The 140716-nt window shown below is 39.5% G+C and overlaps 11 protein-coding genes across 32 annotated transcripts; 5 read left to right on the top strand and 6 right to left on the bottom strand.

Annotated features, from left to right (window-relative positions):
- Positions 1-305: 305 nt before the first annotated feature.
- On the bottom strand, positions 306-20459 carry cplane1 (ciliogenesis and planar polarity effector 1). 4 transcript variants are annotated; one of them, XM_039778926.1, is made up of 50 exons: positions 20284-20459; positions 19828-19981; positions 19596-19731; positions 19394-19513; positions 18866-19098; positions 18639-18742; positions 18405-18561; positions 18205-18308; positions 17220-17402; positions 16615-16864; positions 16320-16502; positions 14957-15744; positions 14659-14849; positions 14375-14455; positions 14123-14287; positions 12792-12959; positions 12482-12713; positions 12244-12380; positions 11939-12156; positions 11691-11855; positions 11325-11472; positions 11130-11239; positions 10892-11041; positions 10672-10783; positions 10050-10365; positions 8839-9957; positions 8406-8557; positions 8228-8313; positions 8075-8139; positions 7514-7784; positions 7049-7423; positions 6301-6942; positions 6030-6211; positions 5852-5939; positions 5671-5755; positions 4797-4931; positions 4504-4566; positions 4309-4394; positions 3772-3982; positions 3372-3637; positions 3156-3255; positions 2855-2995; positions 2596-2638; positions 2325-2456; positions 2065-2245; positions 1904-1959; positions 1647-1814; positions 1338-1465; positions 933-1210; positions 306-846 (listed from the first exon to the last, which is right to left on the bottom strand). In XM_039778926.1, exons 2-50 carry the CDS (start codon positions 19906-19908, stop codon positions 691-693), a joined length of 9741 nt encoding a protein of 3246 aa, XP_039634860.1. In that variant the 5' UTR covers positions 19909-19981; positions 20284-20459; the 3' UTR covers positions 306-690. The 4 variants fall into 4 exon arrangements, with proteins under 4 accessions (XP_039634860.1, XP_039634863.1, XP_039634861.1 ...); XM_039778929.1 differs by having other exon boundaries at positions 996-1210; XM_039778927.1 differs by having other exon boundaries at positions 2065-2242.
- A 3736-nt stretch (positions 20460-24195) lies between these two features.
- On the top strand, positions 24196-44690 carry LOC120545865 (protein FAM222A-like). 4 transcript variants are annotated; one of them, XM_039780491.1, is made up of 3 exons: positions 24196-24418; positions 33697-33862; positions 42079-44690. In XM_039780491.1, the coding sequence occupies exons 2-3, from the start codon at positions 33733-33735 to the stop codon at positions 43488-43490; spliced, it is 1542 nt and encodes a 513-aa protein (XP_039636425.1). In that variant the 5' UTR covers positions 24196-24418; positions 33697-33732; the 3' UTR covers positions 43491-44690. The 4 variants fall into 4 exon arrangements, with proteins under 4 accessions (XP_039636425.1, XP_039636424.1, XP_039636423.1 ...); XM_039780490.1 differs by having other exon boundaries at positions 33694-33862; XM_039780489.1 differs by having other exon boundaries at positions 24196-24626.
- A 1428-nt stretch (positions 44691-46118) lies between these two features.
- Positions 46119-48618, bottom strand: LOC120545567 (glycolipid transfer protein-like). Its single transcript, XM_039780031.1, has 5 exons — positions 48387-48618; positions 47902-47960; positions 47616-47749; positions 47374-47524; positions 46119-47242 (listed from the first exon to the last, which is right to left on the bottom strand). Exons 1-5 carry the CDS (start codon positions 48487-48489, stop codon positions 47060-47062), a joined length of 630 nt encoding a protein of 209 aa, XP_039635965.1. The 5' UTR covers positions 48490-48618; the 3' UTR covers positions 46119-47059.
- A 627-nt stretch (positions 48619-49245) lies between these two features.
- git2b (G protein-coupled receptor kinase interacting ArfGAP 2b) lies at positions 49246-67730 on the bottom strand. Of its 11 annotated transcripts, none has more exons than XM_039780027.1 (21): positions 67712-67730; positions 66767-66900; positions 66519-66631; positions 64920-65025; positions 63841-63927; positions 63620-63750; positions 62378-62472; positions 62242-62287; positions 62030-62035; positions 61894-61945; positions 61739-61811; positions 61549-61646; positions 61322-61433; positions 60659-60810; positions 60392-60544; positions 57598-57807; positions 57362-57451; positions 56630-56712; positions 54866-55021; positions 51131-51218; positions 49246-50852 (listed from the first exon to the last, which is right to left on the bottom strand). In XM_039780027.1, exons 3-21 carry the CDS (start codon positions 66629-66631, stop codon positions 50643-50645), a joined length of 2061 nt encoding a protein of 686 aa, XP_039635961.1. In that variant the 5' UTR covers positions 66767-66900; positions 67712-67730; the 3' UTR covers positions 49246-50642. The 11 variants fall into 11 exon arrangements, with proteins under 11 accessions (XP_039635961.1, XP_039635953.1, XP_039635958.1 ...); XM_039780019.1 differs by lacking the exon at positions 67712-67730 and adding an exon at positions 67474-67670; XM_039780024.1 differs by lacking the exon at positions 67712-67730 and adding an exon at positions 67474-67670 and having other exon boundaries at positions 51131-51194.
- Positions 67731-69676: 1946 nt separating this feature from the next.
- sgsm1b (small G protein signaling modulator 1b) lies at positions 69677-85220 on the top strand. Of its 3 annotated transcripts, XM_039779668.1 has the most exons (25): positions 69677-69837; positions 69944-69987; positions 73482-73557; positions 74397-74559; positions 74731-74883; positions 75229-75296; positions 75423-75565; positions 75803-75934; positions 76110-76234; positions 76323-76390; positions 76485-76648; positions 76774-76903; positions 77383-77509; positions 77594-77658; positions 77766-77911; positions 78040-78168; positions 78249-78422; positions 78543-78611; positions 79615-80847; positions 80931-81055; positions 81168-81250; positions 81350-81459; positions 81550-81646; positions 81754-81921; positions 82175-85220. In XM_039779668.1, exons 1-25 carry the CDS (start codon positions 69831-69833, stop codon positions 82261-82263), a joined length of 3888 nt encoding a protein of 1295 aa, XP_039635602.1. In that variant the 5' UTR covers positions 69677-69830; the 3' UTR covers positions 82264-85220. The 3 variants fall into 3 exon arrangements, with proteins under 3 accessions (XP_039635602.1, XP_039635601.1, XP_039635600.1); XM_039779667.1 differs by lacking the exon at positions 69677-69837 and having other exon boundaries at positions 69910-69987; XM_039779666.1 differs by lacking the exons at positions 69677-69837; positions 69944-69987 and adding an exon at positions 70212-70379.
- Positions 85221-85778: 558 nt separating this feature from the next.
- Positions 85779-96482, bottom strand: srsf9 (serine and arginine rich splicing factor 9). Of its 3 annotated transcripts, none has more exons than XM_039779670.1 (5): positions 96353-96482; positions 88558-88734; positions 88157-88374; positions 86785-86957; positions 85779-86695 (listed from the first exon to the last, which is right to left on the bottom strand). In XM_039779670.1, the coding sequence occupies exons 2-5, from the start codon at positions 88713-88715 to the stop codon at positions 86468-86470; spliced, it is 777 nt and encodes a 258-aa protein (XP_039635604.1). In that variant the 5' UTR covers positions 88716-88734; positions 96353-96482; the 3' UTR covers positions 85779-86467. The 3 variants fall into 3 exon arrangements, with proteins under 3 accessions (XP_039635604.1, XP_039635603.1, XP_039635605.1); XM_039779669.1 differs by having other exon boundaries at positions 88558-88861; positions 96353-96471; XM_039779671.1 differs by having other exon boundaries at positions 88558-88737; positions 96353-96471.
- Positions 96483-98527: 2045 nt separating this feature from the next.
- On the top strand, positions 98528-108241 carry prodha (proline dehydrogenase (oxidase) 1a). Its single transcript, XM_039780202.1, has 14 exons — positions 98528-98954; positions 99151-99359; positions 100923-100957; positions 101916-102065; positions 102269-102333; positions 103122-103238; positions 103432-103511; positions 103661-103742; positions 104538-104630; positions 104835-104981; positions 105377-105552; positions 105638-105736; positions 106029-106117; positions 107041-108241. The coding sequence occupies exons 1-14, from the start codon at positions 98616-98618 to the stop codon at positions 107229-107231; spliced, it is 1872 nt and encodes a 623-aa protein (XP_039636136.1). The 5' UTR covers positions 98528-98615; the 3' UTR covers positions 107232-108241.
- A 1432-nt stretch (positions 108242-109673) lies between these two features.
- On the top strand, positions 109674-113145 carry gal3st1b (galactose-3-O-sulfotransferase 1b). Of its 2 annotated transcripts, XM_039780120.1 has the most exons (4): positions 109674-109950; positions 111756-111895; positions 111975-112026; positions 112219-113145. In XM_039780120.1, the coding sequence occupies exons 2-4, from the start codon at positions 111774-111776 to the stop codon at positions 113116-113118; spliced, it is 1074 nt and encodes a 357-aa protein (XP_039636054.1). In that variant the 5' UTR covers positions 109674-109950; positions 111756-111773; the 3' UTR covers positions 113119-113145. The 2 variants fall into 2 exon arrangements, with proteins under 2 accessions (XP_039636054.1, XP_039636053.1); XM_039780119.1 differs by having other exon boundaries at positions 109675-109950; positions 111975-113145.
- Positions 113146-114883: 1738 nt separating this feature from the next.
- Positions 114884-115556, bottom strand: LOC120545610 (cytochrome b-c1 complex subunit 9). Its single transcript, XM_039780123.1, has 2 exons — positions 115381-115556; positions 114884-115206 (listed from the first exon to the last, which is right to left on the bottom strand). The coding sequence occupies exons 1-2, from the start codon at positions 115519-115521 to the stop codon at positions 115156-115158; spliced, it is 192 nt and encodes a 63-aa protein (XP_039636057.1). The 5' UTR covers positions 115522-115556; the 3' UTR covers positions 114884-115155.
- A 19-nt stretch (positions 115557-115575) lies between these two features.
- zmat5 (zinc finger, matrin-type 5) lies at positions 115576-120299 on the top strand. Its single transcript, XM_039780122.1, has 6 exons — positions 115576-115719; positions 116733-116916; positions 117226-117288; positions 117400-117480; positions 117874-117982; positions 118090-120299. Exons 2-6 carry the CDS (start codon positions 116790-116792, stop codon positions 118235-118237), a joined length of 528 nt encoding a protein of 175 aa, XP_039636056.1. The 5' UTR covers positions 115576-115719; positions 116733-116789; the 3' UTR covers positions 118238-120299.
- Positions 120300-121433: 1134 nt separating this feature from the next.
- Positions 121434-137477, bottom strand: cabp7b (calcium binding protein 7b). Its single transcript, XM_039780121.1, has 5 exons — positions 136616-137477; positions 124525-124668; positions 124258-124370; positions 123693-123840; positions 121434-123584 (listed from the first exon to the last, which is right to left on the bottom strand). The coding sequence occupies exons 1-5, from the start codon at positions 136722-136724 to the stop codon at positions 123457-123459; spliced, it is 642 nt and encodes a 213-aa protein (XP_039636055.1). The 5' UTR covers positions 136725-137477; the 3' UTR covers positions 121434-123456.
- Between the last annotated feature and the right edge of the window lie 3239 nt (positions 137478-140716).

Genomic DNA, 140716 nt, shown 5'->3' with positions numbered 1-140716 from the left:
ACTAAGATGATAAAGATCTTTATATTGTTAATATGTTGATGAACACAAGAATGGTAAAAAGCATGTGATCTGTTTCGTGTAGGAGACTTTTGTAGATCCACTGCAAAATCCTGTCTATAAGGCAATAACAAAACTCAAGAAGCTATCAATTGTCTAACATTTAATAATTTTGGGAACTTTTAGTCTGTATGATATATACTGAAAACGTAAGATATGTCAAATATTAAAACACATGCTGGTGTGATCCAGTGGGAAGAGCTCTCAGGCTATAGACAAGAATGACAACAATGAAAATGAGAGAAAAATTATTTTAAAAGCTTTAATAGTTGGAACAGTCAAGTCTATACAAAAATAAATTATAAATGTAGAAAACTTTAGACTTACATGGTGCAAACCTAGAACACCGCAGATGTCAGTGCAACAAATATTCTACTAATTATATATGAAAATGATTGTAGACCTACTTTACCAATAAAAAAATATGTCAATCTGTCTTGACATATTTAATATGACTGCTGATCATTATCTGATTTATTAAACATATCTAAATATAATGTATACTACTGTATTTCAAAATGCTTCTGAATTACAGTAGATTCAATAGGCACATAAAATCTTGGAAGTGTTTTCCAGTAATCTACAAATCTATTAAGTGTCAAAGTGGTATTGTTTTTTCATTCCTTGTAACAATCAAGCGTCCTCTGCAGCCACCATCCTCTCAATAGCTGCCCAGTCTATTTTGCTGAGGCTGCTGCTGGCGCTCTCAGAAAGGTTGTCCAGCCAGTCCATTGCTGACACACCAGCTCTGGCACCATCATCCTGCTCATCCAACATTCCAGCCAAAACCTGAAGTGTACAACAATGTATGAAATTCACACATCATTACAAATAGTTTCAGATAAAGGCTAATATGTGATTAATGTGATTCTCACTATGTTAGACTCCTCTGGTCCCAGCAGCCTATTTAATTTTGAAGTGGGCTCCCAAAGGTTCACCTCTTCTCTCTCTTCCATCCTCGTCTGCTCCCTCAGGATCCCTCTCCCTACAGCAGTCCCTCTTAAAGGACCTTTGTTTGGCCCCGTCTTTCTCTGGTGTCCGAGGTGCCCTTCCTCACTCTGGCTGGCTGTGTGCAGTTTAGTGTGGCTCTTTGTGTGTGAGAGCATGCCACGTCTGGTCACCTGAGACATACGGTCCCTTGGCAGAGAAGTAACTAACACAAAATTCACACAACAAGTTTAGTAAATACAATATTATTATACATGGTTTTATGAACACATAACTCCGTAAGCTTCTCTTTTTTTTAAAGACACCAATGTTGCTGAATATCATTATGATACCTGGTCTATGTAGTCCCAGTCTCGTGTAGTAATCCTCTGAAGACCGTCCCTGCATCTCAGCAGTCCATGGACGAAGGTGGGGTTGAGCTTGTCCTGACTTAAGACTTCTTTTATCATTGGCAGATACACTGAAGAAAATGATATTCCCTCCATTACTAACTAATCCAGATGTTTAAAATCAACAGGTTTGGTTCAGTACATAATCTGATCATTGTGGAATAATGAATGAATGATTAATGTTTTGTTCAATTACTACAACTATTCTTTAATGAGACAAGAACCTGGTCAGATTACTGTTGCATGAGATACCTGTGAGTGCTACCAGAGGGTGGAGCAGAGATGGGTCGTGTAGTTAAGGGCACTGGTGAACCTTCAGTGTGTGAAGAATTGCGTAGTGTTGGGGGACTGGTGGGAAAGTCACTGGCCAAAGAATAGGCTTCCCGGGTCCTCTGGTTGTATTTCTCCAGTAGCATTAACCTATCAAATCAAATTGAAATAACGGTTAAGCATATTATGCTGTGCACATGCATGTTTATTGTGCACAGACAATGTAAACAGGTACATACTTTTCTTTATCCTTTCTGGTTTTCCAAATGGCTGCTTGATTCTTGTTTGCTGATTTCTGCAGGGGCAGAGCAAGCGAACAACAATGTGGATGTCATTTTTTTTTTTTTTTAATAAGATACAATGGAATATCATTTCTAGTAAAGAGGCAAATATATCTCACCACTGTTCCGGAGGTAGTAAAAGGTTTGTGCTCCCTCTCCCTCAGGCTCTCTCTGTGTTTTTGATAAACAGCCAGTCTTTCCCTGTGTTTCCTTCTCATCCAGATCCTCAGCTCTCTCCTCTCATCCTCTGGAAGAACACGTTTCTGTGACATCCAGCTAATTTGTTGCTCTTCCAGCCTGCTAGGGATCATATTACTTTTAAGCTCAATGATAAATCATAGTAATTTGGACAACACCGAATTGGTAGTAGGTACCATACCTGCTAAGGTGTGCAGTCTGTGAATTGGAGAGATCCAGGTCAGTCAGGGATATATACCCTTCCCTCACCAACTCGTCTAAGATTTCTGCTGTATCGGATAACCCAGTCTGACCCAGATTCTCCTCTGCCCATCTAGAGTTGGACAGGTAGAGGGTATTGTAAATTAGAACTATAAATCTATTGTAAAATAGAAGAAATAACAGTGTGGTAAGCACATGCACAACAGATAATATGAGTCATAACATGGTTAATACGATCTACTTAAACCTACACAGGAGATATTCCAGATGCTTCAGTCAGCTGATCTTTCATTTCTGTGGGAGCAACACAAACAGTTGAAATAGTAACTTTTAACATTATGACTCTACTGAGAAAATAACCATTTATCTGACTATACAAGGATAAAGAATCCATCAACATTTTTATTTTAATTATTCATTAACTTAAACAGCAGATGTTTGGCACTATGCCAGCCAATTTTTTAGGTAGTAACATTTTTTAGGAAATGTTTGATTAAATTGCAACTTTACTTGGAGGGGTGTGAAGGTAGGAAGGACCAGCATTGTGACTGTAAGAAGTGGAGTCATTTTGAAGGGCACATTCTTCTTCCTGATTCTCTTCTTCCTCTTCAAAGGCATGTTCAGTTGAAGTTTCCAGTCCCGGTAGCCATGCTGTTAGAGACAGGGGATGTACAACAGAGTCTAATAGGTAACAATATTACAGTGCTCTATTCAACTTTTACTTTTGTTTTGGGGTTTCAAGGACTTGTCATTTAAAATACAATGCAGTTCTGGCTATTATTACAGATGATTGAATAGTTGTAAGTCATACCTTGGTGTGGGACAGTCAGTCTGACAGTTTTTTTTACTGCTGTGGTAGTCTTTACATCAGGAGCAAAAACTGGTGTGAGCTTTTCAATAGTGTTCACCAGCTACACAAGGAAAGATATATAAACATATATTTGTCAGCCTTCAAAAAAACATTTGTAAACTTGGGTGTCATTAATACTATACAGGATAAACAATGAAAAACAACATGCTTATTTACCATCCTGGAGTTGGAAAAGTCCATCTCCAGATAGTCTGCAATGTTCTGTAGAGCAGCCAACTGAGCATCCAGCTCTGACAGGCGGGAGGAGAACCACACTGTAGGAGATGTGGAGGATGAGGCACTGTGAGGTCCAATGCTCTGGGTCTTTATGGCTTGACAGATTTCAGAGTGAGATGGATATCTGTCCACGTCTTGTGGAGTGATTCTCTCTGGATCCCTAGTGAGCTCAATGTGGCTGAGGGATGGCGACTCCTCAGGGATATCTAGAGTGTACAGCGCAACAGATATTTGGACCACATTTTAACCAATGGTGTTGTGCTTCACCACTGATCTGATAGTTTTCAGTATAAAGATATAACTGCATTAGACCCTTCGACATATAAAGACATATAAAGACCTGTGTGAGATCTCCAGTGGAGATCCTCTGGAATTGTGACTAAGGGTTGTGAATCCGCAGCATCACCACTCCTAATAACAGAAGTCGCAAGTACATGAAGCTGAGCAGAAGTAGGTGAAGAAGGGCGGATGGAAAGACAGGGTGGCAAGTCCTGATGCAGGTCTTTGTCTTCTAGATCCAAGACACTTATGAACTGGCGGCCATCCAGACCCTGAGAGGCAAAGGCAGAGAAACAGCCCATTAATTAGGTAAGCCCTTGCTCAAATGCAAGTTTTATATAAAAACTTCCAACATGAATGTATGAAGACCATGGTCCCTCCATGAAAAAAACAACAAACATAATTCCAATGTATGCTTTTTTTGGATGGAGATCATTTTGTAATAATTGTACTGCTTACTACACACATAATAGTAGGCACTAATGTATTATGTGTTTTATATAAAGTGGAATGAAAGACCTATTCAGACATAGATTTGGAGTCTAAAAGCACCATTCACAGCTCCTGCTGGGTTCACCTTGTATGTCTGGCCTCTTACCAAATTCTTCTCTGGCTCCTGTGGGGTCTCCTCTGTTCCTTGAGCAAGGTGTTTGTCGCAAAACTGCAGATTCCCTGAACTTTGTGCTGGATGGAGACAACACACACAAACAAATAATGTTTAACTCTTCATTATATCCACAACAAATAAAAAGCAGTGTGCTATCATTGTACCATTAACTTTAAATCCACTTACATCTAGGGCTACTCAAAGTCACAGAGGCAGACACAGCTTTATCCACAAGTGTGGGAGGACAAGCTGCAAGAAAGATAATCCACATGTTACTTTCTCAGAATGTAGGTTCTTGGAAAACATGCACTTGAAAAACCCAGTCAGAAAAACAGAAATCCAATTTATGTTATACATGTCTTATTGATAAAAAACAATGCTAAAAACATTTCCTTTCAATTACAAATACAAGCAACAATTGTGCATTACAACTCTGCAAAATTAATATTAATACTGCGTAAACCCAAACTCTAACTTACCTGTGTCTGTGTTGGTGAAAGCATCATGGCACTCTGGGGGTCTTTTACATGTGGAAGCAAAGGCATGGAGCTCAGCTGAAGTGGACACGGCCCTGTCCAATAATCTCTGACCAGTCAGCAAAGAGTCAAAGGACCCTGCGAGTTACAGGTAATTAGAACAACAGATCAATAGACATTATAATGTTCCAAAGTGTCTGGTCAAGACCTACATTAGACTGTGTGCAACACATGTAAAACTAAGGGCCAGTAGATAAATTGCTGTGAAAAAAAGGATTTACAAGCTTTGCATCATTATTCAATCAATGTAAATTTGAAAACTGCAAAAATGCAGATTTCTGTCCTTCCTTTGAGATGTAGTCATGCGAGTTTAAAATAATTAAGTAATAAAATAATTAAATTCATTCTACCTGTTTTTTCATGAGTGCCCCGAGGTAAACCCTTTCTTAAGTGCTACCAAATAAAGGCAGAAGTATACTCCATAAGAACTTTGGAGGGTCGTGTCAGACAACATCAAACTTCTGAAACCAACAATCCGACATTCACACCCACTTCCTGCCGGGATTGGTGAGCTGTGAGAAGATGGGTTTGAACTTCCATCTCAAGTCCTCTTTTTTCATTATTTACACAACAATTTTTGTACAACACTATGAAAGTCTTTCAGGAGAGACTGTCAGAAAATGTTGGCTGTTAGCTCCATATTTAAATGATATCGCTTCTCCCCTCTCTCTGATGGCTGGTTTTTTACTCTGCGAGTAAAGTGTGGCCACAAGCAACATACTGGATATAGTTAGCTGCTTTTTCTGGTGATCATAATGTGCTTTGGACCTAAAAAAATTTAACATATCAATTTATGAAACGTGTATTTGACACTAACCAAATTGAGCAAAATTGGCAACATCTTGTCCAGGGGTGATCTCTTCAGGAGCTGCAGGCTCTTCATTTACAGGCTCATTTGTTGGCTGTAGATATATTAGAACAAACAAATGATAGTGGAATTACACTTAAGCATTGATAGTAGCACAAAATGCGTCTTACTAGAATAAATATTTTCCTACCTCTTGCGTAGGGATGATAGACTCATTTGGTCTGAATGTGACCTCTGCTTTTTTTGTCCTCCCCATGTTCTCCTCTCTCCTCTTCTGCCTATAAACAACACACAGAGCATTTAGTGAGTAAGCTAAAAAGCCAAAAAAGAAAAGAAAATCAATAACATTGAGACTAATATGCGATTGCCTCTTGCTGGAGTTAGAGCTCGCAAAAGTGGTAGCTCTTCTAGCGCTTTCAGGAGGTGGGTCTACTCTGAGCAATCGCAGTCGAGCCTCTTTAGCAATCTGCCTCCCAATCACTGAACTTGTTAACTCCTCCATGGACATGAGACGGGTCATTTGGGCTGAAGGTGCTGCCTCGGGAACCATCTGTGGCAGAGACAGATATCTGTACATAAACTACAATGCAAGATATAATCATTACCAATTTAGACATCTTGAAAAAAAGTATTGCTTGCCATTTTTGGTCCAGATTCTATATGTAGAAGCTTGATCATAGGTGCGGCTCCCCACGGAGCTGCAATAACAGTAGCGGGCCTGGAGGAAGGTGGTAAGGGTAGTTTGGGGAACGTGGTGTTACTGTGTGGAACAGGCTGAAAGTGCAGTAGACGAATGCCCGGCATTGGTGCAGATGTATGAGCTGGTAAAGCAGGAGGAAGTAGGGAGAACCCTTGCCCCCTAGATCTTTCCGATGTCTGACTCTTGTGTTGAGAGTTCCTGGGAGTCGGATCGTGTGGAGGATTAAAACTGAGTTGTCTTTTTGGAATGGAGGTGGATTGGTCATGGTTTTTAACCTTGTGCTGCTGCGTTTCTATAGTTGCAGAGGTTGTAGTGTGAAGCAGCTGGGGGCCTTGAGGATGGTGTGGGGCATTCTGCTGGGATAATGGAGGACGATGAAGCTGAAGTAATTTCAAGCCCAAGACCTGGGGAGCAGGAGCACTATGTATGCTATCATTAGAAGGCAGTAACACCGGGGAACCGTGAAAAGCATGACTGGTGCCAGTAGTAGCCAGAAGCCCCTGTGAGGGTGGGATTAACCTCCTGCTCTCCTGAAACTGGATTTCTGGTGACACTGCCTGGACAGAGAGTGGCTGCATTTCCTGAAGAAACAAAGAAAATTGTATTCAGCTTGGTTTCACTGAGATTGTGTTATTGTTTACATAAAAGCACAATGTGTCACAAGTTAACAGAACACTTGAGCAATACCTGATAATTTACACCTGCACCATTAGCATTGGAGGGTAGATTCCTGATGGTGGGATGCTGGCTGCCTCTTGGAGAGGTTTTCCCTGAGCTCTGGGTGGCAGGCTGGTCTGCAAACATGCATACAGGGGCCTGACTGAACTGAGGGTTGTTGGATCTTGGATCTAGCACACGTGCTTGTGTCTGAGGTGGCACAGAAATGGTGGTTTGCACAGGTGAGGCGTCTGGTTGAGGGATGAAATTGGTAGCATAAGATGATGGCACATCAGGGTGTGAGGTGTTCATGTTAGACTGGGCCAAAGAAGAGCTCTGCTGGGCAAGTTGCAGGTTAGAAAATGAAGCTCCCAAAACCTCCATCAGGCTCATGTAGTTGATATTCTGTAATGGAGGACAAAAATACTTCAGATCAGAGTCAATCTAAAAAGTCAGTTGAGTGCAAACCTTTCCTTTCGGTTAATCTGTTCTTACCTGAACCAATCTGAATAAGTCTTCACCCAGACGCTGTCGCATTTGTGGAGTCTGATTGGATAGCGGCTGATGGGGAGCTGTAGAATCCGCAGTGGGTGCATCAGCTGTGGATCTTTGTGGCTGGAGGCTTGGAGGATCCACAGGTGTGTTGGGGAGCAGCATTCCAGGTGAACCAGAAGGCTCTGCATGGGCCGCTGCCTCAGGCTGGACAGTAGGATGAGCTTGGGGCTCTGGGTGTGGGGGGTCTTGCAGTCTTTTAGCTTGACTGTGGCTTAAACAACAAAACAGGCACCCAATGTCAACAACAAGTGTGTATGTTTGCATGTTAAATGTATGAAATAACTCATTTATGTTGTATTCTATTTCTATAATGTCTAACTACAACTATCATTAACATGACATAATTACATAACATGGTGAGGCTTAACATTTCAAAACATTATGCAATAATGAGCAACCTTCTGCTATAATCTTGGCACTGACTTAATGCAGTAATAACTCTCCTTTTACACATTCATGGTGTGCACTTGCAAAGTAAATAAGTTTACTTTAAAAACTTACAGAGAGGTGGAGCTGGACAAGTCTTCAGCATTTTCTGAGAATTCCAGGTCTGCAAGCTTTAAACTCTGCAAAGAACAAAGACAACAGTTTTGTGTGCTTTGACATTATTGATGATACAAATGAAGAATGGGAATCCTGAATGGTAATATTCACCATTTCAGGCGTGCAGATGCTTCCAGAGATGGTCCTATTGGAAACAGAGGACGACACTTCCATGCCCTCACTGTCACTGCTTTTGCCTACAAATATCAAACACATCAATTAATATACTCTCTTACAAGAGTCTGCATTACAGTAACTTTGATGACCCAACATAACTTAGGTAGTCTACCTTCTTTTTCAGGTGTAACATCTAAGTCATCGAGAGATGGTTGTTGTGAACTGGATTGTCTCTGCTGAGCATCAAAGGTCAGTTGATCCTGGTCATTAGGGAGAGGTGTCCTGTGGAATGTCAGTTCTTCTGGTTCATCTGTGTGAGAACCACTGCAGGGAAACAAATAATATATAAATACAGTAGGTTATTCATATTTACAGTAAAACTGGACGGAACTCTGCTGTTTTATATGAAACTGGTCAGGACATTAAACCATGTCAAATGATGAATCAGTACGAAACAAACTCCAAATTATACATTAACACCTATTTACATACATTTTTTATTTTGCCTGCTGCATTTTTTACATTACCACCATGTGTCCAATAACTGTCATTTGTTATATAAATGCAATAATAAACCATTGTAAATAAAAACATGGGGCACTCACATTGACAGTTCTCCTCGCTGTAGATTGTGATAAAGACCAGTGATGGGAGTGTTGGCTGATCCCGGGTAGCCTGTATCAACACTGCTCTCTCTCTCCAGCTTCCTATCCACCTCAGGTTGCAGCACAGGAGCTACAGTCCATTGGGTTTCTGGAACTCGGATGTGGGCACTGTAGCAGTCAGTCCCAAGTAGAGCAGTGTACCTGTGCTCAAGCAAGCTGAGAGAAGTGAGGACAGCAGGCGCTGAGGCTTTGACACGGATCACTACTCCTTCATCAGCTGTTCCTCCATCCCCTCCTCCCCTCTCTTTCTTCTTTTTGCCATGATGTCCTAGTAGCAACCTCCTATCAGCCCAGCGTACCATCCACTCCAGCAGCCTGCCCAGCTCTGGAAACCGAGCCTCTAGTTTAGGGTCCAAACCCTGCTGCAGTTCAATCACTGCCTCCACAGAAGTTGAGGAGCCAAATATCACGCTCTCTGAAGGCTGCCCCGTGGGAAAGGCACTTTGAATAGGGCTAGTTTCAGAACCAAAGAGCCCTCCCTTCATCCCTTGCCTTAAATGCCTCTGCTGTCTGAGACCAAACAAACCTTTTGGCCTGCCAGTTCTCATGCCAGGAAGAGAGGTGACAGAAAGGCTAGTTCTGGATACAGGAGCTTCACTCCAGACGGAGGAGGTTTGCAGATCGGGTGTTGCATCCTTTTTCACTGGCTTGTAGCAGCAGCCGGCTCTGAACACTGGAGGATCATGGCCCAAGTGTTTTCTCGCTGGATGGTGCACATCTCTTTGACGGCGATGAACCGTTGTGAGCACATCAAAGGTGAGAGAATGCAACTCTCTCTCCCGCAGCTGGGAGGAGAAGCACTTCAACAAAGGTAGTTCACTGTCTGAGTCCCTTCCATCAGCACTATCCTTCTCTAACACGTAGCTGAGGAAGAGCTCCAGGAAATTTAGATACTCATCATCTTCAAGCTCAAACTCCCAGGTGCCAACCACTGGAAGGGAGGGCTGCTCATTCTCCTTGGCATTCCCTGGCTGACTCTGCTCCTGAATGACGCTTTCAATCTTAGTAGCCGTCTTCTTTGCATGTTCTCTGTCTCTTACCTTTTTTGCTTTTTTGCCCCTGCAAAGAACAACGCAGAGCACAGAATAAGCCACAACACAGAAACATGATACCTCAGTGTAATGGTAGTGCTAGTATTCTACGCTGGCTACCTTGTTGTTGCCCTGCTATGCATTTCAGGAGCGATATCTTCAGATGTATTATCCACTGTGTCTCCATCACTGTAAACTGGGGGGAAGCCACAGTCAGTTAAGGTGCTGGAGCTCAAACTTGTGCCCAGTGAGAGTTGTCGTAACACGGCCATCCCATGTTTGCTTCCCCTGTCCTCCTCTTCCTCCTTTTTCTCCCACAGATGGAGCTCAGGGGGGGCCAGGTGCCTCGTCAAACGCCCAAGATGTTTTCTCCTCTGCCTGAATTTGTCTTGAATCACAATCATCATCAACTCGTTGATCTCCTGTTTTTCCCCCTCTAGAAAACAAACAGAATAACATTTATAAATACATCACATATGTTTAGGAAGTCATGGATAATACGTAAAATATATTATCCTAAGTCCCTCACTCAAAAGGAATACACAATAGCTTTGAGGATTTTAAACCATAATAGCATATAGAGATCATATATTACCAACGCTAATCAAAGCACAAGACTGGCGTTATGACCTGGCAACTCAAATGTAGCCATCAGTTAAGTTAAACAAAAAACTGCATTCCTATTGTTTAAGTTCTGTTTAGTGCCTTAAAGCAACTTGTTAACGAATAGAGGTGTTCGTACCAAGGACATTGCATTGCCTCAGTCTCTGCAGCAGTGAGTTGTACTTCTCTCTCAGAGGGACTCTGACAGACTCTTCCTCCTCTGGGAAGGCTCGTACCAGCGCGTCTGCCACCTGAGAAGAAGAACAGGCAAGTATGATAAATTTACTCACTTAACGTAATTCTGTTTTACTTTGACAAACACTATCTATGTAAGAAAAGGCAAGAACAAGTCATATCACCAGAGAGAGAGGAGGAAGTTCAGACACAAGGCTGAGCAGTATGTCCTGGAGGATCTCCTCCGCATTAAGGAAACAAGAGAAAGGCAGGAACCGACAGGCCCAGCGGAGAGCATCAACACAGGTAGATCTCACTTCTGAACCAACAGGGATCTTAGAAACACAAATACACACATCATAGGGCATCTATGGCTGAGGATATTTATACATAACCATGTTATGTTAAACACTAAAAGAATACCTCTTCATCTCTACAATGCTGTCTGGCGGCCTGATACTTCCTGCAGGAAATGGAGAGCTGGTCCCTAACATGAAGCATCCAGCACAAACCACACAGCTCCCTGAAACAGACTTGTGGGAAAAATATAGTCAATAAGTACAACCTGAAAGTAGATCATTGATTATGATATCCGCAATTCACTGAGTTGTGTCTTACTAATAGTTTGAATGGTATCAGGGTCCAGGTGACCGTCTTTATTAGGCCCCTGTCTGAAGAATCCACTACGGGTGACGAACTTCATCAGGCCCTCTGGGAAAGTCTTTTCTTCTTCAGCAGCTGATAGATAGGAGTACTTCTTCCTGATCTGAAAACAACATCACATATTTGCACTATTTATTTCGTTTTTGCATGACGAACCAATTAAAGTGTAGTAAAAAGGAAAATATATTTGTTGTCAAAAAAAAAACTTGTATTTTGCAATGCATGAAATTGTAAACAAAGAATGTCATTTATGTCAGCCTCACTTGGGGACCTTTAATCCTCTTATTAAACCGATAAATACCCTTTAGTCCTAGAAAGTACCTTGTGTAGTACGTGTCTGGCACGGCGCAGATGGCTGATGTACCACTGGGCAGCAGGATGGCAACAACGTGCAGATCTCAGAAGTAACAGTAATCTTTGGAGAACTCCAGACACTTTGTGGCGTGATGCAACTTCTGCAAACTGCCCTATTGTCCCTATTGGGTCCTAAGCGCGCACACACAGCATTTAATTATAGAATATATATGTAAATGTACTGTATGTAAAGGTTAATCTTCTATGTTATGTACCTGTGTGTTGGGGGAAGGCTGAGGGCAATACAGAGGTGGGGAAGGCAGATACAGTCCACTGGGCACCAACAGAGGCAGGCAAGAACACAGGTCTTTGGCTGTGTCCAGCGAGGAAGACAAGGGTGAAGACATAACATTTACTCCAGCCATGACTGAAGCCTTCAGAATGTCCTGTATAGAAACCTGTAACAAGTCCCAGTCTTCTCCTTCCGAAGGGTCTAGTAAAAGGAGTTGAGACAAAGCATAGATTAAAATCAAAGGGTTCTACATGCGTTGTGGACTTATAACGGTCAGGTCTCACTAACCTGTAAAACTCTTGTCACCATTGTTATGTCTGCGCTCTTGGGAGTCAGACTTATTGCCAAGAAGACACTCCAACTCAACCTGAAAAATGCTTTCTGGTTTTAAAGCTGTTGGGAGGTGGAACTCTCTCCTCCTGAGCCTGTCATAAAAGATGTCATTGAGATGTTCATGAAAACAAACATCGTACATTTATTCTCATTTCATTCAGTCCCTGATTATAATGTATGCTTTCACACTGACCAACTGAAGTCAAAGTGGTCAGCGCAGTAATTGGTATAGGCCAGGCTCAGAGAGGCCGCTGTCTTCCAGTCACCAAGATGATAAGCCAACCACACAGTCTCAGGAAGCAGACCCCCTAGCAGAAGCAGGTCCTGAGCGTAATCTACTGTCCATACTTCTGACAGTTGCTGTTGTCGCACTGCTCTAGCCACTTCCACCTGGCACAGTGGCACCAAGCGCCCAACACTAGCAGCTGAGAATGAACATGTTACCAAATAGCAATACATTAAGAAATGATCTTTTTAACTGACAAATAATTATGGAAACACACCATGAGGTAGATGTAGTGGAGGCAGGACGGCCACATGGTGGGGGGGCAGGATGTAGAGGGGTTGGTTGGTGAAATAAGAGGCCATGAATCTCCCCAGGGTCTGAACCACAGCACAAGCTACGTCACTGTGAAGGTCCATCGGCAGCCACGGGCAGGGAAGAGGCTCTGCTGCAGGGCATAAAGGCAGAGCTACTAGCTAACTTAAGCGACTGTGAAAATGGCATATCAGTTATTTCTAAAACACTTTGTGATGCAGCAGATTGTGCTAACAAAAACTCTGCAGCAACTGTGTCAAACTATTGATCAGCAGGGAGCAAAATCACAGTTACATTGCATTGCATGACATGTCACGTCATTTAGCTGACGCTTTTATCCAAAGCGACTTACAATTGCTATATATGTCAGAGGCCGTACGCCACTGGAGCAACTATGGGTTAAGTGTCTTGCTCAGGGACACATTGGTTGATGTATCTCAGTGGGAATTTAACCCAGATATCCCACTCCAAAGAAGTGTCATATCCACTGTGCCATCACCACCCACCACCCAGTTTATAGCACTTTGATTAATTAATTCTTTGCAGACTGATTAGTACCAAAAAGATTAACAACTCCCCCATTCTCATCATACTTACCTTCAGAAAAGATTATGTTTGACCTCAAGAAGAAGCAATTTCTTTTTGACAGATGCTGGGGAGACTTTGTAACCTTTTTACAAGATAGACCTTCTCTTAATGATGATGCCCATATTTGAGGCTACATTGCAGTGTGCTTCTGAAACCTTACTTAGCCAGGTGCACTGCAGCCTTATTCAGGTCAATACTATAGCCTGTGTAAATAGCATGTCTATCTCCTGAACTTACAAATAATATCATCATTTTTAATATCATTTTTTTTTATTAAATGTAATACCTAATAATACCACTACTATTACTATGATGTTATAGTTTACTATCTGAGGGTGGGCGGGGGGAGGGTCATGGTAAATGCTATTCACATTGTACTTTTGTACTGATTGTCCTCTATCTCTGTATGAGAAGAAAAGGAAAACTCAATAAACATAATGTTAAAAAAAACATCTCCCCCATTCACCACATTCATAATTTAGAAAGAGAGGACATCCTGAGGGAGGAAAACATCTTTTGACCACACAGCCTGGACAGTGAGACATTCAAAGCCAACTCAAAGGCCAGTATGACATATTGAAACCTTTGGAGTTCTCTCAGCACTGCATGACGTATCCGTATGTAGGAGCTATTTACAACTTGATTCCATTAGCTGACTCACACATTAAAGCCCTCTAAAAGACTAAGGACTTATTGACCATTGCTGACCTGTTATGCAGGTCATGTTGTCCTCCTGGTGTCCAGCCCTGTACAGAATCAGGCGGGCCATGTGGTCCCCCAACTCCTGGGCTTCTCTCAGACGGTACTGGGAAAACAGACTGTATAGGAGTGCCAGACAAAGCCGTGTCTCCTTGAAGACACTACGATCACAGCCTATCATAAAGACATACGATTACCATTTCAGAGTGAATGTGACCTTGTGGTGTACTTCGTTAGAAAAATTTAAGCAGTGGTTCTTACTTTTGTTACTCTCCTCACAAATTTGTGACCGCCATGTATCGGCACTTTTTGGGTATGAGCCACACAGAAAAAAATGTTCACCTGGGGTAGAAGAGTGAAATACTAAACAACAATTATTATTCAGACATATTTAGTTACCTAAGAGTTATTTATAACTCTTAGGTTTTCTTCAATTTGAACCACAGTTAAATTATTTTGCATATGGTTTGTTTTAAACTACCTAATTCATTTCCTGTAGCTGGTGCAATAATCATAGTTATATAAATAATAATTTTGCTACAGACCTGGGTAACTCAGCAGTGCAGGCCCCTCCTCTAGCCTGTCTCCTGTAGCCTGCAGAGCTGTTTGAATCTGGGACATGATGAAAGACACCTGTTGCTGTTCCTCCTCCCAGCCATCACAGCCTTTAAAGCTTTTCAGTTCCTCCATATACTGCTGGGTGACCTTGTAGACCCACTGCCACACTCCCAACAATCTGAAAACATGACATGCAATGACTAAGACTGGCATCCACGAGAATAAATAACTGACTATTTGCTGATAAAACAGTGACACATAAAAAGCCAGAGCGATGGTCTGTACCTGCTGGATGGTCGCTGGGGAACAGGTCGTGCCTGATGTACAAAACTGGATTTCTCTTCCTTCTCATCCTGTAACAGAGGCACATAATGTGCATCGGAAGGCCAGAGCTGTTGTGGCTGGGAAAGAGATTCCTTCTCTGCAGAGGACCAGACAGTTCTTTGATGCAGGCTGTAGGTGTGATCAAGAGAATCAGAGAACAGCTCCAGGATAAGCAGGACTGTGGATAGACTACGAGATGATAACTGACAGTGACCAGTCTGGTAGGACTCAGGGTGAGGGGTCAGCAGGAGACGTATCAGCCGTTTACTGAGCTCTACCACCAGCCCAAGGCAGCAAGACCCATCTGAGTGACTGCTATCCCAGGGAAGAAAAGACAAAAGGGCTTTGAGAAGTTGCAGAAGGTAAGTAGAAACCGATGTATTCTTTTTCCCTGTGTGGACCTCGGAGCGGGGGATCAAATGGAGTAAAGCAGCAAATCGCACCACACAGTAGAGGGTATGCTTCAGCAGACGAGTTCTGTTTTCCACAGCATTTCCTAGAGACATGCCAAAAGCCCAAGCTGTTAACAGCTTAGTCTGGATTTTTCCAAGTTCACAATGAAGAAAAGGAGTCTTCCTCTCTGTTTCAACAAAGTCCTTTTCATACCCTGGACTAGTAAGTCCAGTGTCAGTCTGTGTGTCCAGGGCGTGGAGTGTGTCAAACATTGAGGCAAACTCCAGACGGCCGCCATCCTCAACATGAGAACCAGCAGGCGGCCCATCTACATCAGAGTCATCCTCAAAGAAAGTCTAGGAAACCACACAAACAAACAGCAGGTTACAGACACCAAACATAAGTGAATCAAGCAACTAATACAGCAGCCATGACACATTATTACTCAGGGTAATCACATGCACTATAGTAATTAGATTTTCACTGTAAGCAGTAATCTGACATCCAAAATTGCTATGTAAACAGAGAAGGCTGCGACAAGAGGATATTACCTTTAAGACACTGAGAATATGTAAATGTTGGTACAAAAATACAGTAGGGATGGTAGGAAATCGGATTTCTAATCTGCTTTTTACCTTCATGTAAATGTAGCCCGTCAGTAGCCTACACAGGAATCAAAAGCTATACATTTCTTTTATTTATTTTTTTTAAAAGATAAGTTTTTGGGGCTTTTCCCTTAATTTGATAGTAACAGTGGATAGACAGGAAAGGTGGGAGAGAGATGATGATAACACACAGCAAAGGGCCACAGGTCAGATTCGAACCCAGGCCGCTGCAAAGGACCCAGCCTACATGGGGCGCACGCTCTTACTCGGTGAGCTAGAGGTCGCCCCAAGCTATACATTTCTAGTTTGTTAACTATGTGACTGACCTGTACTTTTTCAAGAAGCTCCTTGGTACCACCCAGTGTCCCCTGATCCTGCAGGAAAAGTGGCAAAGTGGATCCATCTGTGGCTGCTGAAATGACAGAGTCTGCGGTGTTGGGCCCACGTGTAACAAGGCTGCTGTCAAGATTCAGGCAAGATAGGGATTCCAACCATGCCCTCACATGAATCTGAAAATAATGAATGAGAGGAAACCATATTGTCAAAAATTGTCCTGTAGAAAGTACATACAAAGCTGAAGTTGATCCCGGTTCCCACTTCTAGAAGTCCCTAGTTTACCACCTGTGATTTATCCAGTATCCGACTGGCCTTCTCAAGGTCCATGCTTGTGTCCTTTAGAAGTGTTGTCAGCAACAGGGCAGGAGAAGGCCTATCTAGCACCCTCATAACTGTGGCCATGTAGCCATCAGACACAATGAGATACATCAGCCGTGGATGCCAGGTCACAGAATACCGCTGCCTCAGGACATCCTGCACAGACAAGCTGGAGCTGGACAAAGAGGCTGCCTCTTTATCTGCAGACATTGGCGCCCTGCAAAGGGGAAAGGATAGATTTTTTTTTTTAAATCACAGACATGATTTGCCAACTATCAACTTCTTTGATAAATAACTCTTTTTTTTCAGCTTCTCAGTGTGAGGATTTGCTGATTTTCTCTCAATCAAGCTAGTAATCAGCAGAATAATAGATAATGGAAATAATTGTTATTTGCAGCTTATTATATACACAGAATTAAACATTACATGCTGGATATATATGCTTAAATTCTTGGGACAATAGAAAAGAGCAAAGATGACCACAGATGAGAAAAGAGAATTAAGAATAAAGAACATCAGCACAAACAAATCAATAACTTGTAACAAGGGCTAATAAGTGATGTAGGGTATACCGGTAAGTGACAAGAGGGTGCAGGGGAAGGAAGTGTGCAGGCCCAAAGTCAACATTGCAACCGCAGCTTGTTAGAGTGAGAAGCCCCCCAAGGCGAGCTAACATAAGAAGGGAGCCTCTCTTCAGGACACAGGCCAGGAAGAGACCGCCTGGTGACCAGCTCACACTGCTCACCCAGTAGGACCTAAACACAAGATATGTAAAGTCCATTTCTAAATATATACACACTGTACATCAGGGCATCTCAAAGTCCGGACCAAGGTCTGCATCCAGACCGGATGGAAAGTCAATTCGGACCCAGCCCATAAACCTTGTATTATTAATACCATACGTTATGAAGTGTAATGTTTTCTAGTTTGAAATACATTTTCTATTGATCAAAAAATTGTTAGTGATGTTAAATCTACATTAAAAATATCGCCAAAAACGTTGAAAAAGGCATCCAAAACGTCAAAAAAAGCTTAAAGAAAACTAACAAAACATTGGAAAGAAGTTGAAAAAAAAAAAAAAAGTCTACAAAAAAAGCGACAAAAATGTAATAAAAAAAAAAAAACTACAAAAATGTCCTTTTACTGCATAAAGCTTAAAATAAGGTACCGTTGGGTACCGGTTCCAAATTTCATGTAACGGTACCCAAATCTGTACAAAAGTTGAGCAGGAAAACCGAGAACTCAACATGAATATATGTTGCTCAAAAGTTAAAAGTGAGTTGATAAAATGTTATTTTGTTATTGCCAATCGTTCCGGATCTCTGACCTGGAGTAAAAATCTTAAGTGGACCTTTGAGTGATATGTTTGAGAACCCCTGCTGTACATCAAAGATTTGAAAGTAGTTCTTATGACAGACGGCATTCTGATGATGCCACACACCCTTTGGTGGCAAAAATGTCCTGGTGTCCTATATCTTGGCAGTCTTAATACAATTGTATATTGTGATATTGTTGTCTTTGTTGGTGATGTCGCATTTTTATTCATGCATACCGTACCTTATGTATTTAGAGGGGATCTCTATTTTCTTACTTCCACATCCTCCGAGGCCACTTGATATGGAGACAAAATTCTGTGTGCTCACAAAGAGGACCTGTGTAGCCTGCATTCAACAAGAGGAAATATAAATCTTGATTTACATTTCTGAAAAAAAACATATGAAGATGTGAAAAAAGAGATAGACAGGCCAAATGCTCACCTTAGGCTGTCTCTGGTTCAGCACGATGGCTATTAGGCGGCCATCTGGAGAGAAAGCTGGTACCAAGGCCCCTCTGGACTTCACTGGTTGGCAAGGCGGCTTGAGACGAGACATGGGGTATGTCTTGGTGGCCCACTGTATGCTGTATCCCACAGAACTACAAAAAGAAATGTGTACTTTTAACTACTGTAATACTCCATGAGTCCTGTCTTTTACATAGACCTGCTCACTCACCCCACTTTCACATGGCCATCTTCCCATTGGATTTTCAGGAAAGTGATGATTAACTTCTTCCCAGATGTGAAAACAAAGGCTGATAAGCAGGCATCACCCATACACTAAGTTTGGAGAAAATAAAATTATATATATATTTTTTTAAATGGATAAAACGAAAATCAGAAATGGAGTGCAGGTCTGTATGACACAATATGTCCAATATATATTATTTTCATTATACAGACCTCTGTCTTGGCGAAGATGGTGTGATGGGATGCTTCTTTGTCTTTTGAAGAAGGCAGAATGGAGTCTTCAACGGGCTGTATATGTGCCCAGTGTCCCTCGACTATGCCATCTCGTACCCCTGTCAAATCCCTGACATCTATACACTCCCACAGGAACACTTGCCCTGTAATGGCTACCAGGAGCACACGCATCCCATCCCCTGAAACATGGAGTGACAGTCGACTGGCGTTCCCTGCAAGAACATAGACACATAAATCCAAGGATTGAAGATTTAATATTTCATGTAATAACTGGAATCAGGATACTCTATGATCAGCTAAGGTTAAAAACAAAGAAAGAGTAAACATCGCCTTACAAACACCCACCCGCAAACTGCGGCCATTGTTATTTCCAGGATAAAATATGGAAGCAAATACTTGTACATCTCAGGTCAAGAATGCACCTTCCCACATCTTCCAAGTGAGTGTATGTTACAGTCTCACAGTAGAGAGAATGCATACATGTACATATACCTGTACTGTACATACCTTGAACGGCAGTAGTTATTTGAACTACTTCTGGGACTGCTGCAGCAGTCTTCAACAAGTCTTTATCCCTGTTCCACAGAAACAGCTCTCCTGAGACCAAAAGTCCACAAAGCCACATACCTGAAACCCAAGAGACAAGAAACGTATTCTCAGTATTGTCAGGTGGCATGTGTTTTGCTTTGAGTTTACACAATATATTTACCATTGTTGGATGAAGCCATTGTCACCACACTGTTGAGCAAAGGATGGAGTTTAGGAGTCCTCTTCTTGGTTCGACCAGACACCATGTTGATCTCACTGATCCGTTTGTCATCTAACAGGAACACAGACTCCTTCTCCTGAAGAGAGACATGACACAAAGTCACAGGCATGTTTTCTGACAAGGAAAGCTAAATGTTAGTGTCTCTGGCTGAAATGCTTTTTACTGTTTTCACCTTCCCAAGCCAACAGAATCGCGGCCATGGTTTCTTCCGTTTGATGCTGGATGACAAAACAACGTCCAACGTTAGCTCCATGTTTAAAAGACAGCATCAGTTCTTCCTCTTGATTATGCCCTCAGGAAGGGTATATCGAGATTGCAGGATCCCACTAGTCAAGCAAGACAATATAAATATATAGGTTAGCTGACAAGCAAGTTTTATTTGCTACAATGTAACGATTTTGATTAGCTAGCTAGCTACGTAACGTTAACTAGTTAGAAATATGCGATGGAATCCTTAGCATATGTTTACAGCAATGCGTGACATGTACTGACAATGTTAAAGTGTTAATAGCTAATGTTATCCAGTGTTTGAACCAACAAAAAACATCGCCAATGTTAACTAGCATTAGCCACCTAGCTAGCTATTGTTGCTTACTGCGCAGAGCATTGGTCCCGAAAAAAGTCTTACCTGAGCAATTAAACTACATTGGTTGTACTCAAATGTTACGCTCACACCATTTGGTTGCGGGGATGTTAATATAGTTATGCTATTATATGTTGTTCTGTAGCTAGCTAATCATGAAATATTTCGAAACTCCCTCTCCTTCAGTAGCCAGAATTGTTTCCCATGATCCTCTTGGGGAAAGCTTCAACGCGTTGCCGTGGAAACGTATGAACCTAGCGATGTAGCCGACGCCTTAGCTATATATGTCAATGCTTGTCGGGAACAGTGTGTGATTTTTGCCCTCTGTTAAACTATACATCGATGCTGTTAAACATATAGACCGTATATGGTTAAACCATAGACAGTATATAAGAAGGGTTAAACCCCGTGACCCGAACCCTTACAAAACATTATTTTGTGGGGTTTATTTAGCGTGATGTCAGCAATTCAGAGCCACTTGAATTGGCTGTGGTTTTATATGCAAGATCATGGCTTTAATGATTCCCTACAGTATCCCTTTTGAATTGAAGAGGTCATGTGTTTTTAGTTTGTTACCTTTTTATTTATTTTTTTATTTTTACACACTCATGTGCAAAAGGAGAAAAAAAGGGCAGGACATGTTGACACAATGCTATGGATGGGATGCACAAACACAATAAACAAAGGCAGTTGCGAGTTGAGTTGACCTTTACACAGCTGTGGAGATAGGTCTGGCAATGCGAGACTAGGTTGGCCTTAAATTTAACAATGGACTATTTAAATTTACCATATTGTTGCACATCAGGTTAATGCTGTCTTTGGAACTTTTGAACACATCATACTCAAAGGCTATAAGAACTTTAGGACTATGATTGCGTTCCATTATCTTTCAGCAAATTCTGTATGGTGGTCTTTGTGTTCAATGTAGAATGTCATACTCCAAAAAGACTCATAATACTCAACGACTAACAACTGGCAATGTGTAGTAGCCTACACGCTCATTCACAGATGCTTCAGAATATTGCTGCACAAGCATACTGTTGCCAGCAGATGGCAATGCTACAACAGATATTATACCAGCATAGCAAAGTGTTTGAGTTCCCATGAAAGCCAGTTCTGACTAGAGCAGAAGAGATCACTGTGGTAGATAAACGGTGGCATAGAGGCTTTTTGTACTTTGCCTCTGGGCTATTGCAGATCTCTCTCCACAAGGTCAATTTTCTCTGAAGAACATGCAGGCCTATTAACTACCTGAATGTTTGTGTGCAGTAAGTGGTCCTCCTCACCATTAACATGCTATGGGTTGTGTGAACTCTCAAGCAATACGGTCTCTTATTGGCTTGTCACAGGGAGTTATTAGGTTTGCCCCCCGGCCCCTGCTGGTATTTAATTACCCTTGTACTCTCTCCTTTTCATCATGATGAAGATGACAGCTGCAGGCATTGCCAATAGGTGAAAGAGGAGACTTCACCAGACCTTAATTGGTTCATTTGCCTCTGCCTGCCAGGCGCAGATGGAGCTCTTTATTACTGTCACTGCCAGGTACATTCTAGTCTGGTGAGAACCATCTTAAGAGGCAGAGCTTGACATCCTATGAGGACATGATGACCTGACCAAAAACAGAATGATAATCCGGATGAGAGTAGTTCAAGAAACAAACAGATACAGCACTATAAAGACTATGTTCATTCATAATATTTGTCAATAATATTTGTCAATAATTTGTTTAGTTTTTTCAATAGAGCAAGACTACCATGATATTGTCATGCTTATGAGCTTATTGTTCAATCTAGCTGTGTCCAGGATTTCAATTGTACTCCTTGGATCATTCCTCAATGAGGCTTTTTGTATACTAGCTGAGTGTGTGTGTGTGTGTGTGTGTGTGTGTGTGTGTGTGTGTGTGTGTGTGTGTGTGTGTGTGTGTGTGTGTGTGTGTGTGTGTGTGTGTGTGTGTGTGTGTGTGTGTGTGTGTGTGTGTGTCCTCTTGCAACGTATCAGACTGTTGTTGAGATATTTTCATCCTGCATGTGTTTATTTATATGAATATCTTGACGTTGGACATCATTCAGTCTAATAGGTCTTTACATAGATAAATATGGCATAACTGAGGGATGGCAAGAGCACGCAATGCAAAGGTGTATGAATAAAACATCCCAAATGGCTTGATGACTTGATCCTGAAATTCCATTTTGGTTTGAATTTGCATTTCTCTCTGCTATAGAACACCTATCAGGAGACAGAAAATAATTAAAGTAGCATAAAATACTATTAGCTATTTGCATCATTGAAAAGAAGTAAACTTTTTCACACAAATCTTTTCTTAATTTATTAATCACTGATCAGAACCCATAAGCAGGTTAGACTGAAGGATGTCTGTAAATCACCCAAAAACACCCTTTCTACATCAAACATAAAAACAAAGGTCTACTCTGTAATTACTCTATAATTACTATTTATTTGACTGTTGCCTGCTCTTTCAACAATGCATGCCTGCACATAAAGTAGAGGCAGTTGGGTTAGGATTTCTAGATGATTCTCCTGTAAACTGAACAATTACTACATGTGGATTATAGAGATTGTATCATGTGTTTGACCACAAAGGATCAACATGATCACATGCGAACAGTGGGCTCCTTTTAATTTCAATAAACTGTATAGCCATTACAACATCAACATGTGATCAACTAGAAAACAATAATCTATCTACGTCCTCAGTGTTCAATATAGGGACATTAGTTGGCATGGTAACCTCATTTGCCATCTGCAGGCCTCACTCATACTGAAAAATGACACTCAGGAAGCTGTAAAGAAACAATTTAACACTATGTCTGTCTGCTGCAAGTCTCTTGGTGTGCACTTGATTGTCTGTCTCAGAAAACAGCCTGCATTTGAAAGGTTAAATTTGTTGTGATGGTTAGTCATCATCGCATGTTTGTTGGGAAGATTTATTAGTGAGTGCTGAGTGCAGCAGTGTATGTTAAATATTGACTAATGGGTGTTCAAAGTCTAATTCAGCATTTGAGGATGAAGAAATGCTGGAAACAAATATGCTTGTTTGCCTTTTTGTTGAGAGTTAGATGAGAAAAACAACACCATTCTCATATCTCTCAGATAAATGTGAAGCTACAGCCAGCAGGAAGCTAGCTTAGCAGCATATAGGCTGGAAATGGGGAAATAGCTAGTCTGGCTATTTTCCAAAGGATGTTGGGGTTAATAGGTCTTTTTTTACAGCTGACATTTTGACTTGTCATAGTAGGAGAAGCACATGTGTTACTAATAACATTAACACAGCTGTGGAAATGGCATACAAAGCAACCAATGGTGACAAGCTCTTATCCTGAGAAATTTCTGACCTGAGAAACAGGATTTCGTAGTAAAATTGATTCTCTACTTACTGTCAGGCCACAGTCTTGAAATGATTATTGAACTGAAGTTTTTTTCTCTCTACATTTTTTAATAAACAGATATATACACAATGACAAACTACAGAAAAATATTCCTATATGTTAAAGCATAAAAACAAAACATATTTATGATAGGCTAAAATATGGCTTATTGGTATTACTACTTACTTGCTGGAGGGGGCATTCTAAGCAGTAGGCTATACTTTTCAAAGTATACGCTCATAACGCATTTGATTGGAGGACATTTCTTTACTTGAATGATAGGAATACTTTTTCCACCATTGCTCCTAATCCAGTTTACAGCTTTACCTTACTTTCCGCAAGTGATGCAGCTCTCTCTTCTAGCCTGCTCTGCACGCCACACCTGATCCAATTAAGAGTGAATTAAGCACTGCTGATTGGCTGAGCTCTAAAACATCTACTGTACAGAGCCGATGTGTAGCTTTCTTAACCGATCAGACGAGCAGGAGTCAAGTTAGACCAAAAGCTTGCATTTGTGTTGGGCAAATTTATCAAACGTTCTTCTCCTTTAAAACTGTCCGCGAAACAGCAACGTGCTTACTTTGACGGGTTTGGCATCACGACAGCGGCCGCCTTCTCTTTCATGCGATTGGCCGAGCCGTGGGAATATTCAAATACAGCCTTGATTGATTGGCCCAGAGCCGGTTTCAACAGTGCAGGGGACTCATTTCCATTCCGACATCACTCTCTGTGGCACAGACAGCTTGGTCGACTGCCGAGATGAGATACAGACAGCTGCACGGACAACACAATCGGTGAAATTATCTTCTATAAACGACTGTTGAATATGTCGAGGATGTAAAGTTAATGGAGCCAGTTTCATCAATGGATATATCTCCGGAGGTTTCGCGAAATCAGTGGCGAGATTGCTTTTGCAAAGGAAATACGCCTTCCGAGCAGGAGAACAACCAATCAGCCGTGGCGAACCAAAGATAAACAAGCCTTATGATAATACAAAACTCTGTAAGACAATTATTATGTTTCCTATTTCCATCCTTCGTGTTTAGGGGCACTGTTTGGGCTCATGGAAAATGTTTCTCAGTCCAGACAATGTTTTGTTGTAGCCTATAGCTGAATTGATTTTTAACAGTAGCTGTGTAACTACATGACAATAACAGTAGGCTAGGTTATAAGACAAATATTTAGGGTTGTAAAGATGCTACAATGCATGATGTCAGGATTCTCCCTGCATTGATTTTAAGTCGACAGAACTAAAGTGGTGAAAATGCCCAGTGCGCACTATGGATAGGAGCGTCTCGCCCTTACCATGTCAGTATCCTGCTATTGGCTAATGTGTATTTATATGGGCCGAGTCCAACTATGAGGTTTGTGATTTATATTCACTATAGGCCTATAGAATAATGTATCTAATGGCAGACTATTCGCCAACATGTATTCAACAGTTAAATAGGCCTATAGGAAACAGTAGGCCTAATTAGTCATTATAAAATGAGTTAAGCATTTGCATCAGGTTAACAAAAATCTGTAGTTTCTAAATGCTTTTTTTTCTGAAAACTGCTCTGTTGTGAGCCGATACAATGTCTAGCTCATCCTTTTCATCCTCAAAAGACATCTTTGTTGGGATGATGGTTTGCGCAATGAAAGGCGCTTTATATGTCAGCATCTCACCGGATACGGGAAGTGCTTTGAAGTATATTGTCGGTCATTCAGGGCTGCCTCTGAAGGTTTCCATTTCTATTGTCTAGAAGCCGGAGGTGGGATCATCGCACCTCACTGCACCGGTGGCAGCCGGGGTTGAAGGTTAGCCGCAGCAGAGGGGCCTATATAGATTATTGGCCAGGTGTGAAATTCTACCCCGCATGCTTTTCCTGCTTGTGCCAGCTCCTTTATTACCCAGAGAGATGGGATGTCACAGCTTCCCACCAGAGGCAGAGAAGGAAAGCCTGCAATTTGGTGTTTTATTGTCCCCTTTTTTTCTGGCTTTTTTTCTGACCACTGAGAAAAATACCCTCACCCCTCTTGGTTTATTTTTTATTTTGAGGCATGTGACTATCAGATATAGGCTTATCTTTATGTCTTATGATTTCCTATAAGCACATTTAAATCATGACATTGTGACTTTTGATTTACCACAATGTCATACAGAAAATGTTCGTGCCTTATCCCCTTTTCATCATCAAATATATTGGTTGGCTTTATATGCTATAAAATCTAGAGTTTGGCTACTTTTACTTAGCCAGCGAATGTTTATTGCTACATGTTTTTTTTTCTTTTCTTTTTTTCTTTCTTTTTTTCTTTCTTTATCTGGACACCACTGTGTTCTTCAATTCTAGACTGTTTAGACCGTAACTAGTCTTAATGACATATTCATATTTTTGGTTGTTTGTTTAAAAAGTGCTTTGCCTGGGCCTGGAGTCGTTTGGGAGGCTTGTAAATTGCGTTGTGTTATGAGCAGTCCATGTGCAGGTATCCCATGGGGGTTTCCCTCTGATCTCGCATCACACCCCAGCAGTAATTCCAACTCTGTGAAGGGAAGGGATTTGTCATTTGGCTGCCTGCTTCCCTTTGCCTTCTCAGGAGCGAAGCTGAGCTCTGATTTATTGTGAAGTTTCCCCAGGCTCGCTCAATCTCCATGCCTACCGAATTACTGAATGGAGGAAACGGCTCACCACGAGAATGACCTTTTCTTGGATGACTATTACCCAGGCCGGTACAAGGACTGATTAAGGTCATGTCTTTTTCTGCCATGTCATCCATAGCTTCACATTTAAGGGTGATTTAAGTGTAGGCCTACAGTCAGTGTTGCGGATTAGCCTACGGTTAGGAGCCAGACTGATAAAATGACTTTGAAAATATATATGCACCCAACCCTTCTGCCCCTCTTTTAGAAATAATGTCAGTGGCTTGGTCGCTTAGCAGTTTCTCCCATGCAACCTTTGTAATCACCTTTTTTTATCTGCTAAGAGATGTCATGTGTAATTACAGGCAGCCTGCCATCTTTTGAAATCTGTCTAATTGGTCTTTTCATTCTAATAGGATGAAGGGGGAGTGAAATGGGGGTTAAGGGTGGAAGGTTAAGGACTAGGCCTCCGCGGTCATTGGGGGAGGGGACAGGACTGCAGGGGTTATTTGGAGCTCCACTCATTTTTGTCTACATGATGGCGCTCAGTCATTACTTCAAATTAATGATTAAGACTGCCAAATTGCAACTGATGCATCGCCATTTGCCCTAAATAGAAAGGCAGCGAGATGATGGCATTCTTAGATGGTCCAGAGATCAAAGACCTTTTTTTCTTCCTAGAACATTTTGATGTTTCTATGATGCATGGTGGAGAGCTTATCATTAGGTTATCTGCCACATTAGAGCCATACAGGCAGCATTTTCTCTACAGTTTCTAATTAGTTTCATGTTTGCTTGAAGATTTTAATGACTTGAAGGAATCAGTGACCCTTAACAGTAAAGTAAACAGCCAGAGGATGGGGCTTGAGTAAAGGGGGTTGGGAGGATTGAGTTGAGTTGTTTGTGAAATATAAAGTAATTTCTGTCTGTCATTTTTGTCTTCTTCTATGGTTTTAACAACAGTTGATGAGAATGGAGTCAACAATCAATTAAAATCATAGTTTGAGTCTTTTGAAAAAGAACTCATCTTTCCACAAAACCTCCAGTGCACTCTTTTACCATCTGCTATCTTTGAAGTCATGGTTTTCTAAAGGCTGGTCAGCATACCCATAGCTCATTTGACAGTGTGTCTCAGTGTGCATACTGGGATAAGGATAAGATAAGGCTCTGTTTACCCTCTCATGCTACCTTGGCTTTGGCCAGACTTTACCCCATGCAGTGTGTGTGTTTTTTTTTTTTTTACCTTGGGTTTGTGGGCAAGGGTAGTTTTGGGTCAGTCCAAGGCTTTCTACTCCCTTCCAAGGCTGCTCTTGAAGATAAGGCTTAATTGTGCAGCTTTGGATTAATGGCTAAATTGTGTTCTCAGCATCTGTATACATATAGAGTCAGAATTATTATTTTCACAAAAACAAATCCATGTTCAATATTGTATTATTATAATATATTGGTTATTATAATATTGATATATTAGGTAGGTTAACCACTAATCATCATACCAATACTGCTATAAAATACTGACTCATAGCAGTGGCCCTATATTAACTCCAAAGTAAATGATTAATTGTTTGTCAAAACTGTAAACATCCTAGACTAATACTTCATGCTGGCAGTAGCTGCTGCTGTAATTAATGGTGCAAGCTCTGATCCCAGGGAGTTGGACTTCGTTTCATACCATTTGTTGCTGCAGTGTTAGATGTTAAATTCCACAAAAAATGTTGTTTGAGAATCTTCCTAATTAAGGCCATGTACATTTTTTCACTGTTGGGTAGAAACGTGGTCACAAAGCTTTGTGTGACTGACTGTAGGTTTTCCTTGCGCATAGCTAAAACATATATTCATATCCGCAACATGTCGTTAAGCTTTTTCATAGTTAACTAGTGCAGTGCCCTTTTGGAGTGCGTACCTCTTCAGAAATGGGCAATTGTTTGGTTCCCAGTATGTACTTTATCTAACTATAAGCGCGGTTCAATCAGTTGCGGCTCGGCTGCAGCTCATGTGTCCCCTTTTTTCAGTGCTTTACCTCTGTAATAACAAAAAATAAATTTCACTTGTAAAAAATTATTCCAAACCTATTTATCCTATTTACATAGAACATTTTGTTATTTATTTAAAACATTTAACACTCCACACAAAATACCCCCAACCCGTCCAACAAACACATGTGTGTGTGTGTGTGTGTGTGTGTGTGTGTGTGTGTGTGTGTGTGTGTGCGCGTCAGAGCCCCACTCTGTCTACATGCAGAGAGGACAGATATGCTCGCGGGTGCTGTGCATGTGTGGGGACACACGCACGGAGTTCCCGATTTATAGATATATATGTAGTTTACTTTGATTTCCAAATAAATTCAAACTATAGATGCAATATAGAAGGCAAGTCAGTAACAATGTGCATGCCAAAGTAAGTAGTAACTAAATGCCAATTGATGTAGTTTTCATATAAGGCACCAGCAATTATTTGTACTAAAGACAAATTATATCAGCCTTGCTTTTGACATTGATTTGTAAGGAACTTTGATTTAAAAAAAAACATGTTTTCTTATAAAAAAGTGGTTGAACCAGAGCTGCAAAGATTAATCGATTAGTCGTCAACTATTAAATTAATCACCATCTAATTTGATTATTTAATAATTGGTTTGAGAATAAAAATTCCGGCTTCTTAAATGTGAATATTCCCTCCTCTATGACAGGCAACTGCATATCTTTGAGTTGTGGACAAAAAAAGACATCTGAGGACGCCATCTTGGGCTTTGGAAAACACCGACATTTTCTGACATTTTCTAGACCAAACAACTAATCGATTAATTGAGCAAATAATCGATAGATTAATCAACAATGAAAATAATTGTTAGTTGCAGCTCTAGGTTACAGGGGGACAATGCAATTTAAGATATAGTGAAACATTTTAACAGTGACGGACCACATTGGACGTTGCATATACAAACAAGTTTAATTTCAATAGAAATAGAAATAGTATAGAGACTGTTTTGTGTTGGCTACATGAACATTTTGCATGGGAGAAACTGTAATGTTAATGTTTTTCCCAGACAGCCATTAACGCTGTATGATTTACACCCAACTGAATGCTCTGGACATCTGTCTGAATATTGCCCAGCAATTGTATAGCATGTTGTGCTTGCACATGAATTGTATAGGAAACGCTTTTTAACACTGCTGTAATACCTTTTAGCTAATCTCAATGGAAATGAGGCTCATTGTTATCAGGCTGCAGGCCTTGAGTGCTCTTGCAGTGTATAGAGTGGCTCTGGGTTGTTTGGTTATCCTGTATGTGAACCTTTGTGTCCTTTTTCCCTCTATAGAAGAAGAAGAGAGAAATCTGGGTCTGTCTTATATGCTGCTCTGATACCAATTATGCAAACTATTATAGAATTTAACCAGGCCAGCTCTTATCGGCTAATCCAGAAGTAATAGATTCGATTAAAAATGTATGGTGTGTGTGTGTGTATGTGTGTGAGTGTGTGCGTGTGTGTGTGTGTAGAGATGAATCCAGAAGCTGCTGCAACACTGCTGTCTAATTCTGTCTGTATGTCAGACTACTTGTCTGGTCTCCATTACTTAGACAGGCTCTTGCAGTGCCTACCTTTAAGGCAGTATAAAAGCCATACGTGATATACAATTTATTATACAGTAAGTGGATTGTTATTCATGGACCAAGTCTTGTTCATTCAAAGAGAGACCCTGATCTGTTCTTCTGTAATGACCAATTGCTCTTTGTTAATAATTTCTTTCCTCCTAAATTAACCTTCTTTTTTTCTGCCTTTGTACTCTTTTCCTTTTGCTCATCTGCAGTTTTTGAGTGGAAGGAAGGAAAAACATTAGCATAGCACTCACATGCTAATCCACCCAGAGAGTGAAAAGGGTGCTTGTCTAAGACCTTTTCCATTATCATCTAATTATTAACTGAGGATTCTGAGAACTGCTAACAGGAGCTGAGATGGTAGGGAGGGGTGTATGTGTGAATGTGGCAGGGTGAAAGTGTGTGTAGAGCCAATCTTTTTCTGTGTATTTCATGTTTGTTTAGAGGGAGCCTCCCTCTTTCCAATTTGCTTCTATCTTCGCTCTGACCCTTGATGCTGCACATACTCAAGACTCCAGAAGGTCATGACAGATGCTTTTGTCTGAGTCCCAGTATAATTTAAGGCTTTTTCCTGCTTTGATGGATATTTTTGTGCCGCCGCTTTGTAGCGAAACAGGTAAAATGCAAGGCATGGCACATTTTAGATTTTTTTTTTACTTATTATCTTAAAAAAATATGATCCACATTGTCTGAAGTTTAACTTCTTCCTATTACAGCATAAATATGAATGGTGCTAGTTTGATGATGCCGAAGTTTTTAGCTATCTCCCTATTAAACTAAAGCAGCTATTATAAAGTCTCTCCGTCACTGCCCTAATGACTCTTCAATTGACCTTCTCCTGATCCCAGGACAGATGATGCAATGGGGGGTCTGGCATTTTGCATTTGCATGACTCGGGAAGAGGCTTGAAAAAATACATTTATCTGCCAGGACATCCTTGGGGGACAGTTAGATGGACTGGAAGGCTAAATGTCTTTATCTCCCTGTCAGGCCCTCAGTAGACCACACTGCTTATCAGCTGCCCGAATGTCGCCTGAGAGTGGAGGAGATTATAGACGCCCTTGCAGCTTAAACTTTGTGCTTTTTTTCTTATTATGCATGTAAGAAAAGTCCTTGAATATGTGAACTTGTAAGACAGGGGAAGTGCCAAAGTATGGGCTTGGGAGGAAACGTGAGAAGTGAGACAACTACTTTATAACCTCTATAATGTCTTGCAAAAGGCAGGTTAGTTGCTGATTGCAAAGCTAATTAAAGAAAACTGGTTTGGATGGAGGCCGTTATGTTAATGACAAAGATTCTTGACCTCATTTGTGAAGGTTGAGTTGAACTATGCTGAACACTGCCATTTTTAAGATTGCTGACTTTGCAGTTGCCATGCCCCTAATTTCTGTATTATTACAGCCACTCACTATTGTGAGATATCCTGATTTGACATTGTAAGAAAGTGCAAGACAGAACATTATATGGAGGGCTGGAGAATTGTTATTGCTTGATAACTTAGCCCAGATAATATCATGAATTTTGGGATCACTTTGATCTCATATCTCTCTTCCCCTTTTTTGGGTAATTCAAGAGTCAGAAGGCAATTTTAAGCTAAAGTTTTCATAAAATCCCTTTTAAATTTACAATTTAGACACCCAGATAAAAGAAACCATCATTACTTGCACTTTATGCATCATCTCTGGGTCCCTTTTCTGCTTTCAGTGAAAGTTTCTTTTTCTTTAAGACTCTGCTGGCTTCTCTTTGAATTATAATGCTCTCCTTGATGTATTTTATTCCAGCAGCAAATTATGGGAGTAACGGAACATATTCCAATTCATAGCTCATTTTTGCTCGGGAAGGGATTTCCCTGGAGAAACCATTTCTCGCTTGTGTTCCTTCTGCGTTTTCGGGCACCTCCCTCTTGACACCTGTGTGTTAATGGAAGGGTTGTTGTGAAATTGCCATTATTTTCTAAATGGAATCTGACCGTGCTGAGGCTTTTAGCTCTTCAGATGTGTGTGCTCAGATGAGGCAGGTTGCACTGAGCAGTTTGAAGTGGGCTTGTCACCAAGGGACAGATGAGCGGAGGAGGGGAGCGTCTACACTAGAAAGGGAAGAGTGAGGGAATCTTTTCTTGTGTGTGTACGTTGGCACCTGAGTAAAATGAAAGCCACCCTGACTCTTCTTCCTTTTGAGGTGAAGGTAATCATGTTTCTGCAGCTCGTCACTGAACACTGTTCTGTGGTTGACTCACTTTAGCAGCCCTCTGGACCCTGAGGGAGAAATGAAAGCAAAAATCAAAAAGAACCTTAAATGTGAAAAAGAGGCAATCTGACAGCTGTATGCTGCAGCTTATATTATCCTTATAATTATTGGACTGACAATTAATACCCTATAGGTCTGTGATTTTTGTTGCATAGATTGCAGTCGTCTGTCTATAAGGTACCTGATTCATATACAGTAAGAAATAATTACGATAGATAGATAGCTAGTTTTGCAGTGCTTGCATTCATACTGGGTGACTGCCAGATAATAAAAGAGAATGTCAAACGCGATTATCGCTGAAATATTCCCTCAATGCCTGGCTTTATCTTCAAAATGAAGATGGTGTGGTGAGGCGCCTTTTCTTTCAGACACAGCCTCTCATTTCCTCTGACAATACTTAACTCTGCAAACAGAACAGCCTATTTTAGGGAGTGAGCTGCTTTTAGCTTTCTCTGCTGATCAATACAGCCATAAATTTACAAAAGAATAAACCCAGGTCTCAGCACTAGTTATAAATTGAAACACACAGCCCGAGGCTACAGGAGGCCTTGTATGTAAGTGATCTGTGTGATTGCAACCGACAGAACAAGGTTGATAACAGGAAAGAGCCATCATAACAACTAGGAGGAAGGACGAGATGGAGTCGTCATTATATGATATTACTTTTTTGAATGCACACTCTAGGCAGTTCAAAGTGGGGCTCCTGAATTTTAATGTAGTAAAAGGAGCCAAGTGGTTGCAGACTTTCATATATGTAAGCTATTGAAGTAACGTGGAAAAATGAAAAAAAGAGGAGAGCTTCATATGGGGTTTTAATATTCTCTACCAGCAAGCTTGCAGTTTTTCTTCCAACATCAAACTTATTTTTGATGCAAAAGTTTGTATTTATTGCATATCATTTGATGTCTTTCCAATCTTAAAGTTGCCATGTACTTTTTCCTCTAGTCATCCTGGACACTGTGCCTAAGCAATCACAAAAAGACATGAGAACAAAACTGATTAGGGATCAAATCATCTCTAGTGAAGTGAAAGGTTTTTGAGCCACGCTAGGTGCGTCGTTGGATGCCAATCTCAGTCTGACAGTCGCTCCACCACTTTGGTCCAGACTGAATTATATAAATAACAACTATTGGATTGATTGCCGTAAAATTTGGCACTGACTTTTGCGGTCCCCAGAGGATGAAACCTACTGACTGTTAATTGTCCAACTTTACCTCTAGCGCCACCACGAAGTTGACATTTATGTTTAATTTGATTATTTGATGGATTGCCATGACATTTTGGTGCTGACATTTAACAGTACCTCATACCTGCAAAACTAATAGCATTCCCACCAGCCTCAGCTGTACTTTGTGTTCTAATGTGCTAATTAGCTAATGGTGAACATGGTTAATGTGTACATGCTAAACATCAGCATGTTACCATTACCACTGTGAGTATGCTAAAGTTAACATTTAGCTCAAAGCACTGCTGTCCTGAAGTACAGCCTCACAGAGCCGCTAGCATGGCTGTAGACTAGACTAGGAGAAGTATTGTTTAATCTCTATTTCATTTGGTGTTACATGTATTGGCTACGCAGTTAAAACCTGTTTTTTTTCTTTGTTCTAGCAGGTTTATCCAGGCTGTGTGCAGCCCTAGAGAACTATCATGCTGGCCTGTATCCAGAGACGGCAGAATCACTCGTCACAGCGTCTGGCCTGCACACCCAAAAGCCTTGATGTTCCTCCACCGCCATTACTGCTGTCAGTACCACCACTGCAGCCTTGCAACCACAAAGGTGAGTTTATATCACACGTGAAGACATTTTGCCAGAGAGGACAGACAGCAAGTACTATACAGATACCACAAATACACAGTTTGTACAGTTTTTTTTACGAACATAGAAAAAACTTGTAATTAGTAGGATCTTGGTCATGTTAGTGAGTTACTTGTTAATCAGTCATGTTCATGTGCACATGAAGCTCATGCATGGTTTTAGCAGGGTGCGCTGAGATTTCACTTGCTCTGAATCTTCTAGAATTCAAAATAATGGGCCTCCTGATGATGATGATGATGATGATGATGATGCCTTTTAATTGGGCTACTAATCAGTGTGCTCCTGCAGTGCATATGCATGCAGGTCAGAGTGGACTCCAAAATTACAGAGTTAATCAACTCACATACAGGGTTACTAATGTTCACATTTTGTGCAGAAAGTGCTCCCTGTCTGTGTTGTTTGACCTTCATCATGACTGATTATACTACAGTCACTGAAAGGTTGAGTGGGTGTCTCAACCTAACCTGGACTGACATTTGTGATTAGATTTCTTTCAGTTAATTGATTGAATGTGACTTGTTTGCAGATTTGGTTCATGGTCTGATACTGCTTTCTTCATGTGGGTTACTCTGCATCCATATTATTTGTGTAGTGGTCCAAATTGCCTTGTTTCTTCCTGGACAGTCTAGATTCACATAATGAGATCATAGTTCCACAAATGAAGTTATTCTGCTGTGGTTTCCTTTTCTCGGTTGCTTTAAAATATTTGCTGATGCCTGTATATTTCTACGCTGACTCTGGTTTGAAGCTATATTGAAGATATATAACTACTTACAGTGTAATGGTTCTGCTGGGTGTGTATTGCAGCCTTATGAATGTACTTAGCCATGAAACTTCTTGAATGATTTGGTCCTTTAAAGATTTTCTTTTTGGTATAGGTATTGTGTTATTATTTTGAGCTTATACTGTCTGTCATATATGCTGTCTGTGGTTTATTTGGAGATATGGAAGAGCAGCTACCGCTCTGCATAAGCTAACAGGAATCGTTGTAAATGAAATGAAACCGGGCTCAGACTGTCTCATTGAAAGCAAGAGCTTGCAAATATTGACCAGTAACATTGCGTGCATTCAGATTTGTCTCTGACAAAATAACCGTAATTTGACTATCAATATTATCTTAGACTATGTGGTCAGGATTATCTTATCTGACTGATCACTTACCAGTTCATGTTTTTTTTTTTTTTTTTATTCGCATGAGCCTGTGTATTCTCATGCAGGATATCTTTGTTCATTCATCATGACATCTGATCTTCCATTGAGTATGCATAACGTAGTAAATGTATGTTTGGGAAGTATAGACGGCCAAACAGGGTTTTCAGATGAGCCTGTAATGATCAGATTTCAGTGACACCTGCACGTACACACAGGTGTTTTCACTTATTCTGGATAATTAGACCTTTTCTCAGGTGGAATCACGCTTGAGGGTTTCTGAGGTCACCAAACTCCATGTACTTAAAAGAACCATAAAAGTTTTCTTTCTTGATCTAACAGGTGCTACAAGATTAACAGGAGAGTCCGGGAGATGTATAAATTCCCACACGATCCTGAGACGAAGTCTAATCAGCAAAAAATAAGGGAAAACACCTGTGTGGTCATGGTGACAGACGGTGTAATTAATTGACAAAAAGCGTGGATAGTGTTTTGCATTATTATTTCTTCCTTATTTACTTGCAGCCGCACAATGCGTTTCTAACTTGACTCATATTTGAATTAGTGAAAATCTCTCCCTCTCCCTCTTCCGCTTCATCTCCCATCTTTCTCCTCAGGTGAAATGCCGTTTTGCCTTTTTTGCTATTAAATATTAATTGGGAATCACTAGAGCACTTGTCTGCTAAACGCTGGAACAGAAGGGCCTAGTTTGCCTCAGGCAGAACCAGGGGTGCGTTTCTTATCCTGTTTACCTGCAGGGCCTCTCGCACTTCCCATTTGAGTTTTATGTACTGCAACTGTGCATAGTGCAGCACCCTCCAGCTGTAGCCTGACATTTCAAGCACAACCACAGGGAATAGACTGCTGATGGGAGCTTGGTCTGTGTGGCCCAGGCTTCTTCATTAAATGAGTCGCTGTTGAATTGAGTTAAATAGGGACTTTAGTCGCTGCTGCACTTTTGAAAGCCAATTATCATTTTAAGCTATCAATAAATGGAAGGCACGTGGCATGAAAACTATCAGCCACACAAACCCATGAGAGAGATTTCTGAGAAACGAGTGTTAGGAATTATGTGATGAGAGTGAATGAGAGCTGTTCTCCTCTCTGCTATCTCAGCTTGAAAGCAGGGACTGGAAATGCTTTTCCCACGCTGCTGGTCTGTGCTCGGGTCGGCTCTGAGAGGGGAAAGTTTGCCCAAGCTGGGCCAAGCGGCACAGAAACAAATGAGGAGTGACACTGGTGCTAAGGAGGATTCGCCAGAGCCTCTTCGAGCACACATAACTAAGTGTTCAACCCTGATGTTACTATGTTATGTGAGCACTCTTAATGCAGAGATCACTGACATGGAAAGAGGGAGGCATGTACAAATGGGGTGAATGAGTGTATTTTTATTTTTGTGTTTACAGAAGAAGTTTGTGAGTAGAGAGTTTAGTTTGAGATTTAAGAGCATATGTTCTGGTGTCAGCATGTCCTCTCTGTCTACTTTCACCGCCTCACCCATTTCTATCTAATGGTCCTCTGGGTTGCTAGGTTGAGTAAACCACATGGAGGCATTAACTGGCAATTTTCTTTTAACCCCATGGGAAATACTGTAAATATTAATGCATCTCCATATAAGTCTGTTGAGTCATACTCTAATGTGTAAGGGGTCATTCAGTGACAAACCCAGAGAATTGGCATTCAACTATGAGATTTTTAGGCTTCTTTCAGTGCATTGTTTTGGTTTTATGACACATTTACTATATCTAATTTATATCTATCTTTAGCTTTGGCCCACAGTTAGTGCACGTAACAGAATGTTAGTAGCTCTGTGACTGGATGTTTCTCATCAAAATGCACTTTGGGAGTCGGAGTTCATGTCTGGTACCTTCTACTGTTTCATCAAAGAACCAGATATTTCACACATATTCAGTTCTTCATCTGAGTCACTAAAATGATCTATGGCCAAAAAATGGATTAATTCAGCTTCTATTCTATTCATGTGTATTGCTTGAATGTTTAAAATGCAATTGAAAGATGGAAACTGACTGAAACAATCCTATCACAATAACAACAACCATTACAATATCCAATTAATTAGCATATAATTATATAAATGATGCAAAATAAAAAAGAAGTTCATTTTAAATGTGTGGCCTGAATTGAGAGGGAGAGCCTAGCAGCTGCTAGTTTTGATGTTCTGCTTTGTGACTGATCAGCAGATAGTCAATTGCAGAAGCTCGCTCAAAGAGATGAATGAAGTCAGGGCCAATTAATTACATGGTTCTAATGACTGGGCTTATTGGGCCAACTGGGTGCATAGAGGAGGTTTCCATGGTAATAGAGACATAGATTTTAAATGCAATGGGAATGTGCTGCACTCAGTCCCTGGTTATTAAGGTAGGTCAGAGTATTTTAAATATCAGGATTATTGGTGTGGTAAACAAGTATTTATGCCTGCCTGAGAAGCACTGTTCTGTAATTAACTGCCAGTTCTCAGTGCCATGTTCCTGCTGAGGATTAGACGGTCGTACATATTATCTCACTAAAATGTTTCACTATAAGTCTTTAGCATAACATCAAAGACCTGTGGGATTTTTGTCTGGCACTTCAGCTAGCATGTATGGATATTAACAAGGAATAATTTATGATTTTTTTGTTTTATCTCACGTGAGAATCATATGTAGTGGTCATTCTAATGGTTTTTTTATGTTAGCCCTCTGGGTATGTAGGCTAATAGTTGGAAGCCGTGGTTTTGGAAAAGCAATGAGCATGTCCAACTGCCGTTTTCAGCCCTGCCTCTGGGGCTTGTTTTGCCCATAAATTAGTGATTAACTGAAACTGCTCCGAAACAATGAGGTCTCTGCTCTAATGTGGGGGGAAATGGCTTCAAGTGTGACCACGGGAAAAAGATTAGCTCAGTTTAAAGTGGCAGAAAGCACTGAGTGGGATTTTATGGGGGTGGAATCAGGGTAATGAAAGACCATATATATATTTACCACAGTATGGTAAGTACCCGATGTTTTATCCCTCCTGAATATTTTCATGCTAATATTTATAAAATCTCTTTTCTTTTCTTTTAGACACACACACACACACACACACACACACACACACACACACACACACACACACACACACACACACACACACACACACACACACACACACACACACACACACACAATAAATTAGGCCTAGTGGTAATGGAGAGTTTATAATTGGCCCCCAAACCCCCCCCCAAAAATATTTTTGTGAAACCAATTTTGTGTGCAAGTTTCACGCAGCGTTGGGTATTTTAAAACAGTTGAGCAGCATGTTTAATGTGTGGAGCCCCTTCCAACCGAGAAAACATTCAAGCCTAACTGGACCATTAAATCCATCTAGGGTTGTAGATGCATCACACATCAGTGTCATTATGCAGATTTTTGCGAAAAAGAAAAATACAAACAAGCTTTTTCAATCCTACGTAACCTACTTCAATCAAAAAGCAAGTGGATGGAAAATGTTAAGGGTCAAAGAATTTAAATTTGTAAGCACTCTCGGATGAGGTTGCTCGCGAAAAGTGGACGCTGTTATTTTCTGTGTGGTTTTTCATCTGCCTCTGCTCCTTTGCTTCCTGTCAGGACTGAATGAGTGAAACAGCGTGCAGTCTGCAGGTTCAGGGTGATTAAGTGCTTAAGGTCAGACTGCTAATTATCTCTGTGCCGTTCCTTACCTGACAACACATAGCTGCCATTTCCCCCGTTGTCATGTGAACAGCCTCATATTTGTTTTCATATCTCATCTGTATTTTGCAGCAATACTCAATAAATAAAGACGGGAAACCATTTCATGAAGAAATGTATAGTTGACAATCTAAAGGAGAAGCTGTTGTTTTTGTTAACACACAAATGCTGACCTGTTTCAAGACATTTTCAGTTTGTCTAGTTTGTGTATGCAGAACATTTATTCTGGCCTATGCTTATAATTACATACTAAAAATGTATTAATGCAAACCTACTTTAATATCAACATGAATAATATCATCTCCTAAAGGCAACATGGGATAATTAAAGGAACCAGCCCATGTTGGAATTGTAGCTCAGCCATTTTATCTGCTAGGTGAAAATATTTACTAATTTACATTTACATTTTTGTGCTGGAGCCAAATAGCTGACTGAATATAATTATTGCAGCCTAATAATAAGTAAGAAGCTTGGGGTTCTGGCTGCATTTGTACATTTTTACTTGTTTGTTTGCTTGTTTTCAGGATAAAGGCCAAAATGAGCTGGGGTGAGGATGCAAATAACCTCTTTGGACACCTGCAGCGCACCATAGAAGTGACGTGTTATCAATTATCACTTTCACTAGTATGCATGTGCCCTCATGTTGAGAGTTTGGGTGAGACAGCAGCCTCTAGGCTCCTGCCTTCTTGGCACTTTCAAATGGAAACTTCAGCTCTCATAGTGCCAGATTGTAATTAATGAACCACACATTTTAAACACTATTTGACTTGGGTTTGTTTTGCAGGAAGGTTGAGTGAAGGAAGCTAATATTGTGAAGAATGACTTCAAAGATATACTATTCTTTACTGCTACCACATGCTTTGGGGAAGTCACTATTGGCTGGTAAACATGCTGTGCTTAGTTTATGGCCATTTAACACCACTGATTGGTTATAAAGTCCCCAAGAATGAAACAATTACCTCTGGTTGTAATTTAGAGCAGCTTTGATGCTGGTCATGGTGTTTCTGATCTCAGTTTTAACTTTGCATTGCTTGCTTCTGTCAGGATCAACTAAAATGAATCCCTTTTTCTATGCATATGTGGTCCTCAGATGATTAATATGTGAGTGCAGAGTGGGGAAGGCCTATTTGCTAATGAGGTTTCCATAGTGCCACATTAAGGCAGCCACAGTGGGAAGTGCAGCTGTGTTGTGTCTCCATGGCTCTGACAGGGCTGTAATCTCCGGACTAACAATATCAGACACCCTGTGAAGAGGTGTTAGCATTCAAAGTGTTTGAAGTGTTGGTGGAACAGCAAGCCAGTCGCAGCATGCAGGGGCTTGACACCGACATTTTACTGAACAAGCAACTGCTAAAATGCTTGTTTTGCTAAATGATCTATCTTTTGGTAATTGAGCAATATTATCCCAGGCAGAAAATAGACAAGATTTGTGCAGTGGTGTCAATGCTGGTGTGTGTCGGATTCATGATATTTTTAAATTTGCCATTGCTTCTCATCATCTAAGCTCCTTTCAGGTGGATATGAACCTCATCTGCATATTGTTTATGGTTATGAGTATTCAGCTTTTGGCCAAAGGCCAGAAACCATTATTGCAGCTGTTTCTTCCTGTTACTTTTTTCTCACATCTTGATGTTGTGTACAATCTGAACACCTTTTCAACATCCCATGATGTCATGGTTTTCTATAGCAGCACTGCACTGTGATACATAATAAGCAGTGTTTTGCTTTGTTGTATTTCTCTGTAGAATTCATTCATGCTCCTAGCACCATGGTGCTGTTCCTTTGGCTCTGCTGGGAGATTGCTGGATGGATTGAACGCTCCACCTTACAGCTTTAAACACCCAATTTCTTTCTTTCATGAGATGGATCTTGTAGATTGAATCATTTTCACAGTCGGGAGGCTCACTGTAGGCCTGAAATGAAATGAACTCCCAAATCAATTTGAAATGGGAACAACAAGTGAGCTTCACCCTGCATAGCTGGAATTGGTTTTGTTATTGAAAATTAAATGAAGTGTTTTGTTGTTATTTTTTGCCCTTTCATTGCAGATTACAGCTTTGTTCTTTTGCCTGGTATGATTTCCTCCGATCTAGGTTAATTTTTAGTGCCTTTTCTTTTTATGCCACAAATTCTATAAAACTGTCACTTTGAAAGGTGGTGGTAATTTCTACCAGGTGATTTATTGTTTTTAAATGGGGCGCCTTTTCCACCTTTCCTTTGTCGCTATGAGTTAAGCAGCCATGAAATTGCCAGAGTAATAGTGTTTAAATCCAATCTTAGTTTGTCTCGTCGGCTTTGCCCGCACACAATTCAATCTGCAGTCTTTTTTCATCTGCATCAACGTTTCCTTCACAGTTAGGGCTCCAAGCTTTTACAGTAGAATCGGTTCAGGTTCATAAAAGCATAAAGTGGAACCAAATGTCATAGGGACACCAAAAGTAGGGTGCGGATCAGCTAGGAAGAATTTTAGCATTCCTGCAAAATTGTTGAAATATTCAGCAGTGATCTTAGAAATGATTAACTACAGTCAGTGAATTTATTTTCTAATTTTAAAGAAAGCTACAAAACAATATTAATAAAGCACCTATTGATTATTTTTGTAGTTACTTAAATCAGGTTCCTCTTGGCTCCTACAGCTAAATGCCATCAAATAAATCTCATTGGAGCCATTTCAGTAAAATTAGGTCCTCCCCCTTTTCTTTTGCCAATTCCCATCTTTTGATTTCCCAGGGTAAACTAACTTTGGGTTGAACTAACTTAAGCACCGATCAAACAATGCTGGAGGTCATTGTTGTAGTCAAGATCACCTAAACCGAGACCAAGTCATCACCAAGACCATAGTGTATCGAGACTGAGTCAAGACCAAGACCAGACCAGTGCGAGTCCCACACAGCATGACATGATAAAATGTAGAAAATGCTAACCATAGGCAACAATACAAAACAATTTCATATTCTTCTTTATTCACCTCTTTTATTGCCATAAGTCATGAGAAATGCTTTGATAAAATAATCAAAAGGCAGTTTTGGTCTTGAAATATAATCCTGAGTCCTCTTTATCTGAGACTGAGATAAAAGCGAGTAAAAATACGGTCGATTCCGAGACGAGACAGAGACCTTCAAAAAGTGGTCTTGAGACCGGTCTCGAGACCAAGACCGATCTCGAGTACTACAACACTGCTGGAAGTGTTTCCCTCCTTAAAATTAGTTTATACATGTTGATGTCTGCCATTATTCTCTAAAACAGGTTTGAGATTGAAGGCAAAGATTTCTCAGGGCTGCTTGTAGACTAATCACTTGTCTCTGTCTGCTTTCTTCCCAGGCGAGCCAGCCTCCATGATTTCTCGGTACCCATCTCCTGCAGAGTTGGATGCTTTTGCCCAGAGGACCGCCAACAGCCCACTGTCCATCAAAATCTTTCCGTCTGACATCCGGGTGCCACAACATAAACAGCTTAACAAAACAGTCAACGGGTTAGACACCACAGGCCAACACTATAGCTCCTATTCACACCCGTACTCTGGAGGCTATCAGGGTTTGTTGGGCATCATCAAAGCCTCTGTGGTAGTCAAAGGTGTGGTGAAAAACTCTGAGGGCAGGAGGACTAAACTTGCAAACACCCAGACTTCTGTGGCACCGTATAATAATCCTCTGAATAACGGCTACACAGTCAGACACGGGCATAAGGCCTATCATATAAGCTCATGTAAGCCCCATGATGTTCCTATTGAGACACTTTGTTCTAGCGCAGGGATGGCCTCCGGAGATCAGAACCTGGCCCCCCAGTCTGAGCTGGCAGAGGTTCAAAGCCTGATGAGGCAGATGAGCAGAGTTCCCCACAGCCAGGCCCTGCAGCTGGGGGGAGAGGCTCGAGCCAGCCCCTCTCTGCAGGCTGTGGCTGCAGTGGCACATTCAGACACAGACTTTGTCCTAGGAGTGCAGCCCCAAAGCAATCTTGCATTTACAGGGGCAGTGCTACCTACACAGAGTGCAGACATAGCCAAAGCAGGGTACTTCGAGAAAGGAGACTACACAATGTGGCAGCATAAACATCAAATCCAACAGCAGCAGGCCTATCAGCAGGGAGCAGTGAGGATGTACAGCATGAGTAACAGTGCTCAGAGGCACAGAGCCGCAGAGACTAGGGTTGGCCAGTCTCCTGAAACCTGCCTCCCTTTGCCATGCTCCTCGCAGCTGTCTTATAGGCCGCATCCTGCCAGCATGGGGGCTGGACAGGAGCGAGTCAGCAGCTCCTCTCTGAACTGTGCCGCCATGCAGGGGGAGTTTTCTGTCGGACAGTACTTTGCTCCTCTCTGGGACAGTGTCATGGCCACCCCTGATAGTGACTGTTATACTTCTCAGGTGCTGGCAACGGGTACATGTGCAGCCAGGCCTAGAGACCTGGGGCTGTCCCATCCCCATCCCCACCTCCAACCAAACCGCCATCAACACCACCACCCACAGAGACACCAGCCACACCTCCACCCTCATCTTCTTCCTCATACCCAGGCTTACAGCACAGACCAAAACCTCTGTTGTGGGCTGCCTAGTTCTAGCCTGTGCCACGCTGCAGTACTTAGCAGCAGCCTGCAGTCTCTGGAGTGCCTCATCAGTGAGATCCAGCCTCCCTGCATCAAAGAGCGCATGCTGGGCCGTGGGTACGAAGCCATGGGGATGCCTCAGCTACTGGAGCACCACCAGCAAACCCACATCCAGCTCCCCGTCTACAGATGAGATATGGCGTGCTGCCACACAGTGGAACGCAGAAGTGACAAACCTTTTATAGACAATGGTGTGTGAGCTTAGACACCTATGAGATTGAGACATGCCTTTTTAGTTTGTGCATGTACTGTATTTGTAGAAGGCTTTGTGTTATGAGCCTGAAAAGGTAAACGATAATCATGATTTAAGATACAGGTGTAGCTTATGGATTTAATGTTTTATTTTTATATCTTAAATGGCCATCAAATATGCCTGCTGTTCCTCATTTAATACTGATGCTGAGCACGTAATCAGAATTTTCCATGATCTGTATATTTTGCAGGTAATTTCCCCGTAGGCCTTTACAAAAATGCAAACATGGTGAACTGAAATAATCATTGGTACCCTTCTGAAAACATTTACTTGAATCTAGGAAGGGTCTCTGGTAACCGCTTTTGTGAATATATTGTATATTTTTACATAAAATGGCTTCTTATTTGAACATTCCTTAACTATTTACTGAACTTTTGGTTGTCTGTGGCTTTTTTGTGCACATATGCAGTGCCCCATCTTCTGCAATATGATGCAAATTTCCTGGCCGCTGTATGGGGGAACATTTTGATCATTTGTATAGAAATGTGAATATGTTTTCTTGTTATGGAGCCACAGACAAAGTTATGTAATTTAACATCTTAATTGATTTAATGTGGTCATGCTCAGCACAAAGTATTTGGACTGTTGCATATCCAAATCAACACTGTGGCAATTCAGGCCAAGCTAGATGTGCCCTTTGGTTGTATTTCTTTTTTATTTGAAATGGTTGTTTAAACATTTTTCTTGAATGAACTAATCTCTGGAAGGTTGTGACTCTGTTGCACAACACCTGGGTATATACTGTATGAGTGCCATGTTGGAGAGCAGGTCACCTGAATCATTTACACTATCTTCTTTGTAGGGCTATATAATCTCTGATGGTGTGATATGTATGACTGAGTAACTCTTTGTGTGTCTGCACTGGTTCTGTAATACTATTTATTTCTGTCAGCCTGTTGAGTTATATGGCAAACTGTCTATAATTATAAAGTGCAATTATTATATATGAACATGTGAGCACTCTCCATGAAGGATGTTGTTGAAATAACTACATTTTGCAATGTATGATCCTAATCCCTCAATCCTTTTTTTGCCTCTTCGTAATAAGGATTGTCAAATAAATGAGATTTTCTAAACCCAGCACATAGTTTGTGTTATTACGTATTATTAGTTATTATCTGCCAGACATGCAGCTGAGACTATGTTTTTTTTATTATATTCATGAATGATAAACTAGTTGTGGAAAGATGAGACATTTTTCTAGTTTTATTGCAAAGGGATTTGAGGCTTAACCACCTGGCAAGTCTTTTTTTTTCCAGTCATAGATCTCATTTGTATTAAGATCTTTCTTTTTACTGGAGGATCACAGCTTTATAATGTGATGTAAATCAATCCTTAGCTGAAAGATATTGGCCTGGTTCCTCCATAAATGAGTTGAAAGTGCTAATTTTGTTATCACAGTGAATTACGTTAGCCTAGATGGATGGCTGACGCTTGAGGCAGAAGCCATTGAATACTTCAAAATACATATGTGTAAATGAATGCTATATTACATTTGTGTATGAAAAAAATACCTGCTTTCTTGAAGATAAATCCACAAGAATATTACTGTTCACATTATGTAGAAATGGGCTTGTGCTTACCCAGCTATTGAATTGCTAATCTTAGATGGCAGCGTGCCTTCACCTCTTATTTTGCTTCATTTGTCCTCCTAAATTGGATGCTATAGCAGTAATGCGTTTTGGTCACCACAGACATAAAATGCACACTCCATTACAAAACATATAAGCTAGATGGCATGAATAATGGCATTAGATGCACTGCTGGGAAAAAAACTGCAATATTCAATTGATGACCTCATTGGAGATAACAAATATTTCAGAGTTAAAGGTCAGTGGCTTTGTCATTGAGGCATCGTTGTAAATGATTTCTTGTCTTTAGCCTATTGTGTCCTGGCTTCGCTTGGAGCTTTTCCATCCTATCTATCAGTCGGGACAGGCCAGGCCACTCTGCTGATAAACCTAAAGGGTTACAGACATGCTCCTTTTGCTCTAGCTCAGAGGCGATTAGCTCAGGCTCCTCTGGGAGAGCAACCAGAGCCACTCCAGCCTCTGGGACACACGTCAGATAAGTAAGACTGGGCAGAGGAAAAGGTTGGTTGATCTAGGGGATTAGGAGACATGAAGAAGAGAAGGGATTTTTTTTCTAAATTTACTGCCGTTTGAAAAAGTAGTGTTCAAAATCATTTTTCAGCAGTCAGCCTGGGAAATATTTTTGCTGAGAGAAAATAAAATTGTTGTCCGCCAGAAGAGCTTGAACAAACCTACTCTTAAAAAATTATAAATATAAATCAGAACTGCTGTTCACAAAAAAATGTAAGATCTGGCAAAGACTGGAACTGTATCTACGTTGCATTTAGTGTATGATTTTTATCACTGAACATAATTTAAAATATTTCATGCAGTAGCTCAAATACAAATGTGATTAAAAAAGACAAAAAGAAAGTAAATATCGCCACCTAGAGTAAAATTAATGAACTGTAAGTGTGATTTGCATTAAGAGTCATACTAGTGTCACCTATTTTTTTTATTTTCAGTCACACATTAAGATCTTGTGATAAGAACAAATTTGATCATAGTTCATAATCCAAAAAACAAACAGCCCATCTAGAAGTATTCATTCAGAAAATGCAGATCTAATAAATTACGTTATTAATAAATGGGCACATGATGTCTGCTGACAGGAAAAACATTGTTTGACATTATGTTTGTGTAAAAGAAGATCGGTCAATTGAGAAATAGGAACAAAATAGGCCACAGAAGAGTACACGCAAACAAAGAAGTCGACCACACCTTCAAACTCAACACAGACAACCAACACAGGTTAAGCTCTCAGAAGAAAAATTGTTCTGGCTCTGCTAACTTTTGCTTTGTAGGTAAAATAGAATTGCAAACATATTGATTCTGAGCTTGAAAACATGTGTTTTTGTACAGAAACACCAAGGCACAAGTGGATTAATGCACATGAAATGGGCTGTTAAAATTTAAAATGACTTAAATTTGACTTGAAATCGTAACTCCAAGGCTCAAGAGGCAGAGGACATCTGAATGTGAGGCATTAACAGAAGTGGTTCCCTGTGATAACAGTGTTACTGTCAACACTGTTTACAGTCTTGTATTCGTCTCTTGATGGAACAAGTGAAAAGCCACCTGTTAATGTTATAAATAAAGCAGCAACTCACACACAATAACATCATTCTGCAGAAGAGTGAGAGCTGCACTCATGCTGCAATTAAATGCAAATGCAAATTATATACAAGAACAAACACATAACCTCCTGCTATAATGGTTTGAATCAAGACATTTTCATCATATTAAAAACCAGATATACAGTAGTAATATTTAGTAAAACAAATCCTATTTACCTATCCTATAAACAATCCTATTAAAAACACCTTTGGAAACTGGACTTGTCTGACACCTGAGAGGTATGACAGATGTCCCAGGACATCAAACCGTGTAGTCCAGCTCTGCGTTCAGATTTGTGTACATCTCGTAGATGGCATCTACAGTGGCCGTGTAATTAACTAGGAACTGGCGCACATTTATCAGACAGTCCTCCTCTTTCACTTCCTCTCCTTTCGACAGAGCCTTGAGGAAGTTTGATTTGTAGGGCGCTGCAAGTAATGCTACCTGCAAGAGACAAAAAAAAAAAAAAAGAATATAGAGGCTCACAACATATAGATTTGTCAGATTTGGTATATTCCTATTATAATATTTCCATAAATTATTAAGAATAACAGGAAAAGGGACATTTTACTCACATGGAAAATCTTTTGAACAATCCAGCCGTGGTATTTCTTCAGCGCCTGTTCATAGGCTTTGGTGACATTAACCCGAATTAGGTTGGGGTTGTTTTCATCTCTTTCTCCATCTGCCAAACTCTGGAGCAGGATTTGTATGAAACGGAGACCCCTGCAGGAGAGACCCAGTAAAAACATTTCAGTTCAGCAGCTGAATGTTAAACATACAGTAACATAACATTAAGACCAAGGAGTGTGCTCACCTTTTCAGCCACATCAGAGCTAATGTTGCTCCAACTTTAGGCCATTCTGCTGCATGGGCTTCACGCTCTGCCTGCACAATGTCCTGCAGGTAGACATACTTCGCAGGATCCTTAAGATACACTGCTTTAATTTTCTGAAAATGCACATTTGGGTTGAGTTTGCATTGTATGAGCTGCACCATTAACCATTAACCTCAAGATCATATTTAAATATTTCTCCTTACAGTAGTGTGAAAACACACCAACGCACTACTAGCAGAGGTATGAAAATACACACAGATCTTACCATTATATTGCCATTAATGTCTGATTTGATCACAGAAAATACGTTTGATCCCAAGCAGTCTGAAAGAGAAAGAAGACATTTGAGAGCAAAGCAATGAAATATGAAGGACTTCATCACACACATCCCTGGCTGTGGGGGGGGGGGCAGATCAGCCTTTACGTACAAACAGAGGGAGGCAAATGCAGTGAACGCAAAGTCAAACAGTTAAGGCACAATGAGGCCAATGTTGCTCAGTTCAATGAGTAAACAAAGAGTTTCTCTATAGGCTAAACTGCCACAGCTGGGTCGGATCCCCCACCGTATCCCAGCAGCTCCACTTCTGGTATGTTTGAAATAAGCACGTCCTGGGATCAGACTAGTGGCAAGTCATTTTCATGTCATGACGAACAAGTCAGCAAAGTATGAACCGTGACAGCGACAACACCGCGACGTCTTAAGCACTAAATGGCGTGTTTTACCGAGTTCAGGTGGAGGTATGTACTCACCAAAAAATGAAGGAATATGAGACACAGCATCCAGGAACAACTTTGTGTTTATCGCCTTGTCAGGAGGCAGCTCTATGAATTGGTTATCCAGTAAAAGAGACATGATCCCCGCCGTGTGAGCGCCGTGATAAAACGGCAATCGCGAGCAGCTTTCGGCTGAAAAGAACCCGGAACTCTTTTTCTTGTCAGATGGGTGGGGAAGCACCACCAGCCCCTATCGCTTTCGTCCTTCTCCAACAGGTGGGACATTATACATGGGCGTGTTAAAAACCGCTGCTGGTCCACACAACACACACGACAATGAGCTAGTTGAGGTATGAATTATACTTTATTAAACCTAGGGCAGGGATTGTTTTCAACCACAGAGGTAGTAGCAGGCTATAGGTTACATGGGATTATGTCAGGGATAAAATCAGGGGTGGAAAGTAACTGAAAACACGCCGTTTTATTAGAATTTTAAAATCTGTAATTTTACTTTCATTTTGCTCAATTCATTACAGTCAGAGGTTTGGCCAAAGCATCATTACTTGGTCTGGTACATAGACTGGTCTGGTATGACCACTATACTAGTTTTTATGGTGGCTAATGTTAGCAAACATTAGATAGATGTTGAAGAATAATGGACACGACGAGTTAGGCTCTACTAAAATGTTCAATAGCTTTGCATTAAGATCAGTGCAAAAAAGGAGACTTAAAAGTAATTGGTGGCTAATCACGAGACGAGATCTCCCTTCAGGGCACCCTACAATAAGATAAAACAAAAAAGATCTTAACACATAAAAAAAATAAAATTATTTGAAATAAAATAAAATGTTCTACTGTGCAGTGGACTTGAAATAAACAGAAGACAATGGTGTAATAATATGTACTGAATATTTTTAATACTTATTTAGGACGTCCTTTGCCGACTTTTCATTTGAAACTGATCTCACAACAATGAGTGACACATTAGACCCAAGTTCTACAACAGGTACCCAAACTTTGAGGGCACATTTCTACTTTACCAGTGACTGTAAGCCATGGCTGTACGTATGTGACCACAAGTAGCATCTAACACACTGGAGTTACAGCATCACACCGAATAAACAGAGATCCCAAGGTGCCCACATGTTACTGCCAGCTGAGATGTCCCAAACCTCAGAACAAAAGTTAGTCTGTGAGGAGAATCGTGTTAAACAAAAGCTTATGAAAATAAACATTGATATTTTCTTAGAGGTATGACATACAGTTTATAAATAGAATAGCATTTGGGTTAATTTTGATAAAGAATTAAATGGATACATACATCTTATATATTTGCATAATGCTATTAAATTTGATTCAAAATGGATTTCACATGGGCCATTGAGGCCATCTCTGTGACAACTGTACACACACACACACACACACACACACACACACACACACACACACACACACACACACACACACACACACACACACACACACACACACACACACACACACACACACACACACACACACACACACGTATGGCTGTAACATTATAACTCCAAAAATTACTGATACTTAACTGAACAGTTACTGGAATCACCTGCTGGAACTGCTGGATGGAATGGTTTGCACACTCTTGGTACTGCTGGCCTTACATAGTGCTGAATGCACTGAAGCTACTTTTATAATCACAGGTTTGCTTCCTAAACAAACATTTGAACTCTAAGCAAGTGGCATCACAATGGTTCAAGATTAAAATACTGTCATTGCATCCTGTAGACATTTAAAATGGCTAAAGCGAAATAAACTGACAACACTGGTGTAGGTTGAGGTTAATCTCTTCTGATCCTTGATGCCAGGTGTCTTGCAGACTTTTGTCCCCTCTGGCAGCTCAGCCATGCCAGACAACCGACCTCAAGGAGCACAAATGATGACCTCTACGTGGAAAACTACAACGTGGAAAGCTCAACTGCTTCTTATTCTAATCGTTTTATATATACACACACAACATTGCACTTTTGGATTTTGTGTGGATTAAACGGTTATCTCTTTGTGAGGTAAGGGATAGTAACAGATTCTGTCCTACAGTTTTAAAGAGGTTTGTTTACTCTTTATAACCGTGATACAAAAACAACAAAATGAATGTTTTGATTGATCTGTAATTTTGCATGGTACATCTCATTTTTAAAGGAATGTATGAATGCTTACACTGATAAATACGGGGGGGGGGGGCAACATCATTGATTAGCAACATCATTGATGAACTATTTTGGGTGCACCAGGAATGTCTTTGGGTTTTAGTTAGTTGTTGTTTTCTTTGGTTGTCACAGTGACAAGTTGCTTGGCAGCTTTGGCAATGTCATAGGCGCACTGGATGACCTGCTGAGTGACCAGCTGGATGTCCGACGGGCAGGGGTTGTGCTCTACGGCCTTCTGGCACTCTCCATGGAGCCGACTGGCACTTGAAGTGAGCAGACACAGAGACCCTCGCACAGTCTCCGAGGATGGCCTCTGTGGGGGAAAGGAGGGATGATGGAGACTCGATGAGGGACTGACATGACAACGTTAATAAATAAACCCTCATTGTAGTCAGTGGGCTGTGTGTGTGAGTAAACATAAAACAAAGTAATCCAATATATGGTAAATATAAAACTAAGTAATGCAATGAACCGGACCTACCCGATCTAAACAAGTAATTTAAGATTCCCTTTGGCTGTTTGAAACAAACAACAAATCCCTTAATTGCTAATTCCTAATTGACATAAAGATGTTGGTAGGAGTCACCTTACCTTGGGAAACAGGGCGGCCATCTCGGTCACGGCCATGCAGATCTTTTCTGAACAAGGCAGGAAGCTGCGGGAGATGGAGACAAAAAGGCTGAATGGATGATCAACTCCACTGGGCCATATTCCGCAACACCAAAGCTAAACAGCTACCACTAACATTCCTCATCATGAAACAAACAAAAAAAAGCAGCCTGGGGTAATATTATTTCTGCCAACAGTAAACACCACTTATGAAGACAGTACATTGCAAATTGTATTCAAATATGAAATCTTACTGCTTTGCTCAATAGCACTTTTTTTTTTTTTTTTTTTTTTTTTTTAAATCATAGACAAAGTACCTCATACTTAAACATGTTTAATCCAGCAGACCTGGCAAAGAATACAAACTATTTTACTTTCAAATATCACTGCTGTTTAAACAACTTCAGTACACCATCAAAACGTCGGACACAGTGCCTACCTACTGTATTTGATTATGTAACTAACTAAACATATGCATTTCAGTGGTGCAACTTTCCAGAAAAAAACCCTGAAATAACCAGCTAAGGTGAAATGTGTCATAAAAGCACAAAAAGGTAAGCAAATACAACACTGGGTTAGTAGACAGTGCCGTTGTTAAAAACAGCTGTCATCAACTTCATGACATACTCAAACTGAAAGCAGTTTCATTTGGCCAAAGAGACCAATATTCTAACAGAAGAAGCCAATAATCAAGCTTTGAAAGCCTGCATTAGACCACTGATAACTTGGAAGGACGAACTATACTTTCATATTAATACTTATATTTGTGCACATTTAGGAGCACCATGACTAGGGTTGGGCATCGTTCTGATTTGAACAATTCTGATTCCAATTCCGATTCTTCCTTTCGATTCCGGTTCCTATCGATTCACGATTCCAATTCTTTGGGGAGTTGAAATGGGTCACATGTAGCCTGACGTGGTCATACTCAGATTCTAGTTGAACTTCCCGACCTCGAATGTTGTGGGCGGGGCTAAGTTCGGCTGGCATCCAGGCTAGGTCACATGCTTATTTCACAGATAAGAAGAAAATCTTATTTTGATTCAATGGTGATTTAAAGTTTTACCGGGATTTTTCAGCTTACTGTGCTCCTGAAATGCAATGAGCGCCTGGAAGTAGAGCGGTCGCTATGGAAACTCAAACTTCTGCGTGTTAAAGCGTAACTCTCGGCAAAATGCAACCTAGGGTCTTTTTGTGAATGTACCGGAGTCAAACTTTTGTTTAAAAGCATATTTAGGACGGAAGCGCCACTTTTAAGATTTACCATATTTTCGTTTTTCGGTCAAATGGCCTTTTGAATGGGAGTGGTAGGGGCACTTTATGCTATAAAAAATAGCTATTTTTAAAACATTAAGAAGACTTGACACAACATGAAACTATGCTCCAAGTATCACCAGGTGCTCTACACCTTAACAAAAGCATTAACAACATTGTTTGTGTACCCAGAGTTTACTAAAAAGAGATTTTGAACAACTCACCATAGCTCTTGTTGTTTCCGGCCGCAGCCATTTTATCAGTCAAAAACAATCGATTTCTGAATGCAACGTAACAGGGAGGAGAGTAAAGACGGAAAGCTCCTAAAGCTTAGTTCCATATAAATGCACGGATAAGTTGTTGTGTTGTCGTTATTGAAAAACAATATTGACCTTGTAGTTGAAAAAGAAGCCTCATATGGAGTCTGTTCATTCGCATTCGGATATCGACTCGTTTTGACTGCCGAGGTGGTAGTGGCCGGAAACAACAACAGCTGCGGTGAGTTGCTCAAAAACTTTCTTAGTAAATCTGTGTACACAAAGAATGTTGTCAATGCTTGCGTTAAGGTGTAGAGCTCCTGGTGATACTTGAAGCAAAGTTTTATTTTGTGTCGAGCCTTCTTAGTATTTCGATTTCCAAATTGGAACCGGTTCTCGATGCCAATCCTAACCATGACAGCTGGAAAAAGGTTGTGGTTTGGCCAGGACTCAGAATCAGTACCCATTCAGGCCACCATATATAATAATAATAATAATAATAATAATAATAATAATAATAATACATTTTATTTAAAGCACCTTTCATGACACCCAAGATCACTTCAAAAACAAACAATTTTAAGTTTAAATTATAGTCATCTCATAAAAATAAATAAATAAAAGTCATTCCATAAGCCATCTTGAAGAGATAGGTTATGGTTTTTAAAGTCAGTAATTGAGTCACAGTGTCTGATGTGCTCTGGCAGTGAATTCCATATACCAAGCCAAGTCACCCAATATTTCTCACAAAATTAAAACAAAGAAATACATGATTTCTATGAATTACCATGATATGATTGTGAATACCTCTGGATAAAGTAGGCACTGGATATTTAAACTGGGATGAAGTGAAATGGTTAATAGCTCACATCATGATTCACCCGGGAAATTAAGTACAGTAATATATAACTGTAAAAAACCCCCCCCAAAAAACAGGAAATGAATACAGGAAACCTGTTAGACTAAACTAACTAACTGCGGACTTGGCAGGTCACAGGGGGAATACGTGGTAGTTTGGTGTTTCCTGTCAGCTGCGTTTTAAGACCCGAGGCCTACCCCCAGCAGACACACTGTGTCTGAGAGGCCAGTCTATGAAGCTCAAAAACAATGGCTCTCTTTGGGACCTGAGTGCTGCTGGTTTACTATATAACCGCAATTGCTTTGAAAGTCAGGTGAAAATCAGTCACTGGTTAACAGGGGCATAGCACAAAATTCTGGGCCCTGTAGAAAGGCATTCTCTATGGGCCCCTCCCCACATACACAGCTATTCATTCTAGTATCTTTTTGGGCCCTCCTCACGTGAGGGCCCTGGGTACTCAGTCTCTGTTCCACCCCTAGTCCGACACCCCTGCTGGTTAACTGGCCAGAATGAAAGAAAACCGGCAGGGTCCTGGGCCCTGAGGACTAGGGCTGGGTATCGTTCAGAATCTTTCGATCCGGTGCCAATTTCGATACCTCAGTTTCGATACAGATTCCTAACGATACTTTTTTCGATACCATATGTTTTAAAATCCATTTCAACATCATCAAAAATACATTAAAACACAAAGCTTTTATTTTCGACCTTAATTGTGAATCAAAACAGTTATCAAAATTAAAAAATTCTGGTAAAACTGCTCACTCAGAGTAACATTAATAAAAGTGCCTTGCCTTGCAAGCTCAGCCTGTCAGTCAGTCATCAGGGCAGAGAAACCACCGTTGTGGCTGCTTGTAAGAGGAAGTGTAACGTCAACAGCACCGCGACCGCTTTCGGCTCGCCATTAATATCATTCACGCAGACAGCAAACGCTGTGACTCTCTGTGACTTCAACAAAACTGCAGACAGTTTACTCCGTCCGCACATCTCTGTGTGCGTGTGTGTGTCGGTCGGAGCTCCGCTCTGTGTCAATATGCAGAGAGGACAGATAAGCTTGCGCTTACACGCTCAGACGCTTTTGGAACCGAAATTTGGCACCGAAAGATAAAGAATTTTTCGATACCATAAAAGTATCGACGTTCGGTACCCAGCCCTACTGAGGACGACCAACCACTGACCTAGAAGCAGCTGAGACAGAGGATGAAATATATAGAATTCAGGCTGTGCTTCAAAGCACATTAATAATGAGAGATTTGACTTTTAAGAATTATTAACAATTTATTATATTTAATGTTGACTCATTGTATACATAAAAATAATACTATTAATTATGTATTAATCATTAACTACCTTTCATGTTTGGTCTCCTGGGCAGCTCTCAGAAGCTCCTGTATGTTCTTGGTGATCTGCTCTGTCTTACAGATGACATCCTCTGTGCATGGCAGGGTGGCATCCTCCCCCCCCTCCTCCCCTGGCTCCACTGCTTCAGAGGCTGGAAGAGGGCTGCTACGAATGGAAAGAAAAAGAAAAATGCTTAATCGCGGCTTTTTTTTTTAAAGCGCCAAAAGTCCATAACAAGTGTGGTTCCATTTTAAATATGGATTTCTTTTATGGTTTGCAGTAAACTGAATTAATTGAACTATCATTCCCTGTGGTAAAACAAGCAGTCTGGCTTGTAATATGGAATTACAACAATGCAGCAGAGTTTAAGGCTGGGCACAAGGTGGCATCTAAAACAAACCTTTAAGACAAAAAGCCAAAACAGCACTAAAATTGTATAACCATAGTTGACATAAAACTAGCTATTAATGTACTATATTCAGTAGAGGTTTCATTATTTATAGCTACTCATCAAACAGTCAATAGCAGTGACTATAATCCACGGTAAACGGACGTAAATGGCAAAGAACAACCAGAGATGGATGAGATGGATGACATGTGCAAGGCTTCTGGCTCTTGCTCATACGTATGCTGCTTGTTTTGCCAGTGGAAGCTTAAGTCAGACAGGTTCAAGTCCTGATATGTTAACTTACTCCGGATTTCCACTGGATGCAGAACGGCTGCGGACCAGCTCCGCTGCGTGCTCCGCCGTCCGTCAATACCCACTAGGTCCGGATTTGTTGCGGCACGGCTGCGGCCATGACTGACAGCTGTAGTCACGAGGACCCACAAGTTCTCGCGAATTCACGTAGAATTTAACCACAAAACCACCACCAGTTACTTTCCATCCAGAGGAGTAGAGGGGAAACAACTCTGTGCTGCGTTTTCAAGGTGTAGTGCAGGGAAATATGATTGGCCGTGAGCACGATGTATTTTATTTTGAAAATTAACCGGATGTTTTATTTTGCTTCTGTGCTCGACTTCCTGTCCCGCACTATCTGCCGTGCGCTGAATTGCTGCGGAGCTCTTGCTGCGGAGCTCTCCGGCGTCCGGCAAACATAGAAGCTCTGCATATCTGCTCCGGAGGGCTGCGGACCGCCGGAGCTGTGCCAGAGTCGGAACACAGCCGTTCTGCAGTCAGTGGAAATACACACATTGACTTTAATGGAAACCTAATGACTCCGCCGTCGTGCCGGAGCCATTCCGCATCCAGTGGAAATCCGGGGTTAGTCCTGTACAGTCAATACTGTTCCAATCAAGGACTCTTTCTAAATATTTGTCAAAACTAATATTAGTCTAGCTTCCTCCTCTCTTCATGTGACCATTAACTTTGTACGCTTCTGCTACCAGGATGTCATCATCTCCAGCACCAGAAACAAGAGGTAAAACCTTCCCATTTATTTAACTTCAAAGTTCATTTCTTATTCTGTCTGCTTGCTTCCCTCAAACATTTTATTTCAGAAGATATTGCATGCATCTCATAACTTAATATCAATGAAATCACTTAAAATAGTTGGTGTATAGCAAAAATGTTTTAAATGTATTAATTTGAAAGACCAATTGGCTGGATTTATCAAAAAAACTAAGGATTTTTGTGTTGCATCATGGGTGAGAATATACATATATGTACAAACCTTCACAGAGAAAACTGTGTTTAAAATCTAGACTTTGTTTTAAGTCACAGTCACTGCCATTTTGCACATGTGGGTCCAAAGTTAACACAAATGTTCTTACCCAGTCTCCTCCAGTTCAGAGTGGTTGGGCGTAGAGTCATAATCATTCTCCAGCATGATAGTCTGTCCTTCCAGACTGCAGCCCTATAGAGACATTCACAAATTAGCATCAATCAAATACAGTACATTTACTGTATATGATTAGCACAAACATTACCAGAGCAACTGTAGGCACATACGAATCAGAATCATGCATTTCTGATAGTTCAGACCATCATACATTTGGTTTTAAAGCAGATGAAGAGAAAAAAAGGACAGGAAATATACAACAGGTCATTCTGTTGTAACACAGCGCGTACTGCATAGGATGCCATTAGTAGATGCAAAGAAACCCTGATGTAAACTGTTGATGCACTTATTAGCAGCTGTGACTAATAAGCACATTGTGATGAGCCATTTTATCTAGCTTTCATGGATATTGGACTCTGCTGGTTGATCATTCAAACAGCTTTCTCTGGTACAACATTTCATCACTTCTGAGTGATGAAACTTCACTTTACTTGAGCCAAAGCAGCTGTGGTGAAGGTTCTCTGTGGATAAAAAGCTGGAGTTGTTCAGATAACTGAACTGAAGCAGAGGCACTGTGGTGCATGCAGGCAGGCAGGCGATACTGATAAAAAAGCAGTTTGAAGTAACAGGTCAGCAGGAGAGAGAAGACTGTGGGGTCAAGCAGGGGGATAGTTTCCATCCCCCTGGGGCTGCCTCTGAACCGAGGGGAACTTCAGTACTTAACCCTTCGAGATTGCTCATCCCACGACCAGGACAGGGAAGAGGGGAAGGTAGGGAGGGAGGAAGCAGCCGTCCCCAAAGGACCCCTCCCAATCTAGAAAGGGGTCAAACCAAGTTGAGCATACTCTATTGAGATGCAATGATTGAATGAATGAAAAACCAACACCAGCCCCAAGCCAGGCATCATTATTTTGTCTTGTGATAACAATCCAGCAGGATCATCGGTATTTCTGTGCTTACATTGGTTGGAAAGGGTTGTAAAATGACTCCATCCTCATGCCGAGCCGTTTCCCCCCGGTGGGGGTACTGCCTTGGAGAAGAGCCCGTCTCATACATGGACATGGCGCGACCTCCGCGGGGTGGGTGTCGACCAAAGGGCCCCTGGAGCTGTTGTTGTCCGCTGGGGGCTTGCCATCGCAGTGTTGTGTTTTCAGTCTGCAGGGAGTTGAGCTGAAGAGAACAAAACATCTCTCAAGTCAACTCTAGCTGGGGGAAGATCTCCTTACAAAAGCTCGACCAGACATCAATAATAGAGTAGAATAAAGCTCTGGGAGAAAAGCCCTTCCTCGATGTCGAGTTCATCTTCACTTCGGTTTGGTTTTTTTGTTTCTCTTAAAACAAAAGTTTGCTCCCTTGACAAATTAAATGCTAACACAGTGTGTTGATTGGGTTGCAATTCCTGTAGCACGAGGTCTTGAGAAACTGCCGCATAAGTGGTTGCCCTTATTTACACAAACAGCACTTAGAAACTGAAAAGAACAATGGGAAACAGGACTTAAGAGTCGATAGTATTATGAAAGTTATCATAAAGGTAACAAATTAAAGTATTAAAAGAGCTTTTAGAGGCTATTTAGCATGTATGTAAGGAAATGTCTTAATGATCCACTGTGTCCGCAAAATAATAAAGGATTGGAATGGAGGAAGGCCACTGTTGTCAGATAAAAGCAGTACGGTTGAGGAGTAAATAAACCAGCAGGAGGAGGCAGTGCATTGTGTTAACACTGTCTCTCAGCTAAACTGAAAAGAAAGAATTTTGATGCATATAAGAAAACCAAATGAAATGCTGCCATCTCCTAAAACTGGTGAGTAGGTGACAAAACTTTGTCTTTTTAACACACAATGTTTTTTCAAAGCATGCAAATTTGGTCCGTAAGTTGATACACTTGGCAACATTATCAGGTGCTCAAGTGTCTTGTAGCGGAGGCAAGTAGAAATGAATTCATCAGATCCTTTAGTTGCCTGTGAGAGATATAACTCCATTACACTTAGTCACTTGGACAAAGTGTAAATCCGATCCTTGGAACGAATTGGATTGCTATCAGACATAAAAAAAAGCTGATTATAAATGCACGTAAGAAACATAAGAGACATATTTAAATAGGATTGTCAAATGTTGAAATAGTGTAAATACACGTCCCTCCAAAACAGATGCATTTAGTAGAAACATATTTTACCAAAAAAAGTAATGAGAACAGCGAAAACTGTCGTTGAGAGTTGAGTTTAGTGTCACCATAGCATTGGAGTGGAAATCTTAACAGAAGAGGATTTCCTCAAACCTAAGCAAGTAAAAGAAAAAAAAAAAGAAAAAGAAAAAAAAACACGCATGTCTAAATACCACTACAGCTAAGTGGGACAATCTACTTTTTTGAATTACTAAGAAAGGATCTGAGTAACGTAATATGCCTGAAATAGAAATAAATATTAGATTGTTACCAATGCTTGCTACAAGCCTTGAGATGTCCGAGATCTGATTTAATTACATTTTAGTAATGGTGGGTGCACAGTTGATAACTCTGGTGATTCACCCACATTCAAACTTTAATCACTGCAACATTTAGGTGGTTTGTGGCTGTATGATGGTTATATAGATTTACGATAATGGATCATAATGTCCTCTGTGGTTACTATTTGTTGATAAGTAGTTGGTTCTTTTGACATGTGACTTGTGAATCCTCGATCAGTTTCAGACCACAAAGAACTAGTTTCACAGAGCAGCATAGCAGAGAAAGTCTGGTGATTGTTAATTATTACCACAGGAATTTTACCCCATCCAGAAACACAGCATCCATTTTCTCTGTAGCACTAGTAGTGAAGAATTTCAATTGCAATTCAAGCTTATATGGCATTTTTATCCACTTATCTGTCAAAATCTGGTCTTCCCTGCAACTACAAATTCATGCACTGTATAATTCTAAATAGGGAAGAGGCTATGTCTTACACAAAATAAATAAATAAAATAAATTACTAATGTCTTTGTGTGAAATCAAAATACTAAATGTCTCTGGTAACACGGGGAAGGATCAAGTCTTGCACACACAGACTTAAACTTTAACACTAACTGTGTTATAAAGTCAAGATGAAAGAAAGACTACCAACACTAGCAAGTATCAGAGAAGATGTAGTCTTGCATTGCCAGACCTTCCTCCACAGCGCTGCAAAGGAGGGTCTGTCTAGTCCACACAGCATTCCAGTATGAGAGAAACAGGTGCTCTGGTTTATTGGCATTTCTTTAAACCAATCACAATTGTCTTGGGCGGTGCTAAGCGCCGGATGGAGCAATGGTGCCTCTGCAAAATAGCCTCTGGAAGGAACTTGTTATGGTGGAACATGTACGACGTTCAAAAGTTGTTTTAGTCGTGCAACAGAAAAGTCAGATTGGACAGATAGTCTAGCTAGCTGTCTGGATTTACCCTGCAGAGATCTGAGGAGCAGTTAACCATAGTCCTCATAAATCGACCGAGTTTAAAATGCCAACATAAACAAAACGGAAGGTTACGGAATTTCCGGCGGCACCTGAACAATCCCAGAAATGAAACGTTGTCGAGACTAGAGAAGATGTAAATACCTTAAATTCAGTACAAAGTGACCACTAATTATGGCTCTTGAAATATTAATGTGTACTACTATCTAATTAAAGAGATATAAATCAAACTATGAGGGCATACTGAGTTTGAACACAGTCCTACAAAACAAAAGAAAGTGCCTAAATGATCTACAGTACAATTCCCTATGAATTGCATGTGAATTTACGAACCTTGCTCTGCATGCTACGCAGCTCTTCACTGAGGTGACAGTTGACTTTAAGAAGCTGTTGTATTTTGGCTTCTGATGCAGTTAGGGCGCTCTTCACCTCCATAAATTCCTGTACTGTGATTGGTCCATCAGAGAGGTCAGAGGACTCCGAGCTCTGCGGCAGAACATGTTACACAAGATAGCATTAGATCAGTTTTAAAGAAGTGAAGCAAGATGTTCTATCAACTATCTTAGTGAAGTATAGTAGCAGGTTCCAGCAATTATTAACCTTGGTCCTTCCATCATTGCAGCTGTCACCACAGGTGGCTTCCAACACTGGATCTTCATCGGATGCCACACTGTCGTAATCGGGCTGGTCATTGTCTTGGCTCTCACTGTTATGGCGACTGTCTATTCCCTGAAGGATCAGCTCTACACTCTCTGAAGACAGACCACCAGATCAAAGCATTATAGATCAAACAAGCCCTGCTGGCTACAGACAGCTGTATAAATCAAATAGCTAAAGAACACATTTTTATTTTTATTTACTGAATCCAAAAATCCGGATTAGCTGTTTTTTATTATACCCCCAACAATCGGGCTATATAACAGGCTATGATGTGGTTTGCTATAATTTACAGAATGCAGGAGTTTTCATTACTAAGCCCAAATCCACAATCTGCATTTGGCACAGTTTCTGCACAAACATCAGTACATATGCACATATCCACATTCTAAATATAGCTGAACCCACATGGTCCACATGTAAATGCAAAATTCAATACCGACTTCCTGCATCTTACTTGCAACAACCAATTTAGGCTTTCTTCTGTGTATATGCTGATAAACACATTCACTGCAATACAAACAATAACAAAAAACCCAACACAAAAGAACATTAGCAAGGAAATTCAAGGGCTTTTAAAAATAAAAGCTGAAAGATATATTGTACCTTTGGGACTGTCGCAGGAATTACCCCACTGCCGTCGTTTAGCATCAGTTAGAATATCAATAACCAGGGTGGCAAATTCATTAGCACTAAACCTTGCCAATTTTTGACGACCCTGTGAAAACGAATGTACCAACACAAAAAGGAAAAAAACATGGCAGCACTATTAAATCCAGCATTCACAGAACAGATTGAAGTTTAAACAACGCAAAATTGGTGCAATCACTTGCCTGGTTTCTGGTAGATGAGTACTCTGGATTGACCGGCAGAAAAGGCACAACTGTGGTGTCCGTTACAAGTGTGCTGTGGTTCTGAGTGGCCAACCACACTAAAAAAAAAAAAGCACAATATAAAATATAACATCTGAGATATTAATTTAAATGCAGGCATAAAAAGCATTATATACTTTATTTTTTTCACCTGCATCCGTTTCTCTTCTGTCAACTTCATCATAAACATCCATGGCAAGTTCTTCAAACTGATGGTTACTTAGCTGGGACAAAATAAAGCACAATTTCTAATAATTGAATAGAAACTGAATTTTAGACTTTGAATCACATGTAAAAATGTCTCACCGACTGGAGCTTCTTCTTTGCGGCTTTTGCAAACTCTGACAAATCCAGGCTGCTTTGGGCAAAAAATTCAAATTAATCATTTTTCTGCCAACAAATTTCTACACAAACAGAGACACACAATGGCAAACATACTTACTTATTCCTTATCCATCAAGAGAATGCAACATGGGAAAAATAAGATTGTTATTAATGTCTATAAGTACAAAATATAGCATTAAATATTAACCAGGAGCCTGTCGGAGCTGATAATATCACTTGTTATTGTTTTCTGTGCATTACAATATCTCAACTTTTGTAATTATTAAGAATGAAACACATCCTTACTAGGACTTAAAAAATGGCTATTACCTGTCTGCCATCTGTGGAATGATGAAGTGCTGCCCGTTTCTGTGATCTACAACACAACAAGGGCATTATAGGGAGAAACTACCATAGAAAAGAAGAAAAAACATCAGCTCTAAAATGCCATACAGAACCTTCTTACCTGGTCTTCTTCCACAAAGGTAAAATGTTAACCGGTCAGTGAGTTCATACTGTATCTCCACTAGCCTCTCTGCCAGCTCCTGATGCCCAGCTTGTCTGCATAGATTAGAAATAAAAAGGTCATGTTTCCAAAATATGGCATTGTGCTAAAGCTACAGAATGCCTCAGGTAGGATTCCTTTCAATTAACCCATGTCAAAACCTTGTGTCAGTACAAGTTTAATTAAGAGTACACAGTTGGTTTGGTAACTTAGTTTCTAAGTAATGAGTGTAAAACTGAAGTAGAATGTGTGTAGGCGTTAGCTGGCCATGGTGACCAGTCATGCTTGGACACCACCAAACCTCTGCTTTGCCAGAAATACCATAAAATATATTATTTTTACTTTGATTTATTGAAGTAAAACTAGGCAACGATTCTACCTGTAATCTCTTTGCAATGCAGATATTGTCTTGATCATATATCCGTTTTGTAAAATATGTGTACTAATAAGTAACATGACAAATCAATGTCAGCTTACTTTTATCTTTTTTATTTATTTATTTTTAATCTATACATTTTTCCTAGGTCTTCATTCCAACTTCCAACTAGTCCAGCTGAGTCAGCTAGCACACTGTGCTACAGAGTTTTTCCTTCCTCTTCTGCCTCAGTTAGTCATACTCTTATTGAATTTCTCAGAATGCCACTGGGTCTGTGTCTAATGTTCATTGTAGTGCAAGGTATGCTAAATATTTTAGCCATTTCAGTTGTTTTTTTCCCCAGTTCCTAACTAGGCTTTTTATAGCAGTTTCTACCAGCTTTTGTGACTTCCCTTTTCATAATGTGCATAATTTCCTCATTAACACCTTAATATATGAATAGCACACATGTTTCAGTATACACGTACACATGTCTGTACAATCTCCAAAGGATGTGTATCATTTCCTGCCACTAGTGAGTTGGGCTATGTCTGTTAAAGCGATGCTTGCAGCAACATTAAAAGGTTAGTCATATGAAAAGCAACCACAGTAAAAACTGTTGGCAGTTTGCTATGTTTTCTACATAGCCAACACTGAGTTTTTACCACAGAGCTCACCAGAAATCATGTGGAGGGAAATTACCTGTGAACTAACCTCTAAAATTATGACACGGGGTTAATAACATAGTGTCTGTACAGACTTCCCACTGCTACCTAATAAACATCGTTAAGTACAACAAATAAAACAAATAAGCCAGTGTTGAATTAAAAACATAGGTCCAGTTTTACCTTGCATAATCGATGGGGGTCTTTCCACTGGAATCCAGAGCCCCTGGATCAGCTCCATAAACTGCCAACAGTTCTGCTTGTAACATTTGTCCTGCTTTTGCTGCTATGTGTAGTGGGGTGTTTCCTTTCTCCTGTTGCCCCAAAAAACACCACAATGATTATGTATTATGTCAACATTAACCTCACAAAATGTGTTTTCATGCATATTCCACTACACTTACTGGATGGAAAAAGTTGGCCTGTGCTCCCAAAGATAGGAGTCTTAGGCAGGTCTCCAGGTTTCCAGTCCGGACACTGGAGTGGAGTTGCTGAAAAGGTGATCGACAAGTAGTTTAATTGTGAATTTTATTTTAAGGTGCATACACACACAGTGCTGGCTTCACTAGATACATCCTGCTAGAAATATCACTTTGATAAAAACTTAGATAATTGCAAGTGAGTGACACACGAGGGGCATCCCTTTAAAAAAGGTGCACAGATACAACAATATAGGTTTATGGGTGCATTAAAGTCAAAAAAATGATTTTTATGTCTTCTTATAAGCACTTTTCTCTTTCTAAATCACAAAGACGTTGCCACTATTATTGAAATGCCTACTATGAAAATGCGTATAATCCATCTTGTCCTTAAATTATTTGTAAGGAATAACAGAAATTTCAGAGCAAAAATCCAAGAAGGGACTGAAATAGCAGCGGCTGTGGCAAAACTTAGGGAGATAAGACAGGCTATAGTATATCTTGCTTTTATTTAAATAGGGACAGATACAAAAAAGATAGATTATTACATAAATAACAATCCGATGCCTGTATCACAGTGTTTATAGCCATGGCTAAATCGCAACACCTGTCCCTAGAAAGGCTTTTAACAGTTCAAATAATAAAAAGGAGTCAAATTTTTACAGTGAATACAATAAAATGTCCAAAAAAAAACCAGTCAACAGCAATAATAATAAATATAAGATAGTCACAGTCCTAGCATGACCAGTACAAGAAAATCTGAGTGGCAGTATGTCAGATCAGGACTGCATGCTAATAATCAATCTATAAATGGCCAAACCATTTCTGAAATGTATAGGAAGTGGTCAGATATTACAATTATAAACCAAAAATCACTTGCTGTGCAATGGTAAAGCAACTGGTGCTCAAAAGACAAACATTTGGTTTTATTTCGTTAATTTCCTTGGTTACACTCCAAGAATTTTATTCGCAAGATGTTGGGTTATTCTTACATCTAGAAAATGTTTGGCAAATGAAGAATGTAGAAAAGTTAACATTAAAACCAAAAACGAGCCATTTCTCACCTTGCTGAGGTCTTTTGCTGTTACACTGTCATCCTCCCGACAAGGCATCCGATGGACGTACACCAACATCTGATATTTGGCCTTGATGAACTCTGTCTTGTTGGGACTGGAAACAACAAAAGATGCTCACATCTAACACTAGGAACACGGAAAATCTGGACCACCATCACTATTTAAGTGACTACCACCTCACATACTGTAATCAACTATATACGTTTGTTTAACAATCATCAACACATATATTAAGTGGGGATGTCCTGATGTCTATCATTGAAATCAGACACAATATTTGCAGATCCAATGTAGAGTATTTGACTGGTGGCTAAGCAATTCCTCCATTAAGTAATCCATTATACCACTTCAAAAGGTTTTTGGATATCTTTTGCTGCCCCTTGAATCGAGAAAAAATAAATAAAAATAGTCCGGTAGCTTTTAGCTAGAAGCTCCCCATCTTTGTACCCCACCCCCTCTTGCAATTAGAGTGGCCAATTGTTTAAGACATTCACATCCACCCTTCCTCACTGTCACATGACCAACTTTGTCTCCATTGATCTTTGTACAGACAGAGGAAAGTGCAGCATATAAAATCAGTGGGGAAGCCAAAAACAAAGGCTAACTTTGTTTTTAACGTTAACAACAACGAGAAAACTCCAACCCATGTCATCAACACTAGAATACTTCCTTGTTTAGTTTAATGAAGGAAGTTGAAGCAGCTGCGGGATCTGTGTTTAACAGCTCAGCGACTTACAACACTGCTATGATAGCTCCTGACTGTACCATCAGAAAGTATAATCCCCTGAAAAGGAACCAGTTTTCTTTGCACCTGGAATTATCCTACAGGTACTAAATGTAGTCCTGGTTCCTCTGGTCAAAACGCGACTTAGTTCCTGAGTTCCTCAAATGGGTCTTACTCCCCTATAAAAGATCCTGCAGTGGAAAAACCCAATAACACAGCATTCATCTTGAAGCCTTTATTTGGGATCAAGGATAGCTGCCTCATGTTTGGTGCAATTCGTACTCTCTGTCTGTTTTTTGTCTGTTGTGTGGTGATTGAATGTGTTTTCTGTGAGGGTCAGACTCAGCATGGCTGTGTTTATATGTGGCTGACTGTTTATCTTTACTGCACCAGCCAGACACCAGACTGACACAGTGTTTATACCTGGCAGCAGATGAGCGTGACTGCATCACAACTCTAATTTTCTTTTTTTTCTTATGCATTTTGGGTTACAGTACGCACTGCGTGTTAAAAAAAAAAAATCATAATAAAGGAAAAGCTGCATAAACCTTTTTAAATTCACTTTCTTGCAAAATCTTTCAGTTAATCAACAAAATGGACCCCCTATAGCTAACATGGGTAGGATATTACCACTTGCCTTTAACTGAACATACATTTTGTTGTGTATATTCCCATCCACATGTCAACTGATCAAGTCATGGCATTTCTCAAAGTTACTTGAGACTGACTGACCATGAGTCATGTTCATTATACAGAGGGCCAATTATGCATGTTCATTGACCTTAACCATGAAAATCAATGTTGCCAATAGAGCTTTATATCAAAGTGCAGACAAGCATATCAAAATCCTTAACAGCACTTACTGAACTCTGTCCTGGGGGTTGGCTTTGCGCTTCCCACTTACTGAAGAGGAAGGGTCCAGGAGGCTATGCTCCCATATGGAATTAGCTCCATTGCCATACAGTGTCTGGACCATCTAAAACAGAAACCACATAAAAGTTTACCTGAATGCATAGAAGGTTGACCTCTGGTCACTTGATGATGTGTCAACCATTTTATAATCTATCACACTCGTGCAATGTGGGGCTTGTGTCTCTGACTGTCTCCTCACCTGTATCTGGGAGGGTGGCCATGGACAGTGTGTCAGATGTCGGACTTGAGAGCTGTGTCGCCCCAGACCTCGATGGATGCTGCAGCACTCATCGCAGATCAACACACCCCTGTTAACAGAGGCCCAGCGTGGCTCTAGAATAAGATGCAAATGTTAACGTTAGTTAATCTCCCAGTCTAATGTTAGATGGTTAATAACACACAACCTTAAACTGAAGCTTTCATTTTGAATAACAACTTTACATTCTAGCCAGGCGAGGATGTTCGCCAACTGACAGCAACAAATACCTCCATGGTCGCTTCCTAATGCCTTCGACACATCCAAAATCCCAATCACAAACGCAACAAGGCATGGGTCTGTTGTGTGACAACATTAACCTAGCTACTTGTTATCAGTAAGTTAGTCTTAGCGAGCTAGCTAAATAAGCTAATTCATCTGTACCACTGTATACTAACAATCAAGACAATTCAAGCAAAGAGTTTCAGAACCAGACAAGTTAATGTGAATACACAGACAAAATACAAACATGGCATTTTCCACAAGAATAACATTTACAACAATTATAGTTATCCATCTAGCTAGCTAGCTAATTGCTAATCAGTTATCGGCGCTTGGTAACGTTAACTAGGTTAGCTAACTGGACGTAAGTTGTAGTAAAGAATAGCTGGTTAGCTAGGCAGCTAAGGCTAGCTTGTTTGACATCATACCCGGAGCACTGCAATCAGCGCAGACCTCTCTGCTTCGTACTCGCTTTGACATCCCTTGATAGAAATCCTCCAGGAAAGACAAATATTTGAAAGATACGTTACAACACGGCTAGACAGAGATAAAACGGGACTGCCCGCCCTAGCAGATTCTATTCACCGATTGTAGCAGGCAAACTGTGCTCGTTTGCGCCCCCCCCTCCTACTGTTGAACAAAGCAGTGTCCCATTTCAACACTCACACAGCCTTCTCTGTGCCTCCTTGTCTGCTTCCATCCTTCCTTGTTTTTCTTGATGTCTATCCTTTTTCGTCCAACTCACCATATGTGCTAGCTGCAGTAACGCTATTAGTAATTTATGTGAATATAGTCTGTGTTGGTCAAGTTAAAAAGATGAAAATCTGGTGTTGGCCGGGTGTATAAAGTAATTCAAAAAGTTCACTTTTACCAGCATCTGCCCCCGCCCCTTTCCTCCAGTGATTTCACTCAAGTACAGTTGAGTTTTTTTACTTGAATATTTCCACATTATGCAACGTCTACTGCACTACATTTCAGAGGGAATTATTGTACTTTTTATCCACTACTACAGTTATCTGACAGATAATAACAAATTACTTTGCAGATTATGATTAGGGCCTACTAGGATTATTTTTAATTTAAATTATGAGACTACCCAGCAATATGTTAAATAGCTTACTTAAAAAGTAGTTCCCCATTGACCAGCTACAACATTAAAATGCTGCTTACACCGTAATGTATCAGTATAATAATTTCAAAGGGACCATTCTGCGACTACATAATAAACACTAATGTTTAAGCGCATTTTGCTGATAGTAGCCATAGACTTTAATACTTAAGTAATGGAGTTGAATACTTCTCAACCACTGCTCACCACCCATCTACACTTTCAATGTATGTGCCAGTTTCACATGTTTAATTTCCCCCCAAAATACAGTTGTGTGTAGGCTACATGTAATTTCTAGGCATTGCATTTGATCTTACTCATTTAAATCAGTTCATCATACTTGATTTGATCACACTGATTTCACTGCATCCTCCCGAGTTCACCCATCTCATTGTACCAGTCTGCAGTTAAAGAGGCAAAGTGTAGGCTATCTAGCCCAACACCAATCTGAAAACCTTTTCCTCGCTCTAGGCTTATCATTTCCCTGCAGATGGGGAATTTAGATTGTGTGCCCTGCGGTCTATGCATTCATTCATGTTGGTGTTTATATGCGTGGGATGAGGAAATGAGCTTGTCTGGAGTCTGCAGCCAATGAATGTGAAGTCCTTCTCTTTTAATTCCAAGTTGTGGCTAGTAGTAGTATCATAAATACTCATTACCTCTCATCCAGTTGGTCTTTGACTTAATATTGCACTGATGACCTGTGACCCTGAAAAAAAGGTCCTTATGAAAACAATGTGTTCTTATGTGTTTTGTTCTTGTTCCATTTTCATTTGTAGTATTTTTGTGAGATCCCCCTTGTTTAGTGCAGTCTAAGATTGAGGTTTGTGTGGTCAAATAATATAAATTTGTTGACGCTCCATGATTCTCCCTTTAATCTTCAGGTTTATTCGCCCATTGTGGTCAATGTTGCAAATCAATGAGCAGTACTGACAATTCTATAGCAATATTGGATTTGAATATGATTTTTGCTTTTGCGTCAATTATTTTGATTTATCTTTTTCTTTATTAGAAGGATTAGCCATAAAAAACAGGTTATTATATCAATCAAAAAAGTATTAAATCACAATATATATCTGATATAAAATCACATGTAGTAGGCCTATAATATAGGAATGTATCTGCATTGTTCACCCCTAGTTCAGAGGGTAGAAAAAATAACAGGAACACCCTTTAAAGCAAATCAGTGCAACAACATGACAAGCTATAGGCCACATATACACCTACTAGAACATACAATAGAATAGAAGAATACAAGGTAAGATCATTATTTTAATGAGGCCTTGAATAATTTGACCTGGGGCTCATTAACTGTCATTATCATATCTGTTAATCAAGCTCTGAAGGTTTTATGGATAATGTGACTAAGAAACTTTTCATGGAAATATTCCAAATGTGTATTGACTTAACATAAGTTAGGCACAGTAAACACACCTTGTGTTACAGGGAGTTGGAAATATAGGTGTTGGCGTTGTACCTCTTAATGTATATGCTACTGTGACTTTAAAGGGGTGTTGGTTCGCTGAGAGAGAGGTAACAGATTAATTTAGTCGCTAAGAACACAGCTCACATCTCGGAGCCTCTCTGCCTTTTAACCAGTGTTGTCTTTATTGCTTTCAAGAAGACATTCTCCAAAAAAGCCGTGCGTGCTTCAGCCGCTACACCCTTCCTGGAGCGATGGGAGGTAGACTACAGACGCCGTTATTATTTTTCTGTCGTGAGCCTGTCATCATTTATTTCCCACACAAGCAATCTGATCTGCATATTCATTATGTTTTCTCTCGTGACAGAGGCCGAGACGCGTCAGAAATTGCTGCGCAATGTGAAGAAAGAGGTTCGTTTCATTTTATTTATTTCTCGCTCGTCACAGTTTATGTTGGCGATGCAAGCAATGTGTGTGTGTGTGTGTGTGTGTGTGTGTGTGTGTGTGTGTGTGTGTGTGTGTGTGTGTGTGTGTGTGTGTAGAGAGATGAATCTCTACACAGGGGGGGCATCGTTCATCGGGTTTGAGCCACGACTACGCCACAGGCCTGTTTATTATAAAATTGTCAATTTATTTTACATAATAAAAGCGGATGCAATTAGGCGGCCAGTAAAATGGCATGTTTTTGACTGCTTTTAGACAGGCGTAAGATGATGGTGACGATGATAGTCATGATGATGATGATGATGATGATGATGATGATGATACAGAAGATGGTGGCGAGGATGCTGATTTTATATCAGGTGGAAAACAACACATTAAGAACGTGTACATATAGGCCTACATTTGTTTCTATCCATGCACCTGTTTTTTTCATATCCTAGATTAGTCTCTCTCTCTCTCTCTCTCTCTCTCTCTCTCTCTCTCTCTCTGAAGAAATAATGGTTAAACTGACATTTCTATAACGCACCATCTATTATTCAAAACTAAAAGGTGTGACCTTGGCATCTGTTTCACTGGCATTTTAGTGTGTACTCTAGATAGCAACCATAAAATGCAAACTAGTCCAACCCAAGCTGGGTGACATATTAGTTAATTATGAGGCATTTGGACATAGAAATTAAAAACGGACGGGACACCTCAGACCTTTCCAAACTGCTCAGTGACTCCATGACTCCCTAGTGAGAGAAAACAGGATGTTTTATTCATTGCTGCTGAGAAAGACTGGTGTTTCCAGTCTTATCGTGTCCGTGCTCCCCCTCACCTGTGACTCATTGCCTCTCAATCCAAATCCATGACTCTGGTGCTGGATCCTGCAGCAAGGAGGGGCTCTGTTGTGATAGATTTAAACATATATACAGTAGGCCTAACTAAAATAATTGATTTTCAGTATTTACATTTGTGCCTGTTTATTACAAAGCAGACTCTTTCAGGTTGTTTATTCATATGAAGAACAGGGACATGGGGCTGCTCGATTATGGAAAAAATTATAATCATGATTATTTTGGTCAATATTGAAATCACAATTATTTTACATGATTACTCATTAACCTTTGCAATCATTTAAAAAAAAAAACATAATTTTACAATTACATTAGTGTCTCCTTATTCTCAGAGAAAGAGTCTTTGGATCAGAATAAAATCTCTTTTAATCTCTGAGTTGGTTAATAACAATTCCAGATACATAACACAATGTGCATCTCACATCACATTTTCACTCACAATGACCAATACTACTGTCATTACTAAATATTGTGCCAAATGTGAACAATAATGTTGCCGTCATTTGCTAGCTCAAGTTCTGCTAAGGAAAAATATTTATGTGAAACAGGTGATTTAACGTCAACGCTCATTTTACATAGTTTAACAACAAAAGAAAATGCTGATGGAACATTACTATGTTTTACATGTTGGATTTGAGCCGTATGCATCCCCACCAACCTGGAAAACATTTAAATAGTGAATACAGCGTGTTGGGGGAGTACAACCTCTCCTGCAGTGGGGAGTCAAAGGCAGAGGGATCGCAGGGTTAGCTGACGTTAGCTTCTTGTCTCATCTGGGGTCTGATAAACAGTAAATTCATCAAATTCACTGCCCATAACGCTATTTTCCAAGCGACTGTAGCTGTCATATTTCACACGGTTATCATGGTAAAACCGCCGTCGAGGCGGAGCGGCGGCAATCGCTTCTTTAGCGGCGGACCGAATGTATATCAAAAACACTGCTTAATGTGCAAAATAATCATTTTGACGATTACACTGTTTTTGTTATCGCTGATTAATTGCTCCGCCCTACAGGGACACAAACAATTGTGTGGTCTACAGCTATCTCATCTGCAGTTTTGTGATTCGGTTTTTTGTACATAACTCATACATCAAAAAAGGGCGGGTAAACAATCTTAATTCATTGTCATACATTACAGACACAGAGCATCACACTTAATTCAGCCATGTTGTGTATAAACATAATTACTTTGTAGAACATGACCTTTACCAAAATGTTATGGTTTACAAGTGCATTTGCTAAAGTAAATAACAAGCAATACTTACTTCAGTTAATTGTCAACCTCTAAAAATGTATTCATTGATGATGGGGATGACAGGACTGACAACAAGCCAGATAAAAAAGCTGACATTTAATAGAATTATCTCAGGTTTGGCTTGGAGACAAATGTATAAAAGAAAGCCATTATAAATGGTCTTAAGATATGTGCATTTACCTGGCAGGAAGAATCTTGTGCTGTAACACTACAGACTTGCATTATGCCAAGTGTAAGATGCAGTGTTTTGGGGAGTTTGAGCCATTAAGATACTATTGGACTGTAGGGGATATTTTGGCCTCTGCTGCTTCAATTGCGACCATAACAAATTTGTTTCTCGCAAGTTCTCCAACTTTATGGAAGTGCATTACTTAGTTGCTGGAGTGCATCTTTTAAGCTGGAGAAGAAATTACTTGTAGGCTACTTATTTGATAGTGCCTGCCCTATGCATGTCAGTTGCAACATTCCCAGAGGATCAGTCGAAGGTGTCAAGAACCAAATTCTTCCAGAACATCTAGAAACAGTAAAAGAACAAAACAACATGTGAGACTTGAGGCAAATCTCAGGGTTTCTGCACTCTGCAGTGCCCTGCTACGCCCTGCTATGTCCTGCTATACCCTGCAGTGCCCTGCTACGCCCTGCTATGTCCTGCTATACCCTGCAGTGCCCTGCTACGCCCTGCTATGTCCTGCTATACCCTGCAGTGCCCTGCTATGCCCTGTAATGCCCTGCAGTGCCCTGCTACGCCATAAACTACTACAACTACTATTTCTAGTCATAGTTCCATTATCTTTATTGTGACTATTATTGCCACTGTTCATCACACCCTCAACCAGCAACGTCAGATACCGCCTACCAAGAACCTGGGTCTGTCCGAGGTTTCTCCCTAAAAGGAAGTTTTCCTCACCACCCGAGGTTTCTCCCTAAAAGGGAGTTTTTCCTCGCCACTGTTGCACTGAATGCTGGCTCTTGGGGGAATTACTGGAATTGTCGGGTCTTTGTAAATTATAGAGTGTGGTCTAGACCTACTCTATCTGTAAAGTGTCTTGAGATAACTCTTGTTATGATTTGATACTATACATTTTTTTTTTCTTTCCATGCTCAAGTTGAAGTTATGAGATCTGAAAGCAGACAAAAAGACTGAATGCATGTGTTATAGTTTTAAAAAGATTCCAACATTTGTGGTGTTTTATTTTACACAATAATTTGCTCTTTATGTTAACCTCATCATCGTTGCTCATCATATTGTCTTGTAACATATTCCCCTATCGCATCCTGTTGTGCTTGTTGTTTTGACTCTCTTTCACCTTATGTAACTGTGTCAGACAGATTAAGTATTGTCTCACCGTGTTCCTTTCTCTCTTAGGTGAAACAAATTATGGAAGAAGCAGTAACGAGGAAATTTGTGCACGCAGACAGCAGCCACATCATATCCTTCTGTGGTGAATGTTTTTTTTGTGATTACACTGCACAATAAGCCATCTTTCTCGGGCAGCAGGGTGTTTCAAAAATCAGGGTACATGCTGCAGGCCTTTTCCATTAGCTTTAATGCTTAACATTAACTTAAGAATTGGGCTATAAAGAAGGAGAGTAGGCAAAGTAAATAGGAGAGTAATTTTGTGGCATCATTTTGTTTTGTGCATCTTAAAAAAAATTCTTTTTGCTAAAATAGTTCAGCCTTTTTTATCCAATTTCAGAGATTAAAGCACAGGACATGGTGTAAGCCACAGGATTGTAGTTGTTACAACCACATTGACATGTACAGTGCAGATGGTTGACATCAATTTGTGACCAGATTCCTACGAGTTCATAGCCTGATGTGGTCATACTCAGATTCTAGTCAGACCTTGAATGTTGTAATGGTCCATTACGGTCTGTTCAAGCAATATAAATCCTAACAATTTTTGTTCATAATGCTATTAGTCATGTCTTCGTATATTTAATAATGTGGATGGATGGATGTAGGCTAACACCCTTTAAAGGTGTTGATACTAACAAGGAGAGAGGCATGTGTGATGCACATCCCTCATATCCTAGCAACAGGAGACATGTGTTAGGCAGATTTCAGTCTATTTCTACTTGTGCCACCTGTGCTTGCTTTAATACAATTATTAAGGCTTGAAGCTTTCACAAAGAGGAAATTATATTGGGTTCATTAGGTGAAAACAAAACTCAAGGGCAAAAGAAAAATATACAACCTTTAGGAAACAACATGAATAAAATTGAATTGGAGAAAATAAATCTAAATATTGACTAATGCTCTGTGTGTTTGTGTGTGTAGCTGTAGTTGAGGCCTGCATGCTCCATGGACTGAAGCGTCGTATTGCAGGCCTGCTGTGCAGTAACAAGGTCGCAGCACTCTTCATGAAGGCTGCAAAAACCTTTTCTCCTGCGGAGGAACTCTGCCACAAGGTCCAGGAGCTGGAACAGCTCATCGAAATCAGGTGAGATGTTAACCTCCCCCTGTGAGATGGCAGTGACATTTGCTAGTTTTGTATATCTCTCCCCATTTGTGTTCTACTTTTATGTGTGCCTTGTCCTGTCCTATATGTGTTCATTTCTAATAACAACCTAAACAGACATGTCATCTGTCAGGTTTCTTTACTGTTTTTCAGCAAGCAGAACAATTCTTCACTGAGTAATGACCGCAGTCGGCAGTCCAAGTTGGCTTACCTCCCTCCTCAAGCACTGAAACACCTGTGGATCCGAACTGCCCTGATGGAGAAGCTCCTGGACAAGATAATCTTGTACTTGGTGGAGAACAGCAGGTATTTCTTATACATCATTCAATGCTATTATAAGCTACTGGCTATAGAAGATTATATCCTCCATTCAGTACCATAATTTTGCCTCTGTAAGAACTGGTTCCTTTACCGATCTCAGAAGCAATAGTAGGTGTCGGTTTTTGTTTTTTGTGCATCTCAGCTTCAACGGTTTTCAACATCTTTAATTTTATGCAAAACATTTTATTGTTCTAGCTTTTCTGCTTTCTCCTGACACCGTATGTCAACATCCCATATTATGCGGTTACAGCTATGATATGCAAACAGGAAGTTGGTTATGATTTCAAAATAGTAAAATGTTCAAAATGTTCTAAATATTGTTTTCTGCAGTGCCTTCTATGAGAAAGAAGCCATGCTGATGGATCCTGTAGATGGACCAATTCTTGCATCTCTATTGGGTATTGATAAACCGCACTAACCATCACATGGACCACACTAAATCTCTAACTTACTAACTTTTAGTTTATATTATTCAGAATTAAAAATATCTAAATTACTATAAACTGATAAATCTTGTTTTACAGTTGGCCCTTGTGCTTTGGAGTACACCAAAGTTAAGACTGCAGACCATTTTTGGACGGACCCGTCTGCTGATGAGCTCGTGCAGCGGCATCGCATTCACAGCGGCCACTGTCGGCAGGATTCACCCTCCAGACGGCCTGCCCTGGTGAGATAGTGACAGCCTTAATTGATTTTACTTGAAAATTCAGCTCCTAGTCTGGTTACTAGATGTAGAGTGCTGGGATAAAGCCTGACATCCGGCATGTCTCTCACGCACAAGATGTCAAGCTTTCTTCTGCCCTTCTGCTGACACAGCGCTGTGGAGATAGGGCTGGCTATGCAAGATTATTCGACTATAAACTACTGTGTGTATTACTTCTGATGTCTTCTTAACCTGTATCAGATCCAGAAGAGACAGTCCAGTGGTAGCATGGATGATCGCCCTCTCATGTGGGTGAGGGACTATGTTGAATCACTCCACCAAAACTCCAGAGCCACACTTCTGTTTGGAAAGAATAATGTCCTGGTGCAGCCGGTACATGTTTTCCTTTTGCCTTATATCTTTTAATACAATAACCATACAATCCTTTAAGAGAGGCTTGTTTACTTTCTGGGGGACTTGGGTGCATCTGTTAACTGATTTATACCTAAGTTATCTAAATCGTATTGCAGATATGTTGTGATTTGAAAGCTCTAACTTGTGTCTGCAGAGAGATGACATGGAGGCCATCCCAGGCTACCTTTCTCTACATCAAACTGCAGACCTCATGACACTGAAATGGACGCCCAATCAGCTGATGAATGGCAATGTGGGGGAGCTAGATTCTGAGAAAAGGTTAGGCCGATGAAACCCAATCTAATAAAAACAAACTTGTTTTTGCATAGTTGACTCAGTGGCTCATATTCTCTCATCCTTCTTTCAGTGTGTATTGGGATTATGCTATGACAATTCGTTTGGAGGAGATTGTGTATCTACACTGTCATCAGCAAGGTACGGTAATCCCCTTATAATGTTTTAGTTAACAAAAGTAGGAGTTTTAAGAGTTATTCATCTTGATATTCATTGATGATGTTAATTTCTCCAGTGAACAGTGGTGGAACGGTAGTTCTGGTGAGCCAGGATGGGATCCAGAGACCCCCTCTACATTTCCCCAAAGGAGGCCACCTCCTCCAGTTTCTCACCTGCCTGGAGACTGGCCTGCTACCTCACGGACAGCTGGACCCACCGCTCTGGAATCAGAGAGGAAAGGTCAGCATGAACAGAGGATAATGAAATACCTCCGTGGCCTCCTTTTTTCAACAATTGACGCAATGATGCTACAATTACCTACAACTATGATCTTTTGTAACAGTCTGTTGCCTTTCCATTCCCAGGGAAAGGTTTTCCCCAAACTGCGAAAGAGGAGTCCACACGGCTCATGTGATTCTGTATCCGATAAGGAAGATGATGAAGCAACCGATTATGTGTTTCGAATCCTTTTTCCTGGCAGTCAGATGGAGTTCAGTAAGTGTCTTTAATCTTCTTAACTCTGCCTCCCTGAGCTAATCTAATAAAACATCATCATCGATTACATCTACGCTTGCATTACTCTCTTAATAATGATTTACAGATTCGAAAATTTCAGTTTGGATAAATCAGTTTTCCCTACGCATATAGTCAGTGTACATTTTCTAATGAAATTCTCTCTACTGCTACATTTCATATCTGCCTATTTAGGGCCTGTGTGTCCATTTCACATTATAGTCCTGTCGACAATAAGGAGACTTTGCATGGACATGCAGTAATTTGTAAGCCACCTCGCCATCTCCATCCTTTCACTTGGTTTGTTTTTTTCCATATTTTATTTTATATATTTTTTTTACATTTTTCTTATTTGCATACATGCACTGTTATGTCCACATCTATTGGAATTTCATCTGATTTTACTTGCTTATGATGATGACAGTATCAACGGTAATGATAAGGGCTTTCATGCTGTGCAGTGGCTCTGGAGCTGATGGACCAGGGCATGAACATGTGGCAACCGACACCCAGAAAGTCCTCATGCTCCTCCTGCTCACAGAATGGCTCCTCTGATGGCTCTCTGCCTAATGGCTGTAATCAGGAAAGGTAAGTATTCCCTTGGGTCAGGCTCAAATATAAATTCAGATTATTCCAGTGGACTAAATTTGTGCCATTTTCCTTTTCTACCAGGGCTCCCTTAAAGCTCCTTTGTGACACAATGAAGTACCAGATAATCTCCCGTGCTTTCTATGGATGTGAGTACAAACAACTGTTGGTTAACTTTCATTCATTGGGAACTCATTTCATTCCCAGGGAAACAATAGAACATGTCTTTATGAAAATATGTATCTTTCCTCTCCAGGGCTTGCATACTGCCGTCATCTGTCCACAGTTCGTACCCACCTTTCTGCTCTGGTCAACACCACTATAGTTGACCATAATGTGCCATGTGATGCCCGAGGAGGCCTCTCTGTGGAGGTTTGGGGCCAATTCCTCAAGGACAGCTCTGTAAGATTCACACCGAAACACTATCCCATGAGATATATTTTGCTTTTAATTAACAGTGTTAAATGGTTCTCTTAAGTAGTGTGTGATTTCAGTGTGCGTTGATAAATACCAGACTTAATCTTGTCCAGGCGTATAAGGAAGAAGAGTTACGCAGGCTTGTGTATTTTGGTGGTGTGGCTCCTTCACTACGCAAAGAGGTCTGGCCCTTCCTGTTGGGACACTACCAGTTTACCATGACTGAGAAATGCCGGCTAGAGGTAGTGCTGTCAGACTGTATCATTATATGGTACACATATAAACCATTACAATATTTGTTTACATAAGGTTTCTGTTTCAGATTGACGAGCAGATGCGGACCATGTATGAGCAGACTATGAAGGAGTGGCATGGTTGCGAGGCCATTGTCCGCCAGAGGGAGAGAGAGAAACATGCTGAGGCCATCGCCAGATGTTCGTCTGGAGCCAGTGTGGAAAGAGGACCAGTGCAGCGGGACTCTACCATCAGTACAGATGCAAGTTTGACCTTTTGGCATAAAATGTGCTGCATTATGTAACCATTATCACAACACGGAAAGGAAGTTGCTTGACAGTTCTGCGTTTTGTCTCTCGTGTGATGCTTTTCTCCACTCCAGTCGTCTCTAAGTAGCAGCTCAGATCAACACAATGCCCACTCCCAAAGTGATTCCACCAGCAGCGCACAGGTAGTTTCTCATAAGCATGAACATCACAATAATTATCTCTAACGCCAGTGTTTTTCCCATGTAATAAGTGTTAGCCCACTTATTACAACTTATATTTAGTTTACTATAATGTCCTCCAAAGCATATCATTACATTATAGATTGATTTACTACCTTCCATTCAAATTGAATTTAAATCAACTTGCATAAACTTGTTTGGTATAGGTAAAGAGTGATATTAAATGTTTTATCACCTTATTTATTTGTCAAACATGTGTTATTGTCAAACATGTCTGACAATTCATAGTTAACAGGCAAAAAAAAAGTCACATTGATGAGCTGTGTTGTCAGAAAGTTAAAAATGAAAGATAAATATTCTAGAGTGGCTCTGTGAGGCTGCACCTAGGCTGCCTTTAGTTTTGCCGGAATTTTGTCATTAATCATTCAATGGACACACTGAATTTTTTTTACCAGATGGTGGTGGTAGATGAAAAGTCAGAGGATTTCCAAAATGATTGTTGTTGAGATATTTCTCAGGATGAGTTAAAACTTTGACTTGCAGGTGGCACTAGAGAAAAGGTCAGGGGCTCCACCAAAGTCAATAGGTGTCATCCTCTGGGGAACATGAAAGTCTGTACTAAACTTCACGGCAATCCATCCAATAGATTTTGAGATATCTCTGTCTGTAGGCTACCAAGCAGTGGACTGACATTGCCATTCCCAGAGCCATGTAAGCCAAATTAGATGCAATGTTGACTGTGATGGATTACATATTACATCGTATGCACATTTCAAATCTCAAAAAGACATTCATGCAGTAATGAAATAGATGGAAACCAAATGCTCCCTTGAAGGTTGGATTAGAACGTACCGTACGCCTTGGAATATTTGCAGCAGCAGTAGGCTATATTTGATTTGTAGCTAACGGGCTATGACATGCAAAACCATTGGTGTAACATTTGTCCATGTCATTGCTATGGGATACAAAATGTATTGCATGTTCACCACTTTCCTTTGGTTACCAGGTATGTGCATCGGTTGAGGCAGTGGATCAGATTGAGACTGAGCCCAAGGCTGAGGAAGGAGAAGTACAGCCCAATAATCCACCGAAGGACATCACGAGTGACACTGCAGACACCTCACAACCTCCCTCTAGCAGCCCCTCCTCCACAGGTCTGTCAAATCAATGTCCAGTTTCAGGAAACAGCCCTCTTGTAACAAAATCAGCTGTTGGCTCTGCACCCTCTCAGCACTCAGAGGAAGCATCAGAAGTCTTACATGACAAAACTACAACTGGCTCACAGTCAGGAGGGGAGGATGTAATGGACCCAGTAGCCAAGGACGAGGTTTCAGAGACAAAGATGGAGACAGTCTCAGAAGGTGAGGTGGTTAAAGATTGTGGGATCAGTAAGTCACGAGAGACATCCGAATCTGAAGAAAAACCTGAAGTAGAAGAAAAAGATATAACAACAAATGGGAAGTCTGAAGATTTAAAAGCAGTAGACACAAATATGAATTTAAGAAGTGTTCCAGAGAGCACTAATGTTCTAAAGCTAGAAAGAGAGATTCATAATGAATATTTCCTAGCGCCTCCACTCGGGCAGACCTTGACTTTTCAAGCACACAAGAGCAAAGATCTGGAGTCATTATGTCCGCCGGTGCCTATTGCAGAAAAAGATACTAATCCAGAGAGTGAAAAAAAGCCAGAGATTTCTGAAAAAACTGATCCGACTTCTGAAAAAAAGGCCACAGAGTCAGAAAGAAAGGATGCCGTAGCAACAGTTTGTGACGTGGCTGATATAAAAAAAGCTACAGAAATTCCATTTGAGAAACCTGGTTCAAATTCACCTGTCAGACAAGTACTGAACGCTCTCCAGTCAGCGTCAAGGGGCAGCCTTTCACTATCGTCCCACTCTCGGCAGTCTCCGGACACCGCAGATTCAGATGACTCTCCTTCTGCCCTGGAAATGGAGGACATTCCTGCAGGGACATGTGTTACGTCTGACGATATCAAGGCCAGGCCTTTGGCAGGTCTCGCTGCACCCCTTGTCTCCCTTGCGCAAAGACAGAAAATTGCATCAGAGGACCCTGTCCTAGATCACCATCTGGACACAAGCTGTAACACCAGTCCTGAGGGCACCGACCTGGGCCTTTCTGAAGAGGAGCCTGAGATGGAAAATGTGCTCACCGAACCAGAGTCTGCAGAGGTGGGAGGAGACACCAATCACGACGAATCCTCAGAAGAACAAACTTATTCTGTAAGCATTACACTTTACATACAGACATACTTCTTCTTTTGATCATCAGCACAGGCTAACATAATTCACTATTATTTTTGTAGCAAGAAACACTGGACATGTACTTGATCAATTTACATCGCATTGACAAAGATGTAAGACGTTGTGACAGAACATATTGGTACTTCACTCCTGAGAACCTGGAGAAGCTGCGTAACATTATGTGCAGGTAAATGTGCCGCCATGCTAAATATCTCTGAAATTTTAATCCAAAAACAATAAAATCAGAAAAATTTAGTCAGCTGTGCAATAAAATCTGAAAAATGTGGTTGTCTTTGCAGTTATGTGTGGCAGCATCTGGACACAGGTTACGTCCAGGGCATGTGTGATCTGCTGGCTCCCCTACTGGTTATTCTGGACGATGGTCAGTGACACTTAACTGCAAACTCTATTGGTATACACTTTGCCTAAATGTACATAAATGTCTAAATTAGTCACTTTTTTAAATGTGTGTGCTTCCCAGAGGTCATGGCATTTAGCTGTTTCACTGAGCTGATGAAGAGGATGAACCAGAATTTTCCTCATGGAGGTGCCATGGACTCTCACTTTGCCAATATGCGTTCTCTTATCCAGGTATGTGCATATATGTGCACCAACATACATGTGCATGTATATACACCAAAGCTATAGAGTAATGATGACAATTTGTTTTTATACCAAAAGATCCTGGACTCTGAGCTGTTTGAACTGATGCAGCAGAATGGAGACTACACACACTTCTACTTCTGTTATCGTTGGTTTCTACTTGACTTCAAAAGAGGTGGCAAATGCAGGCACCATGACATTTGCTTGAACTAATTCTTAAAGAGAATTTAGCATTTTACATAACGTGATACTGAATGTAATCTGTTTTGTTTTTTTACACAGAAATGGTGTATGATGATGTGTACTCTGTGTGGGAAACAATCTGGGCAGCCAAGTACACCTCCTCTAAGCACTTTGTGCTCTTTATTGCTCTGGCACTTGTGGAGATGTATAGAGACATCATCCTAGAAAATAACATGGACTTCACAGACATCATCAAGTTCTTTAATGGTAAGACGAGATAAGAGAAAAACAAATGCTACAATATGGTGGAAATAATGTTATCAATTACCAGAGCTTATGTATAAGTATACTAGATTGATATACAATTCTCAGTTGATCATCAGTTGATTTAGATGATATTTCAGCTGTGATAATATAGGATACTTTCTTAGTCAGGAGAAAAAAAACTATTAAATAATATCAATATTATGAAGCAATTTACCTCCTGTAAGTCACGATGGTGCTTAAATTGTCTTCTCAGAAATGGCAGAGCGACACAACGTCCCACAGGTCCTGATGATGGCTCGAGACTTGGTCAACAAAGTGCAGACGCTCATAGAAAACAAGTGATGCAGGATGCTGCTGTTCTGCTGCTGCTCCCATGTTTCTTTGTGCAAGCTAAATTGTACATTAACACAATAGTCACGTATTCAAGAGGAAAGGAATACATGTTAACGAAATGTAGTGTTTGGTAAGTACTGAAAAGACAACGGGTCAATATTCTATGATGGTTGCATAACATCTTCTTCCCAGTTGCTCCTTTCTATATTCAGGGGAGATGCAATTGTTGCCAGTAAATTTATTTTGAAAGTGTTATTGTTCACCTAGTGAATGTACCCTTGTTGAAAAAGCTTCAGGATGTTGTTTATTTTGCCTTAAATTGAGCCATTTTTCAGGGATACAGCAACCAAATTCTTCAAAGTATCTTTCTTCAAGGTTGATTTTGTTTAATTATACTCACCACACATCTTGTGATGCACTTGAGTACATTTTCATAAATATAATTTTTGCTGACATTGTAGCTACCATGATTAGACATTGAATATATTTTTAGTAATAATATCTGGCATTATTAGATGATTTGGTTTTGTAAACGTCAGAGGTACAGAAGGTTGTGTGCTCCAGGTAGCATGTGTGGTTTGCTTCTCAATAGCCATTTTGAGGACCACTTGCTGGCTTCTCTGAGGCTTGATGGTCCTCCTCCTGTGTTTGCCTCTGATGCACACAAGCTTGCAGGATATCCAGACCAAACCTGTGAACTCTGTGCCGTCTGGCATGATTGCACATAGTTTGCGCCATGTCCTCTGGTACCAAGTTCTCATTCTTTGTGTTCCTTTTATTTCTGATCTCCTCTATGCATTGATTAGCTTTCATTGCTGTGCAGATTGGTTCTTGATACTGGTTCGAATGGTTAATGCAGATACTCTTCTCACCTTAAATAACACAATGCTGCTCAGGCTGCAGAATTTAGCTTTACAGTGCTGACAGAGTGTACTTCCTTGCAGCATTGTGATAGTTGCTTTGATGGTTAATTTTGATGTGGTGGTAAAACTAAAGGGGTGAGCAGTGAGGGCAGCATGCTTCCTTTGCACTTGGTACTTCTGTTTTTCACTTTCACCTTGAGATCAGTTACATAGTTATCTGACTTTGTCTTGCCCTGCCAATCTTGTCTCGAGTTAATATGAGAAAACGGCTCTTGGTTGCCTTGTCTTTAACACACTCAATTGCAGTGTTTTATATGGCCAAACTTTTGGCAACAAGTCTTACAATAATTGTTGATATTTCCTGGGGTAACTGTGCATTTATCTTCATTATTACCTCAAGATCCCAGTGTTCATGCCTGTTGAAAAGGAGCTCTGCTTGCTGAACCTCATTCAAGTCCGCCAGTCATTTGAGGCTTAAGCCAGTATTACATTTATGGATTCACTTTAGCCTCGACAATTTTCCTCAGCTACATTTTGTTTTCTGTAGAGCCAGTGTAGCCAGAAAGCACCTTGATAGGCGTACCCCCTTCCTTTATTCAATTGAAAAAGCAGCCAACTTGTGCTCTGCCTGATGGATTTTATCTGGTCCCCTAGAGTTCCTTGGAGGACTTTTTGGCCAGACTGTAATGGTAACCAGATTTACTACTGCACACCTCCTCTCACAAGAGTTTCTGTCCATATTAGTACAGTGCTGCTTATACTGTCGTAACTTCAGCTACTTGTAAATGTGATCTTTTTGAAGCCCTCATCAGGTTTTCACAGTTTAGTAAGTAAGGTCAAGTTATTACACTTAAAGGGTTAGTTCAGTGGTATGTAGCCATGTAGTTCATTTTGGTTTGGTTTTGGCTGAAAATGAACTTTTAACGACATTGTATCTTTCCAGAAACAATAATAATAATAATAATAATAATAACTTTTATTTATATAGCGCCTTTCATGAAACCCAAAGACACTTTACAGAATTACAGTGGCTATACAAAGGGAAGTTGTAGGCTGTGGTGAACAAGTGGTGTTTCAGGAGTTTCTTTTTTTAAATGTCCAGGGATGTAGCATTTTGAATATCTGCAGGGAGGGTGTTCCAGAGGGATGGGGATGCCACACTAAAGGCTCTGTCTCCAAAGGTACAGAGTCTGGTTTGGGGAATGGAGAGCCGGCCAGCGTCTGAGGACCGCAGGTTTCGGGGTGGGGTGTATGGATGGAGGAGGTCGGAGAGGTACAGTGGGTCCAGAGCATGGAGGGATTTGTAGGTGAGAAGGATGATTTTATATTTGATGCAGGACTTAATTGGGAGCCAGTGAAGGTGGATGAGGGTTGGGGTGTGCTGCCTTGTCTTGGTGTGGGTGAGGACACTGGCGGCAGAGTTTTGGACATACTGGAGCCTGTCTAGGGTTTAGCTGCGGACCCCAGACAGTACTCCATTGCAGTAGTCCAAATGGGAGGTAATAAAAGCATGTATGCCACAGAGTCAGAGAATGATGGCCGGAGACCTTGATGTCAATAGATTAAATTGGTCAAATAAGGTCTCATAGTGCCTCCATTCCAGATGGATGTCCTAAAATCTCAGCAGATACAAACAAAACTATCTAAATGGCTAGATAACAGCATAAGTATGTCAGAAAATATGATTTATTGGTGCCACTCACAGTTGCAAAATAGCCAAAACACACCCATGTTTGGTTCACTGTGGCTTAAATACCAGTGTTTCGTTATCACTGCTAATGTGTCAACATAACATGCCAACATGGATTATTGCTGTTTGTGTATTGCTGTTTGTTGTCAGAAGATTTACTGTGTACAATGTGTCAAAAAGAAACTAAGCTCTTACATATTTATTAAATGCAATACAATGTCTGTATATGGGCTTAACAGATTATAATGAACAGAAAGATAAAAATATAAAATTTGATTTGTCACATGAAATCGTACGGGGTACAATTCCAGTGAAATGCCATTGGAAATAAAGATTTATTTTCTTCTGTCTTCTCAAATTGTCACCTGGTATAATTAATTTATTGCATATTAAAAATATTATATTTTGCATTCCATGTGCCTCATGTATACTTCAACACACTTTCATACATAAGTTAGTATATGCCTTGTTTAAAGTCACTTGGCTTGTTTGTACACTTAGCCTTTAAAGGATAGGTTTTTTTGTTCCTGTACACTGTAAAAGTTTTTGGTAGCGGTTACTTATTTCTCATCTATGGAGATGAAGAGATCCCTTCCTCATGTGATTTTAATAGAAGAGCTAGAAAACAACAGTCCTTATTCTCTGCAAAAAAAATTCATTCCAAAGTTAAGCTCAAGAAAGATCCCCCTTTATTCCTCCACCACAGCTCGTATAATGTCTGGCAGAACACAGAGAATATCAAAGCCTGATACTAGCTTCTGCTCAACTCAGAAACTTGTCATGGCTCCCACAACAGGGTTACAATTCTATCACGCAATACAGTATCTTAGATCAAGGTCGAAAAAGCTACATTTCAGATATACTGTATGTTCACAGACCATATTATTTGACAGCTTACTATCCAAGTAATTTACTGCTTGCCTTCATTAAAATCGGACTAAAATATTTAGGACAATGAATGGAACAGCCAGTAAAAGTTTGCATTTATTGGTAAAGAAAAAAACAACAGAGATGCATACAAATTATAGTCCACCTACAGGCCACCTCGGTCAGAGGTTCACACATTAAAAATATAATCTGACAGGCGAGGCTCACAGTCAACTTGTGTCACTACTCTAAAAGGCTCACTAATTTTACATGTTTTAAATCATAGTAGGATATTGATTAGCTTCACAGGTTCTTAGATTGGCAAAAACTTCATACTTAAAGCTACAGAAATGCGACACACAATAGGGAAAATCATGTCAAGATTTAAGAAGCAGTTTGACCATAGATTGATAGCTGCAGAATTGTGTAAATAATTAGTTTTGGACAATAACCATTGCAATTCCTGTCAAGGTATGACATCATTCACAACCCACGATTTCTTTATAAAAGAAACCTCCAATTTGTTATATGATAATCAAATCCAATTACCTCACTTCAAAAAAATAATTAAAATCCTGACAACACATATGGGTGTTACAAAGAAAGAAATCTTTAAGGCCGTGGGGAGGAGCAGGGGTTGTTCAGGTGATCATGACCATGGAATGTATGTAGCAAGAAATAACAATGATCTATCCTACAAAGAGGCCTGGGGTTAAAAAAAAAAAAAAAAAAAAAAAAAGAAAGTAGAATAACAAAACATTTTCCCCAAATCCTCTATAACTGGTGGGCTATTCTACCGGTAATGACGTGGCGGGGGGCTATGGTGCTGTGGAGGGTGCCTCCTGGGGGGTGGACTATGGCGCGACATAGTATGACGGGGAGGCGACTGGTAGCGTGGAGGCGGGGATCCTCTGTTATGGTAGGGAGGTGAATAGCGACCTCTGGATCTGGAGCGGGAACGCGACCGATTCCAGTTGGGAGTGCCCCTCTCCTCATAGACGCGGATGTAAGCAGTCTCACCCTGCAAAAGGAAAAAATATATAGGCCATTTGTTGCTTTCACCATCTAGGAGGATAAGGGACAATGAATCTCATCAGCACTGGAACTCACTTGATGAGAGCGGAACTCTGTTCGATCCAGTCTGCGTAACGCGTACTCCATGTCCTCTCTACGGAGAAATTCCACCACGCCCTCTCCATCACGCTGCACATCTGCAAAACAAACATCTCCTGCCTCACGCATATGATCCTTCAGATCCTGCCAGCTCCCAGTTGGTGGTAACCCTGGAATGAGAAAAATGTGTGATATGTGAAGGGGACAAAACTTACTTTGTTGCTTTAAATTACCTGGCACTTTCAAATCATTGCAGGGACAAGTTACGTTTTTGGCCAAAGTCTAAACCCCTTGGGGTAAACAACACCTTTACTAGTAGGTATAAAAGACATTTTTATGAAGCATGAGCTTAACAACTGAAATTTAAAAGCTCACATAAAATAATTGGATGAATGTTTCAGTAAACCCCAATATGTTTAGACCAGTACCCCAGTATTGTAGTTCCAGAAATCTGCTCTAGTATGACCGGTCAAGTCAGGCAACTATATAAATCTTAGACTTTAAGGGGTTGGTCTTAGATAAGCAGTCTAATTCTACAGCTTGTATAAACATGCTTGTATAAACATGAGATAAATGTAGCATACAACAAACAATGAAATACAAAAATCACACCTACCAGTCACTATAGTTGGTGTTTGGGGTTATGCAGCCAAAATGACCGGTTTTACTGGTTTGTTTTTAAGGACTTAAGGAGCTGACTTGACCTCATCCACTTAGTCTCCTTGACTTCCAGTCCGCCATGAAAGAGAGAGAGACATATCTGCCTACGACTCATGACGTCCTCTACTAGTCCCCTTGTCCTCCAGTCCGCCATGAGGGAGAGAGACATATCTGCCTACGACTCAAGACGTCCTCTACTAGTCCCCTTGTCCTCCAGTCCGCCATGAGGAAGAGAGACATATCTGCCTACGACTCAAGACGTCCTCTACTAGTCCCCTTGTTCTCCAGTCCGCCATGAAAGAGAGAGACATATCTGCCTACGACTCATGACGTCCTAAGTCCCCTTGTCATCCGGTCCGCCAGGCGAGAGAGACATATCTGCCTACGACACATGACGTCCTCTACTAGTCCCCTTGTCCTCCAGTCCGCAATGGGAGAGAAAAATATATTTGCCTATGACTCATGACATCCTCTACTAGTCCCTTGTCCTTGGGTCCGCCATGAGGAAGAGAGACATATCTGCCTATAACTCTTACGTCCTCTACTAGTCCCCTTGTCTTCCAATCCGCCACGAGAGAGAGAGAGAGAGAGAGAGAGAAACATATCTGCCTACGACTCTTACGTCCACCATGCTACCAATCCCCTTGACCTCCAGGCTGCAGTGAAAGAGAGAAATATGCACTGGCTATGACTCATGACGTCCACCTACCAGTCACTATGACCCGGAATTCAGATCTTCGGGTTGGGGGTCCAAATCTTCCCCTAGGTCCTCCTCCTCCTCCTCCTCCTCCACGTCCTCCTCCTCCTTCACCACCACCACCTCCCATTGGACCAAATTTAGCACCAGAGGATCTAGGATACTCCACACGCAGCTTGGAGTCTCCATATCCATATCCATTTCTTCCGTAGACAGCATCATCTGCATCCCTAAGAGAAGAGAGCAAAGAACTCCTTACCAAAGTACGCTTGTTTCACTAGCGGACATAGACCTGGAAATTCCGTCTCCATCCATTCCCTGCTGCCAGTCACTGGAGATGATATTATAAAACTAAAAGGTATCCAACAAGGGGAATGAGATTGGACTTGCCAAAGACCATCCCTAAAACTCACCGTGGATCTTCAAATCGGACGAAGGCAAAAGGGATAGTGCCTCTATTGTTCTTCAATTCAATGTCACGGATTTTTCCATATTTGTAGAAGAGATCCTCAATGTCTCTCTCCTGGACATCCACAGGAAGATTCCCCACATAGATCCGGCCATCCGACATGGTGGTTGAGTAAGTAGCACTGCTGACACAGAATGGGGGCACCTGGAGACTTTAAGATCACTTCTTTCTTTCAGAAATAGCTGTGGAAGTTGTCCTTATCTTAATCCTAGTTCCAATCCGAAACTTAGTCCATCCGCCTCCAATTCCTTAATTTAGACAAAAATAAAACTCTAAACCAGGAATGCAGCCGTGATAGTAGCAAATGAGTTCAAAACACGGCACAGGCCCTCGGATCAAAGCCTGAAAACTTGAAAACAGGGTAATGAATAAGGGTGTAACGATACATCGATCTGCATGGATATATTTTTATAGAAATTAAACCCGCTTAGTTAATTTTTGCTTATTAGCGCCCCTGTGAAAGTGTTTGTTCCAAAAAAACAGTGGCAAAACTTGTTTATGGCAATATTTACGTCATTTGGACAACGCTTTACATTCTGATCCTTGCATGTTCATTTTGCACTAAAGTTCGAAATGATAGAAGGGATAGAAGATGCTGGCCATATCACCCAGCCCTCAAAAACATATAGTTAAAATTAGCTTAAAGTGCTCATATTATGCTAATTTTCATAATTGTATTTAGAGGTTATATCAGAATAGGTTTACATGGTTTAATTTTCAAAAAAAAATGTTTTTGTTGTACTGCACATTGCTGCAGCTCCTCTTTTCACCCGTGTGTGTTGAGCTCTCTGTTTTAGCTGCTGAGTGAGGCATCACACTTCTCTTCCATCTTTGTTGGGAGTTGCACATGCGCAGTAGCTAGGTAAGGACTACTACCCAGTCAGAAGCAGAGTATGAGGGCGTGCCACGCTAGCAGCTAGGCGAGCATTATAACATGCGTTGTAAAGTGACGCACGTTCGTCCCAGAAGTAAAGGCTGGACTACAACAGGGCTGTTTGGAGCAGTTTGTGAACAGTGTTTTCTGTTGGAGATGGGAAGTGCCTTTGGGTGGACTTTGGGCTTTTTCACTTTGTAAACCTATAACATGCACAAAAAATGTATATAACACAATAAAAGAAAGGAAAAAAAGCCAACAAGCATATTATGAGCACTTTAAGCATTTTCCAACGTTATAAGACTTTGTACGAACCCTGCTCATAGGTTGTCAGTTGGGTTGAGATCTGGTGACTGTAAAGGCCCTGGCAAATGATTCACGTGTTCATCATTATTATGTGCCCCATTGGCAAGCATCTGCATGTGTTCTGGTATTTGACTCATTTGTTCAGGTATTACCTTTAATGTGTCACCTGTAGGTATTTACTACCTACCAGCCTTCCAGAGAGGTACATTAAAACAAGTGCAAGCTTGCTAGTGCTATAAAAAAAAGGAGTTATATTTTGACATTTTGTACACCTCATTAAAAAAATGTATAACACAATGCAAACCTAACTAGTAGCCTTACATATTAACATAGATTTTAATCAATATACCACTGATATAATGTCCCCGACAAATTAAGATTTTAACTATAACAAATAGCTTCGTTTCAATACACTGTACAGACAACGGACTATTTATTAGTATTACGTTAATCGTGGTGAACGCACAAGGGCATTTCACTAACATTAAAAATATATATTCCCCATGTATAACGTTAAAAAAAAAACAATATTGACTTCATTGCATTTCCGGTGTTGCCCGTCGAATAGTGTTTCCCATGGTGGCGACCCGCCTCCGTGGTTAGGGATAAGGTTTGGTTCAGGTTAAGGCAGACACAACACCGGTCCTTGAAATTCGCGTAGGATAAAACAACAGTTGGTGAACCAACCAAACCGGTTAAGTTAGTTGCCTGCCAGTTGAACATTAATGTTGAGAAGTTTATGATTGATTCTATTAATACGTTAGCTACAATCTTGAGAGCTCCTGGTTAACACCGTAGTGTTAACGTTAGTTTTACGGCAGCAAACGAAGGTGGTTGCCAATTATTAACCGTAGTCTCTTAAACTGTGTTAATGCTCACACATCACTTCGGTAAAGTTAGACAGAAATTGGCAGATTCGCAAGATTCGCGGGTTTGCGGTTCAATAAATCATAAGCGAAACGTGTTACTTACACAATAGGCAGCTCTATCTAACCGTAGGAAGGTAGACAACAAGCTACAACCCGGTTTTTATCCGAAAGTACCGTCTACATATGTGAATGAATGCAATGCACCCCTGTGAGCGTTCAGCTTTCATCCGAGCGTCTAGGGACCGTCTACAAAGTGCAAAACCGAAAAGTGGATACAAAGATAAGAATTCAACAGCTTCACTGTTATTGAGCCTAGCTCTTCCAAAATCACTCTACACATCTAGGGCCTCCCTCTGAACATACTACACTGACTATTTTTTGGAAATATGGCTCAGCCTATTTTTAATGAATTTGTATTGGAAATAATTCAATACCGTCAATGCTATTGAGTCTAGCTCTTCCAAAATCACTCCACATATCTAGGGCCTCCTTACTAACATACTACACCATCGTATGTTGGGAAAGCAGGCCCAGCTTATTTTTTATATTTTTTATGGGGATAACATCCAATAGCTTCACTGTTATTGGGCCTAGTGCTTCCAAATTTACTCCACACATCTGGGGGCTCTTTACTAACATACTACACCATCTTATGTTGGTATAGCTGGCTTTGTCTATTTTTAAAGGATTTTTATTGTAGAAAAATGCAATACCTTCACTGTTATTGAGCCTAGTGCTTCCAAATTTACTCCACACATCTGGGGGCTCCTTACTAACATACTACACCATCTTATGTTGGTATAGCAGGGCCCTGTCTATTTTTAAAGGATTTTTATTGTAGAAAAATGCAATAGCTTCACTGTTATTGGGCCTATAGCTTCCAAATTTACTCCACACATCTGGGGGTCCTTACCAACATAGTACACCATCTTATGTTGGTATAGCTGGCTTTGTCTATTTTTAAAGGGTTTTTATTGGGGATAACATCCAATAGCTTCACTGTTATTGAGCCTAGTGCTTCCAAATTTACTCCACACATCTGGGGGCTCCTTACCAACATACTACACCATCTTATGTTGGTATAGCAGGCCCTGTCTATTTTTAAAGGATTTTTATTGTAGAAAAATGCAATAGCTTCACTGTTATTGGGCCTAGTGCTTCCAAATTTACTCCACACATCTGGGGGGTCCTTACCAACATAGTACACCATCGTATGTTGGTATAGCTGGCTTTGTCTATTTTTAAAGGATTTTTATTGGGGATAACATCCAATAGCTTCACTGTTATTGAGCCTAGTGCTTCCAAATTTACTCCACACATCTGGGGGGTCCTTACCAACATACTACACCATCTTATGTTGGTATAGCTGGCTTTGTCTATTTTTAAAGGATTTTTATTGGGGATAACATCCAATAGCTTCACTGTTATTGAGCCTAGTGCTTCCAAATTTACTCCACACATCTGGGGGCTCCTTACCAACATACTACACCATCTTATGTTGGTATAGCTGGCTTTGTCTATTTTTAAAGGATTTTTATTGGGGATAACATCCAATAGCTTCACTGTTATTGAGCCTAGTGCTTCCAAATTTACTCCACACATCTGGGGGCTCTTTACCAACATACTACACCATCTTATGTTGGTATAGCAGCCTCAGTCTATTTTTAAGGATTTTTATAGTTGAAAAATGCAATAGCTTCACTGTTATTGGGCCTAGTGCTTCCAAATTTACTCCACACATCTGGGGGCTCCTTACCAACATACTACACCATATTATGTTGGTATAGCAGGCTCTGTATATTTTTAAAGGATTTTTATTGTAGAAAAATGCAATAGCTTCACTGTTATTGGGCCTATAGCTTCCAAATTTACTCCACACATCTGGGGGGTCCTTACCAACATAGTACACCATCGTATGTTGGTATAGCTGGCTTTGTCTATTTTTAAAGGATTTTTATTGGGGATAACATCCAATAGCTTCACTGTTATTGAGCCTAGTGCTTCCAAATTTACTCCACACATCTGGGGGGCTCCTTACCAACATACTACACCATCTTATGTTGGTATAGCTGGCGCTGTCTATTTTTAAAGGATTTTTATTGGGGATAACATCCAATAGCTTCACTGTTATTGAGCCTAGTGCTTCCAAATTTACTCCACACATCTGGGGGCTCCTTACCAACATACTACACCATCTTATGTTGGTATAGCAGCCTCAGTCTATTTTAAAGGATTTTTATAGTTGAAAAATGCAATAGCTTCACTGTTATTGGGCCTAGTGCTTCCAAATTTACTCCACACATCTGGGGGCTCCTTACCAACATACTACACCATATTATGTTGGTATAGCAGGCTCTGTATATTTTTAAAGGATTTTTATAGTTGAAAAATGCAATAGCTTCACTGTTATTGGGCCTAGTGCTTCCAAATTTACTCCACACATCTGGGGGCTCCTTACCAACATACTACACCTTTTAGGTGTAGTATTTTAACAACCGGAATATTGAACACCCCACCCCTCAAAATCCATTGATATGTTTTGTTATGTGATAAGATGATGCCCAATAACAGTGAAGCTATTGCATTTTTCTACAATAAAAATCCTTTAAAATAGACAGGGACGCTATACCAACATAAGATGGGTAGTATTTTAAGGAGGCCCCAAATGTGTGGAGTAAATTGAAAGCACCAAGCCAATAACAGTGAAAGCGACTCTTTTCAACTATAAAAATCCTTTAAAAATAGACAAAGCTACTACCAACATAAGATGGTGTAGTATGTTTATGGAGCCCCAAGAGTATGGAGCACAAATTTGGAAGCACTAGGCCCAATAACAGTGAAGCTATTGCATTTTTCTACAATAAAAATCCTAAAATAAGACAGGGCGCTATACCAACATAAGATGGTGTATTATGTAAGAACTTAGTTTAATTCATTGGAAGCACTAGGCCCAATAACAGTGAAGCTATTGCATTTTTCTACAATAAAAATCCTTTAAATAGCAGAGACCTGCTATACCAACATAAGATGGTGTAGTATATTGGTAAAAAGCCCCAGATGTGTGGAGTAAATTTGGAAGCCTAGGCCCAACAACAGTGAGAGCTATTGCATTTTTCAACATAAAAATCCTTTAAAAATAGACAAAGCCCTATACCAACATAAGATGGTGTAGTATGTTAAAGACCCCCAGATGTGTGGAGTAACTGTGGAAGCACTAGGCCCAATAACAGTGAAGCTATTGCATTTTTTCTACAAATCCTTTAAAAAAGACTGAGGCCTACTACCAACATAAGATGGTGTAGTATTAATATAAGAGCCCCCCCCAGATGTGTGGAGTAAATTGAATGCATTAGGCTAACTGGTGAGAAGCTATTGCATTTTTCAACTATAAAAATCCTTTGAAAGAATAGAAAAGCCAGCTATACCAACATAAGATGGTGTATATGTTGGTAAGCCCCCAGATGTGTGGAGTAAATGTGGTGAAGCACTAGGCCAACAACAGTGAAGCTAATGGATGTTATCCCCAATAAAATCCTTTAAAAATAGATAAAGCCAGCTATACCAAAATAAGATGGTGTAGTATGTAAGTAAAGAGCCCCCAGATGTGTGGATAAATTTGGAAGCACTAGGCGTCAATAACAGTGAAGCTGTCCATTTTCTACAATAAAAATCCTTTAAAAACAAAAGCAAGCTATACCAACATAAGATGGTGTAGTATGTTCGTAAGAGCCTCGATATGTGTGGGAGACTTTGGAAGCACTAGGCTCAATAACAGTGAAGCTATTGCATTTTTCAACTATAAAAATCCTTTAAAATAGACAAAGCCAGCTATACCAACATAAGATGGTGTAGTATGTTAGTAAAGAGCCCCCAGATGTGTGGAGTAAATTCTAGGAAGCACAGCTCAATAACAGTGAAGCTATTGGATGTTATCCCATATAAAAATTCATAAAAATCGGCTGAGTCAGATTCTCAAAAGGTGGCGGTGTGTAGTATGTTCAGAGGGAGGCCATAAATTTTTGGAGTGATTTTGGAAGAGCTAGACTCAACAACATTGACGGTTTTGAATTGTTCCCCAATAAAAACATATTAGAAATAGGCTGAGCCAGATTTTCAAAACTTAGAGGGTGTATTATGTTCAGAGGGAGGCCATAGATGTGTGGAGTGGTTCTGGAAGAGCTAGACTCAATATCATTGACGGTATTGACATATTTCACAATAAAAATTCATTATAAATAGGCTGAGTAAGATTTTCAAAACTTAGTTGGTGTAGTATGTTCAGAGACAGGCCCTAGATGTGTGGAGTGGTTCTGGAAGAGCTAGACTCAATATCATTGACGGTATTGACATATTTCACAATAAAAATTCATTATAAATAGGCTGAGTAAGATTTTCAAAACTTAGTTGGTGTAGTATGTTCAGAGGGAGGTCATAGATGTGTGGAGTGATTTTGGAAGATCTAGACTCAATAGCATTGATGGTATTGAATTATTTCCAATACAAATTCATTAAAAATAGGCTGAGCCATATTTCCAAAAAATAGTCAGTGTAGTATGTTCAGAGGGAGGCCCTAGATGTGTAGAGTGATTTTGGAAGAGCTAGGCTCAATATCATTGATGGTATTGACATATTTCACAATAAAAATTCATTATAAATAGGCTGAGTAAGATTTTCAAAACTTAGTTGGTGTAGTATGTTCAGAGACAGGCCCTAGATGTGTGGAGTGGTTCTGGAAGAGCTAGACTCAATATCATTGACGGTATTGACATATTTCACAATAAAAATTCATTATAAATAGGCTGAGTAAGATTTTCAAAACTTAGTTGGTGTAGTATGTTCAGAGGGAGGTCATAGATGTGTGGAGTGATTTTGGAAGATCTAGACTCAATAGCATTGATGGTATTGAATTATTTCCAATACAAATTCATTAAAAATAGGCTGAGCCATATTTCCAAAAAATAGTCAGTGTAGTATGTTCAGAGGGAGGCCCTAGATGTGTAGAGTGATTTTGGAAGAGCTAGGCTCAATAACAGTGAAGCGGTTGAATTTTTATCTTTGTATCCACTTTCGGTTTTGCACTTTGTAGACGGTCCCTAGACGCTCGGATGAAAGCTGAACGCTCACAGGAATGCATTGCATTCATCCACATATGTAGACGGTACTTTCGGATAAAAGCCGGGTTGTAGCTTGTTGTCTACCTTCCTACGGTTAGATAGAGCTGCCTATTGTGTAAGTAACACGTTTCGCTTATGATTTATTGAACCGCAAACCCGCGAATCTTGCGAATCTGCCAATTTCTGTCTAACTTTACCGAAGTCGGCTAAACTACGTTATTCTGCAGCTGCCTAGCTAACTTTAGCTAGCGTCGGTTAACGTTATACGATAGGCTGACTGTCTTACAAACAGTTTTTGCAACGACGTAACTACTACATCCTTAGTAAGCGATCATATGACATAATACATTAACCGGACGGTTTGGCTTTGACATTTGTAGCTTGAAAGTTAGCCTAACGTCGTTAGCCGAGACGTGTATCTTTGTTGATAAGGTCAGCTAGACGGGCTGACGAGCGTCTGTTTCGGCTAACGCTGCAATGCACCAATATTTCTCACACTTGAAGATACAAATAACTGGTCACTACACATTAAATGCATGCAGTTAAAAGCACTTAAATTACCAAAAGGGCGATTACCTTTTAAAACAATTAAGGGCGCCTCCTTTCGTAGATTTAATGCTAACAGTTCCACACGCTGCGCTTCTTCCTTGTAAGCAACAGCAAGCAGCTAGCTGTGGCTTCTTCTAACCTACTTCGCATTTCCGGCAGACAGTAGTGAGGGTTATTGCACTGCTGCCTCCCATCGGATAGAAAAGTAACATGTTATTGGCTTTGTATCCCAACTCATAATAATGCTATACAAGTAACGTTAGGGTTTAACTCCTATCTTAGCTGTATCCAAAAACCGTTGTAAATCGTAAAAACACTCGAGACTATTGAGCATGTTGTAAAGGTGAGCCAACAGAGCAGCTGCTGAAACAGCATACTAATCACCAAAACACTGATATCCCATTTACTACCTCTGTTGGCTCCATCATGTTCTGGTTGGTTCTTTCTGGAAGTTTCAGAGATAAGGTCTCTGGTTGTGTTGCTACACAACCAGTTACAAAATACTTTCTTCATTGCCATTCTGTGACAATTGCTTTGAAAAGGAAACAAATGTGTATCATATTCATTAAAGGTCCCATGGCATGGAAATTTCACTTTATGAGGTTTTTTAACATTAATATGCGTTCCCCCAGCCTGCCTATGGTCCCCAATTGGCTTGAAATGGTGATAGGTGTAAACCGAGCCCTGGGTATCCTGCTCTGCCTTTGAGAAAATGAAAGCTCAGATGAGCCGTTCTGGAATCTTGCTTGTTATGAGGTCATAAGGAGCAAGGTTACCTCCCCTTTCTCTGCTTTGCCTGCCCAGAGAATTTGGCCCACCCATGGGAGAGAGATATCATGGCTTTCAAACGAGAAAAGTGGCAGTTGGTCAAGGCCACACCCCCACCCTCCACCTTGTCCCGCCCTCTTACTCCTCAAAAAGAAAAAAAAAAAAAAAAAAAACGGAAAAAAAGTGGGATGTTAGTGGCTGTAATTCTGCACCAAGGCTGAATTTCGGGAAAGAGACTTCAGATACAGTATTAGGAGACCACTAAGGTCTATATAAAAGCATCCAAAGAGCACCATGTCACGGGACCTTTAAGAAATACAATTAATAATGGCAGCTACTGGTAAAAACTTACAGTAATATTGTTGTCATGGTCATAGTAATTATGACATTGCTTGATATAAACAAGCCTATAGCAAAACAAGATTATCTGAAAAAAAAATCTGCATCAAAAGGGAATATCTATGCTGTCAATATGAATGTGTAAATACGCAGAAGTGTCACTTCAGTGAAAACCATGATTATCATATACAAAGGAAGAGAAGGGTAACATACTGTGCAAGTTCAAAGTGGCTGCAAATAAAAAGCCCAAACTGTTGGATAAACGGAACTACAGGGGGTGAATGGACACCTGTAAATATAACAGATCAAATCAAATTAAATAAGATAAACCTTCATTAATCCCCTGGCAGAAATTCAGGTGTCATAGCAGCAACAGCAAGAACAAAACACAGGAGAGGTAGAGTAAAGAACCAAACCAAGATAATAATAATAATAATAATATGGATATCTGAATGAGTGAACATATGTACAGTCTGTTAATACATACATGTACATACTGTATGTAGGCTACATCTACTAAATGTATTTATCCTTGTCAATAAATAAATGTGCATACAAATATTAATGAATGACTATAAGGCTATGTGCAGCAGAGTCCATGCAGCATTCAGTTGTTGCTACTGGCACAAAAGACTGGACAGAATTTGATACATATTTGAGTGAAATGTGCTAGCTATAAAAATAAAAACGTGGTCTATAGCCTATTCATTCCTTGCTTGCTTAGTAGTCAGACAGTCAGATTATTGCAACCAACCAATCCGGCTATTTATGGGGGGATATCATACTGTTAATATTAATATTTAATGGGGGTTATACGTTAAGAGTTTCAATTTAACAGTTACTCCTAACATTTTTTTGTGAACCGCTATAGGAGGAAAATTATCCATACAGTCAGAAATTAAACTATAATCTCGTCGTGGTTTGCAAACTATAACAGTCTACCACGACGAGATGTTTGCAAGTTTTTTTTGACTGAGATCAAGCGCGAGAACGCGCACTTGCAGCCATGTGTACGCGCGCAGCGTGATGTAGCCAACTAACATGTGATGTATGAGGCACCACCCCCCGGTGCGAGATGACTGAAAATATAACTGCTCAGCGCGCGCTGCACAGGCACGAGGCCACGGCGAGGTGGATACTCGTCGTTTGTGGGCTGTAGTGTTCAAGAGAAGAAAAGGAAACCATGTCGTACACTAAGCTTGTAGCATCTCTTGTTCGGGCACACCCGGGCAATGTCAGAAAAATACGCGTTTCACTTGGAAGATGTCGGTCAACAGTAGCATCCACCAAGAGCCAAGAAGAGAAAGATCCACAGATAGATGGGTGCACCGTGGTGGAAGCCGTGCCGCTTGAACTCATCAGCCAGACCAAAAATGTTAAAAACATGCAGTTAAATAAAATCCACATCGACTTCGACAACACTCAGGAAGCCTACAAAAGCAAGGGAAACATTGAACTGCTTCGAAGTCTGCTGGTCTTCAAGCTTTGTACAATTGACATCCTAGTTGAAAAGAACAAGGAGGTGAGTTGATATTGTTCAAAAGTTAACGTTAGCCTTTTGATTTAAGAACAAGTATTATTATTTCTAATTGTAAAGTTATAACTGCGTAATGATTAAGTGAATATACAAGTCCGTAACATTCAGTCATATAATGAACTATAGGCTTTTATATTAACTACAGAGATATAATAACTTTTTGTCCTTGCTTTGTTTTCAGTTGATGGATCTGAGTAAGAAGGTGCTAGGTCAGTGGATGTTTGAGAAGCTGATGAAGATGACCTTCTATGGTCAGTTTGTGGCAGGGGAAGACCACAACTCCATCAAACCTTTAATTCAGAAGAATCAGGCTTTTGGTGTGGGGGCAGTTTTGGACTATAGTGTTGAAGAGGACTTGACACAAGAGGAGGCAGAGAACAAGGAAATGGAGTAAGTAATGTTTGCAACAGACTGACCAGGAGTTTAGTAAAGGCTACAATGTAGGCTAATTTCTCATAAAGATGTGTGGTTCACATAGAAATGTTGTACTGCTTTTATAAACCAAGCACAGGTAATTTATGAGTTACGTAACATACTAAACTCACAAGGCCTGTTGAGTCAAGCTTATTTGTATATCCCAGTATCACATGCTCCACAACAATCATGTTCCTGATCCCGCCCATGCTCTTTTAAAGTCAAGGAAAACTTGGGAAACTTGAAGAGGCCATGTAAAGAGAGACCTTGCACGCATGGTTGTAATAGGAGCTGCACACTGAAAAGAGCAATTACAGAAAAAAATATGTATAATAATTCATTTACTGAGGCATTATTATAATAAATCAACGTTATTTAATAGTGAAATAACTAAGTATAACTACTAGACTTAATTTTAGTCATGGCCTTTACACCAAACGTATTAAAGGTTATTGGGCACATTAAGTGCATCCATGGCTCTGTGACTGTGGAGTACATATAACAGTAACGTTATGCCCCAACAGGTCAGTTTGCCCTTGGTCCCCCTAGCGGGTTCAACCAACTGCTAATTTTACTGTTCAAAACATATGGCACTGTTATTTGAAATACACTGTTAAAAGTCAGCCCATTTTAGTGTAAGACTCTGTGAATTTCTTTCTATCCCCGTTGTCTGCATTACATGTTGTCTCTGCAAATTATCTTTTGACTCCTTTATTTATATTCAGACATTACAGCATTCAATAAACTATAGCTTGATACTGTTCATTCTTAACTAATCTCTTCAGGTCTGGCTTCTGTCATGTTTCTTATCAAATTTAATGTGAGTCACGCAACAAATGGTACATTTCCTCCACATAAAAAGACTGTAAACAGATTGTGCCTGTCCTATTGGTTGGCTAGAACAGACCCCTCTCCTCTGATTGGTTGAGCTGGTTATTCAGCTGGGGAATGTACCTCCTGAAAAGGCTGCCAGCCTTTAGAGAAATGTGCTGGATCACTTCACAGGGCACACACGAAAGTGTTACGCAATGTTCCGAGGAGGAAATAAGCCCTTTTTTTTTAACCAAGGATTATCAAACTAAGCACAAACATACACAATCAAAATTTAAATTCACAGAAAGAAAATACTGATAGTTACATGAAGAAGACAACACAGTGAACACAGTGGTTTTGTTTGTTTCCTGATGTGTCATTATCTTAACTGCATTAAAAAGACACAGCTGGCTAAAGACTGGTTAACATTTCTTTTGCCTTTCCTCAACATACAAACCATTTTCTTTCCTTTTCTCCCTTTAAAATTGTCTTCTTAGGTCGCAGTAGAACAATCTTTAGACCTTCCCATGTTTACCATTGGCATACTGTCTGGTTGATTAACTGATTAAAACCATGTAAGTGACATGAGAAGTTAGAAAAGCTGAGTGAAAATATAAATGTTATAATCTCTTTTTAGATAATAATTTGTTGTGTTGAAAAGTTAACTGTTTTAGGGAGATGCATTGTTTTGCTGTTATATTCTGATTCCTATCCCTTCTTTTTCAGTTCATGTGTTTCTGAAGCAGAGAAAGAAAGTCCAGGTTTGTATATCAGTTGATTTATTGTATGTAATGTATTTTTTTTATGTATGTTTTGCACAATCAGCCACTGCATGCTTCATCTACTAAATAACTGCTGTACAGTTAGCAGGCAACTCTGGCAACTGGCAAGACTGAACAACTAGTTTCCTTTGCTCTTCAGTTGCTTCAGCTTGGCCCGAATGCAACACAAGGCTAGTCGAGTGTCAGTGCTGGTATGTCTAGTCATGCGGCCATGTGGCCTAGCCTGGAAAGTACTGGTTATATCTGGATTTAGTTGGGTCTGACATGTCCAGTCCAGTGGGTACAGTGAGAAGACACTTGGTTCATGTTACTGGGTTAATGAAAGAAACTCAAGTATATCATTCACCTACTGCTTTCTGGTCTTGTTTCAAAGTCTGATGTTATAATCAATGTTAATTTATCAGTAAGGAAGAGGAATTCCTTAATACATATTCTTAGTATCACTCTCTCTGGCAGTAATATTAATGGTAATCGTAGTACTGCCATATCACTCATGATGAAATACATGTTTAGAGAGACATTTCAAATTCATTAATTTCTAAAAGAATCATTAATAAACTGTAAATGTTAAATAACTTTTGCTTGTGATACATTTATTGTGGCATTAATAAATAAATAAATATACAGTACTCAACACAAAAGCTTGTAGGATTAAAATAATTATGTTGATTACACAGTCAAGCTGTAGAACAGAGAGAAAACCTACTTTTTATAACTTAAAAATCGTAATATTGTCCCTGAAGATGTGTTTTTTTCGTATAATTTCTGAATATTATGGTTTAAATGATCTTATTGATAGAAATGTGATGGAGATATCTAACTCCAAGTGAGCTAACAATTAATACAAAAATATGTGGAGGAGAAAAAAAGCTTTAGGTTGGTGATGAAAACTCTTTTTCCATGTCAAGCAGCTAACGTTACCTTCTCTTTATTCCAGATGCTGATCATCGTGAGAAGAAGTACAAAGCCCATCGTCAGTTCGGGGACAGGCGTGGAGGGGTTATTAGTGCTCGTACTTACTTCTATGCAGATGAGTCCAAATGTGACAACCAAATGGAGACATTCATAAACTGCATTAGAGCCTCTGGTAAGTAGTAATGTTTCTGAGGAAGCCATTAAGAAATATAATATGTAAGTTTGGCTATTAGAATAACGGCTATACAAACCCTAAAACTATTGTGAAAAAATAAAGTAAATTTGCAATAAAAATTATAGTGTTGAATTACACCCAATAAAATAGTTGGAGAGTTATACAACATCAAGTGAAATAAAATGTGTTATCAATTTCAGGGGGAGCCTCAGCAGATGGATTTTCTGCTATCAAAATGACTGCTCTCGGACGCCCACAGTTCCTTGTAAGTTTAACTTAATTCAACTAAAAGTTAATATTAAAGAATTTAGATAAGATGAAAACCAAGATAATCCTTTACTAGTCCCACAGTGGGGGTAATTTGTAGTGTTACAGCAGCAAAGGGGATAGTGCAATCACAAGAGGCATCAGTAAAAATGCAAGCTATAACTGTAAAAAAGCAATTACACTGAAAAAGCAGTAACCAGTAAAAAACTAAATTATAATAAGTAGACAGTTGAATTTACAGTATCATTCGAATGTGTATTGCACATTTTAAATTTTAAATATTGATACTGCACATGAGTGAGTTGTCAATTTTGGAATGTGCACGCTACTGGGAACAGTGTTGATTGTAAAGTTAGAAAAGATAAAGTTTGTAAAGAGAAAAGTGTGATTGGCAACACGAGTGCTGCTAGATTGAACACTAACAAACCATAAACCATTCATTACAGGGTAATGGGTAAATAAAACATTAGCCATTTATTTATCTCTTTATGGTTTTGAGTCAATGCCAGTTGATTAGTATGATTAAAGGTTCACATTATTGTGTACAAACTCTAGCAGTTGCCTTCAGTGTTCTCACTGAAATTCTAAAAGAGCATCCAGGCAAAAGGGAAACTGTGAGGTCACACAGTCTTAACTTTCTCAGACAAAAAGGAAAAGATGTGCCAATTGACAGTGAGCAAGAGCTGTCATTTTCTGTGAATAAAATACTGATATGTCCAGCTAACAGTATAATTCAAATACAATATTATAATTTGATCATTGATGAATTGTTCTATGTTTGAACAGCTCCAGTTTTCAGAAGTCCTGGTTAAATGGAGACGGTTCTTTAACTTCCTTGCAGAACAACAGGGGAAATCTGAAATGATGCTTTTGGAACAAAAGCTGGAGCTGGAACAACTCAAGGTGGGTTTTGCCTTCAGAAAGTTTAATGTATGTTCATCCATAACTTGTGTCCTGCAATAATATTTAGTTATTTCTAAGATGTTTAGTTGTGTCCAAGCCTTCATGACTTTAAGTGCCATGTCCTTTGTTAAAACAATAATCATCTGCGATATTTTTTTTAATTGTTTTTAATCTCTGAAATATTTATTTGTAGGAAAGTTTGACTAAGATGGGTATTGCAGCCAAGGATGACATAGAGAATTGGTTTACTGGAGAAAAGCTGGGTTTGTCAGGGTAAGATAGTCACTCAGTAGTGAAATGATGACCACAAATACTTCACATTAATACTTTTGTGTTGTTTACACCAAAACAATTAGATTCTTGAATCCCTGTTTAGTCTGTTAACATATTTTAATATACAGTTTCTCACATCTTATTGCCAGAACGATAGATCTGCTGGACTGGAACAGTTTAATTAAGGATACAACAAAAATCTCCAGCCTGCTTATGGTGCCAAACCTTGAGGTGAGTCATGTAAATATTTGGTGCTGTGTCCAGATTCTGAAAGTTAAAAAAACGCGTGTGGCAGTTCAGTACATGTTGCTTATGTTAGTGATCCTCAGTTTAAATCAGTCTGGTAATTTCTTATCTTATCTGTACACCGTGACCTGTTTGATAAACACAGAAGGTCTTAATATTATCTTGAAAAGGGCATATTTCCAAAAATGATACAGCATTTGACAGCAGAAACACATATTTTAGGTAATAATTTTCCAGTTTTAAAGAGGAGGAAAATGCAACATACTTTCTGAATTTTCACATTTCCAACCACGAAATTTTACAGCTAAAGGTAATTATACAGTTTATGTTCTCATAAACAGATGGTGATGTAAATAAATGAGTAAAATAGATGTTAGCAAGACATTTGTTTTCCATTAGAACTTGGACTTCTTTATCATATTGTGGGAACAAGTTGATACAAATCTTGTTTGTATAAGAAATGTATCCTCTATTTGTTCCGATGAGGATAATAACATTTAGGACTTGCTGTGCTCTGTACATTTCTGCAGAGTTGGTATATGTCGAGCTTTAGTACACATGTTAATGTAGGCGGTGCTATTAAGGGGTTGAGAAAAAAGTATCCGTTTGAGAAGGAAACTAGATAAAATGTCAGTGGCACTCATTCTACTCTGACCCCCACCCACCCAACCCCCGCCCTGCCTGTCACATACTGATAGTTAGTGGGTTTATCCTGATCATAAAAATGGCTTTAAAATAACAAATGCCAATGATTCAATGTTTTGTGTGTTGGTTGTGCAGACAGGCCATCTGGAACCTTTGTTAAACAAGTTTACAGCCGAGGAGGAGAGGCAGATGAAGAGAATGCTACAGAGAGTGGACGTTCTGGCCAAGGTAAAGATACCAAAACAAATAAATATGTATCTAATAAATCATTTTATGAGGTAATAAAGAAATATAAACCCAATTTATTGCAATCAGACCTGGTTCAAGGAATTTAAAGAAATCAGAAGTAAATTGTGTTTGCTGAAGTGATGAACCTTTTTTTCATGGAAAATAATGTGTCACTTATAAAAAATCTTTGTCTGTGTGCACCAGCATGCCATGGAGAATGGGGTGAGGCTAATGGTTGATGCCGAGCAGACGTACTTCCAACCAGCTATTAGTCGACTGACTCTGGAAATGCAGAGGAAATTTAACAGAGAAAAGCCAATCATTTTCAACACTTACCAGTGTTACCTCAAGGTAAGACCACAGTTCATTACAGCTAATTATGACAACTTTTACTATTGATTATTTATACTTACAAATCCTTTCTGTTTGTCCCAGCTGTAAAACCCAAATGATTTTTTGTCAATACTGTTTTGTACATTTTGTAATATGTAGGTTTTTATTGTTGTTACTAACTTATCACATGGATAGAAACAGATGTTTTGTTTGTGTACAATAGCAAGCTCCTGTTCACTGTCAATAAAGCTGTACAGTATGTTATATGGAGACATTACAGGTAGCTCTCGAAGTGTCATGTTTTTGTATTCAGTAATATTTGTTTGACACATTTGCCATTTAAGTCTTGTTTCTGTAGCCATAGAGGTACCCTGTCCTTTAGTCATGTCCTTTTGTGTTTTTAATACTTTTAGGAAGCCTATGACAATGTAACTGTGGATGTTGAGCTGTCACGACGGGAGGGCTGGTACTTTGGTGCCAAGCTGGTGCGCGGAGCCTACATGTACCAAGAGAGAGACCGGGCCAAAGAGATTGGCTACGAAGACCCAATAAACCCAGATTATGAGGCCACTAACAGGATGTATCACAAGTACGTTTTTCATTATTATCAAGGCCCTTCATGGCTCAGCTAGAAAATGTCTAAATCCTAACCATCTGACTTGTTGTTTGTCCAGGTGTTTGGAGTATGTGCTGGAGGAGATTGAACACAACAGGAAAGCAAACATCATGGTTGCGACTCACAATGAGGACACAGTGAAATTTACCCTAGAAAAGTATGTTCTGTCTCAGGCCTGCAAGAAAAATTCAAAGCCCATATATTTGACATGTGCTCTGTGCAGATTTAGTTTGAGCATACACAAAAGCCTAAAATCTCTTATTCATAAAGGATTAATCCTAATGGTTTAAACTAATGCCTAGGATAAATGAGTCTTTGTCATCCTTCCAAAGCAATTATAGGATTTACAGAATATGATTGCCAAATCAATGGTGGAATACTGCACTCTAGCTCTTTTTTGGTAACCGTCTTTTAACATATTCATGTTTTTTTCTGTTTTTTTTCTTCAGGATGAATGAGATGGGCCTCTTACCCACTGAGAATAAAGTTTATTTTGGACAACTGCTAGGAATGTGTGACCAGATCAGCTTCCCGCTAGGTATGTTGCACTCAGCTCAGATACTAAAAGTAAACAGTAAGTTATGTAATCACAGGGGCTTACATCACATAGTCATGTGGCCGTAGAGGATCCACAGAAACGTAGTCCCTACACACAGCTATTTTAACACTCAGGCGGCCACTGGCATTACAAATTGTCAATCCAATCTATAGATACTGTATCTTGGGAACAAGCAACTCCAGGTTCTCAATGTCCGTAACTGTTCTATTACCAAATGTTATGTCAGTTTGGTTCAGCAGGGATTTAAGTGTACACATTTAAGAAAACAGTAAGTATACTACTTTGGATAATAGCCTTTTAAGTTGTGCCACAATTAAAAATTATCTGTATAAAAAACCCACACAAAAGTATCTCTTTGCATGATAAGGACAATTTCAACAGTCTATTTAAAAGTGTTATGCAAGTGAGATACAGAAGACTTACTGTACAACTGAGATACTACTTCAACATCATGCTAATGGAAAGCCACTGAGCTTTGATTTTTAAAAATGTGTTGCTATTTAAACAATTTAGCAATGATCTGGTGATCAGCTTTTCAAGTGGAATGGTGTATTGTAGATAGCCCTTATCTTTCTTCCACTAGTGAGACGACAAGGCTGGTTTGACCTTGCCGTATCACTTGATATGTAATATCAAAACCCCATTTTTACATGTCGGTGGTATCTTAATACAATATTTATTCACCATCAATTCATTTAAAAAAAAAAAAAAGTTTTAATCATCAGCACCATTATTTCAATTTACCGAGTTAACCATGGAGTCAGACAGCATCCCCCCAGTTGCTTTGTGGCACAGTTATCTTCATTAGCCATTGTCAGCTTAATAAAAACATGGAATGCATTCACGGTGGAGATAGTTGACATTGATTTAAGACGTATCTCCTTGCTCTATGTTCAAAACAGGTCAAGCAGGTTTCCCAGTCTACAAGTATGTTCCATATGGCCCAGTCAACGAGGTCATTCCTTATCTGTCTCGCCGCGCTCAAGAGAACCGTGGTTTCATGAAGGGATCCCAGAGAGAGCGCAGCCTGCTGTGGAGGGAGCTGAAACGCAGGCTGCTTGGTGGACAGATTTTCTACAAGCCTGTATACTGAGTAAACATACTAACTGCAGTGTGTCTGTAAGCATTCCACCATCTTTACCTGCTAACTGCTCTTTGTAGAGGAAGATGCATGTACCTTGGCTTGTAAGGCTGCACAGTATGGAGGAAAGATTTGTAGTTTTACTGATAGATGTGTTTAAAACACCTCCATAATGATTTTGGAGATTCATGTGCTGCTCAATTAGGAACTTATGTTTGATTTTTTCAATCTAAATTAGAATTACTTTTGAATTTTAACTCAAAATTTGGTCCTCAGAATCAACTTAAAAAACACATTTGCTCCTTTTTTTTTATAGAACTTTAGCTAATGTTTATGCCTCAAAATGTAGAACCTTTCTGATGTACAGCATGTAATTATGCAATAGAGGCTAAGAAACGTTTATTGTGTATGTATGGTTACCATAGGTGGCGTACTTGTCCTGTGCTTTTTTAATGGTAAAAGACACACTGTATGTTTTGTTCAATGTAAAGTTTGTCTTAAGTAGCTGTCACTCAAAGTGCCTTATGATTGATTTCACAAGCAAACAGCGGCTGTACAACTTGCAAGTTTTGTTTTTATAACTGTACGCTCCTCTGAGGGCATTTTAACTTATTTTAGCATGTTTGTTGCTATGCTGTGTCATTTTATTAATCTACTTGAACGTATATTATTAAGAGATTATTATTGTGCAACATAGTGATTTTGATTACATAAAAATGTTAGTAAATGCAGCATCACAAATCAGATGATCCTCTTTTGATCTTTCATGAAGCCCGTGCATTGATGTTCTTAGAGGATTCATAATAAAAAAACTGGTTATGTCAGTAGCTCTGGTTTCAACACTGCCCCTAGCCTTTGAATAATCTGTAAATTGTGCTGCCCAGTGTAGTCCTCTGAAAGGTTGGTCGATTGAATGGAAAATGTCTTTTAAATAGAAATGTTATTTTTTTTAAGACTAGAAATGACTACTGTAAAATGTTCTTATACCTTTTGTGAAAGTAATATAATTTAAAAACTATTAATCAAAGTGTTTTAGTACATTTTTTTGTAAAGCTAAATAAAACATTTAGTATTTTTGGAAACACGACAAAAGTTAATAGCTTGACATAAAGTCATTAAGTTCATTTTTGTTACAGTCTCAATGTCATAATTTAACCCAATATCAGCAATATAGAAGCTGCCTTAATTGGTGTGGAGGGTTGAGTTTTGAACAACAAATTTGATTTTAGTCTCTCACCTTGAATGACCTTGACACATCTCAAGTAATTAAGCAGGATTTGGGTTTGTATTTCCTGATGTTTTACTCTGGTTGGTTTCCTAATCACTGCTGTATCAGTCTATAGTATATACTATATTTTGTACAGTTGTAAAATAAATGTAATTATTGATAAATACAATAAAATACAGTTAACATTAAATTTAATTGTGTTTATTATTGTTGCAGCTGTGGATGTTGAAGGTAGACATTTACTTAAACAACACTGAGTTGCAAATATATTATTTAAGTTTCTTCGTTGTTGGGGTAGGATCTTTGAAAACTGAAAAGTTACACATAATGACATATGACATAATATCTTAAGACAATCTGTTGCTGCCTTAAAGTTATATAAACTCCAGCTTCTGCCATTGTAGGCAGCCCTTACTAGACTGAATAGATGCAACCCCGATCTCTCGTAGTGATGTAGATCTGGCTGTCCTCGCTGACTTACTCTAAAGTCAATGGCATCAACAACTACAACACAGAAGCTAGTGCGCTCCCTGTGCCAAGTCTGTATGACCTATTAAATCAGAGGTAATTCTGCCCCAGCCAAAGTCAACAGCAGCTGAGGAGGCACCTGAGTCCAAGGTATCTGGAGACTAAAGAAAAACATGCGGCCAGCCCCACAACACAAAACAGCTGTGTTGAGACCAAGCAGACCCTGTTAGGTTTACTCTCTGTCCAGCTAGGTGTTATATGCAGCTACTATTTATAATGTTATGACAACTTCATTGCAGCCTAAGATGTATAGTACACTATATATGTATTAGTGTGGCATACATGTTCTCAGTTCAAACCCTGCATATTGGTATTTTTACATGTTCTGTACACAAATGATAGCTACATAATTTAGCCACACACTTTATAAATACTACAGTATATAAATATCTCATGTCTTTTTACATGTATGCAACAACCCAGTCATCTTGCTTAGCAAAAGAATGTAACAACAAACCAAAAGTACTCTATACTCAGTGTTCTGGACCTGCTGCTGGGGTTACGAAGGTCAAATGTTGCCAAACACTGGTGTTGGGGGAAATATCGTGTAATGGCAAATAAACAGTTATGTAGTAATAATTCTACATGTTATGTTTTGTAGAGGTGTGGCTTTTCTTATTTTATTAGATAGTGATAGTAGACAGACAGAAAAGGGGGGAGAGAGAGGAGACGACACACAGCAAAGGGCCACAGGTCGGATTCCAACCTGGGCCGGACAAAGGACTCAGCCTACATGGGGCGCACACTCTACCAGGTGAGCTACAGGTCGCCCCAGAGGTGTGGCTTTCAACAATAGCCTCTTTTTCAAACCAATTCAGTCCCTGTGGGAGGAGACTTTACATCGGACTTCTTTCAGTCCCCACAGCCAGTGGGATATGATTTCAGGGATCGTGTACAGCATGCTGAACAATAGAGGGTTTTCTTTCACCTTGTAGAAGATCCTCACACCGACACTGCTAATGCTCTCATCTGCAGGTAAGTAAAGCTCTTTACTTGCATGTTTTCTACACGTTGTACACTTCCTTGGTTTACAATGTCAATTATACTCAGGCTGTTTTCATTATCAAAAGAAGTTTTTTATTTATTTTTTAGGATAATGGGTCTACAGAATTATTTTAAGCTAAGACATGTTGCATTTGTGTAGGCTTTAATGTAGTTGTCTTTCCTCATGTGCTAGAACTGCTCTGTGAGACATCAAATGTAACAAAAGGACTACATAGACGAGTATCAGTGTTAAAGATAAGAAGTCAGAGCTGGTATGAAAGTGACTTACCTTTCCTATGTGGTATGAAGAGTAAGCATCTGTCCATTGTCAATGGTAGAAGCCCTTATTTGATACAATATTTAGCCATTTTTTACTATGAACACTTAAAGATGCTTGTGCCTAAATTGTGTTTTCCATGTAAGTGTCTCTTTTCTCCTTATATTTCTTTTGTTATGACGGTAATGCAAGCACCATAAACATGTTTATAGTGTATACATGGGGGCCCTGTATTTTATTTGACAGAAAGAATGATGCAGCAGTTTTCTTGCTTAACTGTGTTGTCTCCTCTCGATGTCCCCTTTTCTTTTTCTACAGTTAGTTTTCTTCTTTTTATCAGCAATCATCACCAGGTTACATTTAATTTAAATGGGTCAGGCCTGGGCTTTCTGTGAATGCGTAATAATTACTCTGCTGTATTGAGGGATGAGGTGAGGTAAGGGGGTAATTAGTCGGTCTGTGTGTATTGAATTGCTGCAGGGCGTTTCACCTGTTTATGAGCTTAGTGTTGTGCTCATTGGTTGTATGAGAACACAAAAGTTACACAGCAAAATCCAGCAAGATGTGTATCAAAACCTTATTGGAATTTTCCCTGTGATATTTTCCTCTATATACATGCTCTGATGTGGTGCAAGCAAAACAACCTAGAGCTCAACGCTCTAAAGACAGTGGAGATGGTTGTGGACTTCAGGAAGAATTCAGCCCCACCTGCCCCTATCATACTCAGTGACTCCACAGTTAACATTGTGGAGTCTTTCCGCTTCCTGGGGACTACAATCTCCCAGGACCTCAAGTGGGAGCTGAACATCAGCTCCCTCATCAAGAAAGCACAACAGAGGATGTACTTCCTGTGGCAGCTGAAGAAATTCAACCTGCCAATGACAATGATGGTGCACTTCTACACAGCCATCATTGAGTCCATCCTCACATCCTCCATCACCATCTGGTACGCTGCTGCCACTGCCAAGGACAAGGGCAGACTGCAGCGTGTCATTCGGTCAGCTGAGAAGGTGATTGGCTGCAATCTCCCACCGCTCCAGGACCTTTACGCCACCAGGACTCTGAAGCGTGCTGGAAAGATTGTGGCTGACCCCTCCCACCCCAGACACAAACTCTTTGAGCTACTCCCCTCTGGCAGGAGGCTGAGGTCCATCGGGACCAAAACCTCACGTCACAAGGACAGCTTTTTCCCCTCCGCCACTAGCCTTATTAACAAGGCCCGGAAACCACCCTGACTCTCTCCACACCCACCTCTGGCTCTACATGCCACTGTACTTAATCTGCTCTTTTTATCTTAATTGTTACTCTTATTTTATTACATCCTGTGTGTGTATATATACACATATATTTATATATTTATACTTATATTGTCTGTTCTGTTAACCTGTTTGTTTAACTTATTTTAGATAATGTGTGACATGCACCTACGACACCAAAACAAATTCCTTGTATGTGTAAAAAATGTACTTGGCAATAAAGCTTTTCTGATTCTGATTCTGCTCTCCAATTTCATTTTCAGGTTCACATTTGGGTGTTAATGATGTCTGGCATCAAAGGAAATAAGTGCACACTAAAACGGAGGCTGATTCTCTGGGTTTTATTGACCAACATAATGCTGGTGCTGTACTGCTTGATGAACCCAACCCAAGTCAAGATCAGGTAAAGATTTAAAAGCAAAGCATTATTTTATTTGTTAAGTCAGCTGATCTGTTTTCTTATCCATATATTTTGTTTATAGGGGCTCCCAACAAGACACGTGTCCTCTAAGCATAGCGAAATTGAAAGAAAATGTGAGCATGCCTTCTCAAAGCACAGAAGAGTGCTCCCCCACAGTAGACATCATGTTTATGAAGACCCATAAAACTGCCAGTAGCACCATACTCAACATCCTCTTTAGATTTGGAGAAAAACACAAGCTTAAATTTGCCTTACCTGATGGGCGTAATGATTTCTTCTACCCATCGCCTTTCCTGTGCTCCCAGGTGAAAGACTACAGGCCTGGAGACTGTTTCAACATTATTTGTAACCACATGCGCTTTGACCATCAAGAAGTAGCCAAGCTCCTGCCTCCAGATGCTGTGTACATCACCATCGTACGTGACCCAGTGGATCTCTTTGAGTCGTCCTTCAACTATTATCACAGAGCAGTTCCTCTCACATGGAGGATCAATGGAGAGAACAAACTGGCAGAGTTTCTAAACAGTCCTCAGACCTTCTACAGCCCACAGGCTTTTAACTCATTCTACCTGAAAAATCTACTCTTTTTTGACTTTGGTTTTGACAACAACCTGGAAGGTGATGATCCTCGTGTCATGAGGAATATTCATAACTTATCAAAACATTTTGATCTGGTTCTCGTAGCAGAGTATTTTGAGGAGTCTCTTATCCTGCTTAAGGACACACTGTGTTGGACTATGGAAGACATCATGTATTTTAAACTCAACGCTCGCAGGAGCTCATCTGTATCTCGTCTGACCCCTGAGTTGAGAGCCAAAGCCTTAAAGTGGAACGGGGCTGACTGGAGACTCTATCAGCACTTTAATGCTACCTTCTGGGCCAGAGTAGAGGCGTATGGGAGAGAAAGAATGAAACAGGAGGTAAATGAGCTGAGGAGAAGAAATGCTGCGATGAAAGCTATCTGTGTCGAGGATGGAGATGCGGTTGAAGCACAAAAGATTCAGGACAGACGTTTCTTGCCTTGGCAGCCAGTTGGAGAGTCTTCCATCCTGGGGTACAACATCAAGAAAAATGTTCATTCAACTTTCAGGACACTTTGTGAAAAAATGCTCACGCCTGAAATACAATATTTGTCAAATCTGGGCGTAAGCCTGTGGCTTACTAGACTATGGGGTTGGTTAAAAGATGCTGTTTTTACAATTTGACTTGGATTAAAAACTTTACAAAATTTACAGCTACAATATAACAATTTGTCCTGCAACACAATGACACCTATTTGAAATAATTGTTTTCCTCTTGTTTTAGAAAATCTAATCATCTGAATGATGCATCCATAATGTTCATTCAGATTTGTCTCCTAGAACATTTGGCTGCATAGAATGCTTTACATTTAGGAATTTTTACCACTCCCAAATAGGCCTTCAGATGGGTCTGTTAGCTAAGATACCTCTACTCATCACCTGTTAGCCTTTAATTGCTTCATTTAGTTGTACACTACATAAAAACACTGTTTACACTCTTTTAAAAATAGGTTCAGGCTTAAAGTGTGAACAGTAAGACTCCTTATTGTTGTTGCCTCTAAATTAGTAAAATTCTGCAGTTGATGATCGCCTCCCTGGTAAGATTTATATGTTTCATGGTCAAACCTTATTTGGGTCCACTGCAAGTACAAATGTTTCTGGGTCCTGGTGCTCTTCTTTTGTTGATTCCACAGGAATCAAACCAGGATGTGGCATCAATCTAACACTGAGCAATCAGTGATAGCTTTAATGTTAGAAGTGCAGTTCTTATCATTCAGTGGTACAAGCAATGCTAGTGTTCCCCTAGAGGCCTGAGGCTTAGGTGCAGTTGTATGCAGTGAATGTGAATGGTTTTGGCCTTGCATGTCTTGTGCCATGTGCAGTATCCACTCTGCTACTAAGCATACTTGGAATGTTGGCCTTGCCTGACCCTGCCATAACTGTTTACATAACATGGATTCATCATTGACAGTAAAAATGGTCTGACATGGCATTAACAGCAGATCATTTTCTGTGCGTACATTTTGATTTTATTTAGGCAAACGCAAATGATTTATCAGTAACATGACTCATTTTTGGTAGAAGGTGGCAGCCACTGTTTGTAGATCACACTACTTTTTGCTGAAGAGGCCAAAATACAATATATAACCGATAACCTTGGATCTTTAGCACCACAGGCTACGCATACAGGTTCATCTGAATAAGAGTTTTATCATTTTATGTCAATAGACAAGTTGAGTTTAACTACTCAATTATCTTTTCATCACAATATTTGTGGCACATAAGGCATCTCTTTCCCAGCAAAGTGAAAATATAAGTCACCCTTTGGCTTAAAAGTATTATGTATATACTTGTTTACAGTATTTTGTGCAAGTATCACTTTAAAAGGGCTTGTATGTTGATAACATATACTGATTACTAGTATAACTCTTAATCAGCCAGCCTATGTATTTTGTTAATATCATGCTCTTTGTAAAATTGCATGCCTTTTTATTCAGGTGATTTTGTATTTTGACAAACTACAGTAATACATATCATTGAAATGCAGGCTTCTGTCCACCCAATGTGACATTTGCATTCTTTTATGTATTAGTACCACACACCAAGCTCACGAGGAAGTATATCCATGAAATTATACACTGTCAAAACCCATAAAAACTTCTATCTTATCAAAAGGACACAAATCATTGCATATTTTGAAAAAGCTTGCAACCATGCAGTTAAAAAATGGAAATTATCAGTTTAATTATAACTACACCCTTCCATGTCCTCTTACCAATTAACTAAAATAGTTTGTACATGAAGATAGACTTTAAGAAGACATAATAAGGCTGGCTGTGTGCCTAAAAGTTTGCCTATAACAGTGTTGCTAATTTTAAAAAAACATACTTTGACACATGCATGTCAATATATCTGATATGGATATGATAAATTGAGACATTACAAGATGTGTACCACATTAACAAGTTTAATTTAACCATTTACAATATGTGAGGAGAACGAAGACTTTACAAATAACAGGAAGTGGAGGAAGAGGTAACAGGAACCATTGCTCCCTCTTCATGATGGTGTGGATCAGCTCCCACGGGTCCCACTAGGCATGACTTTGAGCGCACTGTCCATGTTGACTGATGTTTGATTCAGGTATCGAGTCCAGGAACAATGGATGACGGAAGTCTGACAACAGTTGCACCTCAGCCTTTAGGTTAACCCCGCGGCCTTTTATTCCTCCTCTTTGTTCTCGTAATTGTGTTTAATGTGTTTCCATAGTTTCTACAATAAATCACATATTAGTAAGTTAGACATTGCATATGTACAGGTAGGTTGTGAAGTTGTAAAAGGACGCGTTTGCTCGATAGCTTAGCTTAGCTAACGTTAGCACTGCTTCGCCCTCTGCTTACAAGGTCAGGATAAAACAAGCATTTAAACACCAAAGGACACACTTACCCCGCGATTCATTTGCTCAAAGATCGCGTCACCACCTTGGTCAAATAGTCGTTCAAAGAAGACCGCTCCAACCATGATGGTTACGGCGAAAGTGGACGTTCTCCTGAAGAGCAAATTGTAGACGGACTTAGCCAGCGCCATGTCGGTGGATTGACGTATTGCGCAGGAACGGAAGCTGGGACAAAACGCTTCCGCAGCAGCAGCGGATGTTAGCAGTATTCTATGGTTAGCAGTAAATAACAGTAGTGTGGATTTCCTTTTTTCTTTTTCCACCAGTTAGCTAAGGTGACATACGGCCTTTCAAACATCACCGAGGAGGGCAGCACTGTTTCGCCAATGGTTTGTGCGCTTTTCTGTTTAAATTCAATAACACACAGGGATTTTAAGTAAACATGTATGTAACGTTAATAATAAGCAGCATGCAAACTATTTAAACCTCTAGTTTTAACAACGCTACGGACACATGTTAAGGAATATTAACGTTTGCTTCGCTGGGTTATCTGGGGAAGTGTTTGTACCCGCATCAAACTGTTCGTTGCTACAAGCTCAGTGTGTATATTTCTAAAGAGTTGTGTACCTTCACAATGATTGTCCTCAGTAGAACAGGAAGTCATACATATTCAAAATAAAGGCATCTAGCTACAATACTAAACCAGTAGATGGCAGCAAAAGAAGGCTGCTTGTACCACTTGTCCTTGTCTATGATATTGCTGGTGTTCTTGATTGTAGTTGTTAGGCTGGTTCCAGTTTGTCATTTTCCGTCGTAGGCCAAATCTGTAGGCTACGTGATCGCAAATGCAAAAGTAAACAAACGATTGGGACCATGCTTACTTAATGTAAATGTAAACAAACTCGCATTGATAAAATAGATCCATACTATGTCCATAATTAGGGATAAATTGAGTATGCTATGTACTTGTGTGGCTTTTCAGTCCTGAAAAGATAGGGCCTAGTCAATTAGTAAATGAACAGATAAGTAATACTATTTTCTTTTTATATGTGAAGCCGTTCTACTGTAGCTATATCACTGTACAATTATACATCTTTGGGTTTCAGACTGCTGGGCAGACAAAACAAACTACAATTTGAAGATGTCGTCTTGGGCTATGGGAAATTGTGATGTTGTGTGTCTAAACAAATAATCCATTAATCAGAACAATAATCAACAACATAATTGATAATTGTACACATACAGTCTGTTTGGCTAGAAACTTGGCTTTGAATCATCTAGTGCATAATGATACATAACATAACACTCAGTTTCATACAGAAACCATTTCAGTCAGCACAGCTATTCACTCACCATGTCTTAACAGAGCAGTTATGTAAATGTCTTTCGTTTCTGTTTACAGTCTTTGTCAGCAATTTAAAAGGTGACATCTTGCTGTTTTGAGCACATAACCTGCACCATGGGGAAGAGATACTACTGTGACTACTGTGACCGGTCCTTTCAGGACAATATGCATAACAGGAAAAAACATCTGAATGGTGTTCAGCATCACAGAGCTAAAAAGGCCTGGTATGACTCTTTTAGAGGTGAGACTTGCATTTGGTCCTTGGAACTGAGATGTGGTTGCAATGAAAATCAAATTACATGCTATATTTTTACTATACATGATGTTTAGTGTATATGCGTTTGTTTTAAACTAGACAGTAATCCTATACAATTCCTATTACAATTTACTGTTTAAAATGCTAAGTCTTAAACCTATGTTTGAGATTATGAGAATTAAGCATGCTTAATTTTCATTATGCCATTTTGGCTGCCCACCTGTTTACTTTATGATGGAAGATTATACAAACAACTGAAACAACCATAGACAACACTATCATTTCTTTTTACAGACTCTTCAGCCATTCTGTGTGATGAGCAAACAAAGAAACCCTGCAGGAAGTTTCTCCAAAAAGGTAACAGAACAGTTTAACCATACATTTTTTCACTAACCAGGAAATTATATTAAATACCTCGCTATAATAATAAAAAAAAAAATTCCCTGGCTTTTTCTTCTTCTTTTTTAGGAATTTGTGATTTTGGCCCTAACTGCAGGTTTTCTCACATGTCTGAAGAGGAACTGTTTAACTTAAAAAGACATGTGGAAGGTAAGCTGTAACCAAAGGGTAGTGCTGTGTCTACCACATGATTCAGTCGCCCAAAGCAATATTCCACATATTTAAGGCACATATCATTTGCAAATATAAATAGTATTCTCTAAATGGTTCTTTAATAATAAGGTGAACATTCAACATTGCACTCACAGTTGTCACACATGATCAACACAGTCCAGATTGTTAATAGCTCAAATGTAATGCTGCAGAAGGTGGGTTTAAAACAAACTTACTAAAAAGACAAGCACACCGGTTAGCCCTTTCTCATAAATTCCCCTAAAACATATACTATTAAGATACAAGTACAAATTGTCAAGTGCATTTTCCCCGGATGACTGTGTACATAAGTGTGATATGTTGACAGGAGTAAGATGTTATTTCTTTCAGATGAAAGACAGCGCAGAGAGGACTCTGTAGACAGAATGATGCCTGGGCGAAGTATAGAAGAGTGGCTCTCCAGAAGGGAAAAAAAGCGAACTGCCCTCGGTATTGAAGGGTATGCACTTTAATTTTTGCTTAAACACCTGTTCATACATGGTTAGCATTGCTAATGGTTATTCCTGTTGATTTAGATTTCAACTGTTTCATTATTTATATCTGCAGAGATTCAAAAGATAAGCAAGACAGTGAAGAGGGCCAAGAAGAAAGTGACATTCCTCAACAGCTCCTCTCCATCCCTGACCTTCCACCCTCTCTTCTACCTCCTCCTCCAGGCGGGTGGAAAGTCAAAGTGAACACAGAATGGGGTTGAGATATTCACTTTGTGGTTCACATCACTGTTAAGTGGATATGGGACATTAATTGAAGGAGGAATGGAACAGATTGCATATTGAGAGCTTGTGTCACATATTTGAAGGTTTTCAGTTTTTAATGAGGTTTCCAGTTGATTCTAAATTACACGTGTTGCCATTTTTTTAAAAGAAGAATAAAAAACCACAGAATAGGTCATGCTTGTTTAATTTAGAAGAATTACTTATTTATTACATTGTACTTGTATATGTTGAGTTTCTTGTTTGAGAATACAATTAACAGTAAAAATAAGCTAATTTAATGAGTAAATGGTTATATTTACATAAAACACACATGCAGTGCATAATAACCCTTATAATTGACATTTTGGCAGTTTGTTGTTGATTGCTCCACTAATCTGAAGTAGAGTGACTTAATCGTAAGACTCCTCTAAGGAGTTACATTTGATGTCCTGTGGTCCCGAATGAAACAGAGGATTGCTGAGCAGATAGAAATAATATTTTGTTTAATTTTAATCCTCTGCTTTGTCACTGATCTGACTGTATTTTATTTCTAACCCAACCAGCTAAAAAAAAAAAACATTTTACTTCGTAAATAGTAAAAATGATCTGGATTACGTTTCATAATGAAGGTTTTCATAGTTAGAATTTTTGTTAAAACGCTTGCCAAAGAGCCTCATGCAGATCTGGATTTGTGATTAATGCATTTATAATTGTCATTGGCCTTTTAAAGGTCCTCAATAAGGTTATTCCTCATAACTGGGGTTATGCTGAGATGTATACTGTATAGCCTACTTACCTAATGCAGTGGTTACAGCAAAATCCTCAAATTTGTATGAGTTTCTTTCTGTTTTGTATCATTTTGTCTAACTTTTATTCTGCCGCCTTGATCAGAATACATCCTTGACTTCTTATGGGACTTACTTATGTACTTAAAGGTGCCCTGTGGTGTTTTGGACCACTCTAACACTATGGAGCAACGTTTCTATTGTCCACACACACAAGGACCCATGCACGGCCAGCCTTGGTTTCAGGCTATTCTGCTTATTGACAGTGGCAGTAACACTGCAACAGATAATAAAGACAGTGAAGAAGATGGATAGCAACGGAAAAGTAGACAAGGATGTAAACAATAAATGATTTTATTAAGCTAATAAAAAAAAAAAATCAGTTTTCTAAATGTTAAATATGGAAGGAAATGCACACGTGTTAGATCTCAGGGATACACACAGTGCCTTTGGCACCATAAGGCACCTCTAAATAAAGATTAGGCTATACAAATGAGAAGTCCAATAACTCATTCAGTCATATATAAGTAGTGACCTTGTAGCTTTATTCATCACTGGATCCTCATATCTATAGGTGTATTCTGTACGTTAAAGAAAATGACACTACACGTTCTTATCCTGGATCTAATCTCACATCTAAACTACTTCATGTCCATTGCTGCTGTGCTCACTACTCCTGTTAGCCCTTACAAAATTGTGTGTGCATGTTATTTTCCCCTAAAGCTCTGTATTCCAACGCTCTGGTACTTGTGTCCATGCTACTACATGAAGTGCACCACTATATAGCTAAAAGGAAATGTTTTTTTCCTTCTGTGCAGGCTGCGTGCTGTGCTCTGTTACAAATGCACGTTTAACATGCCTGATGCTGCAACATCAGGGCCGTCACACCATCAGATCCTGACTGTGAGTCCAAAGTGTTGGATGAGGAATGCATTCAAAATTGTGTTGTGTTTACCCTAAAAAAGCATCCCCACCCAGATCTGCTCATCTGTTTTATTCTTATTTGCTCTACTTGTTGTTAGTATCAACTATGTTGTTTAAGTGTACACAGTAAATGTTCCTTTTTTGAGATTTGTCATATCCAGGTTTAATATGCAACCAATGTCACATTTGTAAAAGAAAAACAAACAGCAAACAACTTTTTAAAGCCTTAGTTTTTATTGGACATGCATCTACAGTATAGCCACCACTTACATTAGTGTATAATTGATGCAGTAACCTCTACATGTGCTGTAACAGTTACAGAAATAAAACAGCGCTGGATATTCTTGATCTAGACATTAAAATGACTGGTTATGTCACACAGCAGGATGATACAAATATTAACTATAAAGTTAAACTGACTTTTACAGGGGAGAGAGAAAGATAATACATCACTTGAATTACTGATTAGTCATTTCAGTTAAAAACTACATTTAGCATCAGATTCATTTTTGTCAAAACTTTGACTTTGTATAATGGATTTTCCTTCTTTCCAGAAGTCTTTCTAAAGTTACTCTTAAGTCAATGCATGAGAGCGCTGTTTGTACTCCAAATGACAAAAGCACAGAACAGAAGACATCTACAAAATCCAATTAATAACAATTAAGACAATCTGTTAACAGAGTGTACATAAATCTGCTCATTAAAGCACTGTAGTATACAGGATAGGACACAATAATTGCGTATATGTCTAAAGACAAGATTAGGCACAATAACTATTTTACATTCACACAAAACCCATACCTTACATGATATGTTCACATGAAGAGGGAATGTGATGTCTTATAAGTAGTTCATACATAAACAGCTACTATATACGAGATAAAATATCTTGTTTTATTGCCAGAATGATATTCGCTGTTTAATACGTTTTCTCTTGTGATAAAGCTTTGATAAACTTTAAGATAAAAAGAGCAAGAAAAAATATACATCATTTTGTAAAACTTGTCAAATTTGACAAATATTTGTTAAAGAAAACATTCTAAAAAAATTAATCTTAACAAATCAGAAAAGTTAATGTAAGTGCATGACCTTAATACGCACAATAACTTGTTTCTGAATGGCCAGTCAACCTGGAAATTATATCAGTAACCTGATATTTTTTTGCATTATTTGTTTTATACAAAACATTAAGATTACATTCATAATAAAATCACATAGATTCGATGTATCACTTTTCTAAGTAAGAAAATATAACCATGTTACACTTTAAACAATATGTTGTTTTGGTGGTCCATGTAAAAGCCAGAAAACATTTTTCATGATATGTTAAATTATTGTTCACAGCATACTTCAAAGTATTTAGCATTTTGATATTGTCTGCACGTCCACAAAAATCGACAGTTACAGAAAAATGTCAAATACTGAGATTTTGTTTTGCAATGATTACTTTACAAATTGCATAATTATTTGAATACATAGACCAGATTTCAAAATTTAAACACATAGAACACACATATATTTCTTGTCTAATGTACATGCATGTGTATCGTGTGAACTGAATATCCTTCATTGTTATTTGCTATAAATGTTACAATTAATTTTGTTGGAGCTCTAAACTTGTGGCGATCGACTTTAATCACAGCAGGTAGCTCAGGCCATACAGTAAATCAATTGTCTTTCAGTGTGACTCATTATGACTCATTTTGGTGCCTAGATGCACAGATTTGAAATATGCAGCATTTGACATGTTATCGCTGGCAGACTGTGAGTATATGATTGATATGATATGTTTAATATGTCTGTTTATGTATGCCCCAATCACCAAGGCAAATTCCTCGTAAGTGTAACTTACTGTGGCAATAAACCTTGAATCTCTGAATCTGACTCTTCTGAAACACGTTTAACAAGTTGTGTGATCCTCATTTGTCTTGAAGTCTGGGCTTTTTGCTTAAATGCCTATGCACACACTCTTGTATGATCTTTCTTAGAGAGATTTTGTAATTTCTTGCTGTGTTTTCCCTCTTATTTGGACTTTACTGTTCACTTCAGTTTAATTCTTACAAATACATTTTTTAACTGGGAACAAAAGCTGGTCAATTTCCAAATGAAGCTGTTCAGCCAAGAAGGCTCACTGTGAGCTTTAAAACAAACCAATATTTTTTTTTAGAAAACCGTGACATCTTTAGAAATGGCCCCTGGGATCAGCTGACATGGCGTACACAGCATGTGGTTGAGGGTCACAGGCTGTGTCCACATGCCACTCTCCTTTCCATCGTTCTTTTCAGCAGCGCTGTCCGGTAGGTTCCTGTGCTTGTTCACCAGTTTATTCCTGTTAACTGTTTGGTTCTCATTGTACTTTTCATTGACATGGTGGAAAGTTTGGGAAATTAACATTTGCTAAGTAGCACTAAGCATAAAATACAGCTGAGGTTGATTTAAGTGTGGCTAGATGAAAAATTAGGGGATCACCAAAGTTATTACAATTCATCCTGAGACATTTCACTCAATACCACAAATGTCAACATCAAGGTGATGCTAGAGGAAAAATCAGGGGTCACCAAATTCAATGGGATACATCCTTCAGGAACCATACATGTCTATACTAAATGTTGTGCCATTTCATCCAGTAGATATGGAGATATTTCACAGGATAACTGAAAACTTTGATTTGTTGGTGGCATTGCAGGAAATGCCAGGGGATCATTAAAGTCAGTAGCATTCATTCTCTGGGAATGAGAAGTTGTCTGTTCAAAGTTTAATGGCAATACATCCAACAGTTTTTGAGATATTTCAGTCTAGGCCAAGTGGTGAATCAACCAACTGACAGACTGACATTGTCATCCCTAGAGCCATGCCTCTAGCATGGCTAAAAAGTTGTCAAAATACTTTAAATATTCCATTCAACAGATTTGTGTTTTGACTTAGTGGGGCTACTCTTTTGTTACGATTAACATCACAGATGGCAGATGTCTTGGACTTCTGGACTGGAAATCTTGGCGCTAAAACAAACAAAGATTTAATAGAGACACAATAGGCAGTACCCAGTCATTTATATGCTTTTGTAGGTGATTTAAAGCTTCTTAATATGCAGCCCATCAACACATGTGTATTGCTTTTTAATATAATATAATATGATTATTGGGTTCTCATCAACAACATTAATTGTTTTCACAGACACCGCACATCCATTGCTACAGGACATACTTCTACAGTCTACTTTCATATCGAATTGCTTAGAAAACATCAGAAATTTGAATCAATCTTGTAGCATAATAATCAGCCCTTGAAATGTCTTTCATTCTTTTTCTTTTTTTATGATGGTATGCTATGATTTGTGGAAACCACTGTCTGACATACAGTAATTTGGTCCAATAAAGAGAGAAGCTGTGATGGCATCATTGTTGGTATTGAAAACATTAAACAAAACCAAAAACAGTCAAGTATTTTGGTTAATGTTTGTTTCTTCATTGTCCGTCCTTAAATCTCTTTGTAGACAGCTGGTTTAGTATTTACTTCATTCCTCTGCGGAGCATTTGATTTGCTGCAATGAGCATAACGCTGATGATAAATGCAATGGCGAAGGCACAAATCAGGCTTTTACGCACACATGTGTGTTTTTCCTGTTGTGTTGGGCTTGCTGTGGAAAGATTTAGAAGAAGAAAAAAATATTAGCACATCTGAGTGTCTTAACAGAGCTTTAAAAATGTTTGAACAACATGTGAAATAAAATCTGTATGCAACATACTGTCAATGTCAACATGGGACTCAGGACTGTTCAGGTGGCTCTCCTCAGTCATGATGATGTTCTCAATGTCTTTCATGGTGAGGTGGTCACGGAAAGTATCGTAAAGCAGTCTCTTAAGCTCATCCACAGTAAGTTTCTGCATGTCACACTGGGTACATAAAACACCAAGAAAAGTTTAATTAGCAGAGAAAAGACTTTGGTCTCAAAGGCCCTCAGTGACGCATATAAGTTGTAGGAAAATAATATACATTGGTAGTACAGGGTAACTCCTGGTAAACTAAATGCAAGGATATGAAGATACTGCATGTGACGTACTGTAATTATCAGAATGGTGTAGTATGTCAAGGCCATTTGGAAATGTATCATCAAAGAAGCACATAGAATATAATGCATAATAATAATCATTTCTGTTTAGTAATTTTAATTGAAACAGATGGCTCGGTATCACGCAACAACAGAAAAGCCAGAAGGGAAACTTACTCAAAAGAGGAAAGAGAGTGGATTAATGGACACGGATAAAGGAAAAGTCATAGACTTGATTGATGATACTGATGACAACATATACCTTCCAAAACACTGAATCAAAGTCTGCTCCGTGGAACTTATCAGGCATTCCAGCAGCAGAGAGTTTAGGACCAAGCAATGTGACAAATTCATCAAAGCCAACTTGACCGTCACCTGATCAAATGGACAGAAATACAAACATGCCACTATATAACTCATATGTTTGATTATATGCAACAGTCTTTTGAACTTGCTGATTCAGAGAGAGAGAGAGAGAGAGAGAGAGAGAGAGAGAGAGAGAGAGAGAGAGAGAGAGAAAGAAACGTACCATCTATATCAAGTCTTTGGATGATAACCTCCAGCTCCACCTCATTGGGCATGTAGCCCAGTGAGCGCATGGCCATCCCCAACTCCTGCTTTGAGATGAAACCATTCCCATCTCGGTCAAAAACTTTGAAAGCCTCACGTATCTCTGTTGGGAGAAGAAGGGCAGTAATTATATTAAGAGTGGAGAGGAAGGAGGCATAGCATGTTTATATGGATTATTCACATACAACTTCACAATATGAGCAACAGCAGGCTGGATCATTTTAATATGTTGATTTAAATTGTGTAAACGTTTAAATCAGTAGGAATATTTGAATATGGCGAATAGCCAAATCCTGATATATTGTAGCTTATTCCTTATACTATAGAGCCCAACTGTGTGTCCAAAAACGATTATAAACAAATTAATTAGTTGTTCCTTTATTACGATGAAAATTGTGGTTTATTTTGAGTAAGTCCACATACGCGGTCCTGCTGCTGTAAGTGCCTACTACTGCACCAAATCCACAGATGAAAATAGTCCCCAACAAATGCACTATTTACTCCTATTTGAGAACATTTGCCATTTTTAGACATTTTGGTCTTTAGAATGAACAAATGGACTTGGGGCTGAGAGTAAGAGACATGGCAGGGTAAGCTATTCAGCATTTATAAGCAGTATAGAAACATTAAATACAGGTCTATAACAAGCTGTAATAGTTGTACGCAGCTAAGTGTTTATTAAGATTCAATGGTTGTAAGCAATTACAGCTTCAACTAGAAAGACTTATTCTAATCATTATGTGTTTATACACCAGCCTCCACTCATGGGTGCTCACAGGAGGAGTTACAGTCACTGTCAAAAGTTCTGATCCACCAATCCTCATTAAAAGCAGGGACAGGTTCAATCGCTTCAGCACAATAGACTGACAGACAGAGAGAGAGAGAGAGAGAGAGAGAGAGAGAGAGAGAGAGAGAGAGAGACTGTAGTTGAATGTTTCAGCACCACGGAGACTATTTATATACTATACGTGCACAGTAGTATTTTCCTGAGTTGCATTATAATAGATAAATAGAATGAATAGTTAAAGTGTGGCCCCTGTGTATATTAACATGTATTCTATTTTGTTGCCTGGCTTTGTTTGCTATAGATGTATACTAACAGGCACCTTCACAGCCTACACCTGTTAGCCACAGCACAATTGATTGTGACAGAAGGCAGTGAGCAGATTAATGTGTTTATCATTAACTACAATTTTTGGGAAATAATGCATTAACATTGCCATTTGGCTCCTGTCCTCACCCTGCATTACAGTATTCTGTTTGAAGTGGTAAAAAAGAGCAATTGCACATCAAAGGCATAGAACCCCGTTGGCTCTTTTTAATGTAGATCCTTAAATATACAAGAATGAAATTCAGAAAAAAATATTGAGTTGGAAGAGAAAAAAAATAAATGAACATTGGAATTAACAATTAACAGTGGGACAGGGACATAGCCAAGTGCCTCTTCCAGGTCAGTCTACATCATTAAACATTAACATAATAAAACATAGACTAATCTGAAATTTGCATGCAATTATGTGATTGGGAAAGCACCTGCTGTAATTTGAATTCAAGCCCACAAGTAGATAAGCACTGACCATCCATCTTGTGTACATGAATGACAGAAGTTTACAAGTGATAGCCCACAGTGACAGACTATAGCCTAAATAGAAGAAACTGTTGCAAGAGGCGTTTGGTCTTTGGTACATTCATTGGGGTCCTTCTGAACAAGTATCACTGTCTGTACTCTGACATATCAGAGACAACATATTTGTCTAAATTACAGCAGTGCTGCTTGAGTTTTGTTATCTTCCTTCAGCACCACCCTAGATTCAATGTCATGACCCCTGGTGCCAGTGACAAATAATTCATTCACTGAGCCAGCTGAGCAGCGGCTGGACTACTGATTGTGTCACACCATGTGGAGGGAATCTTTTATTTTTTAAATTACACTCTAGGGACAAAAAATACTTCTTGACGGCTCTGAAAAGGTAGGTCCATTACAATCTCATATTTAATTTATCGTCTGTTTTTTTTTAAAGTTCTTTTATACTGGAATGCATTACATTACATTACAATTTAGACGCTTTTATCTAAAGTGACTTCCAATAAATGCATTCAACCCTTAAGGTACAAACTCAGAACAGCAAGAATCACGTAGAAGTACATTAGCTTCAAATAAGCCAACTACAAAGTGCCACATGTAAGTGCTTTTTTTTTAATAATGCAGAAGGTCAACACACCATATGGTGCAACACATTTCTGATACAGTCTCAACACAAACTGATCATTATAAGCTTCACAAAGGTAATAATATCACATAATTGTTTTTGACATTATCATGTCCGACTTGTTCATGTCATAGTGGATATTGATAAATTATTTTAAAAGCATCATTATGCAGTATTTTGAGGACAACAACAATGCATTTTGCACATGCCTGCAAACTACAATCATGAAACAGATGCATTTAGATATGCAGTAGACATAGTACATACAGTACATACAAACGTACAAAGAGTATACACAAGATACTACAGAACCGCCACCATTGTTGTTTAAAAAAAGAAAACTGGTAAAGGTGAGATTTGGTGAAAACTCACCTTTACCAGTTTTCACAGACTCAGCTTTTGCTCGACTGTGAGTCCTTGATCAGAGTAACCCTGCACTGCTCTGTCTGCATCAGCTCGGTTATCTTAAGTCAGGGCCAGACCATGGATATCCTTGTACTGTATGTAATCACAGGATTTTTAAAAATTAATTCAGCATTCCCCCTGCAGCCGCAAGTAAACAAGGTCTGTATGACCAAACCTTTTAGGGTTGATTCTGCTGATAGGAGGATAAAAATGTCAGAGTTTAAACTGAAATACTAACTTGTTTAACACTTTCAAGCAAATCATTAATATTGGTGTGAAATAAGTTATTGTTCAAGTCAGTGACAATATATTGACTGATAAAACGTAGTTAAATATTATCTGTGACTTACATCTTTTATGACCAATATGTCAGAATGTTTTAGAGTGTCTGTAGTCTTTGAGATAGTGGCACGGACTGTAGCAATGAGTCAAACTAAATACGTCATCGGTGTTCAGAGTCAAGCCAAGGGTAAAACATGGTCATGGGTGTGTCCACAATGGCAAATCTGTCACAAATCAGATTCTACAAATAGAAAACTAATTATTTGGTATATGTGTTGGAGAGGTCATTGACATGGACATCAAAATCATAATAATAATCATACTGTGTAAAGATAATGAATATGACAAGTAAGATAATTTATTTGGTTTAGATTAGATTATATGAAGCTTGCAACATACTGTATTGTAATTGTTGGCTTCAGATGTAAAGGCAAAAGTTAGTTAAATAAAGCTCTGATTTTGGACATGACATATGTCAATTAACAATAACAAAGCTACAGCTTTCCAGCTAAAGTATGTAACTGAAAAACTCAGGTCCTGTCAGATACAAATCTGATGAAGGCAGCATTATTTGTTGCACACTGGTTTTATGGATGGTCCAAACAAATGTGCATTGTGTCATTAGTGTGTAGCTGCCTTTTCTAAATCAGTCAGTAATCTCTTTTTCATTTCTGATAATGTGCATTCTTTACATCCTGGTGACAGGTGCTGCATCATCTTGAAAAAAATTCCGGGGGGCTGCAGAAGAAATATTTGTTTTTGTTGCACAAGAATATATTGCTATAGATATAGATGCCCTTCAGTGAATCCTGGATTACCATTGTTGTAGGATTGGGTCAATTGAGGCCAAAAGTATAGAAACCAAATGACATAGAATGATATTACATTAAACCGCCTTTTTGAGTTTACACAAACAAAAATGATATGAGCAATTCATCAAATGTTGCCATGCAAGAACAAAATGAAATATTGACTGTCAATTTCATGGCAGGTGAGACAAACAGCTGCCAACAGAATCATTATGCTGATTGTTTCCTGGAGAGAAAACTGTCTTATTTATGTTTATTTATTCTGCAACATAGAGCAGTTTGTTTTAGCTTATTTGACCTACTGATTATCATCTGTCTTTCACTTATTTTTTAGCATGTGCTCCCCATCCTCACAGTTTACTTCTTGCCCCAATCCCAAACTTCCCCCATAAGGACACTTGTACATTTAGGAGCGTATTCTGTATACAATTTTTTTTGTAATAAGCTTGAATTTAAGTGTCCCATACATCAAAGAGCCACTGCTGCCAACACTGAGATCTAAACACAGGACTTAAAAGTCTGATGACCTTCCAAGTGAGCTAAAACATGAGGAGCAACAGATCAGACTGACCTTTCTGACCGACCAACAGAGTGATTCATGCGGGTTGTTGGTGCAGCTAAAAACATCCATGGAAATAGTCCATGGCGAGGGCTAATGCCAAGAAGCTCACCGCTGCACTTTGGCAGTGTCTGTGCCACAAGCAGGGGCGGAAAGGCCATGGAAGCTCGCTCACCTAAATAATTGGGGACATTTTAAATAATGGCTTTGAGCCAGATGAAGACATGTCATAGACCAACATGACATTAAGAGAAAGATGATGTTTTACATCACCTCTACTTTTATTTTTTATGTAAGTGGCCAAGCTGTAATTAAAGATGCCACAACAGGGGATCCGAAGCAAACTACTTATTATGAATTGAAATATATTCTGTGACTAAACTGAAAAGATGTGTGTACCTAATGGTGCGTGTTAAAGTATCAAATGCATTTTGGTACATTATCACAGTTTGATGCCACATTTGGTGTCCCTTACATTATTTCACTTGCTGAGAGGACTTCAGAGAATTTCAAGACAGCAGACTGCATATCATGTTGTTCAGCCATTTGTTTTCCAATATCACAATTCGAATCAGTGTCACAATGTTGACAATATTTCTAAACATACAGAGCTGTCCAAGCTCTGTGCATTTGCTGGTGGTCCCACTATTTCAACTGAGACACGTGTAGCATTGAAGTGGCTAGCATTAGCTTGCTGCTAGTCCTACTATTTCTTATGTTATGTTTGCTTGGATACACAGCTTTACTTTTTAGTTGAATTTTAAATTTCAAATAACAATATGAAATACATATCTCCGTTTTTTTCAAAGTTTTAGCCATATTTCAAGAAAGGGCTCTCCTTGCTTTCTGCCTAATCAGTCATTAGCTGAACTGGAAGTTTCTGTGAAACCGGACGTTTCTGTAAATTTGCTATGAATGCTATAAGGGGAAAGAAAGTACCTAAAACATAGCTTGTCTGCATCATTCCTATGCATTGGAGAAGATACTGGAAAATGTGTTGGGTTCAGGGGAAACAGGTGTTGTCTTTTGAATGAGGAACCAAACAATGTTATCTCAAATAAAATCCTAAGTTAAGTACATTTTTACAGAAACCTCAGTATTCAAGTCCAGAGGTGAGAAAATACTATGAGTGTCACTTGCCCTAATCAACATTCTCCGCTTAAAAGTAAAGATTGTGGGGTTTTGTGTTTTCCTTAAATGAAGAAAAGGGTTTTCTTATCAAAAGGCTATTTACTGAAGTAGTTACCAAAAATTGGTTAAAAGGAGGATAACATTATTCACTGAGAGATGAATTAGACTCTTTTCATTAAATAAGAGCCCCTCCCAGGTGGTTATCAATAATGACATGATTACACCAATGACTCCTTCACTCTGATAATGAAAGGCGAAAAACATGTGAATCACATTAACCAGAGGCTACAAAAATAAAAATGCTGTGCAGCTCAGAGAGCTCCATTCACTAAATGTATACATATTATACAAATACCGTCAGAGTAATGCAAACATACAAATAAATATTAAGGGCTGTGAAAATACCTCTAAATTGGGCAGCAACTGCTAAGAACATGATTTTCTTGTTCTAAGCAAAATTCAACTGATATTTCTGCCTGACTATGAACCCCAAAATACGTAAGATAAAATCTGACAATTAGGTAACTCCTTGCAGTAGCTTCAAGTCTATGCTTAACTTGTATGGATGCTCTAGAATTAAATACTGTACTGAATACCTCATTCATACACACTTTGATTGAATCTGCACAAGCACCAGGCTTTTGCAAAATATCACAGACGTGTCACACTGGATACACACCGTTCATACAATTTCAACTGATTCGGTGTGAACTGAATTAGTCAAAAATACAATATGATGAATCATGATGCGACAAGACATGATTCACCATACCATAATTTGTTGCCCCTGTGGAGCGTTTTAACACGTACACATAGTAAAAAAGATAAATCACCCCATCATAACAGGTCCCACACTTTTACACCTGTCTTTCTTTGCTACAGATTTATTGCATCTTCACATTATTACATTTATAAACAACACACACAGTCACTGGAGACGGTGTGAAGACGTGCTACACAAGCCCTGCAGATAAAACAACTCCTGCTGTCAAAAGTATTCAAAACTTCCACTACCTGCAGCTCTTTGCAGGCTCAGTTGAAATTACATGACCTGATCTCTTTGGGAAAGTTGCAATTAGACAAATCAATTAGAGGTTGACTTCATTAGCAGTTGCTGCTGTTTCAAAATCAAATGACTTATTGTCAGTAGAGATTTTACTTCAACTGATCTCATTGCTATAATATGTATTGTCATTGCTTGTTCATCTGTAACCTTTATATGTCTTTATGAAGCTGCTTCTCCTGGCCAGATCGCTCACACTTTTCATGATATAATAAATAATGATAAATAATGGTAAAGTTAAAAACAAGGAAACAGGCTGATTAAAATGCTGTTATTTGCAGTGCAAGGTCTTGTTTACTGTTTATCTGTTAAGAATATGTCCATATGTCCTACAGTGAGACAGAGGGGTGGCTGTTTGAGATTAGCACAGGCCCATCACATTTTGGCATCATGTGAACCCTTCAATTTACTGTGTTTGCTAGAGCCTCAAGTTGAATCTTTGTGGGTAACTTGACCTGCAGCTCTTCTTACCTCCCAGTTATATTGAAGGATAATAGTAGAATAGATTTTATGTTTTTGTCCAAGTTAAGTTTTGATCAGTTAAGATTTGCTTTGTGTCAAAATGCTTCCCAACTCGGATGATGTAAATGATCGTTGTTACAGTGATGACCACACATTTGTCATTGACAACAGAGGAAGCCACATTTAAGCTGCGGCAAATACTTGTACAACCAAGCATGTCAAGTCTGTAGTTTTTTAACCTTGTTGTTGTTGGTTTGCTGTGAAAATATCAAAAAACTAAATAAACACAGAGTACGAAGAGCAACTCCACCCACTATGAATCTTGCCTGACAAATAAAACTCTCTGTGTACAGTATACTTACAGTTATAGATCCCTGACAACTGTAATAAAGTAACACACACACATACACACACACACACACACACACACACACACACACACACACACACACACACACACACACACACACACACACACACACACACACACACACACACACACACACACACACACACACACACAGTAAACATTGCAGCAAAAAACACAATTGTAAGCACAAAAGCAGACAGCTTTGCATACAAAGTGGAAGACGGTCTACACTCTGCTACAATGCCTAACGTCTGGGGGATTCTCCTGCTGACTGTGATCTATAAATACTGTTCACCTCCTCTGTCAGCGATCCACCGAGGAGTGATACAAACTCAAAGAGACCTCCAAGAGTGTAACTGCTGGGAAGTCATGACTGTTGAGCCGTAAAACGAGAATCTCATCAGTTTCAACACACCAGGTGCAGCGTATGTGCACTTTGTGTGCCAGTTTATTGTAAGCTTTGGTGTGTATTTTAGTAATTGTAGTATTGACATAATTATAGAAGTTAATTGATATAATTATTATATTGTCTTGTCATAAAATGGGTTTGTTTTAATTTGTGATTGTAATTATCAAAGGTTGTGAAGAAATGTCAATGTATTTTAGTCAAAGTATCTTGGATGTATTCAGTTATCTCAGTCATTCACGTATAATGGGCTGAACTTGGCCCTGGACCTTGGTTTTAATATTGCACTCATTAAATATGGACACACACTTGGCACAGCATAATGTTCATAGACATAGACATTTACAAAAGCATGCTTAGTGAGTTTAACTCTTTCACACAGGGTAAATACACACATAAACGGATGTGTTGAACATGAATAATATAGTGATGGCTGCTATGTCACTGGCATAAATAAGCAGCATTGGTGAAAAAATAGTAATTTTCTTCCACTGAGATATCCATAACAGAGAGACTACTTAGGGTAACAACCAATGCCCAAAGTAAACCATTTATAAGATTGTATAATTACAGCTCAAACTAATCAGGTTTTGGATAAGAGGGTTAGGCTTCACATATATAAGCATATGCACTGTTTTAGAAGAAGCAGTAATACAGTTGCTCGCAGTAATGGTTTGAAGACACGTCATGGTTTATGACAACTGCATGACACAAGGACAAGAAAAGGGCAGGAATCCTTGCCACTGACCCTGCCCACCTAGCAACCATCTGTTCGAAAAACATTCCCTGGAAACTGCAGTTCCATTAAGAGCTGGGATTACTTAATCATCCTCCCTAAAGCTCGCCCAGTATAAACAATAGTGTCTCCAGTCAGTGCAATCGTCTGTAGTTGTCTGTTAATGTATTTGCTATAAAGATTTCTCTAAATATTGCAGCCAATGTCCAATTTGGTTAATGGTAAATACATTTAATATTGCAGATATGATTATGATCCACATAAAATGTCAGATTAAAAAATATTTTTTTAAATGCCACCAAGACACACATTATAGAATATTAAGTCATCCATTGAGGCCCTTATGTCTTGCAGAAGAAAAAAAATTCTGCAAGAATGTCTTCAATAAAAGAACTTGGAGTTGTCTCAGTTAGTTGAATACTGGCAGAGTGTTACTGAAACAGTAGTCTCCACAGCACTGTGTCAGCGCTGCATTATGGTCTGGCTACACCACCTATCTATTCTGTGATAGGGAAAAAAACGCTCTGGCTTGTTTGCATTTCTTTAAACCATTTACAACTTTCCTGGGCGATGCTAAGCCCCAATAGCGGGAATGGTCAGAGGGGAGCAACATGTGTCAGGCTTTTTCACATGTTCATCCTTTGAGCCAGACTACTGAAACAGCATCTAGTTGCCATTTGAGAAACTGCAGCTCAAGGCACTTCCGGCATTGGCTTCAGCATTAAACCGAGGTGGTCGCTGGTTGCTTAAACATCAAAGTGATTGATATTGATATTGTTAATGCCCTCAAGAAAGATGTTTTGATATGTAACATTGTCTTTTCTGATCTCAAGAGGTGAGAGATGTATTTTTCTTTGCGGGAGCTCTCACCTTCCCTACCAGTTCATCATTGTTCACCCAATTAGCCACCCAAGTGTGGCTAATTTACATGTAAGTCAACCTAATTGTAACTTGTCACCTGTTCCATGCAGATACAGTATCAAACACCTTTGTCACTAATAAAATATGTTGTGCATCTCATTATAATCTGTTTAATATTCTCGTTCTTCACAGTTTTACCTGAAGGCGAAACTGAGCTAAACTCTTTCATCTGTTTATCGAGGGCAGTGTGTTTCATATACTGTTCAAAGTCTGACATGCGCTGTCTCTTGGCAATGTCCTTTTGTCCTTGTGTGTTGTGTTTATCAGTGGGCACAAAAATGGTAGTCAGCATGTCTCTGCAACAATGTCACCAAGAGAAATTCTTGTTGATTTAATCACAGAAATCACAGATGTTTGTGCTCACTTTTTTTAGGTTTCATGGTCTCTACTTGCAAAATGTGTCTTTATTATTATCACTTTGTAAGGTGAAAATGCTTATAAGAAGAGTTATTATATTTGAACCATCACATTGGACAATGTGTAGGTGATACAGAATGATTTAGGTAAAAGTTAATATAAAACTACAATAGAGAGTAAAACCAAAATAATGCATTTAAGAAAACAGGGTATAGTGACCAGATAATAATAGACCTATATAAAATCTGTAATCTGAACTGCTGTCAGGATTAATGTCTCAGAATTATTCATCTTGTTGGTCTGGATTCTATGAAGTCAAAATGAAGACACTACTACTACTACCATTACTGTGCATATTTCTAGTGTGATTTATGTAGTCATCTCCTAAAGCTTAATATATAGCAGTTCAGTGATGGGTTGTAATCTGTTTCTCTGATGATCCAAAATTACACTGGGTGTAAATATACACCTTACTAGGAAAAAGCTATTATCATAAATTGATTAGGGAGAGTAATTACATTAGTTGAGCAATTAGGGAACTTCTGCCCCGCAGTAATTAAAGATTTTGGGGTTGAAACAATATTTATTGGCTGATTTGCAGAGCTCTGAGAAAAAGGGAAGCAATTTTCACTCAGAAACACCGGTCCGCAGTGCTGTTCACAGACCTACAATAGCAGCTCCCACGCTGTGCGTTAAGGTGAAGCAGTTGTAGTGTAAAGGGTAGTTGTTGTCAGTAAGTGGGAGGTTACTGATTCAGTCTGTCTGAGGATCTGTAATAGGAAGAGGTTTTTCTGAAACTCTCATACCTCCCTCAACAACTACAAGCAGACAAAAGGTAGAGCATTGTTTACCCTGGGCACTGCTGAGGTTTGAGGCCATATAAATGTAGCAGTGCATTATGTGCTCATTGAATCTTCCCTGGGTAAAAACATTCACGGTTGAATGGGCTGTCTCGGTTCTGTTCTGAATATTTAATGACAATTAGTAAACTACACTTTGAAACGATTTCTCCATTAACTGAAAGCTGTATTGTCATTGACTGCATGGCTTCTCGTGCAACACACAACCCTCACACTTTACTGTTGCTCTAAATTCTTGCTTTTTCATGGCCAACCTTTTAATTATATTTATGTCGTCATTGCAGTTAGTGGATTTTCAATGTCAAATGAGTGGCTCAAAGGAAGGGCAGGCAGCCACTTGTGGGCTCGGGCAACCTACAGACAGAAGAAGGGGAAATAGAATTCCCTTCGCATAAAAGACTTGGTGATTTCAAATCTGATCTGAGTTATCTCTTTATTGTAGTCTGCCGGGCTTCACTCCAAATCACTGGCAGCTGTGCTTTCTCATTGTGAGGACCATTTGCCAAAACAAAACCTCCATTCTTAACAGCTATGCACTATGGTTATATAGCAAGAACAAACATAACGCTCCAATTAATCTTTTGAATGGCCTAAGTACAACACTGTGCTATGAATGGTCGTTCTTATTAATTAATGACCGAATGCAATACATCAAACAAACCGGAAAGAGATGAGAGGATGTCATTTAAGACTCAAAATTAATCAATCTCCCATCTTATTAATGAGGCTTTATCTGTCATAGATTTCCTAAAAATTGTATTGTAATATGCATTTTATAGTTATAAGCCTGCCATTCATCACAGCCCTTTTTTCTATTTCAGACTTCAAGCCTTGTCTCCTAAAGTCTTGTCTCTTGGCTCAAGAACAAATGACTGAATGAGAACAAAATCCAGTGCAATAAAGACTCACAGGTGTTATGGATATAGCCAGCAGGTATGACATTGTGTATAAAGATGTAATTTACTCACATGTTTATGACAATGTCCATGTATGGAGAACTTGGCATGTGTGGTGCACTGTATATGCTTAAAAATCGTGAGGATTATTAGCTATTTATTGTAATTATTAGAGGATGATGTGACATTTTGAATTGATGTACAAATGACAAAAAATATACTGTTTGGTGTTTGTGTCGTTTTTTTTCCAAAAATCAGAAGCAGCAACATGCAGAAAAATATGACAGAAACAGAGATAAATATGTCAACATACAGTTTGTCTATGTATCCCAGATTTTGTGGGACATTTAAACCCTAAAGGTAATGATGAACATCTGTACTACTGAAGCTTTTTTTATTTTTTACCAGAAGAAAGTGTCCAGTCAGATTTGTGAATCAGAAAAAGAAGCGCACACCGGCTGGAGCTCTCCAGGGTGCTGAACTAGTTTGTCAGGTGGACATTGCATTTAAATGTTAACAACTATTTAACATTACATTAAGAACATGCAATCACAATCCAACCGACTAAACAAACAAGACTCACCTTCAACCTCATCCTCGGGCAGGATAACAGGGGTCCGGTAAGACAGGACATCTGGAATAGTGCAAAGTCCCTTGTACATGAACCTGGTGGTCACAGCACGCACTGGCATTTCTGCGAGGGAAAACCAACTGTGTCGCGATCTTCATATATCTTAGCTCTCCGGAGATTCAAGACAGACCATTTGCTACTGTTCCTGATAAACAAATTTAACAGTAAACCCTCCCCCCTCCCCCTTTTTTTTCAAAGTTCAACGCTCGTCTTTTTTATATTCTCGATAATACTAATATGAACACAATCACGTTACGTTCGGCTGCGTTTTTAACCAAGAACGCAGCTTGTAAATCGCCTTTGATTTAAATGCATAGCCTGTAGCAGATTACTGTAAGCAAGGAATAAAGCAAATAAGGCATGCCATTTCATAGAAAATGACACATAAAAATTATACTTCATAGCCTGATGACTATTCAGATATTGATTAGCTATTATTATAACTGATGCAATCAAAAATATAAAAAAGCTACTTTGTCATTCTTCTATCCACGTATATATCCTGCATTATAAAAGAAAGTAAGATGATAAATTCATTTTTACAAATATTTGTACTTAATCGACCTTTTCGCTATGGGTTTCACTGATTTCTACAGCGCCTCTTGTTTTTCTAAACTGTTTATTCATGACATAATCTGCCTCACTTTTCTTCCCCGTTTCGGCATCTTCTTAAAAAAAACGAATCGATAATACGATCTAAACGGCAGCGCTTACGAGCTGATAGTATCCGATAAACGAGGTAGGCTACAAACTAGATCTTATTATTTCCTGGAGAGCGAGTCAAGGGAATCCTGGGTGACCCCCTTCTCGTCTGATACAGACACGCTGAATGAGGCAGTGATCCTCTCTCTCTCCAACTGTCTGCTCCAGCCTCATTTGGGCTCTCACAAAGCGCGCGCGCGCGCGCACAAACACACACACACACACACACACACACACACACACACACACACACACACACACACACACACACACACACACACACACACACACACACCATACTGCTGCTGCCTCTGTCACAGCGGAGTCGATTGACCATTTCCAAATGTGATTATCTTCCCTTTATGCACTCTACCAGTCTGTATGATACATTTTGACACAACCCAAAATGCGTTTGGACAAATATAAAAGCTTGCATGCTTAACAGATTAAAAATAAAAAGTATCGCAACAAGTGAGGCTCTTGAGCTCTTTGCCACTATGGGGCGCCTCAGCATAGTGGGCTAAATGGAAGGTGAGGGACTGATACTGAAAAATTGAATTAAGCCTCAGGCTACTTGGTACCAAGCATATTTCATGCAGTTATAGTCAGCAGTTCATAATCAAACATGAATTTAGTGAAATGTGTGTGCAGATTATAAGTATATGTTTACTATGTGTGTGTGTGTGTGTGTGTGTGTGTGTGTGTGTGTGTGCACGCCACAGGTGAGCACCAGCGGTGCGGAAAGTAAAAGAGCAGCACTTGCCCCTCCCTCATTACCACCCTTGAGCAAGGCCCTTACCCCAGTGGAGCTGCTCAGTGTCAAGATCAGACTGTGGTTGTACTGGGCAGCTTCCAGGTATGAATGTGTAACTGTGTGAATGTGATCAGGGCATTCCTGCAAAAGAGAGGCTTCCTTTCAATGAACCTTCCCTGAATATATAAATGTAAATAATAATAATAATAATAATAATAATAATAATAATAATTGCACTCTTTGTATCTGCACTGTGCAGCCATTTTCTTTGGAATAAATACATTATGATCTTATCTTATCTTATCTTGTCTTGCGTAAATATGAAGCTACAGCCAGACGGGTATAGCTTAGCATGGACTGAACGCAGGGGGAAAGGTAAAATACACCTGCATGTCTACAGCTCACTTATTCCCCCTGGAGTCTCCGCTGGTTTCCTGGTAACCTCACTGTAGCGCCAAGACTCAAGGAAGTAACTGCTCCCAGTAAAGAAATAATCCAGCACATTACCCTCTGTGAAATTCCAATTTGTCCCTTTACGCTCAAGTTTTTGTACAGATTAAACAAATAAGATATAATGTGTTAATTAGTGACCTTTCGAGTTGCTGGTAGGTGGATTTGGACAGAGCCAGGCTAGCTGTATCCCTCTGTCTTTATGCTAAACTAAAATAATCCTCTGCTGGCTGTAGCTTCATATTTCTCGTACAGACATGACTGTGGTATCTATCTTCTCAACTAACTCTCAGCAAGAAGGAATATGGTTATGTTTAACTCTCAGCAAGAAGGAATATGGTTATGTTTGTCAAAATTTCAAACTATTTCTATTTAAATCACAAACTTGGAGCTTATCAGTCTAAAATAAAGTAACAGTAAAGTAAGTTACAAAATGACATTAGCTGACCACAGCAAATCCAACTCAAAGCAAAGTACCTTTTTACTCACAATGCACGTTGACCTTATATTAACATATTTGCAAAGACTTTTTTTTTGAAGAATCTTGTGAAGGCCAAAGATTTATGGGGAGTATACACCCCCCCCCCCCATACATATTATTTAAAAACTGACAATGGATTGAAGGAAAATCTAGTTTCTGGAAATGATCCATCCCACAGAGAGAGTTACAGGCAGCACACATATTCATTCATTTCAACCCAGAAGCACACACCCTGACTTTTTATTCAGAAGCAGCTGTATGAATCACTGAAATGTGATGAATGTTTTGTGCAAGCAAACCCTCAGAAAACACATTACCAGTTGAGAATGCCTATATTTTGCACGACAATGCCCTATGTTACTATCTTTCCACCCTGGTTCACAACAGATAAGTGCGGTGCGTGCTGAGAGAGCCGCATGTGGTTCCACTGGTTGGTTCTTCAAGGGTTTACAGGACTGACAGGTCTATTCCCGTCTGAATGTGAAGGGATTGTCTCTGTCTGCTGCACCTGAGCCTCCTGCTGGCTCTGTATTCACACAAGAAAAAGTCAAAAACTGAATAACAGGCTTTGTTTTTCTCTCACATCCTACACACCATGATAGGTATGTGATGGCTCATACTCCGAGACTTTAATCTTTCAGTCTTTAAAACTGTGTAAACACATGGTGAATAGTAGCACAAATATTCAGTTATTTTATACTGAATACAGCAATATTTGCTGTTCATAAAAACATATGTTGATTTAAATACATTTTTGAAATGTCCTAATGTAGTTTGTCTTATGTAAAGCTTATGTTTGCAGCATATTTCAAACACAATGACACTATTACATATCCAACACAGAAACTGCATTCATAAGTATTTCATCTTTAATCTTTACATGATTATACAACACATGAAACCATATTGTAAAAAACATCACATCACAGTAAATATCATTAAAACCAATATTAACATACATATAAAGTAAAATGATTAAAAACTAATGTATAGGTAATTCTTCTGAGGATAACCTTTATTAAAAGTCTACAAATTAAAAACAAAAACGGTTCAGTCACTCCCAAACTCCTCACACCAAAACAGGAGTGTGAGAGTCACCAGTGAATTGCAATTGATGGCCGTGCAATTGCAACTATACGTAGAAGGCTAACATATGAAGCTCAGCGCAAATTCTTTCAGGAAGACTTCTAATAACTTCAATCACCTCTCTCTTTTCCTAAAACTAATCAGCTGTTTAGAGGCATTCACTTTTCAGTAAAACCAATCCTAATTGGCCATGAATTTCACGAGCCAATCACAGCATCACATCCCTGCTTTAAATCTGTTTCTCTCTCTGCTGCTGTCAGTTGTCATTTCAGGCAAAGAGTGCAACCCTCCTCCACCCCTTCCACCTCCAGTCATCATCACCCACGGCACCCTGGGTTTTCCTCCGGCAGACCGCTCCTGTTGACTCCTTCAGTCTGGTTGGTTCGGCTCCTTCACCACTACCACCAGTGTCTAGACTCCATCGGGGGGTTATGTCTTGGCTTCTCTACCCCTTTATAAAATATTTTATAACGATGGAGTCTAATCTCCAAACACTCTGTACATTTCATATTATGTATATGTACAAATAAAACTTTGCATATTGCAACAAAGTCTCTCCTGACTGAAATGCCTGCTGGGG

Source organism: Perca fluviatilis, chromosome 17, assembly GCF_010015445.1.
Source record: "Perca fluviatilis chromosome 17, GENO_Pfluv_1.0, whole genome shotgun sequence".
NCBI lineage: Eukaryota > Metazoa > Chordata > Actinopteri > Perciformes > Percidae > Perca > Perca fluviatilis.
The sequence above is the reverse complement of the archived record's forward strand: the minus strand, read 5'-3'. Positions and strand labels throughout refer to the sequence as shown.

What these genes read in the sequence shown, in the direction of transcription:
- cplane1 (XM_039778926.1), bottom strand. Translation starts at nt 19,908, where the DNA reads ATGGAGCTAACGTTGGACGTTGTTTTGTCATCCAGCATCAAACGGAAG. An exon ending in GGATACTGGATAAATCACAG is followed by an intron (nt 16,503 to 16,614) that starts GTGGTAAACTAG and finishes CATTATTTTCAG; the next exon opens with ATTCATGTGAGGGCATGGTT. An exon ending in CAGACTGCACACCTTAGCAG is followed by an intron (nt 2,246 to 2,324) that starts GTATGGTACCTA and finishes TATGATCCCTAG; the next exon opens with CAGGCTGGAAGAGCAACAAA.
- LOC120545865 (XM_039780491.1), top strand. Translation starts at nt 33,733, where the DNA reads ATGCTGGCCTGTATCCAGAGACGGCAGAATCACTCGTCACAGCGTCTG. An exon ending in GCAGCCTTGCAACCACAAAG is followed by an intron (nt 33,863 to 42,078) that starts GTGAGTTTATAT and finishes CTTTCTTCCCAG; the next exon opens with GCGAGCCAGCCTCCATGATT.
- LOC120545567 (XM_039780031.1), bottom strand. Translation starts at nt 48,489, where the DNA reads ATGTCTCTTTTACTGGATAACCAATTCATAGAGCTGCCTCCTGACAAG. An exon ending in TCATATTCCTTCATTTTTTG is followed by an intron (nt 47,961 to 48,386) that starts GTGAGTACATAC and finishes TTTCTCTTTCAG; the next exon opens with ACTGCTTGGGATCAAACGTA. An exon ending in TTGTTCAAAAGATTTTCCAT is followed by an intron (nt 47,243 to 47,373) that starts GTGAGTAAAATG and finishes TGTCTCTTGCAG; the next exon opens with GTAGCATTACTTGCAGCGCC.
- git2b (XM_039780019.1), bottom strand. Translation starts at nt 67,525, where the DNA reads ATGTCAAAGCGAGTACGAAGCAGAGAGGTCTGCGCTGATTGCAGTGCT. An exon ending in CCTTTGTGGAAGAAGACCAG is followed by an intron (nt 62,288 to 62,377) that starts GTAAGAAGGTTC and finishes GTTGTGTTGTAG; the next exon opens with ATCACAGAAACGGGCAGCAC. An exon ending in TTCCTGCGACAGTCCCAAAG is followed by an intron (nt 60,811 to 61,321) that starts GTACAATATATC and finishes GTCTGTCTTCAG; the next exon opens with AGAGTGTAGAGCTGATCCTT.
- sgsm1b (XM_039779666.1), top strand. Translation starts at nt 70,287, where the DNA reads ATGATGGTGACGATGATAGTCATGATGATGATGATGATGATGATGATG. An exon ending in CAGAAGAACAAACTTATTCT is followed by an intron (nt 80,848 to 80,930) that starts GTAAGCATTACA and finishes TTATTTTTGTAG; the next exon opens with CAAGAAACACTGGACATGTA. An exon ending in CATCATCAAGTTCTTTAATG is followed by an intron (nt 81,922 to 82,174) that starts GTAAGACGAGAT and finishes TTGTCTTCTCAG; the next exon opens with AAATGGCAGAGCGACACAAC.
- srsf9 (XM_039779670.1), bottom strand. Translation starts at nt 88,715, where the DNA reads ATGTCGGATGGCCGGATCTATGTGGGGAATCTTCCTGTGGATGTCCAG. An exon ending in GTCCGATTTGAAGATCCACG is followed by an intron (nt 88,375 to 88,557) that starts GTGAGTTTTAGG and finishes CTCTTCTCTTAG; the next exon opens with GGATGCAGATGATGCTGTCT. An exon ending in ATTCCGGGTCATAGTGACTG is followed by an intron (nt 86,958 to 88,156) that starts GTAGGTGGACGT and finishes TTCTCATTCCAG; the next exon opens with GGTTACCACCAACTGGGAGC.
- prodha (XM_039780202.1), top strand. Translation starts at nt 98,616, where the DNA reads ATGTCGTACACTAAGCTTGTAGCATCTCTTGTTCGGGCACACCCGGGC. An exon ending in TAGTTGAAAAGAACAAGGAG is followed by an intron (nt 98,955 to 99,150) that starts GTGAGTTGATAT and finishes CTTTGTTTTCAG; the next exon opens with TTGATGGATCTGAGTAAGAA. An exon ending in GTGAAATTTACCCTAGAAAA is followed by an intron (nt 105,737 to 106,028) that starts GTATGTTCTGTC and finishes TTTTTTCTTCAG; the next exon opens with GATGAATGAGATGGGCCTCT.
- gal3st1b (XM_039780119.1), top strand. Translation starts at nt 111,774, where the DNA reads ATGATGTCTGGCATCAAAGGAAATAAGTGCACACTAAAACGGAGGCTG. An exon ending in CCAACCCAAGTCAAGATCAG is followed by an intron (nt 111,896 to 111,974) that starts GTAAAGATTTAA and finishes TTTTGTTTATAG; the next exon opens with GGGCTCCCAACAAGACACGT.
- LOC120545610 (XM_039780123.1), bottom strand. Translation starts at nt 115,521, where the DNA reads ATGGCGCTGGCTAAGTCCGTCTACAATTTGCTCTTCAGGAGAACGTCC. An exon ending in TTGAGCAAATGAATCGCGGG is followed by an intron (nt 115,207 to 115,380) that starts GTAAGTGTGTCC and finishes GATTTATTGTAG; the next exon opens with AAACTATGGAAACACATTAA.
- zmat5 (XM_039780122.1), top strand. Translation starts at nt 116,790, where the DNA reads ATGGGGAAGAGATACTACTGTGACTACTGTGACCGGTCCTTTCAGGAC. An exon ending in CTGGTATGACTCTTTTAGAG is followed by an intron (nt 116,917 to 117,225) that starts GTGAGACTTGCA and finishes TTCTTTTTACAG; the next exon opens with ACTCTTCAGCCATTCTGTGT. An exon ending in CAGGAAGTTTCTCCAAAAAG is followed by an intron (nt 117,289 to 117,399) that starts GTAACAGAACAG and finishes CTTCTTTTTTAG; the next exon opens with GAATTTGTGATTTTGGCCCT.
- cabp7b (XM_039780121.1), bottom strand. Translation starts at nt 136,724, where the DNA reads ATGCCAGTGCGTGCTGTGACCACCAGGTTCATGTACAAGGGACTTTGC. An exon ending in GCCCGAGGATGAGGTTGAAG is followed by an intron (nt 124,669 to 136,615) that starts GTGAGTCTTGTT and finishes TTCTCCCAACAG; the next exon opens with AGATACGTGAGGCTTTCAAA. An exon ending in GTCCCATGTTGACATTGACA is followed by an intron (nt 123,585 to 123,692) that starts GTATGTTGCATA and finishes ATCTTTCCACAG; the next exon opens with CAAGCCCAACACAACAGGAA.